A 128,614-nucleotide genomic window follows, 5' to 3' on the forward strand; every position below is an offset into this window, starting at 1 on the left:
ATTAGGGACTTTCCGCTTTGAAATTTTCTTCGGAGTTCAGTTTAATTGTTATCTTACTTTTTGCTTGAGAGTTGAGGCCTTAATTTTTTTTATAATTTATTTATAAACGAAAAATTTAAGAAAAGTTTGTTATAATTCATGTCGGAACCGACTGACTACTGATATGATGATAGCCCTCGGGGACTGATATTCTATCAGTATCGGTATCGACCCAGTGCTTGTAAGAATTGAAAACAACACTTCATAAACGGTATGTGTGTCCTCTAATCTTTTCTGGATTGACTTAAATTACTACCGGGAACCGACTCAAGGTGAATATTTGAATGCCAGAAATGTATGAGATCCAAAAACAGTTGAAGAGCTTTATGACCAAAAAGGACATAAACTTAATAGCACGTAGATATAAGAAGTCAAGTTTGTATGAGTGCAAATGAGACAACTCTCTATCCAAGTCACAATTTGTTAAAGTAAATTATTATAGGTCAAAGTACTGTACAGTCTTCAACATGGAGCCGGCTTTGGCTCACACCGAACAGTAAGCTATAAAAGGCCCCTAAAATACTAGTGTAAATCCATCATTAAACGGGAAAACCAACGGTCTAATCTATATAAAAAAACGAGAAACGAGAAACATTTATGAACCACATCAACAAACGACAACCACTGAGGGAGTTCAAACATTACTGAGTTTCTTGATAATTTAAAGATTAACAAACGGTCAATTTGAGAAAGTTTTTTTTTATCATGAAATGGTATCAGTATCTAAGTACTGACTATTGAGCTGATGGTACCCTCGATTATTGATAGCCCACCAGCATACAGCATTATATCCTAAGTGCTGATTTTTTTAAATGAATGTTTTATAAACGTATATGCGCTCCGAAGTTCTGATTGTTTAGCAGGTGGTTCCTCGAGTATTGATAACCCACCAGCATGCAGCGTTGTAAAAAAACTGTGCCGAGTGTTATTCTGGATTTACCTTCATCGATAACGTGACAAATATAGAAAAGTTAGACTGAGGTCCTGGCTCACTGATTGCTAACGCTTACATTTTATCGACGAAGTATTAGATTGGGTCAGGATGCCAGGCTATAGAAAATTATCATATACTGGAGCCAACTGCCACCATACGCAGATAAACTTTTTGTGCATGCAGATTCTGTAGAGGCATTCAAGACCGCTATTTTAGGTCTTCGGTTTGGTTTTGACAAATATTCTATAAATAAGATATTCTTGATCATATATATATATATACTTCTAGGTTTTGAGGTTGCGAAGTGGTTTACAAAATTATAAAATATAGACAAGGACTTGTATAGTAAGATACTTACTATTCAAATCCTTGATATAGATAAATATGTCTCTGAAATATGTCACCACAGCATAAACATTTAGAATTTTATTTAGTACACTGTATGTCACATATACTGATTTATTCGATTTTTGCCAGTCACTGAAAGGTTTGAAATGTAAATCTCTATCTTAATTCACAAGTTTTGATCTTTATTGTTAAATCTCTCCCCTTTAGAAAGACAAATGCCTTTTCTTTTGAGAAATTTTGCAAATGACGTTGACTCCTGTGTTTACATTACCGACTTCCACGTGGTTCCTGTTTACAACATTCAAAATAGATCCCTCGCATTGATATTTCATCAGATCCCGTGCACTTCAATTGACTGATATGATAAGAAATTAAAATGTGAAAAACATAATAGTCTATAGAATGTTACAATAATATCATAACCTTTTCAGAAATGTATTTAAAACTATTATCATCGTGTATCCCTACGCATGATTGACGGAATTCTGCACCATCTACGTACAGGGAGAGAGTCATGATTTATTGATTCAGTATGATTCTCGCGTAGTTTTAAAAAAAGTGTAAATATACAAAGTTCATATAGAGTTTGACATTTTACAATATGCACTGAGAGATATGAACGATAAAGTGTTTTGTCGATATGAAGGCTGGCTTCAAGTTTGGGGTGAGTTTCGTCTGCACATTCAATGTTTTTAATAACCACGCACACACGCGTAAATTATATTTTAATCTAGCTTGAAGGGTCAGTTAAATTTTAACAACTCTGCACTATATAAACTTTTTTTTATTGTGAAAATAGGGGATAATGGATGTGACCTTTTAGCATTTTAAGTTGTTATACTATAATATGAGTTTTGGCCCAGTAGCAGCTATGGTCATCTCTATTGCTAAGATATCATTGACATGTTCAACTTCTTGACCAGATTAGCTCATTAATGTATTGTTGGACTAAACCCTACTAAAGTAGAGTAGTGGAAGTATCCCAAAACCTCACTTGAAACAGTATCCAGTGGTTTTGTCAAATGATGATGAAGCAATTCTAGAGCTTGGCATCTTTTCTTACAGATTTTAAGTTTGAAACCGTGAAAACATCAGTGAACGTTGGGGACCGAAAATCTTGGGTTGGTGTTTTTAAAATTAGTCCCAGATGAGAGGTCTCCAAAGATTTAAATAAAATAACACATTATTTTAAAGAAAAAGTCGTATTGCTGTTCTCCCTGTCACTGGAATAAAATTGAGAATGGAAATGGGGAATGTGTCAAAGAGACAACAACCCGACCAAATAAAAAACAACAGCAGAGGGTCACCAACAGGTCTTCAATGTAGCGAGAAATTCCCGCACCCGGAGACGTCCTTCAGCTGGCCCCTGAACAAATATATATACTAGTCCAGTGATAATGAACGCCATACTAATTTCCAAATTGTACACAAGAAACTAAAATTAAAATAATACAAGACTAACAAAGGCCAGAGGCTCCTGACTTGGGACAGGCGCAAAAATGCGGCGGGGTTAAACATGTTTGTGAGGTCATCAACAGTTAGTTTCAATGCACAGTCTGGTAGGGTGGATACACATGGTGATAAGAACTTAGGATAATTTTATTTTTGGAAGCAGTTCAAATTCACTTTGATGTATACTAATGAGGCTTTTCTGCAATTATTTTTACATTATAACAAAAACTTAAGTCACTTACAATTTACATACATTAACTTGATTAATATTTGTAGGAAAAAAAAAACATTCCAATGCAGGAGTAGGGATTCAGGGAAAAAAAGGGGGGATACAGGGCACATGGGTCCTCCCTTTACTCTGGATTATTTAAAAATACCTTGTTTTACAAAAAAAATCATTCTAAAAGATTGCCTTGGTATGTTTGGAGATAAATTTTGGAACCATTTTCCACTATCACTCCCCTTTTTGATTGAATGATGTATCCTCCCTTTATGTTCATTAGGCCTTACAGATTTAAAGAAAATATATGTATCTGTTCTACCTTGTCACAAGTTGTGGGAAAATAGTTTTGTATGTAGTAGGCTGTGTTATTGTCCATGTCATTTGTAACCTTTAATTATAATCCCCCATAGATCATAATCACATGGACTATTAAATCTCAATTAGAAGATGGCTAAGACATTTTAAATCAATTGAAGAAACTTTTGTAAAAGTGATGGGATAAGGTAAATGGCATTTTAATTGTCTTTTATCTTGGTCTATAGTTTATTTAACATTAACAATTTATACTTGTTTACTTGTACCCTTGTTTGTGAACACCCAAAGTAATTGTCCATATTAAGAAATGGAATATTAGGCCTTTTAGGGTTATTGATTAATTTAGAAGTTAGAAAAGTGACTAGTTTTAAAGTAAAAAATTGGACTTGAACACAGAAAAAAGTGCTTAAAATACGTTTAATAAAAACTGTCTGTAAATACACATAAAATAAAATACCCATAAAATAAAAATATATATGTAAATATTGGTCATAGGACTAGAAAAAAGAATAGTTTTTGGCAGAGATAGAGATGAATTAGGATTTTACTGCATTGTTCCTTATTATGTAGGCTGTCTCATACAGAAAGGTAGCTTATATACTTTTAGTGGTCTTAAAGTTTCAGATATATATATATATACAGTGGTGGATCCAGGGCGAGGGTTCTCGGGGGTTGGAACCCCCTGTTTTTTTGACGATCAATGCATTTGAATAGGGAAATATGATTGGAACCCCCCTTTATTCTGGGTTGGGAACCCCCCTTTTGAAAATGGTTGGATCTGCCCCTGATATATATACAAAAGGGCTCTCCTGCTACAGGCTCACAAAGTGTCAAGGTTTAGTCAATATTTAACAGACAGTGTGGGAGGGAAAGTGGAGACTTTTTTATGACTACGAATGAACTTTACAAGTTTTGATTGTTTTATTCACTTAAGTTTGAATGGGATCAAATAATGTCAAATGGCTTCAAAAGTTTACTGATCTATTTAAATATGTAATAGAGTTATGAAGTTTTCTGCCACTTATCTGGTGACACTGTACAATTGTTTTTTGGTAACACCTGAGTGTTATAAGATGTGTAATAAATGTCTTGTACATGTAAAAATTATTGTACTGGCTGTTGCTCATAAAACAATGTAAGTATGTATTTTCAATCATAAGTCTTTCTCCATCTGCAATAAAATGATGGTAAGAGAAGGTTTTATAACCCGCCATGTTATAAACATCAACCTTATTTATTCTTTACCATCCAGACTATATTTATAACCTTTATAGCTGTATAAAATTCCTTAACAACAAGTCCAGGAAAATAATTATCCCTAATAGATAGAGAGATAACAACAAGTCCAGGAAAATAATTATCCCTAATAGACAGAGAGATCAATTTCTGACTCATGCACATGCATGCATGTTAGTTAGTGATGATGTCATTCTTAAGGCAATTAATTTAAGATTGCAAAATGTCAAATTCACTCATTTTATCAATAATAGGGAAGTTTTTTTTTTTGTAAAAATGAAAATGAATCCCTTTAATTGGATAGAATTTATTGTAACGCACAGTTGTAGAAGGTTGCTGAAGTTTTATTTTTATTAAATCATATGATATGCTTTAAAATCAACAAAATGTGTTTGAATTGTGCGAATGATCAATATTTCATCTGATTAGAAAATAGATTTGATCTTCTAATGAATTGGAGCAGCAATTGATTGTATGTTATTACATGTAAAAATGATTCTAATTTTGAATTGTAAGAAAAAAGTAAAATATATAGATCATAAAAATGAATAAAATGAAAAATATATTTTCAAATTGAACACATAGTGCTTTATAATATTTCTGTAGGTAGGTCTGATCCAGGGTTTGAGAAAAGGGGTCTTATTGTCAATTATAACAGTAAAAAAAAGCTCTTATTGTATGAATGCCAATGTTATTTTTGATGACTTTGGCCCCCACCAATAATTATAAAAGGGTTTTTTCATCTACAATGTATAGTATCAAGTCAATACATATACGTACAGGATCTTTCCCAGAAGTAGCAATATGAATAAATGCTAATTTACAAAGTACTTTTCAGAAATAAATGAAATTTAATGCACCTATTCCATATGAAATATAATGAATATTATATACTTGAAATTAGTTCATAAGTTCAGTAGTTACTTCATCAATTTCATGACAAATATAATGCATTACATAATTCAGTTTATATTTTTGACCTCTGACACTCAAACATATGGCATGCAGTGTTTTCCCTAAACATTTTTAGAAATTTAGACTGTTATGAATTCTGACAGATGGGGGCTAATAAAGAGTTATATGGAATATCAAATTGATCCATCTCGCCTAATATAACCTTTTATGAGGGGAAAAGTATTAAGATCAGATAGTTCCCTTCTATAGTTAAAGCACCCAAAGAGTGACTTGGAAATAGACATACATGTATGGTCACTCTTGGTTATCTTCCAACTGGCAGTAAAATCCTTGACAAAGTTCGGTGTCTATTTAGTGCAGGATGTATAAATTCACAGCCACATCAGGTCAAAATTGAGATGCCTCTTTTATAGATAGTGCCGCATTCTCAGCACTTTAAAAGATCTCTGAGGGTTCTTTAGTAGACCTGTTGAAATTAAAAATTTCTGTCCCAATCCAATTGACCCATTTTCAAGTGCGGTCAAATTTTCCACCTTTCATCCCAGTCATTCATTAATGTTTGGGGGATTTTACTTAATGACTAAAACTGATAGAAAAAGAAACTAGTTGAATATAAATGTCTGTAATAAAAGTTTGAGTTGCTTAAATATTTACTAAGAAAGCTCTATGTCAGTTTATTTTATTGAATTTTATTTGATGTTTTTATCATCGAATTATAGATTTAATTGCCTTGTCAAATGTTTATGTCCTTCTTTGGCCCTTATTTGGAATAGAATGTTCTTCTTTTAAAGCAAATATGATCTTTAAATCAACAGGGATTAAAAACCGCTAATCTTTAACTCTTCATTGAGCTTCATTGCTGCAAAGCAGTTCTACTTCCTGATAAGGGAAATAACCTGCTTCAAATTATTATTTAGGCGTAAAATGAGGGATTTTGGACATGAGTTTCTGAAACAGGCTTGCATACTGCTGCAGGGGCAGATCCAGCCATTTAAAAAAGGGGGAGCGGTTTCCTAACCCAGGACAAAAAAGGGGGGGTGTTCCAACTACATGTCCCCTTCAAATGCATTGATCGTTCAAAAAAAAGAGGGGGTTTCAACCCCCCCCCCGCTCTGGATCCGCACCTGTGCTGGATTTTTATTTTTTAAATATCTGTGTCAGAGGTTTTGTTGCATACTAATTTATGATTGTCAATGAGACAAATCTCCACAATAGACAAATGTCACAGAAATTAACATCTATAGGACACAGTACAGCCTTCAACAATTAGCAAAGCCCATACCGCATAGTCAGCTATAAAAGGTCCCAATATGTCAATGTTACACATTTCAAACAAGAAAAACAAATGCCTAATTCATGTAAAAAAAAAACGAACGAAATTTAAAACAAATATGTAACCCATAAACAATCGACAACCAATAAATTACAGGCTCCTAACTTGGGACAGGCACTTTACACACAGAATGCTGTGAAAAGCTAGCTATTCTCTAAAAGATTTATCTTATATAATTTTTTTTGTTCCTACACTTTGATATACAATCTGAAGGATATACAAACATTTCCATTTTCTGAGGAAGCATTATGTAGATAGTAAAAGTGAAGATATATGTGTTAGATCCTTTTGATTATTGTTTCATGTGTTGTCACAGGTGTAGTTGACATTACTTATCTGTTTAAGTATGACAAACAATGCCTAGTATAATGGAACTACTTTTTCTCTTCAGTGGGCATGATATGTAATGAATCTTGGTAAATATTTGTTAAAATAATTGTGACAATATAATATTTCCATGTTTAAATAGATTTGCTTACTGTTTAATTTAAAGTTTATAGCATTGTGTTTATAAATGTTCAATAAATTCCTTTCTCAAGTGAAAAAGTTGTAGTTTAAAATCATTGTCATTGCTTTATATTAAGAAGATTAATATTAAAAACAGAAATTATTTGATTCAGAAAACAGTTTTTGTTTTGACAATAATATTTTTCCAAAATTATAATACATTTGACTTTGTTTTCCCTGACATTGCTACAGTAATGTGAGTTCTATAGGTCGTCATAGAGGATCATAGAGGACCTTCCATGTTACATCAAGTTGTTTTCCCTGACATTGCTACAGTAATGTGAGTTCTATAGGTCGTCATAGAGGATCATAGAGGACCTTCCATGTTACATCAAGTTGTTTTCCCTGACATTGCTACAGTAATGTGAGTTCTATAGCTCGTCATAGAGGATCATAGAAGACCTTCCATGTTACATCAAGTTGTTTTCCCTGACATTGCTACAGTAATGTGAGTTCTATAGGTCGTCATAGAGGATCATAGAGGACCTTCCATGTTACATCAAGTTGTTTTCCCTGACATTGCTACAGTAATGTGAGTTCTATAGCTCGTCATAGAGGATCATAGAGGACCTTCCATGTTACATCAAGTTGTTTTCCCTGACATTGCTACAGTAATGTGAGTTCTATAGGTCGTCATAGAGGATCATAGAGGACCTTCCATGTTACATCAAGTTGTTTTCCCTGACATTGCTACAGTAATGTGAGTTCTATAGGTCGTCATAGAGGATCATAGAGGACCTTCCATGTTACATCAAGTTGTTTTCCCTGACATTGCTACAGTAATGTGAGTTCTATAGGTCATCATAGAGGATCATAGAGGACCTTCCATGTTACATCAAGTTGTTTTCCCTGACATTGCTACAGTAATGTGAGTTCTATAGGTCGTCATAGAGGATCATAGAGGACCTTCCATGTTACATCAAGTTGTTTTCCCTGACATTGCTACAGTAATGTGAGTTCTATAGGTCGTCATAGAGGATCATAGAGGACCTTCCATGTTACATCAAGTTGTTTTCCCTGACATTGCTACAGTAATGTGAGTTCTATAGGTTGTCATAGAGGATCATAGAGGACCTTCCATGTTACATCAAGTTGTTTTCCCTGACATTGCTACAGTAATGTGAGTTCTATAGGTCGTCATAGAGGATCATAGAGGACCTTCCATGTTACATCAAGTTGTTTTCCCTGACATTGCTACAGTAATATGAGTTCTATAGCTCGTCATAGAGGATCATAGAGGACCTTCCATGTTACATCAAGTTGTTTTCCCTGACATTGCTACAGTAATTTGAGTTCTATAGCTCGTCATAGAGGATCATAGAGGACCTTCCACGTTACATCAAGTTGTTTTCCCTGACATTGCTACAGTAATGTGAGTTCTATAGCTCGTCATAGAGGATCATAGAGGACCTTCCACGTTACATCAAGTTGTTTTCCCTGACATTGCTACAGTAATGTGAGTTCTATAGCTCGTCATAGAGGATCATAGAGGACCTTCCACGTTACATCAAGTTGTTTTCCCTGACATTGCTACAGTAATGTGAGTTCTATAGCTCGTCATAGAGGATCATAGAGGACCTTCCACGTTACATCAAGTTGTTTTCCCTGACATTGCTACAGTAATGTGAGTTCTATAGCTCGTCATAGAGGATCATAGAGGACCTTCCACGTTACATCAAGTTGTTTTCCCTGACATTGCTACAGTAATGTGAGTTCTATAGCTCGTCATAGAGGATCATAGAGGATCATAGAGGACCTTCCATGTTACATCAAGTTGTTTTCCCTGACATTGCTACAGTAATGTGAGTTCTATAGCTCGTCATAGAGGATCATAGAGGACCTTCCACGTTACATAAAGTTGTTTTCCCTGACATTGCTACAGTAATGTGAGTTCTATAGGTCGTCATAGAGGATCATAGAGGACCTTCCATGTTACATCAAGTTGTTTTCCCTGACATTGCTACAGTAATGTGAGTTCTATAGCTCGTCATAGAGGATCATAGAGGACCTTCCATGTTACATCAAGTTGAAGAACAGCAATAAAAGCTCTATTACTATCTATGCTTATTTACAGAGGAACTTTCTACTCCATGTCCTGTCTTTTCTATTAGATAAATCATATATTACAGTTGAATTTACGCTTACTCATGTTTATAAAGTTCTATTTCACTGTCATCTAAGAGAAAAAATATTTTTTGCAGCACCTTCATTAAAATACATTTATCTCAGACTTGTCTGTTTTATAAAAGTTAACATAATATATATGATGCAAGTGTGATGCAAGTGTGATGTTTTCATATGTTTATAAAATTATCTGGTTGTTTGGAATTCTAACTGTATCAACACTGCATATAAATTCTATATCAACATCTATCTCTTTTTATTAATGATTCTTTGCCATGAACAGTCCCCTAACATAGACACAAATCAGATAAATGGTAGGTACATATACAAACAGTTGTACAAGCTTGTCATGATTTTTCGGCTTTCCCATATCAATTTAATCTTTTCAAGTTTTATAATAAAATAAAACAACAAGTTTTGTAATTTTGTAATTTATTTATAAAGAATGGCAACAGGAGTATGCAGCTATGGAAGAGTTATAAATAGATCAAGATAAAAAAATCTGGGTTGCAAACTAAAACTGAGAAAAACACATCAACAACAAGAGGAAAACAAAGGACCAACAGGAACACTAAAGTGTAACAAAAACATTCGCCGACATACATGTACATAGAAATGAACTATTTGATAACAAATACCATATTCCTGACTTGGTACAGGAGTGTTGAGAAAAAATGGTTGGTTGAACCTGGTTTTTATATGACCGCAAAAATTTTAATTTTTCGTCGTATATTGCTATCACGTTGACATCGTCGTCGTGGTCGTTGTCGTGGTCGTCATCTTCTTGTGTCGTCATCGTCGTCGTCTTGTGTCGTCGTCTTGCGGCGTCGTCAACGTCGTCCGAATACTTTTAGTTTTCGCACTCTAACTTCAGTAAAAGTGAATAGAAATCGATGAAATTTTGACACAAGGTTTATGACCACAAAAGGAAGGTTGGGATTGATTTTGGGAGTTTTGGTTCCAAGATTTTAGGAATTAGGGGCCAAAAAGGGCCCAAATAAGCATTTTCTTGGTTTTCGCACTATAACTTTAGTTTAAGTGAATAGAAATCTATGAAATTTTGACACAAGGTTTATGACCGCAAAAGGAAGGTTGGGATTGATTTTGGGAGTTTTGGTTCCAACAGTTTAGGAATTAGGGGCCAAAAAAGGGCCCAAATAAGCATTATTCTTGGTTTTCGCACAATAACTTTAGTATAAGTAAATAGAAATCAGTGAAATTTAAACACAAGGTTTATGACCACAAAAGGAAGGTTGGGATTGATTTAGGGAGTTGAGGTCCCAACAGTTTAGGAATTAGGGGCCAAAAAGGGGCCCAAATAAGCATTATTCTTGGTTTTCGCACCATAACTTAAGTATAAGTAAATCGAAATCTATGAAATTTAAACACAAGGTTTATGACCATAAAAGGAAGGTTGGGTTTGATTTTGGGAGTTTTGGTCCGAACAGTTTAGGAATAAGGGGCCCAAAGGGTCCAAAATTGAACTTTGTTTGATTTCATCAAAAATTGAATAATTGGGGTTCTTTGATAATGCTAAATCTAACTGTGTATGTAGATTGTTAATTTTTGGTCCCGTTTTCAAATTGGTCTACATTAAGGTCCATAGGGTCCAAAATTAAACTTATTTTGATTTTAACAAAAATTGAATCCTTGGGGTTCTTTAATATGTTGAATCTAAAAATGTACTTAGATTTTTGATTATTGGCCCAGTTTTCAAGTTGGTCCAAATCGGGGTCCAAAATTAAACTTTGTTTGATTTCATCAAAAATTGAATAATTGGGGTTCTTTGATATGCCAAATCTAACTGTGTATGTAGATTCTTAATTTTTGGTCCCGTTTTCAAATTGGTCTACATTAAAGTCCAAAGGGTCCAAAATTAAACTAAATTTGATTTTAACAAAAATTGAATTCTTGGGCTTTTTTGATATGCTGAATCTAAACATGTACTTAGACTTTTGTTTATGGGCCCTGTTTTCAAGTTGGTTCAAATCAGGATCCAAAATTTTTATATTAAGTATTGTGCAATAGCAAGAAATTTTCAATTGCACAGTATTCAGCAATAGCAAGAAATCTTCAATTGCACAGTATTATGCAATAGCAAGAAATTTTCAATTGCTCAGTATTGCGCAATAGCAAGAAATCTTCAATTGCACAGTATTGTGCAATAGCAAATATTTTCAATTGCACAGTATTGCGCAATAGCCAGAAATATCTAATTGCACAATATTGTACAATAGCAAGAAATTTTCAATTGATTGGAGTTATCTTTCTTTGTCCAGAATAGTAGTTGAGTCAACTTAAATCATTGTTTTATACAATATACAATGTATATTCACTTTTACTACCAACTGATAAATTAAAACAATCTTTACCATTCAGTGATAACAAGCACCTTTTGTTACATTTTAATATTTTATGATGTATTTAAATGAGTAGTTATTGTTGCAAACTCCATTAGAAATTTGAATTGAGATCAGTTTTGGAAAAAGGGAAAGGGGGATGTGAAAAAAAAATGGGGGGGGGGGGGGGGGGGGGTTAAATTTTTCTCATTTCAGATTTCATAAATAAAAAGAAAATTTCTTCAAACATTTTTTTGAGAGGATTAATATTCAACAGCATAGTGAATTGCTCAAAGGCAAAAAAAAAAAAAATTTAAGTTCATTAGACCACATTCATTCTGTGTCAGAAACCTAAGCTGTACGTGTCAACTATTTAATCACAATCTAAATTTAGAGCTGTATCCAGCTTGAATGTTGTGTCCATACTTGCCCCAACCGTTCAGGGTTCAACCTCTGCGATCGTATAAAGCTGTGCCCTGCAGAGCATCTGGTTGATGTTTGGGCCCGGTTATCAAATTGGTCCACATTGAGGTCTTAAGGGTTTAAAATCGAACTTTATTTGATTTCATCAAAAATTGAATTCTTAGAGTTCTTTGATATGCTGAATCTAACCATGTATTTTGATTTTGGATATTGGACCATAATAGGTAATGTCCAATTCAAAATTTAAAGTTTTTAAGTTTAATTAAGTTCTTAGACCACATTCATTATGTGTCAGAAACCTGTGTTGTGTCAACTATTTAATCACAATCCAAATTCAGAGCTGTATCAAGCTTGAATGTTGTGTCCATACTTGCCCCAATATTCAGGGTTCAAACTCTGCGGTCGTATAAAGCTGCGCCCTGGGAGCATCTGGTTATGGCTAGCTAAACCTCTCCTATATGACCATGTTAAAAAACATGGCTAGATAAAAATAACAACCCTATGTGACAGAAATACAACACAAACACACGCAAGAACATTTATCACAGAGAAACGTTTAACCAAATAATATAATAGTCGACACAATATGCAAAAAGTAAAATCACAAAAATACTGAACTCCAACTGAAAATCCCTAATCAAATGGCAAAATCAAAAGCTCAAACACATCAAATGGATGGATAACAACAAACCGCAGAACAACAACAAACAGTTTGAAGTTTTTTGGAACAAAAATTGTACTTTACCTTTTTAATTTGCACATTTTACAAAACAGCATTGAATGTTAACCATTGGTTGGTTTCTCAAGTCTAAGCTATTTGACCTCTTTTAAATTGATGTTTTAATATGTTGATGCTTCTTTTTAATTTTAGATGCTGAGACAGGATTGCTTTCCAAGGTGCTAGAAGATGGGAATCAGCCAGTGATACCATGGCAACCATTTTTTGTTGTTCTGCGTCAGGATTTAAAAACTTTGACCTGTCATAAGGAAGAGAAGGTGTAATATTTTTGTAGTATTTGAAAGATAAACTGTCTGTAAAATATCTATGAGCTCTCCAATACATAGAGGTGTTGTTCGTTAGTTTTTGTGCAATTTTGAAAAAAAATGTTACACATTGTGAAGATATGGAGGTGTGGTATGATTGCCAATGAGACAACTGTCCACCAGAGTCCCAAACTTTAATTGTCATGCATGCAATTAAACAACTAGAGGGGACCATAAAGCTTTCTACAATGAACAAAAACCTTTACTTGAAGTTAACATTACAAAGATAACTTAAATATAGTTCGCAATTAAACATTAAAAAAAAAAAGCTTGTTGACATTCATGTATGTCTTCAATTGTATTTTTAAGTTTCAAGCCTCTTCCATGTTTCTGATCTGAATATGAAAAGGCATTGAAGTAATCACCAAGGAGACACAAAAAAAGAAAATAATCATAAGTAGCATTTTGCTTGTATTTATGAATAAAATAGATAAAATATTCATAAAGAGGTTATTAGTTATACATGAACCTAAATTTACAAAGCAAATTTGAATTACAACTTCAAAACACAAATGATTAACATTTATATGATTGCAGAATGCTTCTGATGTGCCTGGACTACAAGATTTAATGGTGGTTAGAATGGATCATGGGAAATCAGAATTTGATAGAAGATATGGATATGATAAGCTATCCAGTATACAAGAACATGCAGAGAATCGTGACCATGATCGCCCACGAGTTACATGTATGTAAACTGTATATTTATGCTCTTTGGTCTGTTAAGGGATCAAATCGTATGATGATGTGAAAACTACCGTTATTGCTTAGATAAACAAAGAATTTGGGTTTAATACCATCATACCGTAGTAAAAACATATACTAAAAGAAACTCCATCAGAAGCTTATCTACTATAATAAACAATACTGTTTGTTGGTTTTGCTCTGCTGCTAAATATGTAAACAGTTTTAAAGTACAATATCATGGTAAAGATGTCCATGTTAAAAGTTTAAATTATGAGATCTTTCTCCTTTGAACATTTTCATATATTTCTTTCTACATGGACAGGAGAATATATATTGATTGTGATCAGGACTTTTTAAGTAACCACTTATATAATGAGGCAGAATTAAAAATATATCAACTTATCCATGTTTAAAGGATTTTTTTTTATGTTCAATTGTATAAATTAAGAATTAATTGTAATTTTAATCTTGTATACATTTTCATACATCAGGGTGCAGGAGTTTCTCGCTGCATTGAAGACCCATTGGTGGCCTTCGTCTGTTGTCTGCTCTATGGTCAAGTTGTTGTCTCTTTAACACATTCCCCATTTCCATTCTAAATTTTGTTTTTAAGTTATATTTAATTTAAAATAAATAAAATCCAAATTTCTTCATTAAGGGCAGTTATTATTTCCCCTATCATTAGCTGTAACCTCTGGCTCTGACAAAAGAAGTCATTTGAGCTACTGGAAACAGAAGTTTTATTGATATTTTTCCATCATATGTATTTTTGGCTGCTTGTTTGCCAATACTGTGAATGTTTAGTATACAGACTAAGCACAGAAATTAGAGAATGATTGGATATTTGTTCTTGAACCAAATAATGGTGACATGATTGGTATACACTTTTTTTTTTTTATCTGAAGGGCATGTTGCTCTCTCTTTAAAAGCATTTTAAAATTTTATTATACCTACTACGCATGGGATATTCCCTGAATATATGTTAGTGAGGGGGATATCCTTTGCACAGCATTGCATGCAACTGCTTGTTCTGTGATATTTGAAGAATTTACAGAAGTTGTAGTTTATTACTTTTGTGTTTTAAGTCAATTTTATGAATGAATTTTGGAAAAATCAATTAAAAATTTGTCTAGCATCCATTATTTCAACAGCACATGATCAAATTCTTGTTATATCGACCACAGGAAAAATATATGTACAGCTACTTTATAAATATAAGTATATTCTATTTTTACGTTTAAAGATTGAAAATTAAACCTGGCAGAATTTTCTTCAGATATTTCAGAAATTTTTGTACGAAAGGATGAAAGAAAAAAAAATTGTTTGAGTTAGCTCCCTTTGGCCTTCAAACTACAGCTTAGTTTGCATTACAGTTAACTACACTATTTCTTCTACAATTCATATGCAGTCAAACCTATTATAGTTTTGATGAGAACAATAGTGGCAAACGTGATCAGCAAGTGGAAATCTGCTAATAAATCAGCATGGTTGAAATTATCAAACAGCTCCTTTTGGACTTTTACATTTTTACAATTTTTTGACATTTAAGCCTTTTATCTAGAAAAGTATTATAAATTAGAAAGAAACTTTAATTTGAAAAATTATCATCAAGACAAGATTTATTTTGCATACCCCATTTGTGGCCTTTGGCTTTTAAGTGGGGTTGTTGTCTCTTAGACACATTCCCCATTTTCTGTTCTCATTCTGTAGATCAAGGTTATTGACAAAGGATCTTTAGATCTCTGGTTATTATTTAGCAAGATCTAAGGAACTTCATAGAAATTTTGTAATCTTATTAGGGCCCCGCCTTTAGGCGGGTCGCCCTATAGTGATCAGTCTGTCTGTCCGTCCGTCCGTCCGTCCATCCGTCCGAATCTAGAGAACCATTATGATTTCATACTTTATACTTTACATGTTTATTAACCACCACCAGAGGGCGTGTCATGATGTATGTACAACTTCCTAGGTCAAAGGCGGGTCGCCCTATAGTGATCAGTCTGTCCGTCCGTCCGTCCGTCCGTCCGTCCGTCCGTAACACTTTAACTTTGTGTCCGCTCCATATCTAGAGAACCATTATGATTTCATACTTTATACTTTAAATGTTTATTACCCACCACCAGAGGGCGTGTCATGATGTATGTACAACTTCCTAGGTCAAAGGTCAAGGTAAAAAAACTTTGGTTTCAGTTGACAACCCTGTGTCCTGTGGTGAAGATCGTGTCCGCTCTATATCTTGAGAACCGTTATGATTTCAAAGTTTATACTTGACATGTATATGAACCAACACCAGAGAGTGTGTCATAATTTATGAACGACTGCCTAGGGCAAAGTTAAAGGTCAAAAACTTTGGTTTCAGTTGACAACCCCATGTCCTATGGTAAAGATCGTGTCCGCTCTATATCTTGAGAACCGTTATCATTTCAAAGTTTATACTTGACATGTATATAAACCAACACCAAAGGGTGTGTCATAATTTATTTACAACTTCCTAGGTCAAAGGTCAAGGTCAAAAACTTTGATTTCAGTTGACAAACCCATGTCCTATGGTAAAGATACAATTTTTTAATGCACATTATTCACAGCGGGGCCCACAGAGATGGCTCCCATCTCAATGATATCTAGTTGATGTTGTTCACCACCCATTATGAAGTTTTATTTATTTTCCTGACCAAGTGAGCTTTTCTTTTCACCTGGCATCCCTGGTCCGTTGTCTTTATCTTTTACTAAAAAATCTTCTCCTCTGAAACAACTGAGCCAAATTTTACCAAACTTGGCCACCATTATCTTTGGGGTATTGAGTTTAAAAAATATGTTTGATGACCCTGCTTGCTAACCAAGATGACAGACATGGCTAGAAATAGAACATATAGGCGTTATTGCCCTTGAATGATCTAATATCTTGAAAACTATGATAGACACAGATAAACTTAAAATTGCAAAGTGATCAGCAATTTAGACTCCTTATTGCCCTTGAATGATGATTTTTACCATTTTATTTGCATTTTGCCTTATATGATAAAAATTACAATAGTTAAATAGACACTTTAAATCAAAATATGATCAGCATGGCAAGATCTACTAACAAGTCAAATTTTGCTGATATAGTCAGTAGGCTGTCGCTCTTTATAGAAGTGATTGCTATCAAATGAAGATTTTTTTTTTTTTATCCTCTTTCATGTTTTGAGCAAATACTTTATAACATAGAGAGAAACTGAACAGAGATTTTTGTCAATAATTCTATTCTGGTCTACAATATTGGAGAGTCCTTTATTAAATATGCATATAGACCAAGTTGAGTGACAGAGCGGAACCTAAAGTTCTGTTTTTGAAAAAAACAAAATTAGGTTTTCCTCAGCAAATCATTAATTTTGACAAGGACTGGAATATTATTTTGTAAGGCTTGCTCACATGACCTCCAGTTTGGAAATTCTATATGCTAATTTTCTTTCTGTTCACATCACTTTGTATTCCCTTACATAATCCTTAAAAAAAAATTATGCATTTAGCTTTGAAAAAACTTATTTCATGGTTAACAACTCCCACAAGAAGTTTCAAAATCAATCCTTTATAGTTCCATACATCTAATATTATAAAATTATAAAATGAGCTGAGATATTATGCACTTCAGTAAAGAGTATGATATTTTGACATTTCCTTCTATGCTTCAGATCAAATAATAACAGAAAAATCATTACATCTGAATAAAAGATAGCTTGCAAAATTTGAAAGAGTAAGGATTGTTTATGCAACAGCAAATACATTTGCAGAAATGATGTTACATCATAAGAACAGGCAATATTCCAGAGTTATGAGACCTGAAAACATTTTCTGCTCAACATCAAATGCATTTGGGGAAAGTGACATAAAATCATTAGGAAAGCTGATTTTTTATTTCAAATTTGGGAAAGTTGTAACTCTTTATTTGGTAATACATTTATTCAAATTTGTTCTTATGTCTATATGTAAATACTACTGACAGAAAATCATTAGAGTAATTTGTCTAGGAATTGGTAAAATTTGATGATGTAAGGAGAAGCCATTAAAGTCGGTTTGCAGACTGATGATCTCAGCTTGATGCTAGAAATTTCTCAGGTGAAATGATTGACATACAAATCCCTTTTTGCTGACCATGCTGTTTTCTACACAGACAGGCTAAAATGATGGAAATTTGACAGCAGTTTTTGACTTTTTTTTTTATCTCTTTGAAAAAATAATCTATCTAAACACCATGATTACTTCAATAGATTATTCATTAAGCATGCTTTGTAGAGAAAATTTCTAACAATTATAAGGTCCTCTCTAAGATCTGACAATGTTTACATGCATAGATATAGTTAAAATTTTATATGCTTTAAAAAAAGAATAAAGAAGAGTAATCTTTAGGTTTTAAACTTATTAAGGAAGAAATGAAATTAAATTGGTTTTCATGTAAATGTACCATACTTTTTTTTTTTTGGTTAAGTAGTTAGTGTCACCCTGTGTTAGGTTCACACAAAAATAAAGATTTAAGATCTGTCATATTTATTAAAGTTTAAAATAAAACAATAGAAAGGAAGAAATATATTTTTTCTTGATGAATAACAAGGAAATTTTACAAAAAAGCTTGATTTTTACATTATACAGTACAGAACTGGTGTAATATAGTTTACAGATTTTATCATCAAATGATTCCATTGTAGGCTTAAGTGTCTATACTATAGTAATTGAATTTTGTAAGTTATAACAGTGAAAGTAATGGTTCTCCACTGCAAAGCATCTTGCCAATTCTCAGTGCAAGTGGTAGGAGGGGAAATTGACTATTAAACACTGCAGACTTTACTGTGCGTAACTTCTTTATATTGAGATGTAATACTATCACTTGGGATTGTTAAAGAATAACCGGGTATTAAGGGTACTCAGGCATGTAACGTGTGTGATTTACAATTTTTCCGCGGGTATTTGAACAAAGTGTTAATTGAAGAAAGCAAATAAAGTGGACGGATTACACCATTATTGGTTGTATTGGAATTCTCTATTTAGATTTGTAACAGAAATGGATATTTTCTTCTAGGAAGGTTCAGATATAAAGTGAAAATGTTTTTCCATAAATCTAAGAAGTACAGTTTAGGTAAGACCATAGATTTATTAAGACGTAATTGCTCTGATCAAATCTAATGTTAAAGTATCACAAAGTTAATGTATTTAATAGTACATTTTTGTATTTTAAAACTTTAAAAAGATTTTTATTTGATGAGGGTAAAGATAAATTTAACATTAGAATGTATTGTCAGTTCTTTAGCTTCTAAATTTACCACAGACTTGTGAAGTCTTTGAAACAACTGATCAAACACCTAATCTAAAAAACAATACTGTGCAGTGGTGGATTCAAGGTATATTTCAGGAATTGGAACCCTCCTTGTTTTGACATTCAATGCTTTTGAATGGGAAAATATTTTGGAACCCCCTTTTTTCTGGGTCGGAACCCTCATTTTAAAATTGCTGGATACACCACTGCTGTGGACTTTCAAAGTACATGTAAAATAGGATATGGAAAGATTTGCTGTACCGTGCTTAAAAAGAGTTCTAAGATCATTTGACTGTACATTATGAGATTATGGCCTTTCATAATTAAGGGTATGAAAAATTACATGTCCTCAAATACCAAAAATTTTAAAACTAAAATTCATCCTAAGTTATAATGATTTATTGTGTCAAATTTAATTAAATAGTGATTTAATGAATGAGATCTACAAGAAGTTCATAGGAATTCCTTTTCAAATGTTTCAGGCTTGCATTGGACTTATAAAAGATGTGCTGTTGTAACTATAGACCTGGGCTTAAAATAATGGGTTTATATATTTTCACCCAGTTACGGCAATGATGTAATTTCCAAAGATTCAAGGTTTATAGTCTTCTTTGTAACAATACTTCATAATAGAATATTTTTTGTAAGAAATGTATACAATATTTGATAGGGAAGTAAAGGCGTTTTTATTTAGTAGTAAATTGTAAAAGTGAATATCAAGCTTTGACATATAAAAGCAATTTAAAATGAATTCACTTGACAGATAAAACTTTAAATGATATTACGGAGGTTCTCAATTCATTATTATATTTTTCAAATGGTGATGATCTACACCATTTAAGATGTCATTTTCAAATATCAGTCATTGGTATTTACAAAAAAAATGTTGAAAAAAATATGTGTAAATGAAGTTGAAAATAATGGCATTAGGCATGGTTAATAAGAATAGTAATTCCCCTTAAAATATCTGAGCACTGTTTTTAAAACAGAGCAAACATTATTTTCAGCATACCTGTATCTGCATCAGAAATTTGGTTTGAAATATTACAATGCCATAAATTTTAAAATTACAGTATATGTCTCAGAATAAATTCAACCTCAAGTGAACCTTTATCTTGAGAAAAAATCCTTGATGATATTGGGTGTATAAGAAATAATTATTTAAATGCTGATCCAAATATTTGTTGACCAGTACTAGTGCCACATTCATTTTCAATCTAACTAATATTTTTAGTCCAAACATTAGTACAGCTGATCAATGATTTGTATAGAATTAACTTAACATATCCTTGAGGTCATCATATTGTTATTTTAAAACCAAATCTCCTACTAAATGCATGATGTGGTATAAAGGTTGATGACACTGATAATCTTGGCATTAATAGCGGATGCCATCTTTGATAAACTGCTTATTTGATAGGTTGATACAATATGTTTCCTAAATGTTCAAACATTAAGACTCAAATGAGAATGGATCAAGTATTTTTTTTTCGATCATCAAAGATCTTGCTACAGTCTTAGTATTTTCAGCAGCTTTTGGATGTTATGATATTGTTCAACTATGTTGTAGGTCAGTCTAAAACATTGTAGACTGGTTGTTGTTTAAGTTTGTTGAAGAGTTTGCTTTTATAACTTAAATGGAAGCAAATTGTTAACTATTTTTGTTCTCTTATTTTGGTCCTACTATCGGTTAAATAACTTCTGCTCCTGTGATGTTTCAAATGGATTTGACTGACCCCAAACTAGCTAGCAAGAACTAATACTAACCCTTATTTGGTATTGTAGGTTTTTAAACAATTTTCACTCTTTAATCTACTGATTGCTGCTGTGACTGTGGGATTGTAGATTGTCCTTTCTGAACCTTTTCATTTTCAGTACAAAAGGATAGTTCAATATAAATTCATGAATATGTACTAGATGAACAATTTAATACCATTCTTAGTTTGATTTCATACTGTTTACTGTCTGCATCTCAAAATTTATTGAATGATATAGTCCTTGAAATGTTGAAATGTATGTAAAACATACTAAATGGCCCTCCACAAATAGTTTTTATTGGTTCTTATGATGGTAAAGGTTGTCTACATGCTGGTAGTATATTCTTATGCAGGTACATGTATATATTTTTCTCCTTGAGCAGTGTAGCATGACAAAATCACAAATATCTTACCGAACATAAACTTTTAAAATAGGTTATCCAGCTTAAAATTTTAGTTAATGGTGTATTTTAAAGTTACAAATCATCAGATGTGATATTTTAAGTTGGAAATTTACCATCTAAAATGCATTGTTTTCGGAGCAAGACAAGTTCTGTAAAGAAGTACAATAGAAGAAGTAGGAGCATGGACCATTTAGATAGTATCGGTGAGATTGTTATCTATTTTCTTGAATAATACTTTTTGTTATCACATTTAAATGGGGTCACATGATGTTTATGTTACGATTGACAGTTGATTCATTCTTGTGGTCAGATACATTACATTAAATCTTTGATAAAAAATGAGGACAAAACATTGATCACAGCATTGCCAGGCACTACATGTAACATAAAGCTGATGAATTAGTCAGTTTGTTTTCTTAACTTTTAATGAAAATGTTTTGAAAAAAAATTGCATATGGAAATTTTAATGCATCGTTAGGTTTTAAAATGCATTTAAAATATGACAAAGTTTGATGTAAAATATGATAATGGTAGCATACTTTAACCAATTTAAAGCCTTTATAACAGCACAATTTTATAAAACATCCTTGTTCCGGTATGACTTTTCAGAGTATTATATTTTAGTAGTTTGTTTTCTGAATATTTTTTACCTCTAAAACCTCTGTAATATTCTCTGAAGTATTACGACATAGCATTCATAACTTATTGATTGTAACATGAAGTTGATCTTAAAACAAATATTACAAAGTTTGTTTAAGTTCCATTGAGAGATAAAAACTATGATGTATTATATTTCCTTTTTTGAGTAGAACCAGTTATAAAGTTGAAAATAGAATATTAAGTTTCAAAATACAATGGCTTATATTTGTTGGGATAAAATACATACATGCATATTTGATATACATGTACATATTTTTGCCTTCCTTTTCCAGAGACAGTTGAAGCTTTGTGTGACCCATATAGATATTTTCTGTGTGTTAGATAGATCTTTTATTGACAATCTTGCCATATCTTAAATGAAAAACCATAAAAGCAGTGTTCAGAATAATTTTAGGCTTATGAAATTCCTACAGGGAAAAGTACTGATTTAATCTGTGTTTCTTAATGTATTTTGCTTTAAATTAGCATAGAAATATTGTTTTCACCAAGTTATTTTTTTGACAATGACCCTGTTACAAGGATAGAAAAAAGTAAATCCTTTGACAGTTTAATGATTCTTTAGATAATCCATAGATGCTTAATCCTTTAAAATTTTATCAGATATGATAGATATTCTAAAATATAGAATTTAAGCTGTATTCTTTGCAGTTTTGATAGCTTATATTGGCTATTAAAAAAGAAAAACAAGGGTAAAAACTTAATGCTCCTTCTGCTACAGCGGGGGCATAAAAATTGCACGGTAGAATTTTGAAGCAACCTAAAATTCTTCAGTTTTAAATTTTTGATTGGTATTAGGTATTACAACTATGGTATTAGCCAGTCTTATATGAAGACTAATATTAAGAAACAATATAGTTTCTTCACAGTTTTTGAGGGAAAGCTTAAAAAATATTTGTGAATGATGCAATAATGTTAACATCTATTGGTAATGATCTGCTATCTCTCAAACACAGTTGTTTTTCTGTTGTAATTAGGTAGAAATGTAAAAACCATCTGCGGAAGATAAAAATTATATACCTATTGATACGCTACTGTTTGATAATTAATTATAATTTTGTTGCCATGATATGAAAAGTTAAATACAAGGCAGCTTATCAACTTGCAATTAAATGGTTTACAATAATCTTATGTAATAGAAGAAAATTAGAAAAAAATATGTGCTGTTAAAAAAATATGTAATAGAAATAAGAAGATGTGGTATGGGTGCCAATGAGACAACTCTCCATCCAAGTCACAATGTGTAAAAAGAAAACAATTATAGGTCAAAGTACGGTCTTCAACACAGAGCCTTGGCTCTCGCAGAACAGAAAGTTATGAAGGGCCCCAAAAATGGCTAGTGTGAAACCAAACAAACAGGAAAACCAACGGTCTAATCTATATTAACAAAAGCAACACTTATGAACCTGTTATTAAAAAAATATGCATGGCTTTTTGACATAATATTTCTCAAACAGATCCATATAAGAGGAATCCGAATGAATTATATATCTATAAATGTTGATTAATCTTTCTCCTAATTTCTGACTTGGTCAAACAGATTATTGATGGAGATTTTGATATCTTATTTTCTTTGAAAGTTTAACCTATGTTATGCAGTTAGACAGTTGTAGACATAGTGTCACAGGAGATTGTAGTATGTGAATGAAAGTAACACTATAAATTTAGTGCATTCAAATTGCTTTTCTTGATTTAGGGTTATTAGGAGCCTTGCTGACTATGCAATATGGGTTTTGCTCATTGTTGAAGGCAGAACAATGATTAACAGTTGTTAATTTTGGTGTCATTTGGTCTCTTGTGGAGAGGTGTTTCCTTGGCAATGTCTTGTACTTTAACCTAAAAAATTGAAAGCCAATGATGTTTTAGACTAGACATGTTCTTCTCATATATTTTATGTTAGTATGATACTAAACCCCTAACGGGAGGGATCGTGCCTGATATTCATATGATGAAGACGTAATCTTTCAATCAGTTTAATTGAGGTCTGGAGCTGGCATGTCAGTTAACTGTTAGTAGTCTGTTGTTATTTATGTATTATTGTCATTTTATTTATTTTCTTTTGTTACATCTTTTGACATCAGACTCGGACTTCTCTTGAACTGAATTTTAATGTGCGTATTGTTATGCGTTTACTTTTTTATATTAGCTAGAGGTATAGGGGAGGGTTGAGATCTCATAAACATGTTTAACCCCGCCGCAATTTTGGGCCTGTCCCAAGTCAGGAGCCTCTGACCTTTGTTAGCCTTGTATGGTTTATTATTTTAGTTTCTTGTGTATAATTCGGAGTTTAGTATGACGTCCATTATCACTGTGCTAATATACATATGTTTTAGGGGCCAGCTGAAGGACACCTACGGTTGCGGGAATTCTCGCTACATTGAAGACCCATTGGTGGCCTTCGGCTGTTGCTCTATGGTCGGGTTGTTGTCGCTTTGACACATTCACCATTTCCTTTCTCAAATTTATGTGAAGAGATATGTTCCAAACAGACCTAAATTAAATCATAAGCAAAATCCATCTAAGGTCAACTTCTCCTATGATGTCCATTAGTATTAAATCTGTTTCTATATCATTATACACTTAAGTATGTCAAGCAGGACTTATAGAAAGTAGAGTGGTATATTAGTACTATTGTTACATAAATCAGTAACACAGATGTAATAATACAAAAACATATCATTGTATGTAATAGAAACTAGAGTGGTATTATACTGGTATATTTGTACTATTGTTACATAAATCAGTAACACAGATGTTATACTACAAAAACATATCATTGTTCATACAAAAAATATTTTTATAGGATTTAGATATTAATTGATTGATAAAATCTTTAAAAAGGAGAGGTGAATAAATTCTTTCTAGTAACTTGTGGATACACTTTTTCAATAAAATTTGTATAATTTTTAGACATATCTTTTTCACCTATACTGTAGTCAAAATTTGTGCATTTATAGACATTCTGGATAAAAAGGGAAAAAAAATATTTCAATACATGTACCACAATTTAGAATTCTGTATATAAGTCTACATATCAGAATTTTACTTTATTTTACAAAAAGGTTTAGTTGCATTTAGCAAATTAAGAGTCAAGGTTATATGTTTTTTCTTGGTTTGAATCATTCAGGTTTCACATTTTCTAATGCATGGGTTTTTCTCATTGTTGAAATTCTATAGATGTTTAATTCATGTCATTTGGACTTGAGGTAACAGTTGTCTAATTGGCAATCAGACCACATCTCCTTATTTTGTATCAAACGTTTAAAAAGATGATGTAATTATGCAAGTGCATGCAATTAGAATACTAAAAAGAGAATTTTAGATCAATTTATTTTGTTAATTGTTTGACAGTTCTTTATAATTTACTACTGAACAGCTGGTTTTGTACAAAGTAAAACGCTAATGAAGAGAGAAAAAGTTTTTTTTCCAATATATTTGTTTAGAAAGATGGTAAAACTTTAAGTTGTAGGTAATTTCTTTGAAGATTTATCTATATCTAGGGATGAACATTCCCTAACTATTACTGACAGATGTCACGCCAAATAAAAGTTAGGCAATGCCCTTTATTTTGTTGTTATTTTGAAATAAAAAATCAATATGGTTTTCGTTCATAAGTAAACAAATTTATAAAAAGGTTTATTTTGCCTCATAACAACAATGAACAAGGAAACATTCTTAAAAAAAAATAAAATTGGAGCATAGAAAAGTTAGTATCAGGGCAGATTTAAAGAAAATGTTTGTAATGCTTGGTACAAAATAAGTGTTAAAGATTCAAATTATATATTTCAAACACGAATATCATGTCAAATGGATACCAAGCCCTGCCAGGAAATATCCTGACAAAGGAATTACTCAAGATTTTTTAAGGTTAAGATATGATATGAATTAAAGGAGATGTGGGGTATATGTCAGTAAGACCTAATGAAACAAAAAGTTAAAAAACAAAATTGCATTTGCATTTTGTTTTTAACAACGAAGTTGACCTTTTGAAGACTACTAATCATTGAATATAGGTCACTTTGTCCATTCTTAGAGCAGTTAGAGGGGGAAGGCCCTTTATCAGGACTCTGGGATTGGTGTGTTTAAGCTCGGGATTTCAGGATTGATCCTTTCTGGATCCAGGGTGTTATGGCTCACAAGAAAGACTAATAAGACTTCAAATTCTTTACTTGATAAACAAACCTCCGGAGAGGGTGAAAAACTGAAAAATACAAAATAAGCAATTCTTACTAACAATTAGCATTACAAAAATTTAGCATAACAGTACACAATAAAGTATTAATACTAAAAACACAATATTTGGTTTTAAATCATCTTTTTTCTTTTTGTCAAATGAAATGTTCAATATTCAACTTGTGTTATATAATGATTGTCATAATAGTCTAAACAAATTCACAGTTCATAATAGATGTAATAAAATAATTCAGTTACAGTAAAAAACAGTAGCACATGTGCTTGTCGTTTACAGTAGAAAATAGTCGCCTTGTTTCACGAATAGAAGTGAGTAGTTTACAATTACAAAAACCGCAAATTAAATACTTTTCAAGAGAAAACATCTTAATCAAGGCAAAGGAAATAGAAATCAGCACACTGGATTTAAGAATTAAGTTAACAAAAGGTATGAAAAACAGTTCATGTAAAATGACCAAAAAGAATGTTTATCAACTGTTTAGGACGACTTAAAAATAATATACTTGTCAGAAAAGGTTTATACTGTACATATGTAAAGAAAAATATGCTACATTTTAACTAACGCTTTGGTGTCGTGAAGTTACAAATTTCATGAAAAATTGTACAAAATTTTGCGTGAACAAATTTTCCAAACGTGCCGGATATAAAAACAAGTGTATATATCAAGAAAATAAAAAACAAAGACGTGAACTCCGTTTCATTTCCGGAAACACGACACAGGGATTCTTTTTTTGAATTTTGGGACGTCTGGATTTTAATTTCTTTAAATTCGGGACTTCAGGATTTCATGTTTTTGAGCACAGGATTTCAGGATCAGGACCCCTCCAAGCCCCCTCATTCTTAAAATGTAGTTAGATAGTATTTAAAAGAAAAATTGAAGGTTGCTCCAACTTTTAATAATATTTTTTATAAGAAAAGAGGTGGAAAAATAGTAATTTAATTATTAAAAAATTTGTTACCCGTGTGATAATTTACTATTCACGTATTCCAAAAATATATCATTTTTATATACTTTACACTTATACCAAAAATGGTGCAAAAATTTGCTAGTTCCAGTTTACACAATTTCTCAAATAAATTGTTTCTAGATACTTTTTCATGGGCCTGTGGCAAAAATGAAAAGGAAAAGTTTTCGGTTAAAAGCTTTGAGTTCCAAAACTGCAATAACTAATTTGATATCATATACAAAATATGTTATTTACTTTTTGCAAAACTAAATACAAACGGGGCAGAAGGGGAAAAAAGTTTTTTCATAATCATTCAAAATTGAAAGGTGGAAAGGGCTACTAATATCATGAAAGAAAAAAACAAAAGAATAATGTATTTTAAAATTTATTGACTTTCATATTTTGTCTTGTGTACCGGTACATCCACCTATACAGCAAACGGTTCATCTCTATCTGAAAGCTATAAATTACATTAGTCATAACAAACACTTTTCCATTTTATTTACAAATACTTGATTTCATTTTGTGTCATTGTGTTGTACCCATCCAGACTGTAAAATGAGATTATTTATTTGAAGTTTTAAATTCAAGCTTTTGTCATGATATCAGTTTAAGTGTTCCTAATTATAGGTTAACATTTTTTTTATACTGGGAATTTTCTTCACTTATTTATATTCAAGTTAAAGAATCACTGACTGCCTTACCTTTCCCAGCCTCTGAAAATTTACTGGACCAATAATTGGATAGCTAGATATCAAACTATATGCTTTTTCTTCAGTGTACCATTTGATGTTGTTATTTTTAGACTGTACCTGGGATCCATCAATGATAAATTAAGAATGAATGCATTCTCTGCTCAAATTTTACATTAGTTCAAGATGGCCTTCAACATTGATGAAGTGGTCAACTTGTTTAACTTTCTATACAGGTTTCAGGTTTTACAGATGAGAAATTAAGAAACTTTTGACCTTCACTATCAAGACTGGGACACTAGTAAACAGACTATAAACATTTATTTCAGCCTAATTGACTTCATTTACGATTTACTGATGAGAATTTCCATCTTTTCCTCATTTGTGCCCACCTCTCTATCCAATATTGATGTTTAAGGACCAAACTATTTGTCAAATATTGATATTTAAGGACCATTTAACATAATGAACCAACATACATGTTAATTTGATTTTTCTCTGTGAGAATATAGTACATTTGTATTTTGAATTCTGCAAATTCAGCAAACTTGGAGATTATACTAAATTTTGGCTTTATAGTTTTCCCTTCAAAATTCATATTCAATATTTTAAAGGACTGCTTCCATGCATTAATTGATTCAAAGGTATAACAAATGAAAATCATAAGAACCAACTAAAAAAAAAAAAAAAAACAAGGTGAAATCATTGATCATATAAAACTAAGGAGATAGGGTATTGATACCACAGAAACAGCTATTCACCAAATACCAAAGGATGTAAACAACTAAGGGGAATACAAGGCCTTTCAACCATGAGCAAAAACCTATACCTTATATATTGATATTAAAGGCACAGGAATGACAACATAGGAAACATTTTTGTTTTTGTTTTCAGTCTGTTATTGTAATTTCATGTGATGTATGTTTGGCTATTGAATAAACTTTGTGATTTATATTGATATGCTCTACATGCATTATCATAACCAGTATCTGTAATAACAGTTTTTGCAAATTCGGATGTAAGGCTACAAAATTGTTTATTCTGTTGAAGGAAATACAGCTGAAGTTTGTTAAATCTTTAATTAGATCAAAGACAATTATTGGTTAGAAAACTGTGATGGTTTAAAAATTGAACATTTAAAAGTAAAATTTCCGGTCTAAAGTAAAAATCAAGCTACACAAAAAATTTGTAAAGATATTTGTAAAGACAGTCTCTTGTCTCTCGAGATGTTAGATTAAAAGATCATTAAATGATATGTTCAAGACATATGCTCAGATAAGATGATAATTTGATGCCTGTTGAAAAGTATGCTTGAAAATCATCAACAAAAGGTTTAAAGAGGTGTAAGATTATAACAACATGATAAAGTTGAGTGAACTAAAAGGTCATGATTATAATAATATGTGAAAATGTTTGAATAAAGTCGTATTGAATACAGGAATTTATGCTTGAGGTATCATTTTGCATAACAAGTGAGCTCTATGATAGCATGTAGTTAGCATAGTAGTAACTTTGAATGAATGGGTATTTGTCAAATGAGAAGCAAAGATAGTTTAACATTCTTCCAACAGATTTTAGTCTTTAGAAATAATTAATAAATCTGTAAATACCCACAAAATTGTTCCAGTGATTGGCAATGATTCTGATAAACTATTCGTAACTTTTAAGCTTGAGTTATCTCCCATGCTATGGTGAACTGAGAAATAAAAGTCAAAATTTTGTTATCACACAAATCCATCAAATAGTAAAACACACAGAGAAGATTAAGGAGAGCAGTTTTTGGAAACACAGAATTGTATGCAGAATCAAATGATATTTCAAAGAATAATTATTCATCAGGGAATTTTCAAACTTCAAAATTTAGATTAAAACAAAAGTTTTAGAGATTTTTCTAAGTATACATGACCTCGCTTGGAAATATTTTATGATACCTGTAAAGTTAACATGTTTTAAAATTTAGTGAAGATCTAATAAACAAGTTCTTTGAAGACAGATAATTTATAGTACTTAAGTTTAAAAGTCATTGAAATCGAGAGTTTACAAATGTAAAGTGAGAACTTTGTTTTAATCTAAAGATCTTCAACCAACAATAAAAACAATAGAATGAGAACAACAGTTAATTATTGACGACCATGTGAAGCCAGGTTTACTTTTAAAGTGCATCTTTAATGATAAGTTTACAAATTTATGCATATATATATATATAATTTATCTAATTAGTGTGGTTTGTTAATTACAGTGACACCAGAAAGGATGTTTAGATCAAGACTTCTGGATAACTGTAATGAAAGCTTGCCAGGTAAGAGATTTATGGATAATGGAAAGATTTTGGAGTAATATGTAAATTATGACTAAGTTATCGGATAATTAGTTTATGTATGATGCATTAAATGAATAGCACTACTTTAAATATTAATTGAATAAATCAAATAAAATGTTAAAACAGCAATATAAAAGTTTTATTTGTATTCAGGATTGTATAAGAAATGCATAATTATAACAAAAAAAGACTTGGTGTGTCCCATACATAACTATTTTATAAATATGAATTAAACCTGATAGTACATGTGCAAACTTATGTGTTGCTGTGTTAAAATATGTGCAAAGTCAGATACCACTATTACTGCTAAGTCAGATATCACTATTACTGCTAAGTCAGATACCACTATTACTGCTAAGTCAGATACCACTATTACTGCTAAGTTAGATACCACTATTACTGCTAAGTCAGATACCACTATTACTGCTAAGTCAGATACCACTATTACTGCTAAGTCAGATACCACTATTACTGCTAAGTTAGATACCACTATTACTGCTAAGTCAGATACCACTATTACTGCTAAGTCAGATATCACTATTACTGCTAAGTCAGATACCACTATTACTGCTAAGTTAGATACCACTATTACTGCTAAGTCAGATACCACTATTACTGCTAAGATCTGACATGAAATCAATGGGTCAAACAGAGGTACCTAATTAAATCTAGGTGTGTAATTGTTAAAGAATTAGAATGAAAAGGAAATGATAAAATCAACAGATCATACAAAAACTTATTTGTTTCCTAAGTATATTAAGAATAAAACATTACACAATAACTCACTGCAAAGTTGGAAATTTTGTAAATTCCAGATTTTTCTTAATAATATATCTCAAATAAATCAATTCAATTTCTGACTTCTTCCGATTTTGATCATCTAAAAAGAAATTAAAGCTTAAAAAATGGCCTTATCTGAAACCTTTCATCATCAGTTTTAAGCACGCAATATGAATATACGGCAGATCACCTTTCAATGAAGGACGTGGCTTAGACTTGTGAACAAGTTAAACACAAATTTAGTGTTTAATTAAAAATTTAAATGGATTTAAAACAGGGAATATCTTTTGAATGAAATCTAATCTGAATCGTTCTGCTTTATATATACACACATTATGACTAAATGATAAGTATAAATAACATACTTCTTTGTGAAAAACATTTTTTCAACAGTGCTACAGAAAAAATAAAGAAATTTGATTCTTTTAATAAAATTATTTATTTACATTGAGGTTAAAGTTTTTATAAATTGAGTCTCTGAAGATCAAACTTTATGATTAACCTAGGTGTTGCATTACAATACAAGTTCAAACCAGCCTATCAGTTTAAATATCAGCCACTGTTGGTCTTTAGTATAGTTTAAAACAAAAGAATATTTATTTGTGTTTACACATTCAGGACTTTTTGTCTGCTTTCTTTTTTGGATCTTTATCTATGTCTGACATCAAGAAATTTGAATTTCTTTTAAACTGTGAGACAAGATAATTTGAATTATCTCCCTTTCATCACGAATAAATTTTCAATATCAATAAATGCAAGAAGCTGCAACCATTAGAGCTTATAAATGTAAAAGGCCTTGAAAATAGTTGTTGAATTATAAAAGAAATTATAATACAAATATAACAATACATTTACAAGTGAAAGTATAGATGAATTTATACTTTTGGGTATTCAGCTGAATCCGCTCCAAATGACCCTAGAAAACCTGGCATCATGCAACATTCCCATTTTAATTTTGTCAATGTTTTAAATTGTGACTCAAAACTTTATGGGAGCTTATTTGACTTTGGAAGTACTGATGGACAAATTTGTGTACGAGTGTAAATACATCTGTTTTGAAAACACAGTTCTTCAGTTTCTTCATAAAGTTCAGCATATAACACAAGCTCTAATAAAATAAATTTGAAAAAATATAGTTTTTTGCAAACAAAAGTTCAGTTCCTGATTCAATTGAATCATAAAATCAGAATTCTAATTCTAATAGGAGACTGTAAACTCTCTTTTCAAAATGTCAACTCTCTTTTCAAAATGTGGACTACATGGTCCCCTGGAGAGTTTGACTATGTGAACTTCCCAGGACAAATATCATCTAATTGTGACCTGTATGGAAAAGATTTCCTATTAAAACAGACACTACCTTATAAATACTTGACATATTATTGTCACCTATATTTGTTGTTTGATCTTTCAAATGTGTCTATATTCAATAGATACATTGATATACATTGTATACTGTAGGTACAATCTGCCACAATATATGTAGACTTTAAAATCAATATCCAACACGATTAAGTGGTGTTAGTAGAAAAATAAACTGTTATCAGCAATTCTTTCATATGATGTCCGAGATAACTTCAATGTTATTCACAATTCAGTCCTTGAATGGTTTTATATAGTCAGCCTTAGATCAGCAGACATTTTGACATTTGGTTTATTCAAGACTTTAATTTGACGTAGGAGGGAAGTCATTGTTAGGTCTTGACGTCTTATGTATCTGTGGCTCCATTCTTACTTTGAGGTTTGTTTGTAAACACCCCTTTGTACTTTGCAGGGGTTAGTAGTAGTAGCTTTGTTGAACATTCTCTGTATTTGTGCCAATTAATGTTGACAAAGGTTTTTCCATTTGTGAAAAAGAAATATATTTTTAAATGAAGAACTGGACATATAGATTTTGAGATACCCCGTAATACACATGTAAGTTGTTTTTTTCTACTGAAATCAAAGATTTATTCAAGAGTATAATAACAAAAATGTGTTCCTTATATTCTTCATCTTTTTCCAGTTTAAAACTTGTTAATGGTGTTATTTATATATTTTAGTGTTAACAATGTATTTTATTATGAAATTAGACACATCTTATTCAAAATAAACTCACATTGACCAATAGGATTGAGTCCGATTTAGAAACAAGCAATGAATACTTACCTTTATCTGTCTACTTAGTATGTTACAGACTATTTTGATGAAAACATTGATGATTAAATTAAAACTAAGCTATTTCTATAAGATGCCCTGGTATTCAAAATGTCAAACAGTTCAAAAAGGGAATTTTATGATACAACAATGAGAGAAAAAAAAATAAAAATAGGCAACCAATGAAAACTACCGGAATTCACATTCTAGTACCTTAAAATGTGGCCAGGTTTAACATGTTTGTAGCACTCAACCCTCCCCTTACCTGAGAGTTTGCTGAGGCTGAGACAGTGGTGTTAATATAAAAAAAACCTGTTAAAATGCCCAGTTTCATTCACACAAAAATAACTAACAAAGAGACAAAAGAAACAAAGTACATATCTAAGAGTACATACAGTACGGAAAACTAGTTCAAAGCCCAATTTCCACTACTAATATATAAACCATGTTTCCTCAAGCAGGAATATGTTTGTCAGAGATGATGTATACTGATTAAAAAAGGGATGGCAACATGTATTTTAGATTTTACACTTCAAAATTGCATTATAAATCTAAGCATAAAAATAAATGAATTATTGAAAAAAAGAAAGGTGTGGCAATGTTAACTTAACAGGAACAATTATTAAAAATACATTTCCACATTTAAGGAAATATTTAATTTAAAGTGAGTTTATTAAGATAAATGTTGCTAAACTTTTTTACTCAGTATATTATGGAACAATGTATAAGGTTGTCACTTTGTCCATCTGTCTGTCTCTGTCTGTCTGTCTGTCTGTCTGTCTGTCTGTCTGTCTCATAATAAATATTGAGTGGTGGTATTATTTAGGATTTAAACTTGTGTTGTTTTTGAGAGTTATGGAATTTTAAACAGATATATCATGTTAAGGAGGGGTATTTGCGAGAGAATGTTAAATTTCACGAGCCGTAAGGCGAGGGAAATTCATTCTCAAGACTGGTATTTTTCGCAAATACCCCTCAAGAACATGATATATCTGTTTAATTACACCGAATGTTAATGTTCAAAAACGCATTGATGATCGTGACGTTACAAGCGTCCAGTCGGATAGAGTATTTTTTGGCAAATACCACGGCAGAGAGGGTAAAAAAGGCAAATCCTTTTGGCAAATACCCCGGCGGCGTAAAAAATGAACGATATTCATTTGAAAACAGTAAATTGGTGAAAAATACACTAGCTATCAACCAATCAAAATCCAGGATTCTTACATAAGGTGTAATTATAATCCTTAAAACAATAGAAAATTTGCACATGTTGTGAACTTGCTAAAATTTTTGTTCAGCAAATTTTTTCCAAATTAAAAGAAAAGAGCTGTGATGGTTGTCTGTAATGATATTCACTTTTGTCCTTCCAGAGTTATGAGACCTACAACATCAAAGGATTTTTTTCTTGCCTGCACTAAACTTTCCTAATTTATTACAAATGGTAGTAGTCTGGGAATATGCATGCATTTTGACAATGGTCACATCTCTTGCTCAAGACTTAAGTGAATTTTAATGATAATATTATATTATATTTTTGATAACTGCATAATGTCTTGCACAATTTCTTAATAAATTAATTCAAATAAAGTGGATTTTATATTTTGCATGGGATGGCCATGGTGACAGAAGTTTTAAACTACAAAACAAAGAATTGATAGATTTGGATTATTTAATTGTTATTAAATGTTATGGACTCTCTGATAATGAGAGATTTCCTGTGATAAAGTTATTTCATGAGGAAGCTCAAAGCCAAATAAAATAAAAAAAAAAATGTGTCATTAGCTGATCTTATCCTGAATTTTTTAGTTTTAAATTTAAATATCAATTTTGTTCAGAAAATTAGAACATACTGTTACAAATGACTATGAATTATTGAAAGCGATTGAAGAATAGAATACAAAAAATATCCAATTTATGCCTCAAGAAATTTCAGTTACATAAAAAGACAGACTTACATATTCATTGTTCCTATAGACACAAGCCATCATACCTCAGTGGACAAAAATGCACAACACGTAAATTTTACAATGTATCTGTAATATTATTAATTTTCACTGGTTTTGTGGTTATATGATTAAAAGTATGATAGAAAATAACATGAAATTTGGTGTGACAAATATAACAGTGAAAATTAATCTGTTTATAATAAACTATTGGATGTGAAGAATATTCTTAGGAATTTGAAGTGAGTGAAGTGCCCCCTCCCCCCCCTTTTAAAAAAAAAATGTATTGGTTTGATCAAATCTGGTAGCTTGCAGAGAAGTATGCAATAGGAAGGTACACATGGACACTTTTTCATTGAAATTTGGTATTTGATAATGTCCATTGCCATGGAATGGTGTCCCTCAAAAGGACATTTTTTCATGGAGGACATTATTAAATCCTACAGAAATATTATACCAGACATGGACATTTTGTAAAATTTTCATAAAATATGAATTTGTACAAGAGAGAAAAAAAAATGGCCTTTGAATTGACTTGTTAGGACAAAAGTCCACATAAACAGAATTGTGTTATGTTTGAAAAAATGTTTTCTAGTCTATCACATCAATCAAAGTCGTGGAGATTATTAGATAAATATATCTTTATTTATCTTTGGACACAAATATTTGTCACATCTGAGTATATCAGATTACCTGTGTTTACCTGAATGAAAACATTAATTTGGAGAAATTACATCGGATTATATGCTCAAAGTCATATCTTGTTACTAAATGAATTTGTAAACTTTGCCTTGAAGCTACACTGTTCCTAAGTCAGTATGACCACCTATGTCCAGGGATAGAAATTAAACAGCTAAATTAGATGATAAATTTCATTTTAAGTGGCCACTTAGACCAGGGTCATTTAATTGGGATATAATACTTAAAATAACTTCGTTTGGATTATTGTAAATAATTTTCATCCCATGTGAGATCAAAATAGTGACAGGATTTGAATTGTATGAGGTTAAGTAAGCTTTTATGGTTAAAGTTGGGGAAATCGCCAAGCAATTCAAATTTGGAACAGGAAGTCAATTTCGGAAATATAACAAAGGGAATTTGTACAGATGATATCCGTACTGTAAGAACCGTTCAAATATTTCTATGGTATGAACGCGCTAACAGGAAATTACATTGTCAGTTTTGTCAATATTGAATCAACATTAGGGTGTAAATATCACATGTTTGTGTACGGGATATAACGTTCATCTGAGGTAGGTCAGGTATTGTTAACAGAGAAAAGGGCAATCACAATGTTTTTTTCAGAAAGTTTTGTTTTTTTATGGACAAGTTTTCAAACTAAATAAGAATTTCAATAAAAGGGTTAGTAGTGAAGTTATTCAAGTCTCTCATAACTTGTAAGTACAAAAGTGCTTAAAAGGTCAGTGCATCATTTAATTTATACATTGTGTGTTGAGGGTTATGCCAGTAACATTTTTTGCTACTGTAGTTATGATTTAGAATTTCTGGTTTTGCATATTTCCGTATTCATTTTTGTCTGCTTTTTTCTATTTAATTTTGAAGTTGTCTTTTACCACTGGCAAAATGCAAAACAAAACAATAATTTAACGAGGGACATATAGTTGATGTTTATAGTTTTCTTCTTTTAAAAAGACCCGCAGATATATAGACTAACAAGAAAATAACCAATGTTTTTTTCATTCTTGCTTTTGGATATTAAACCAGTAGAGAAGTCTCTTGCAGTGGCGGATCAAGGGATGGTGGGGGAGGGGGGTTCGGGGCGTTGGAACTCTCCCCCCCCTTTTTTTTTTGGACAATCTATGCATTTGAATGGGGACATGTGGTTTGAAACCCCTCCCCCTTTGTCCTGGGTTGGACACCCCCCTTTTGAAAATGGCTGGATCCGCCCCTGTCTTGGTACCCTCATGTCTTTTTTAATGTTAGGTATGTTATATTTTAACCTTGTTGACAATGAATAGGTTACAAATAGAAATGAATCATATATACTGAATCAGAATACATAGTATGTGACAACAACCACAGTACACTGTCAAAAGAGGAGTTCATTCTTACATGTAGGTCTGAATAACTGGAAAGTCTTTTTAAAAGGAATATGGTAACTGTAATAAGAAAGTATTAAATACTTGATGTCCAGAATTTGAAAAAGAAGGGCCCAACAAGACAACTATGGAAGGGTAATTGTAAAAACTATATGCATTAATTATATATGAAGATCTATAAAAAGGTGGGAAAAGTTTGATTGATTGTAAGGGAATCTAAGCAAACACTTATCTAAAGCAGGACTGGAGTGGGCCCCCTCATAGGGCAGTTAGTGGACCCCCTTATGAAAATTTCTGGATCCGCCACTGAGTTTACTTGGGAACAGGGAAAAGGGCATATTAAAAGTCATGAGATGACGGTCTTATACATACACAAATTTCCTTATAATATGCATACTCACTAGGAAAACACTTTAAATGAGACTTCTTAGGGCTTAAGAGATTTTTTCTGAACTACAGCATATGTCTACCAACATCAAAGATAACTCTATTAGTGGAAGAAAGATAAGTTTTATGCCTGGCTGTGCAATTATTTTGTGTGGATTGGTTCAATTTTAATCATAGGTGTAAATTCCTCAGCCCCAATCGTTAAAAAAAAATGTTGGAAATTTTCATCTGAGTCAAGTCTCCTGACAGGAAGGCGAAATTTCACACATGAGAAGAAAAATCTAATTTTTGTCAAAGGTTTAACATTGGTAATAGTTTAAAACAAATCTTTTATAGCTGAAACCTTGAATTACAATTTTTCAAGTACCGAATTGTTATTTTCATAATTGTTTTTTTTTTCAAGGACTGGAAACGTAATTTTCATATTTACAATTGTAATATTGTAAATTAAAATCAATTGGTTGAATCTTGTCATGACAAAAATTTCTTTATTGAAGATTTAAGGATTCTTATAACAATGCTGAATGTTATGAAAGGTCATGATATTTGATTAAGAATTATTTATATTTTTGGTATTTGTAAGCAGATGCTATACAGATGCAATTTTCCAGAGAATTTGATGTATCCTTTGTTGTGTGATTCACTTGACATTCATTATTTCTATGATATAACTCCGACAGATTACATAATTGTTAAGGTTCACTTTTCTCTCATCTTTTGGATATTGATTGCAAACTTAAGATGGAATGAAAATACATGAAGGAAAGATCGATTGTGTGAAAATTACTCTGTACTCTCTTAACTGGAAAATCGTTTTGAATTTGTACACTGCACATGTTACAAGTATATACGGTAAGCTCTGAATCTAAATGTAACAAAAAATATTTCTTTCCATTCATTAATGAACTTGGAAACAGCTTTCACTCCTCCCACCATCAGGCATACAACTTTTTTTTATTTAATCAACTTGTAAAACTGTATTAGTATATAAAAAATTGTGTTGTTCAAATGTTCAAAAACACTGCTAAAGGATAATCAGTATATATAAAATTGTGCAGTTCAAATGTTCAAAAGGATAACACTGTCAAATTCTGAAACTATTGTCAACAGAAATATTAAGTTCAAATAGATTTGAGAAAGGATTAACTTCTAGTGGATATTCTTGTAAAATGTTCAGGTGGAAAACATTAATGTGAAGTGAACATTGTTTTGAAATGGAATGAAATTGAACATGGTAGCTTTACAGCTGTATGAAATGTCACAGCTTTATTCTAACTTTAAGCAGAGGAATCGTTACTGTAATATAAATGCAGAATGTTTTGGAATTTTTTTCAATAATTTATTTTAAAGTATTTTGTTTGAACTGTTTTGGGAATGAACCTGATACCTCCCATATTGAAGGTAAGTGTTCTATGAGGAGACTACTGGATAAAGTTCTATCTTACAGATTTATATTTTTATGTCCCCACCGTAGCAGAGGGAGAATTAAAATTCAAAATTGTCCATTGTACATACATACATAGTACGTCCCAAAATCGGAAATAGGATGTCATTAGGTTCATATATATTAGACCTATTATTTCCACAACAAGTATACTTATAAATGTCCTTTAATAAAAGAATTCTGAAGTGAAAATAACTGTTGAATAAAAAAATAGTTCACCTGTGGACATACTAAAAATTTGTTTTCTATCTTTCATTCTGTTCTTGTCTTTTACTCTTTACGATTTGGAACATGACATATGGTTTTAGTGCTTGGTCTGTATTTGAAGACTGTGTGTCAAAACTTTTGAGATGTTTTAAGTTCTTGTTCTGTTGCTGTCTTATTGTACTAAAATTTATTCCCTGTTTACCAGATTATGGTAAAAATGTACTTCGCTTAATTTATATGTTATAAGAAAAATTATGTATTCCAATAATATTTGTCAAATTGTTAAATTTAGGCCCTTTATTAGAGGAAATAGAAAAAGTCACTTCACATTATAGAAATTCTTTGGACTGTGTTCTGCAGTTTGGTCGGGTTGTTGTCCCTCTGACACATTCCCCGTTTCCAGCCTCAATTCTACTTACTATATACCCGTATGTACATGAATTTTTGTTTACAATGACAGATTTGAGACAAACACAACAATTGTTAGATATAAAAGAAAGGAACCATCATCAAAATATTTTATTCACATGCTGTTTTTGCCAGTTTTTAGTACACATTGGAAATAGGATGTCATTAGGTTCATATATATTAGACCTATTATTTCCACAAGTATACTCATAAATGTTCTTTAATAAAAGAATTTTATATTGAAAATAATTGTTGAAAAAATAGTTCACCTGTGGACATACTGAAAATTGTTTCTCCAATCTTACAGTAAAAATAAATGAATTGAGGACAATAATTTGGATTTCTTTGTTACCATTGATGCAAAGAAAAAGATATATTTGAAAATGTTTTGTGTCCATATAAAGTTAATGGTACGTATTATGTTTAAATACATTCCATCCATTATTGCCTAACTGAACTTTTGACAGAAAGGGTTTATTGGTTAAAGATTTAAGTGAAGAAAAGAAGTTCAACTTTTGGTAAGTGTAGTTGTGAGTTGGTTGGAGAGTTGTCTCATTGGCACTCATACCACATCTTATTATATCTATTCAGAATTGTTTTAGATGTATTTATACCGATCAGATTATTTGTAACCATATTAAAATGGCAATTATCTGAAATGTTTCTGGTATTTCATCTTAATTTATTACATTTATTCTTTATTTTTAGACTTGAGTAGGATCAACCATAATTCTGACCAAAGAGGACATGTGCTCATCAAAAGAATTTTAAGTATGTATTTAATTTTGAAAATATTATTACTTATGTGTACTTTTATTTGTCTTTTTCTTTTTTTAACCATGGTTTTGACAGTTTATTTTTGATCTAGTAGTTTGACTGTCCCTTTGGTATCTTTTGCTCCTCTTTTATGTTCTATCTACTGAGTAGTTTTTTTTACATGTTTATATCTTTTTATAAAAGGAAGTGTTTGCTTTCAATGCCTTTGCAAGGGTAAGAATCTTGCTTATGAATATATATGTCAGTTTCATTTTGGTGCCTATTGGATAACATCAGGGACTTGTTGGAAATGATTGCCAAAAAAATGAAGACTATCTATATATATGCAAAACATTTTCACAACAAATAATTTGATATTCCAAGAATAATAGCTGTACAATGTTCATTGAAATATATTGGCAAATGTAATCACTTATATTATCAATGCATATATACATGTATAGACAAGCATGTGCCCAGAGTTTAACATCTCTGCTTAATGTTAAGTAAAATATTAAAATAGTTATTACCCATAGCATTAAATTGTATATGCACACTTGTCACCAATAGGATGGATAAAGGAAGAATACTTTGAATATTTCCACTAAATTCAATCCTTTTTCAGTTAATCTATAAGGAAGGACATATTCCAGAAATTAAACAAGTGTGATTTTTAACACAGCTTTTTGTTTAGGTTATTGAAAGGAGATATGTATAGAAAAGTTTATTTCTGTGTCTCTAAAAATTATATTTTTTGAAGTTCAGCAATAAAATCTGCTATTTGAATTTCTGCTCTTTTTTTATCAAAAAATGCAGGGCTAATACATTATCATATGTTGAAACAAATTTGATAATTCTTGATGTAGGAATGAATTGCCTTCTCTTTTGACAAACCTATTAGATCAATTTCATTTTTTTGGGCTGATTTTCACAATTGCATGCTAAAAGACTTAAATCTTATTTTATCCTGTATAAATATGTTTACAAAACAAACTGTTTCATATTTTATCGATTTAGAATAATTATCCGTTATAAATATGTTTATTATCACACATTTTCTATACAATTTTTCCCACTTTCAATATATTATGAGTAGTTAATTGAAATAAAGACCACACAAAAATAGCTGATTTGCATGTTGTTATCAATCAAAAGAAAGTATTGTTCCTAAGTATGGGTGGTATATTTTGGTATTCTGGAAAATTTACTTTAGTCAAAGGAACCGAAAAGATTTAATAACAAATCAATCATTAAAAAGGTAAAAGTACAGACTTCTAGAATTACATGGTTAAATCAGCATTTTGATTTAAATAATAATAAATTGTGTGCTTTAAGCCTATTAGTAAATTCTATTTTTGAAGGAATTTTACTTTGACTGGTTGAAAAATTTCTAATGAGTAAGGTTAATAAAATTCGGTCAAAATGTAAAAATGTAAATCCTGCACGCAAGTAGTCCTATCAATTCATCTGAAAATTATTGGCCAGCTTTCTTCCAGCCTTGTAAAAAGACTGATGTCTACAAAATAATTGTAAGCAAAACATAACCCACAAGCAGGAACAATTTATTGGGCAAGATTGATTGATTGTTCGTTTGTAACGTCCATACTCAGTATTGGGCAAGAAAGTTAAACCATATCTGTGGTTGTCTTTAGATAAACCATTTTGGTCCTCTAAGAATCATTGATGAATTTTAGATTTGTGTTTTCTACTTGTCAAATCCTTACCATTTAGAGGATGATATATGGTTTTGTTTTGTTGTTCTGTAGCTGTCTTTATAATCGTACTACATTATATTCACTGTCTTCAAAGTTTAGGGCACAGGTTTTGTTTTTCTTAGAAAATTTACAATGAAATAGGATAACTCTTCCAACACATTCATCTGGAAAAGGACCAACATTATTAAAAATTATCAAAGAAACATCTAAGCTTTCTAAATCAACACAAATTCCTACAATTAAACTTTCCGTTTTGTTAGACTATTGGTAAAAATTAAGGTTTTTATTTATGAAAGTTTTCAAGATAAAATTTAACTGTATCAACTATTGACTTAGGTCAGATGCCAAATAATTTACAGGTAAAAAAATATTAATTTCAAAACAAAATTCAAGTTTAAACTTAAAAACACATTTAATTAAGTATAAAGTGATGGTGTTTTATGTCAAAGGTATTAAATCTAATGTTACCCTCCCACACACTATACAGGAAACCTTCAGGCCTTTTATTGTTCACTTACAATTTTATTGTAAATGGTGAAATGGAGACCATTTTAATTTGACAGTATAGTCCTTTTGTCAAGGATTTTGTTTCAACATTGGTTTTCTGGTGTCTAATGCAAATGAAAGAGGCTCTTCACAAAAAACATAATGACAAAAATTCGATAAAATTGAGAATGGAATAGGGGAATATTTAAAAAGAGACAATAACCCAACCAAAGAGTAGATAACAGCTGAAGGCCACCAATAGGTCTTAAATGCAGTGTGAAAATCCTGCACCTTAGCTTTAGCAGGCCCCTAAATAAAAATGTGTACTAGTTCAATGTAAATTGATGTCGTACTAAACTCCAAAACATAAATGAACTAAAATTAAAAAGCATACAAAACTAACAAAGGTTGGAGGCTCCTGACTTGGGACATGAGCAAAACATTGTTTTATCATTTTAATTATGATAAAAAGTGTAAGTATTAGAACTCAATATTTAAGTAGCCATTAGATTAAACATACATCATTGATGTGAATGTCCAAGATTTTCATAGGACCATGTTGATGAAAATAAATATGAAAATGTCTGTCCATGTAGGAGTAAAAGGAGACACTTCTATGTGCACGAGGACAATGACATTTTTTCTGTGCATCTGACATTTGGATAAAACACTAGTGAGAAATTTGTTCAAATACTAAAAACAATTTATATAGTTTGTAGGAAATCCTTTACCAATACAATCTAATTTTGTCAGTTGATTATTTTTCCCTTGCTACAATCCCAAGTAGCTATAATTCTATCTGGAGGGAATATTTGTAATCTTTTGCAAATGTTGCTAGTTAATTTACATACAAAAACGACACTTTATTATATTTGGAAATATGCCACAAATAAATCGTTTGACTATTGATTTTGTTCTTATATTTGTCTTGCATGTGTTGAATATTTTTGTGGATAAAGTGTTAAAATAGAGTTATAAATTCAATATTTTGTAATTTTTCGTAAAAATTGAAATTTTATTTATTTCTGAAGATATATGGCCTGGCTCAAAGCGTAAGTACTTTGTTTTATCCATGTATAAGTTTGTCTTCACAATAGATGAAATTGTTGAAGTAGGCACAGTCTGATACACGTGTTGTTTGGTTGGTTTATCTCCCTTTCATTGGTAAATACCTTGAGAAAGGGAGTGTGGCTGCACAGGTATTTTGAGGTTTGGTCTGCACAGGAAATAATAATTAATGGAATTCACAAATGAAGTTGTCTTCTACTTGCCTTGTTTGCTTGTTTTTATAATTGAATGTGACATTAGAAAATTTTCTATGCCAGAATCAAAAGTGAAATGGAAAAGTGGAAAAGTACATTAATGTTCTAATTATTAATTTGATATTAATTTAATAGACTTTGTAGTTTACTAACAGATAAAAGTAGATTTTTTATTATTGAAGCCATAATTTGTTTTAATCATTTAACCAATTTGATGTTCACGGGACATTGAAATTAAGAGTACTTTTTGAGACTTGGCATGATAGATAAGGGCTAATCGGAAAGGATAAAATGCACTTATTGATCTGTAGTATAAGAGTACATCAAGCTAAATTCAAACCACAAGTCTAGCTTTAAGCCAGTAATAAATAAATAGGAACTAAATATTATAAAAAACCACATTATCTTTTGTAGATAGTGGGGAGGACAATATTTTATATTACGAAAAATGGCAGAAAGATATTGTATAGCACAAATGATTCCTTTAGAAAATTATGATAAGTAATAAAAGTTATTCCTTATTATTTTCTTTTAATCATAAGAAAATATAATGATAAAACCTTAAGATGATTAGCATGTTGATGGAGAGTTTGTTTACAATCGTGGTCCTCAGAGAATTGATATTGATCCCTGTTTCCATGCTTGACCTTATATTGACCACTACTATTAAGACTCACTTTCTCCCTAGGGTTAACAGTTTATAAGTGGATAAGTATGTTAACCAACATGTTATAAGCCAATTATTGATAGTTAGGCCAATAGTACCAATTGGCTAGCTAACTGGCTAGGTATTTCAACAGGATGACACAAAATTGTAATCAAAAGTTACTTTTTTAAAAATTTTGATGAAATATTGTAAAAAATCCTTGTTCATTGTTTGCTGATTGATTGACATCCAGTGGCGTATAGTTCAACCATTAAGAAAAGAAAAGAAACTAATTTTGTATGTCTTGAAATTAGGTCTACTGGAAAATTGTATATGACACTTGGACTACCCCTAGACACCCTTGGCGGATCCAGAACGTTTCATAAGGGGGGCCCGCTCTAGTCATGCTTCAGTGATTTCCTATATAATCAACCAAATTTTTCCCACAAAAGGGGGGCTGGATCCGCCTATGTAAACACAGGGTGTATGCACTTATAGAAATACACAAATGTGCTTCTTAAACAGTTTAAATGATAGAAAGTTAATTAATACTATTTTCTAGTAAATATAACTATTTTCACTGGAAGTTATGCAACTAGCAAATCTCACATAATTGAAGTGCAGTGTTCAAAATTTGTTTGGCTGATTTGTTACGCACATTCTCAAATCGGTAATAAGCCTTTATAAAAGAAATCTAACAGGATTACGTTCTAAAAGAAAGCTAACTGTTTTATATGTCACAGTGTCTAAAAGAATCATGGGGAAAGAAGCTTACTTTAATCTAATTTTGTTGGAAGAAGGACGCTAAGAGTACAAGAGTTAAATATCCACAAGTCACGATCTTAAAGGAATGGTTAAGGCTAATTTTGTAAGTAAAATATCGTAAAACTAAATACATTAAGGGAACACCTATTCTTAAAAGTTCCAGGCCTTCAGGGGGTAATTGTGCTCCAATTATATATAATTGTTTATCAATGATTATCCACAAGGGAAAAGTTATGAGAGTTTTTGAAATCTACCATAAGTTAGTGTTTCCCTGCGAAAATACAGAAAAATCAGTTGTTAAGTTTTATCAGTGGTTAAGTCTTATAAACTTGATACACAGTGAATACTTATCACTAAAGACTTATGCGTTTTCTCCAATCAAAATTTGATTTTCATTGTTTTTGGCATGAATAGCAAATTGAAATGTTTAAATAATGAACTGAGTTAATTAAATTGGCTGTACTTCTAGAAATCAGAAGTACAGCTAGAAGGAGTAAAATTCAGACTCATGATGGATCCACACAGGCAAAAGGGGAATGAAGTTAAACCATCTAATTGCCTGGTTTGGCCTATAGGAGCTATCAACACCTTGTCTCAATGTTTTGGTTGATTATCATTAACAGGAAGATCAGAGGTGATAGTTGTTCTCAGCTGGGTTATAATGGGATGATGATTACTAACAGGGGGCACTGACCAGGGTATAAACATGTAGATCATAATAACAACTGACCACAAATACTGACCAGATGTAGATAATAATAACAACTGACTGAAAATACTGACCATTACTCATAATCATTGCTTCAAACAAGAAAAACAGCTGAAAGTGATTGTGAGGGTTTTATCTACTCTCCAAAATCTGATTGATGCTTTGTCATGGAATAGAAGTTCCTTCATAATATAAGTTCCAAAAGGAAAAAAATATTCTGGGATATTATTTCCACAGGAATAAATATTACAGTATATGTTCCTAACGGAATAAATGGTATAAAATATTTGTTCCAACAGGAATAGATATTATGACAATGTTTATAACAAAGTTTCCATTGAAACTTCTGTTAGGTGGAACACATATACCTTGACAGCTTTGCCTATGAGAGTAGAGACATCACATTTTCTGATCTGTGTCTCCAGCTTTCCATATGATTTTTGTTGTATTTTCTGATCTGTGTCTCCAGCTTTCCATATGGTTTTGGTTGTATTTTCTGTATCTTCTTTGACTACTGGACAAAATTTAACCAAACTTTAAGCACAATCATCATTTGAGTATCTAGTTTGAAAAAAGTGTTCAAAGATCCCATCTGCCAACCAAGACCGCAAACATACATCGCACAAAATAGAACATAGGGCTACAATGCGAGTTTTGTCTATTACTTTTTTAAACTTTTGTATAAAGAGAAACTCTGAAGCAGCATTGTTTAGAATGATTGCTCTACCAATTGTACATTTACATCTAAAATAAATGTCAGAGGACTTTTTATAGGAGTTATTGCCCTTTAACAAATGTTATCATAAATTTTGTTTTTACTCATGCCTATTATCTTGGAAATTATAATATATACAGAGAAAATTTAAATTGCAAAAACAATCAGCAAGACAAGACAAGATACAACAATTAAAAGAATAAGGAGGAAATTGTCAGACAACTTATTGGAGTTATTACCCATTAATGTGTTTTGTTGGCCTATGGGGACAGACCCATCTGCTATTAACAAAGCTGTGTATTATGGTGTTATGATAGAACAATTAAATACTTAATAGTTTTTATAAGAAAATATTTTCTATCAATTGGTTCAAGAGCACAGCCACATACAAAAGTATCCAACAAGATGCAATTTTTATTTGTCCATATCAGTGTCACACTGTCAATGGAAAATTATATTATTTGACTTTTCCCCATTATAATCAATAAGCAGTATGCAACAATTAATCAAAAGTAATTCCATTTGGCATACATTATCACTATTTATAGTTCAAAGGTCTTGAAGCCTAATTAGAATATTGCTCCCTACTATCTATGTGCATATGGAAAACTGATACTCCCTATGATTAAGAATTATCAATAACAATATGCTGTTCTTGAAACAAACAATATTCACTAGTATAGTAATTGCCAATCATATTTCAAATAGACTATTTTGTACAATGTAGAAAAATTAATATTTCGGAGGTGTTTTCCATTGGGAGATATAAAACTTTACTTACCACACAAAATTAACAAACTCAAATTGCTACTTTGGACCTTGAAAAATCATAATCAAATTTTGGAGACGTTCTGTTATCAATTTGTGACAAACTTTTGCAATATTAATATTCTAATAGGATTTTAGTATGATCTGATTGACAGTTCTCAGCCTAACTGGATTTGATAATTGCATAAATCCAAGTGTTGTGTTTTTCATATGACTCAGTGTTTGTTCCCGAAGCAGCACATCAAAGTACCGTGACATTGGAACATGTAAAACCAATTGTTTTATCTGAACATTCACTTAATGTATTATAATGGAGACTGCATTCTAGCAGTTTGATGAATATATCAACATTGTCAGTTTTTAGATATAATGATTCTGTACAAGTACAATTTTGGGGGTGGGATTTAAAAAAAAGTGTCAAATCTGGTCAGTTACAGTTCCAAATACATGAGTCTTAATTTAAAAAAAGTTGAATAGTGTGCCGTTATAGTTTTTATGAAAAGAACAGATTGATCTAAGGAAAATGGTGACTAAAACTGCTGGAAAGGATAATTTTTCTGTGAGTGCTTAGTCTTTGCTGCAATCAAAAGATAGTGAGGACATGACTTGTTCATAGATAGGCAAAAATAAGCTAGAAGTCTTGCAGTCATCTTTGCTGCAATCAAAAGATAGTGAGGACATGACCATAGATTGGCAAAAATAAGCTAGAAGCCTTGCAGTCGTCTTTGCTGCAATCAAAAGATAGTGAGGACATGACCATAGATTGGCAAAAATAAGCTAGAAGCCTTGCAGTCGTCTTTGCTGCAATCAAAAGATAGTGAGGACATGACCATAGATTGGCAAAAATAAGCTAGAAGCCTTGCAGACATGCTGCATATCAGTTTGTTATCGATTAAAGTGTTTTTTACCTTGGTATTATAAATGAAGGAATATTTGGAATAGAATTGACAATCACCAATCTCTGGCACCCATACTAATCGCTTTCAGCAATAGAGAATATTGAATGTTTGGCAGTGAAAGATATGAATGAATATTCATAAACTATGAATCAGGAAATTGATGTCTTAATGCACAAATAATTATTTTGTTTGCCAAAAGTCTTGTATCTTGGGAATGGTTGATGAGTTACATGTATGACATTGAGTAGCAATATATCATCAAACTTATCATTCTTAACTACTTTTGATTTTGAGTTTTGCAATTGTCTAGGATTCAGGACCTAATCTACCATTTCTAGGTTATGAATAAAAGGAAGAGAAAAAGAGGTTTGATTTTCTTGCATTCAGCATTGTTGCCATGTTATAATGTGGCTTCCCTGTGAACTTACAATGATATGATCTTTGACATTACATTCAAGGACATTTATAGACTTGTTAGGGTAAAGAGATATTTGTTCAATTTCCACAAGCTGATGTACACTCTGCTGTTGAATTGGAAAAGCTTAGAAATAATCCAAGCATCAAATTAAATGAGAAATAAGTGGATGATAAAGTTATATTATTGGAACCAGGTTGTAAACTAGATACCATTTCTTTTTAAGGATTGGTATTATTTTTGTTAAAAAAACAACACATATAGCTAGAGGTGTATTTATGTGATGCTCCAAGTTCAATGAACTTTTACTTTTTTACTGTTTTCAAACTGTGTTCAGGACAGAGGCCTGGAAATTGACTGTGTTCCCTTCTTTGTAAGCTACAAGTAAGCTACCTCTTTAACTCTCTAGCTTATTAAGATTATAAAAGACACCTGAGTATTTAATCAGCAAATTAATAACAGACTAAAAAGCCAAAAATAATATGGATATTTGCTTTGGAAACAAATGAGTGGATTTGTTCTAATACCTTCTCCTTATCATTGAGAATTGTTTTGACATAAGATATGATAACTGTGTTTATGTATTGGAAGTGGGAATTATTGACACCTCATCATTACCACAGAATAACAGATTTCTTTTACTAAATGAGCAAACATGTTGGATTTAATTGTTTTCATCATAATGTAGCAAAAACAAGAAAACCTTGATAATGGATACAAGAAAGAGATGAAATAGTGAAAGATAACTTATAAATAGAAGACCAGCCAAAAAGTTATTAGTAAAGTGACTCAAACTGATGGTCAGATCTTGAAAAAAAAAAATTATATAAAATGAGGAGGAATATTAGAATGTGAAGATTAGGTTTTGTTTAGAATTTTTTTTTTATCAGTGTTCATTCTATTTGAAGGACTATTATAATTGTTGATTTTGACTATTGCATTGGCTATTAGATACACTCTAAGATGTGGTTATGATTCAAGATGTTTATTCCAAAATACAGGAGTACCGTAAACTGAATTGACAATTTTTCTACGATCAGTAAAACAGCATCATGTGGCTTATAAGGTTTTTAAAGGGATTATTTAATAAAGGTAGGTATAGAAAGCATAGCTATTTATTTAGTCTACATGCAATGAGGTTCTTTTTGGAAAGGATTTTTACTCATAGTTGGTATCAAAAGTTATATGGTTTGCTAATAACCCCCTATCAATGCTATGGATCCATAGAGGGTGAGGCCATATAACTAATTTATCACACATGGGACTTTTCTGGCTAAGTTATGTATAAAAATAAGCAATGAAACACAAAAACATTAATAGATGACATCACCATTAAAAGTTTGCATGACATCATCAACCCCATATTTAAACTACTATCCATAGGGGGTCACCATCTGACAGTGTTCAACCAATCGTAATGTCTAAATTTATCTGAGGTGCCATAAAAGATATTATACAGAAGGCAAAAGTCTAAAAGTCTTGGTGCTAAGATTGTGTTAGGGTCTAAATTTCAACACCTTTTCAAGGTTTTGTATAATAATGTTTAGTAGTGGAGGAATTTATAATCTATAATACAATGTAGTTTTACCTAAAGGTGTTGTATATGTATTTTACCTGCTCTAATTCTTAACAGATCAGTTAGTTAATACACTGCTTCCCAGCTGCTGCATTTGAATCTCTTGTTATTCAATAGTTGACTTTAATCTTAAATCTAGAAATTTGAAGGTTTTGGTAATTAAACATAGATAGGATATTGATATCTGGACAAATCATAGGAAAAAAGTAAGATAATTAATTATCAGGGAAAGTGACTGTTTATATTAAAACAAGAAACATTGTCTTCTGGGAATAAAAAGAGAGAAATATATAGGTTGTATAATATACACCTATTGACTGGGTGTGAGGGTAATAGCAAGTTTGTTGTCCCTGAGGTACCAACTATTGCTCGAGGCAAAGCCGAGAGCAATAGTTGATATGCGAAGGGACAACAAACTTGCTATTACCCGCACACCCAGTCATTAGGTATTTTATTATACTGAACAACACAGCCATTAAGTATTTTATATATATACCAAATAAATAATTTTCTAAAAGTGTATATATATATCATCTGAAAGAAAACAAAAATGTCACATAACTTTATATGCACATGATGAACTATACTTTTTTTTATAATTCGTTTTGTATTAATAAATATTTCACTAATTTCAATCAAGACAAGAAATACTTATGTTAAACTTTCTGTGCTTAAAAAAAATTCTAGCTAAAATACACCAAACGCAAATTCACTTTTTATATACGGAGAGCGAACCCATATTAAGAATAAGGTACTATATTTTAGATCTTTAAAAAATTCCCAGTGAAGATTTTTTTTTCTTTTTTATAATTGCTTCTTATAAGTGAAATTACAATCAACACAAACAGATTCCACCGTTTACAATATTAGCGGGAGTTTGACGTTGCAAGGCATACGTAACCAAGCAGAGTAGTCAATGACATCATTATAGTCCAATGAAAAATAAGCATGAAAAGTACAGGAAAGATGATTATGAAACTATTAACCGGTGTAATAGTCTTTGAAACTATTGACTGGCAAATGGTTCTGTGGAATGAAATAGCACAACTATTTCATTACTTTTTATATAGAAAAAACACACTGAAGTATAATAATGTATAATGTATACATACAATCAGAGTTAAAGATGTACCATTTGTAATGGGGAATAACTTTCCAAATCAGGATGTTTATAACAGCCATGTCATTAATGCTTTGAAGCATTTATCTGATGCAGAATTAAAATCTATATTACTTAAAATAATTTACAGGTTATATTTATGAAAGTGTTTGACACAAAGTACCAGTGGCTTTCATGAATTATCTCCCTTATTCTAGGTGAATCCCCTTAATGTGGCTTTTTATACAGTATCTCCCTTATTGTAGATTAGTTTAAACGTATTTTATTGCTCAAAAATGACAAATGGATTAGACACAAGTTTTTCAACTTAGTAATGTCTTCTCTTAAAGATTATTCTAGGTGAATCCCCTTAATGTGGCTTTTATGAATTATCTCCCTTTTTCTAAGTTAATCCCCTTATGTTGCTTTTATGAGTTATCTCCCTTATTCTAGGTACCCCTTTTATGAGTTATCTCCCTTATTCTAGGTGAATCGCCTTATTGTGTTTGCTTCTGAGATCTGGGCTTACAGTCATAAAACTTTGTGGTAAGGTTTTCAAACAGGCTCAGAAATCAACCAATTAAAATACGGGATTTTGCGTTGAGGGCACACATTTTATACTCCCATGTACTGAGTAAACTAAAAGGCCTGAACTTTGAAAATTACTTCAAATGAGTTATGTAGAATAACTATTAAAGTATAAATATCTTCTAAGTCAAAGCTGTTGACATGCTAGTATATTTCCATTTCATCTGTAAGCAGCAGCTGACTGGTTAAATGAAAAAACTGATCATGTCAGAATTCATGACCATTATATAAATGCCAAACCAATATAAATGAATGTATACCATTTATATGCAGTTTTATTATACACAATAGGATTATATAAATATTTCAGTAGTGGGTGAACAATATCCTTATACATGTTATAGAGATTGACCTTACATAGCTCTATTGATCCAATAATTCACTCAATTCCATTCTTTTCCAAATTATTCTAAACGTTTTCCTATGTTTTGTTTCAAATTCTTCAAGTAAATTCAATTTAAAAAAACAAAAACTTTCAGCGGACAGTTTAGGAGGCTGATGTCATCCAAGCAAGGATCAATACCCAGAATTCATAATCTTTCATTGCAGTCCATGGAAAATATGCGATATTTGACACCGATATATTTGTTTATTTATCCGTAACATACCACTGCAGTTATATGCATTTAATACCTGTAATTTCGTAAATCACTAATTGGGGATAGTCTAATGTTTGCTTTTGAGGCCATAAATCGTAACTGAATTAAGGTGGATTTCATTGTGCTATTTATACAAACATGCAACTAGTTATACCAAATTTCATATGTACCTTTCACAATGAATATTTTTTTAAGGAAGTTTGCATTATTTTTAATTCTTCATTTGGTATATGAGGGAATATTAGATTATTTGGATTAGTAATAATATGGACGATAAACTAAACAGGACTTATCAATATAAAAAGGATACTTAAGTTAGAAGTCGTTCAGTTTTAAAAAAAGATTTGCATATTGAAATTAATCAGGAAATGGGTGTCTCATAAGGATACAATAAAGACATATTTAGAAAAAAAAAATGAAAATGGGATGTCTGGAGACCAGATTGTCTATACAAATGTTTATGGATGGATAAAACTGTAAAATCGATTATAGATAACTTTACATTTAAATCAAAGTAAGAGTTGTAAAAAAAAATTAAGGAAATTAAATTTAATGGATATTTTTGTGGTCAAATTTTAAAAATTTAAAAGGTGTGAGGACAGAATGTGATTAATGATGACAATCGTGTATCTTACGACATCAAAACGGTCTACTGATGTACACCACATTAAAGTTTGATTTTAAAATGCATTGCATGTCTTGAAAAAATGAAGGGCTGAAATTTAGGTGTGCTAATTCAGGAATGGAATAAAAATATTATAACTTATTGTGTGGATTTTTAACATTGGAAGAGTGGTAATTCAAAATGAATTGTTTCAACAAATGCTTCAAAAGAAATTCAAAAGGAATTCCATCTAAACGACTGAAATTAGATGAAGTCCATGATATATACCTACCAGATATATACCTGAAACGGAAAACAGCATCTTGGACACTTTCTCCACTCTATATACAAACTGGTTTGTGTTGTATATTTTTTTACGTGACAGTTATTAATTATTTAAATACATTTTTGTAATTTGATCAGCCCACATTAATAATTATCGGTACTTTTATTAAGTAGGAGTAATCCTATTTTATAGTGTTGTAACTTGTAAGTCAAGATTAAGAAAAAAACTATTTTTATGACAAAAGTTAACTGACTATCAAGATGTATACAGAGATGAAGTTGATGGGTAACAAATTTGATACTTATTTCAATACTCTTGTGTGAAAGTTTGATTGATTGATAAATGGATAGTTGTCTTCTTTAAACCTCCATTGTGTGACAGTCTTGGGATAAAGTAAACCATCTTTTTTTATTCTATTGTCAGTTTGTCAACTTTTGACTCCACCATAACTTTATAGATTATACTTGTCAACAAGTAAAAAGTATTATGTGGTACATGTATATCATTGACCGTCTGTTGAGTTAACAATTGGACAGTCTAGATTATTATTTTAATGACAAGTTTAAACAATATTTAGATATAAATATATGCTTAAGAGCTCCTTTTTGATTTTTATAACTTTGGGATCTTTAAGAAAACAAGTTCTCTTGAATCTTGCTTCTTTTCCACATATATTTATTAACTTTTATTCAGGTTTTCATTATACAATCTAATACACTTTTTTGGGGAAAGAAGGGTATTTTACAAGTTAACAATATTGCTCTAAATGTTTTTAATTGATTCTACTGGTACATGATTGTTTTCAATTTTTTTGGTTTGAGCATTCTTGATGAAGTCTAATGCATCGAAACCTATGTATGCAATTGATTTATAAAATGTTACTTTCATTTTACAACTTTTATAAGCTACTGGTCAAAGCAAACAGGACAACAAACACAAATGTACTCATGTTCCAACTGTTTATAACAAAATGTCATTGATCAGAAACATACAGGTTTGATTTGAATTTTTCACAGATTTGACTTTAAATTGTGCCTCTTTTTTGTTAAAAAAAGATAAGATATATTTTGTTTTATATAGATTTTTTTATAGTATAAATGCTCAACATTTGTATTATATTGATTTTTTTTATAGTATAAATGCTTGACCATATCCTTTTGTTGTTTATATATAGTCCTCACCCTGTCTAGAAGGTTCAATTTCGAGAAATAAAACTGCGGTCTATACAAGCCTTATAGCGGTATTATAAGTAGAGAGATATCTAAAACAGCACATGATAAAATATGACTAAAAAATGTTCACGTCAGTCTGATTAAAATATCAATCAATTCCTTGTAGGTTCAATGGAATTTTTTATGTATCTATTTCCCCCTTGTTTTTGCCACAAGTTTTAGAAGATACAAGGAAATTGAAAACAGCCAAAGTTATCAGAAAATAGAAAAAGACAATAATTTAGAAACAATCAATTGACATCTTTTAGTTGTTGCCTTTCAATCATTTTGACTCATGTTTGAGCTTGTGGTAATAACTCTTAGACTGGTGAATAGTGTGAGAGTGTAAACAACCAATATGATCAGCAACACAAGTTGTACAAAAGGCAATAAAAATAAAATCATTAATGAGTATTCCTTATTTTTGAAAACTTTAATATTCCTATGAGTTCCAGGTAAAAGATTCAGGCTCTGATTCATCATTGCTAGGCAAGGGTTGTGGTCCAGTTCCCACCTCTCTGGAGAGGAGGCTACTTGATAGTAACCCTTGGCTAACAAAGATGTCTCTGATATTGAATTCATGTACCAAATGTTGAGAAATTTTCCGCAATGTTCTTAACCATTCAAGTCTGTTTTTGGTTGATTTTGCATTTAGTACCCCACACAATTTTCCTATGGCAGTGATGATTTTTTACTGTAACCATGCTTACTAAAACTGCAGGTATAAATGTATTCATGAAGATCACAAAACCACTCAATCTTAGTTCTAATTTAAAAAAAGTTTTGTAAATCGTTATACAAAAATAAGATGCTGTAAACAGTCTTAATTTTAATTGAAAAAGAACATCCAACAAATGAGTTAACAGCTTACTCTCTGGGATTAAGGTAACACTTCAATTTATCCTTCAATATCCTTCACAGAATTATTGCACACATATTGAAGTTGTACACCTAGCTTCTATCATATAATTGTTGAAGATTTCCCTCCAGACTTTTGAAATGAGTTATTGTAAGCAAAATGCTCGAAAGACAATACACATTTTGTATATAATTAACACTTCAGTTTTCAACCCAGATCTTTGAATATACACAGGAATATTGCACGTATGAAACTTGCTAATTGGTACAATAATGATTCCAAGTTGACCTTAAAAAAGGTGTTAATGAACTTTCAACAAAACATTAAAAATCAAACATTTTGTATTTTTGTAGATGCTTCTTATGAAAAGATACCCAATGAGCGCAGGGGTAGTGTGCCACTAGTTAATGGTGTAGATCAAACAGACAGTATGGATACTAGTTCATCTACACCGTCCAAAATAGCTGTAAGTATACTAGTTAATCTACACCGTCCAAAAAAGCTGTAAGTATACAAGTTCATCTACACCGTCCAAAATAGCTGTAAGTATACTAGTTCATCTACACTGTCCAAAATATCTGTAAGTATACAAGTTCATCTACACCATCTAAAACAGCTGTAAGTATTTAAGATCATCTACATCTTCCAAAATAGTTGTAATTACTGTGTCCACCAAAATAGCTGTTAAAACACAAGTAAATTAACACTGTAAGTAGATCCTTATAAATATTTACTTATTATTAAAATCAGCTGGAATTTTAAATGAATTTAATTTAAATATTTGGGTCGGGGTTTGTGACTTTACTTATTAATTGTATATTTACATCTATTTGTGAAAGTTCTCTTTTTCATTTGTAAGAATGCTTAAAGAAGATGTTTTCATTTGATAAAGTTAATCCTGGCTGATTAAGTATAGAAAAAGGGAGATAACTTAATTTGAATTATAGTGAATATGGTTTGTTAGTATAATTTATCTCCCTTTTAATATGATTTTTAAAGATTTTATTAGAGACAAAAAATGTTCAAGTTGAATCATCATGACAAATATGTTGACTGTTTGATGATTATAAGTTTACATAGTACTAAATCTTTACTGTTTATTTACTTCAACCATTTGACAAGGTTCCAAGTTTAAGTGTATTCATTGTCTATGTATTGTGGTGATTCTGTCCTTTTTTATTTATTTTTTACAGCAGTTTTATCTTATATCAACTGATAAATATTTAAGAATATGATAATGTATGTACCAATGTTGCCATTGGACCACAATTAGACCTTTAAGTTATGCAGAATATTTTGTTGACAATTCATGACATCATGATGTCACTTTTGTACTTGTGAATTTAGGTTAGAGATCAGATCATCTTTTATGATATAGGTGTCATTAGTAGTAAAACTTAATCTAGAAACCTTTCATTCAGTGATATTTTGGTACATGTTTGGCAGGGCAGATTGTCTTTGATATGCACCTGCATATAAAGTAAACAACTCTTAATTTATCATTAAACAGACATATAATTTAAGTATAAAAAAAGTTATTGACACTATTGACACTATAGAGGTATAACATATTATAACTTGTTAACAAACTTTCTTTAGAGGTATAACATATTATAACTTGTTAACAAACTTTCTTTAGGATTGTCTATTTCTCCCCTTGATTGTTTTTCCTTCTTTAAAGTCAAGGAATTGAATGTGATCATTGTTTCCATTTGACTGTTGTTTTTCACCCCCAAAACAACAGCTTTTTAAAGGGTACCTAGTTATAGTAAAATTATAGCAGTGACCACCTTATGCTTTAATGAGGGGGGTCCGAGGGGTCCTGATCCCAAAATTCTGGGCTCAAAAACATGAAAGGTCCCGAATTAAAAAAAATATATAAATCGTGACATCCCAAAATTGGATTTTTTTTTTTCAGGGAACCCGAAAGGATCAATCCCAAAATCCTGAGCTTAAAAACACCTGATCCCAGAGTCCCGAGAAAGGTCCACCCCCCCCCCCCCCCCCCTTCCTAACCACCACCCCCTTAATTTTCTGGCTTATTTTTTAAAGTGGGAAAATCATAGACTAATTCTATACAGATGTTGAAGGGAGCTGAGGATATGAATTTATTGTAACATATTTATAATGGGGGTTTGCTAGTCACAACATGGAGGGGTATCTAATACAAGGAATTATAAAAATCACCTAATTAAATTTTGTTAACTTTGATTAAGCCCCTAGGAAATTATATTTTTTTTTTAAATGACTCTCAATAATACATATACTTTAATGCAGGAGTGTTCTTTACTGTGTGAATAAAAAAGATATGTGTATTGTTTAGTACTTTTTCAATATTTTTCAACAAAACTGCTTTTTATGGCAGAGGTTAACACATCAAATATTAAATTGATTTTCAATTTAATATAAAAGACATAGGACTTGACTTTTTGTTGTGATATTTGATTATAAGTGATTTTGTTACCACAAATGTCAAATGAAATGGATTTTATTTTCTTTTAATATGTTTAAAATATTCTAATATTTATCCAGGTGTTACTTGTTAAGTTAATATCATTTGTAATTAAATCTGTAAATGAATTAACTTTCAAAAACTTGCATTTAAAATTTAAGACATTTAAAGAGTCATTTGACATTCTTCTAGATCAGTTATATTTTGCTTTTAGTCATTTCAGCCACACATTATAGAAAATTATAGATTTCAATAAATATTTAAATTTTTTATGTGTCATTTTTTTTAAATAATGGGTTATAAATTGCTTAAAGGTTACCTAATTCCTTAATTAGAAATGTTTTATATATCTTTAAACATGATTGTCATTTCTTAAAAATAGTTTTCTTTAGGATATGATTCAGAAAAGTTGGTCAAACAAAAGTATTGTGTCTTTTGTCATAAACTGAATTGAATCATAATTTTCAGATTTATGATATTTGAAAGTACATTTGGTTTTTCCATTGTGTTGTGTGGAATGATCTAAGGATTAAAATTAGGCCTGTGAAACTGCTGTTGTTATAGTATCCGATGGTCCTTAAGGGTGACTCTGGGGGTATACTATATATGTCCCCCAGTAAGACCAATGTTTTGTGGACAGGATGTGCAATTCCCTGTCCAATTGGAATGTTAACATAACTTCTGATGCCTTCTGGTTGGAGAGTGCCATGCTTTAAAGTGCCAAAGAAAATTGAGAACTCATTATTAGGCCCTGCTGAAAGACAAATTTCTATCTCTCTTTTAACAATATTAGTTCAAAACTGTACTCTTGAATTCTGCCTAGCCCAATCTACAGATCCTTTTATTTTATTAAATCTTGAGAACTAAGTATGTTTGAGATATTTGACACTGGACATTAAACTAATGATAATAATTAATCAGCAATTGAACAACTTTGTATAAAGGACCCTGGTGTTAGACAAGAACAATTCATTGCATTATACCTTACAGGATTACCTTTCTCATGTTGACATTTTCTTCATTGCTACAATGTTCTATAATTTCAAACTTTGCATACATAGATAATGAATCAGAAAATCTTGGGTTGAATTTCAAATGATTTTTTTTTGTGAATAGTTTTTATACTACTAGTACTTTACCCATCAAACTTTAGTTAAATTCTTTATTTTAACTAACTTTGCACGGAAAATTAAAGATTGATGCAATATTCATTCTATAATTTTTTTCTATGTTCTGTTGAAGATAACAAATGCATGCAATTATAATAAAGCCATTAACATGAAAGTTAAATATTGAAATATCAAACTACTAATTAGTTAAAATTTAAGATTGATTTTTTAATGGTCTGTTATAAAATGATGATATAATTTGAAACCTTGTATTTAAATAAAGTGGGATTTATTGATTCTTCCTTGCTAACTTTGTTTAACAAGAAAAATTTTATTTATGTTTGATCAATTGTATATTGTAATATGTTCATGTAAGTAAAAATTATGTAGATGGAATGTTGTCCATATGTTGATCAGTGGGTGAAGTATAGGGTTCTGGTCTAAATATCCATCATATTTGAAAATAAGTGTAAGTAAAAATTTGGTTTACTATTTTCTATACCTCAAATAGATTTGAAAATCATTGGTTAACCCATATATAACTCAAATAGAATTATAAACTAGTGATTAACTTGTGTATAACTTGGTAACTGCTGATACATCATCAATTTATTAAAAAAAGTGCAAAATTTTTCCTATCTTTTGATTTTGACGATAATTTGACTTTAGAGTATGTATGGTCTGTCAAATGAGTAATCTATCCATTGGAAGTTTATTACATGATAAACACTATTATGATATTTATTTTACAGAACTTCTTTATCCGGAAAGGATTTAAAGGGAATTTAAAAAGAACAAAAAGTGTGACAAAGTTAGAAAAGATTGATAGAAAGAGAGCAGCATCAAATTTATCTGACCATGAATCGTAAGTATATGTTGCATGATGTGTGAAAACAACACTATGGTTTCTGATGCAGGCTTTATTAACACAATGCAACTTATTATAATGTTTGTAAAACAAAGTTGTCTCCCTTAGGCTGTATGGATCATTTGTGGCAAAAAAAAATATTTTATGGAACCAATACACAAAAATTGTCCAACCTTCAATTATTCACAGAATATCTACAAAATTAAATCAGGTTAAAATTTGGAGAGTAAAACCAAAATAGTTTACCCCCTCCCATCATAGAAGGGGTCATTATGTTTTCTCATATGAGGTAGAGGTAGTTTATTATGAAGTTTGAACCATTTCAACTTGAAAATAAGTTCACATGTTTATTATGATATGAACCTTGTAACTATATGCCCTTTTTGGGTTCTGATCTAGATCTTGGTCCACTAAACATGGACATGATATATTGAAGTCTTTCATGATGTCCTTAGTATGAACACATATTTTTGTTCTAATTAAAGACAACTTGTGATAAGTACATATGCGCTCTGTCTTTTAGTTTATGTTGGTTTTGATCTTGTCTTAATCCAGTCAAGAGAAAATAACATCCAGTCAAAAAAAATTCCAAATTTACATTATAGCAATATCTTGTCAGGAAAAAAATAAATATAATAAATTTTATGATGAATGGTGCCTTCATGTACATTATCAGCAAAATTTCGTGGAATATGTAATGAGAATATAACGTGAGGAAAACGCTCGGGAAAACGAGAGTCATGAAGAGTACACTGTGAATAGTAATGATGAAATAAACCTCACAATGAATAATGATTTTAAATATTATATAAAACTAAGTCATGAAAACCACTATTTCTTGTCATTTTAATGATGGACAACTTACCTGTAGTTCTCATGTCACAAATACAAATAAATTAAAAAATCTGTTGATGTGTGACAAAAACTTGATATAAAGCTTATTTATAGTATACTAGTACATAAATATTGACATTTTTTTAATATAATTTAAGAAGACTGAACTGTTTTCATGAAGGCTTCATAAATAAAAAAAAGATGTAGTATGATTGCCAATGAGACATTTCACCAGAGAACAAATGACATATATACAGATATATAAGTTAACTAGTTTAGATCATTGTATGGCCTTCAACAATGAGTTAAACCTAAACTGCTTTGTCAGATGTAAAAACTTTCCAATTTATCTTAAAATCTTTTTATACATATCATAAAATTCTTCAAAAAATAAGAGGTTATTTTTCATGGCCCCGCAAAGAAGGGGTCAGTGCCATATAGTTTTACCCTTGTTTTAATTAATTTAATACTGTTGTCCCAGCTTATAATTTTTATATTTTTGTTTTGTATATATTTTTCATTTGAAAACGACAAGAAATAAAGGAATTAATTAATGTGGTAAACAATAAACCATATTTTTTTTTAGAAAAATTTTAATTTTAGATCCTGTTTGCAGTAAATATTTTTGAGATTAACACCCCTACAACTGTTGGCAGGAACAGTGAAGTGCATACAGTTAATTCTATAAATGGATTCTAACAGGATCTTTGTCATAGCTTAATCTCAAGATTTAACAATATACAAATTACATCCTTTTAAATGAATGCATTTTTTGTGTATTCGCTAGAGAAGTTATTTCAATTTCTGCTCATGAGCTTTATTTGAGATTTGATATAGATATTTTTGTGTTCTGGTGGCCAAATATTGTTTTTTTTTATCATCAAAAACATCTGAAAATGGGTAGGAAAAAATTCCCATATTGCTTTCAAATCGGGAGAAAAAAATCAGGAAAGTTTGAAAGATTTGATACTTCAGGAAGGAGACCATCAGTAATTAAACAGAGACAAAACTCTTTTACACGTCAACGAAAAAGTTCTGTTACTTATCAACATAAAAGTTCAGTTACTCATCAACGTAAAAGTTCAGGTTCTCAGAGGAGAAAAAGCTCTGTTGCTTATATTAGGATAAGAAAAAATTCTCTCCGTTATAGACAAACTGTGCCACCTTCTGCAATGTGGACAAGGGCACAAAAGATAATAATGGAAAGGTAAATATTGGGGGAAAGTTATAAGTAAGAATTTCTAGTATAAATTATGAGTATAAACATGAAGTTGTTTTATATAATAATTTTAATATATTTTGATACTTTTAGAACGATGAGTGTACAAATGTATTAGATACATCTTGTATCAGGCTATGCCCCTTTCTTTTTCTCCCAGTTTCAGATGCTCAGTCCAATATTTATAATGTGGGATTCCCCTTTAATAGGATTGTATCAAAAAAGAGATATGATTGGAAAATAAACTTTTAATATATTTGCAGAGAGATAATATTAGGTGTTAATTACAACTGATGGATGGTTTGAAAGATGGTACTGCTGAAAGGTCAAGGGCTCTTTTCACAAAAAACTTATGATTAAAAATATTTTTTCTAGGTAGGATTTTTGTGAAATGAGGACAAGAATAACATTGGCATAAAACTAATATGTAAAAATATGATAGAATTTTTTTTTCAATCATCTTTTTGCTGATCCTTTGAGAATCTTTAGTTGGTTCAGAACTTCAATTATTTCTATTGGTCATATCAATAAAGAAATGAATAATTTTGACTATTTATTAAATAGGATAAGTCTTGGCACAAAAAATCAATATGAAATTTAAAAAATTAGGTCAGACTAGTTGTGTCTTTTTTCACAATAAGGCTAGTACTCCTTTTTGTTATGAATGGACTAATCCATCATGTATAAAAATATCTATTGGTACCAACCATTTGGTCTAAAACAGGGGTCAGGTGACAAATAGTAATGATTCCATGTAATGACAATTAATTAATAAGCCTGTTACCTGTGTGTGACTTTTTTCATGATAATGGATCTGTAACTTGTCATGAGGACCATTATGTATTGTGGGGTAAGTTTGTGCTTTGTTGTAATATTCTATATTCTAGTGGATTTAAAATATTCCTTGTCTTTCAAGAACCAAACAATGGAGTTTTGCAGATGTATTGAAAATATAATGCACTTCCTTGATGGAATCAATATTTAAGTTGGAAACAAAGAATTCAGCATTTTTGTGTTACCATTGTTCAGTATATTGTGTCCTTGCCAACTAATACTGAGTAAAATGCATACATTTAGGTCATTCATGAATATACTGTGGTATATTTATACCCATGGTCTTCACTAGGGGTATTAAACTGGTAACCTCTGTCCATGAGTATATCTGTCACTTGAAATTGTTCTCAAGATCTACAAATCAGAGCTTCCTGAAAATCCTAAAATCCTGACACACTAGTATTCCCGTGAGTCTTAGTCTAAGTTTAAATGTGTAAGGAATAATTGTACACAACTGCAGGGATATTTTTACTGATAATACACTTATTATAAAAAAGAAGATGTGGTATGATTGCCAATTTACAACCATAGGTCACTGTAAGGCCTTCAACAATGAGTTAAGCCCATACTACATAGTCAGTATTTATTATGTTACTGACATTTCATAAATTAAAATGGTCAAATGGTGCAATATAAATATTGTTAACAAAAGGACAGCTTTTGCTAAAAAAAATAGAATTGCACAAAAAATGTCTTCCTTTTTTATACGACGGCAAAAAGTTTTTTGCGTCCTATAATGCTATCATGTTGTCATTGTGTAAGACATGATAGTGTCCTGTGAAAAAGTGTCCACATGGACAGTTTTTCATAGAATTTTGGTATTTAATAATTGTTGCCTGTGGTGTCGTCGTCCGAAGACACATTTAGTTTCCGAACAATAACTTTAGTTTTAGTGAATTGATTTCTATAAATTTTTACCAGAATGTTCAATACCACTAAAGGAAGCTTATGATTGATTTTGTGAGTTATCGTCCCAATAGTTTAGGAACTAGGGGCCAAAAAAGGGGCCCAAAATAAGCATTTCTGTAATTTTCAAACAATAACTTGTGTTTAAGTGTATGAATCCCTCTGAAATTATACCACAAGTTTCCATACTATGAAGGGATGGTTAGTATTGACTTGGGGTGGGGGAGGGGATGGTTATGGCTCAAAATGTTTTGGAATTAGGGGCAGAAAAGGGAGACAAACTAGGTTTTTCTGGCCAATGGACAATTAAGACAATTTAAAAGCAGTGTAAAGGAGGTAACTCAAAAAAATTCAACATACAATATTATGTATGTTTTGCATTTACATTTTTGTACCTCCTTTACACTACTTATAAATTATGTGTAAAGAAATATCAGGTTTTGGACTAATAGGCAAAAAAGGGGGGTGGTATTAGGCCAATTAAAATTAATTGCTAGATTTTCATCCCCGCCCGCCCCTCTGAAATCGTCCCGCCCCGATTTTTTTTATTTAACAAAAATACGATTTCCGGATTTTGTTCATGTCCGTTACCGGGAACCATCGATAATTTCGTTTCATTCAAAACTTCCTGTTTCAAATTTCGTTTTTGTATTTCTTCGAGTAATCAAACGAAAATGATTAAGTCGACATATTCTGCTGCTCTATGATGACAACATCATCTTCCGAGAATAGTGATTGATAACGAGAAGAGCATGAAATATTCGTGTTACGCTGAAACGCAAATTGCGGTAGTCACAAGTGAATCGAAAACCGTGTTTTTTTTCTTTATTTATACAATGACTTTGTGACAGGAAATGTGGACTGTGAATGATATCCAAAGCGCAAGAATCGTAGAACAAATTGGAAAAAAAACATGACTGGATTAAACAAATTGACACAAGCACGAACTTATTTGATTTATGACCGTATATTGAAAAAAAAGTCGACAAACACGCATTTTAATTATAACAAACCCTTGGCTGTTGTTATTTTGTTGACCAACAGCAAACACCCTCTGTAACTGTCCCAATACCTTCAATTTAGTCATTAAACAACAACTACTTTTTGGTTAAGTTCATGTTTTACATCATAATTACTTTCAACACTGAGTTTACATTTTATTCTGTACTCACAATACAGTTTGTACTTGTGTTGCATACAATTGTACCAATACATTTTATTGATTTTATGGGGACTACAAACCATTGCTTAGAAAGCAAAATAAATTTGGTGTAGGTATAGTCCAACTGAAGAGAGCATTTCTCTTCTTTTTGATGTATACTATAAATAGGTTTCTAAAGCGGCAATTACATGTATAACAGTGGTTGCCAATCAGGGATTTTTATTTAAGAGTTTAAAAATAGTGTAGAATTCCTTATACAGCATGTATATACATTATACAAGCTTGTTTTCCACTAGCATATACCCCGCGGTATGAAGAACTCGTGACGAGGGTATCATATGAAATAAAATTTAAAAAATAAAATCCTTCCACCCGCCCCATTTTTTTCAAAAATTTGGATGAAAATCTACTAATTAATTTTAGTTGGCCTTAGTTTGTTTTTTTTCTCCAAATTTTTGAAAAGTTTGAAGAAGAAATCTTTAATTGCACAATATTGTGCAATAGATTTGTAAGATCTTGACATTTGTTTTGTGTCAGAAACTCATATTATGCCCAAAATTTGATTACAATCCAAATTCAGAGCTGTATCAAGCTTGAATGTTATGTCCATACTTGCCACAACTGTTCAGGGTTCGACCTCTGCAGTCGTATAAAGCTGCACCCTGTGGAACACCTGGTTGATAGAATGCTTCCCTCCTCTCACTATAAATAATATGTGGTATGAGTGCCAGTGAGACAACTCTCCATACAAGTCAAAATGTATAAAAAGTTAACAATTATTGGTGAAAGTATGGCCTTAGAAGGATCATACCCAACAGCAAGGCTATAAAGGGTTCCAAAATGACATGTCTATTGGGACTTGTTCCCTGGGAAATGTAAGAATTGTGGAAAATCAACATAGTAAGCACTCTCACACATACATTTCTCATTTATGTTGTCTTTTGTATAATATGTTGCTTAGTTACCAAGAGAGCAGAGTCATTTGCCTAGTTCAGATGTAGAAAGACCAAATAAAGGATACATTTTTATTGTTGGATATGAAATTTGAAGTACTCAGCAGATGTTGCAAATGATTAAAATCCTTAAGTTATGAGTTTGTATTGCACAATAGTTGTCATGAAAAAAATGCATTTGTATGCTAATGCTTTATGTTAAATTTTAGTCATCACTCCTCTACTTTATCTGTTGGCCACATCTGCAGTGATAGAAAAAGTAAAATTGTAAAATAGCTATAAAATTGCAAATTTATTCTTCAGATTTTCTAAGTAAATTGATTTAGAGTTATGTCCCTTTTTATGCCATGGAATCATGCCAGGTGAAGATAAGTCTACCAGATGTTTCTACCAAATATTTCATGTCATTGTAAATAATTTCCTGTTCAACTCTCAATCATATACATCTGTTTTGGTGTTAGATGATTGTTAAACATCCATTGGCTACCAAGAGAACATATCTAATAGTGACATTATCCAGGTTTTTTATTCGTTGTATATTGGCAAACATCCTTTGTACATGAAGCCATTTTATAGTTGTGATATTGTGATGATCTTTGCACATTGTTGTTTCTTTTCTTGTTATATCTGTAAAATTGTTAATGATTGTTTTGAGAAGATACCTAATAGACCATTAATTATTAGGACCTTCTTATTGAATTGCCATGGTTCTAAAACCAGAGGCAAGTTTTCTCCAAATTAGTCATAAATTCACCTATAGATACGTTTTTGTGTTGCAGCATTGAGATATAGGAGTAACTCTTAATAAAGCACCCATCTGAAACTTACAGTTTATAAAATAAGATTAAAGGCCTAAGATCTAGACTTTATTATTAGAATATTAATTGTAGTCATTACTGGATTTGTTTACCAGAAGAGTAGTTTGTGCATTTGAAAAAGTAAAACAACAAAAAATATGGAACTCTGAAGAAAATTCAATACGGAAAGACCCTAATCAAATGACAAAATTAAAAGCTCAAACACAGCAAATGAATGGATAATATCTATGAAATATCCTTAAAATTTTGGGTGTAATAAAACTAAGAACAAGCTGAAGTAGAGACGTTATCTAACGGATACAGTTAGGTTTCCTCTTTCCTGTATATAAACATATATAGATTATAGACCCTGTCTCATCAAAACATTATCTGTCATAGCAATTAAATATTTGGGAGATGTCACTTCGCCAATCAAAGTCAGAGGCATTTCTTTGCAAACAGTCAAAATGCATTTTAAGGTAAAAATTTTTTACAAATTTTATTATTTAATTAAAGCTCTTTGTTATCTTTAATTCCTACTACCTAGGGTAGAGGTATTACATTAAATGGACATTCATTTATTCAACAGTATTAGAGAATATAATTGGATTTCATTTATTTATTTCAAAGAGAGTTTTGCCAAAAATAGAATGCGCCTTAAAACTTAATGATTCTCTTTTTTGATGACATTAACCATGAATTCATTCAAATAAAGAATAATTGAGGAAATATCAGCAGAGAAAGTAATGAACAATGAAGGTTATAAAAAGTGTTTCATATTTGTTATTTGTATTTGAATTAGGATAAAGTTGATGTTATCTTTACTTACCAGTATTTCATCTCTGATGAACAAGGATGTTTTTTTTTTATCTGATTAGAAGGTATATAAGCATTATAAATTTATCAAACAAATTTATTTTGGAAGTATGGATACTTGAACAACTAGTTTATCAGTCATCTGCATTGCAAGTAACATTTGAGTGAAAAATCCTGCAGATTCTTGTGGCATTGGATTTGAAAAGACTAAGAGTGCATTTGTTTCTAACCCGAAATTTTCTCATCGATGACTATCGTTTAGTAAACGTTAAGCTGCTAGAAACAAATACATCGTTTAATAAACTTTATCGACCCCACGTTGTCAGACAAAAATAGATTACACTCACGCACTGTAAACAAACAGGTAAAAGTGCGGGAAATAAATAACCAGGACTTTGCGAAAACAACACATGCTCGTAATTATTTAAACGACAGATGCAGAAACAAATTTATCGTTTACACGTCTCAACCATAAACGATCAACGACTACGCGACTACTTTGCGCGTACATCGTTTATGTGAACGATGTCAACGTTGACCAAAAAATGTAAGAAACAAATGGATTAAACGACTACGCGCGTAGTCGTTTACATCGTTTAGGTTAGAAACAAATGCGCTCTAAGTGTTTTTCTAATGTTGAGAATTTGGCTGAATCCTTATTTGTGTCTTCACAAATTAATAATGAAAAAAATCCAGTAGAATGAAGGTTAAGTACAAGCTTGACACATACACTTGTCTGTTGTGTGAAGACCATATGTATAAATGTCTCTTTTTTATGTTACTGGGTTCCATGGTTGAACATTTGTGCTGGCTTGTGTTTTAACAACCATTGTCGAATCTGCTCATAGAACAGTACTGTTGCTGTAAAGACTTAGACTCACAGCACACAAAAAGTACTACTGCTGTGAAGACTTAGACTCACAATGCACAAAAAAGTACTATTGCTGTGATGAATTAGACTCACAGCACAAAAAAAGTACTATTGCTGTGAAGACTTAAGACTCACAGCACACAAAAAGTATTTAACTGCTGTGAAGACTTAAGACTCACAGCACACAAAAAGTACTATTGCTGTGATGACTTAGACTCACAGCACAAAAAAAGGACTATTGCTGCGAATACTTAGAATCACAGCACACAAAAAGTACTATTGCTGTGAAGACTTAGACTCACAGCACACAAAAAGTACTATTGCTGTGAAGACTTTGACTCACAGCACACAAAAAGTACTTCTGCTGTGATGACTTAGACTTAAAAAAGTACTATAATTGTGAAGACTAAAACAGACTCACAGCTCACAGCTCACAAAAAGTACTACTGCTGTGATGACTTTGACTCATGTCACAAATATAATATTACTGTGAAGACTTAGACTCTCAGCTCACAAAAAGTACTAAATTTAAAAATCTTGAAGTGTAATTTTAAAACACACCACTCATAACACAAAGATATAATTGACAAACTAAGCTTAAACATTAGTTTAATCAAATGCTCATGCTGTAACATCAAGTATAAATGACAAGTTTGAAAATAATATTAGTAGAAACCAGTAAAACAGTTGTCATCTAGGAACCTCTGTCATTGCACTGATGAACCAGTCTAAAAATATCTGTGTACTTATTCGGCAGGGTAAATTATAAAGAAAGTTATGTTAACCTAAAAAGATAGTCTATGAATTGTGTATTTACTTATATAGCAATCTTGACAGTAGTTATGTTATCTATATATACTGTAGGTACTTTAGATACTATCATGTTAACAAGGGACATAAAAACTTAGATAGGGTATTCAAATGAGGTTTTCTTTATCTGTATAAAGATAAAAGACTGGTATGATGAGTAAAAATGATAAAAGGATAGAAACTTCAAAGCTTTGTACTAGCAGTCAGAATATTTTTAATACAATAGACATGGTAAATGAGATTAGTTTCTAAACAGTCTTCATAATTTATAAACTTAAGAACAAACTAACCTTGAGTTATCAGAAGAAAGGTGTCAAAGTTTGGGAAAAAGTGTTGTATAAGATAATATGAATAGAAATATAGATTTATATGTAGTTTAATTTTATTTCACTGAAAGATCCCCTTATCGAAAAAAAAGCCCTGCGTCAAACATTGCTGCAAGCTTGCAACAAACGTTTGCCGCAAACTTGCCGCAACCATTTTACCATGCAAATGAAGTTTGCGGCAAGCTTGCTGCAAACATAATTATGCAAATGTTTGTTGCAAACTTGCGGCAAACTTGCAGGAACTACACATATACTAATGTCATGTGTGAAGACACATTCAATTTATCTCTTTCAAATTACACAGCAACATTTTTACAAAGTCAATTCCTGTCTTTTTACAAACAGTCATTGAAAGAATTCTTGCAAACTCATGAGATTTAAGGAAATACATACATGCATTTGAATTTTGAAAAAGGGGCAGGAGTCATTCTCAAATGACATAATATACCTGTATTAAAAAATGATCAAGGTAAAATCTCAAATGTGTTTTGAGACTATAAAACTAGGTAATAATTGCATTACAGATTTTAACTTAATCTTAATAAACATGATCTTGATGGTGCAGTACATCAGTTACAAATTAAAACTTATAATAGCTTAAGTTTTTCAATCACACATACCGGGTACATGAATATATAGTTGCTTACTCAATTGTGTATGATGATAACATTAATTATTTCATTAAAGCATGAAGTTCTATTAATCATTTGTACTTACAAAATTACATACTGATTATCCCATATTATTGAACCAAAATGCCTCCTTGATCTCTTATATGTGAAATGCACTTCCAAACACAACCAACATTGACCTAGCCACAATTTCAAATTGTTAGCATCCAGGAAGTTCCAACTAGGCATGCCCAGTCAATATTGTGTAATTCCTGCAATGTTCTGGCAAACATATAGAATGGTCAAAGTTTTCTGCAATCTTGCGGCAAATAGATAGAATGTTCAAAGTTTTCTGAAATCTTGCGGCAAACATTCTTTATTATTTCAAACTTTCTGGCAATCTTACGGCAAACATTGATGTTTCTGCAAACTTGCCACAAGCTTGCAGCAATGTTTGCCGGAAGTTTGCAGCTAGGGGCAAACATCTGCAAACACTATTTTCTGTGTTCCTGCAAATTTTTTGTTTGCCGCAAGCTTGCAGCAAGTCTGCTGCAAGTTTGCTGCAAGTTTGCGGCAAACAATTCAGTTTCATAAGGGGACTGATTTTCATAAAAACAGTAGTAAATTAAAATCTATCTTTACTTCTAATTGTTGGGAAGAAAACAATGACCTTTTGTAGATGTAGTGACTGAGGGTTTTCCGGTATTTTTGTTGTAAATTTTTATCAAGTGGTGCTTTAACTTAGGGCCTCTGAGGTACAAGTAAAGTTTATAACAAGGAATAAATCTCTCCCAAAAGTTATAGCCCAGAAGATTGAAACAAATCAATCATAGAGATGGAACATTGAAAATATATTTGTAACTGTAAAAAAAAAAAATTATAATTATTTTTGATGTAGACTTTTTCTTTGGTGTTAGCTTATATTTCTACTTGTACCTCATGGCTTAAGTAAAGACCCTTGAAATAGATGTGAATATTTTGCATATTTTAATTTCACTTGCTTTTTGGTGTATTTTATGTTTGCACGTATTGTATTGACACCCTTTTTGTTGTTTTTTTCACTTTATAGAAACACTTTTGTGGGATCCTTGAAGAGGACAATGAGTCTTGGAAGGTTAAATCGCAAACGTAATCGTCAAAATCCTACATCAGAGGAGCTGCGAAGTTCCTCACCAAAATTGTAAGTAGTTCATGTTTTTATTTTTTCCAGTATCATATGCTTTATTCAATATTTCAGAAATTCTTAAGATTTTCAGATTTCAACATTTTTGCCCTAATATATATTCAGGTAGATTTCCCCCCTTATTTCTGTATTTTAGCACCTTCCATACTTTATTCCATGCTTTTGTAGTGTAACAGCAAGTTTGTGTAGTTATCTGTGTTTTAACTAAATTATTGGTTACTGTACCCTAAGCTTTTGTTCTTTAGGTTTGTTTTTTTAATAGCAGTTTGGTGTTGGTGGTTGTGGTTTGTTGTACTGGCCAGAAATTTATGTAATATTAGTTTTCAATAGATATTGTCTCACAGCGGTTAAAACATTATGAATCGATTACAACAATGGAATAACCAAAGTGACTTTGTATATAGAGTATAGTTATTTGAAAGTAATGTACCTCATCTTCTTCTAAATGAGCCTTCAATATGCATGGGAAACCTTGTTGTTTCATATATGCCAGGAAGACTATATTCTATAAAACATTCTGATGTATACTTAACTGTTAGACTTTTTGTTGGTAGTTCACTGAGGCCAAATCAGAAAATGTAGATGCCTCATCTAGGAGGCTTGTGTAAGATGTCAAGAGAAAATATGTATGGTCAGACAGATAAGGCAAACAATTTGAAGGATATGTGAAAAAAAATAGCCATTTGTAATATGTCCAAGGTTTTAATCACAAAAGATTAACTTGTGGATATAGTCAAGATGGCCAGTAGTATTGATGAGAAATAAGATGTTGTATCCTGTTTGTTTAACAGATGTCCGCTTTAAAGGCTTTGGTTTGTATATTCTCAGTAATTATATCACATCTAAACAATAAATCAGTCTTTAAACATTGTTTACTCTTTCCATGGTGAAATTCCACATGCAACAACTCAAGATGTATACTAATTTTCTGCAAGTGTCTTTCACTGTTGGCATATAGAGCTAGAATTTAGTTTGGAGTTTTTCCAAGATAGCGTTTTAATAATGCTAAAAGCTTCTGTCAGAGAAAGTGTTTTTAGGGGAATAAATTCATCAGCTGAAATGAGGTATGTGGCATTTTTATAGAATTTTAATACCATTGATGGTGTTTAAATTTATTAGAAATAATGGTATATAATTCAGCTTAAAATTCATGTGCATGTACATGTATTTTCTTCAAGTTTATAAATAGATATATATCTTAGCCAATTTATCTGACCTGTTGATTATTTCTTGTTAGTCAACCTGTGGTTAGTTGATATAAGTTCCTCATTGGTCACAATTCAATTATGGTGTCAAATTTTCTTGCTTTCGTGAATCCTCAGAATTTCTAAATTAAGACATCACTAAAAAAGGCAACTATGCTTGATGACATCACATTTAAAGAACAGATCGTTAGAAAAGAAGAATTAATTTTGCTCTCACGACTGTTCAATTCTAAATAATCTCAATTTGAGAAATATTTGTTTACACTCGCTGTAGTGGTAGAATCTACATATATATATAGTGGAAGATGATTTGACATTCAGTAGTTTTAATTGGCTACATCATTTCACAAACATTGGTCTCTGCTTGATGTATTTAATTAAAGAAAGATTCTCATGGAGAATGTTGATGTTGCGTCATATTAAGGAAATGGTGTGTTGTATTATTGTTGTTTATATATAATTATTCGTCTTAACATGCTCGTATCCTGTGTTGACATTTTTTCCCTCTTCCTGTGTTATGTGATGAGTTGCACGATTTTAGAAAAGTAGGAAATAAGTAATTGCATTTATACTTTGCACCATGATCATAGAGCCTATCCTGTATGTAATTTAAACATTTTTTAAGACTTTAGATTACAACAATTCCCCCCCACGCCACCAATAAAAACCTTAATTTTTTTAATAAAAAAGACTAGATGTTTAACTATTAAGTTTGATGGGATATGGGATTATCTTATGCAGCTATCCCCAGCCCCTCTTTTCAAGATCGTCATGTCAAGTGATATATAGAAAGAAGTAAAACCCTCCAAGTTCTGCAGTTTTAATGATAATTGACTAGTTATGCTAATAGTTTTGTAGAGAGACAAAATATGAGTTATTACCACCTATCCTATGCTGAAGTCATAGTTTCACATGTGTTTTTCATACTAACCTTACTTTACATCACCTAATGATGATGCTGTTACATCATGTTGGTGCAAGCTTAATCAGCAGGAATCATGACTTTCAGCACACTTTACAGGTAATATTTTAATTCTCGTTAAAATTGGGTGAAAAAAATGATTTCTTTTAAGTAAAATTTTAAACGAAACAATTAAAATCAATCAAATCTTGGACTAAGACAGCTTTGTTTTGGGAAATCCAAAGAAATTAAAAAGGACAGAGTTTTTGGTCTCTTTTTTAGTTTTAATGTTTGTTTTCCATAATTGGAATTGGTGACGATATCTGCATACAGAAATCAAAGTTTTTAGCCTTCTTGACCAAAAAAGAAAGATTTTAGCTACCATTGATATCAAGATTTTTTTATCAGAAGGTAGGCACTTCCTGTGTGAAAATGTTTTTGGCAAGGGTTGTGCTCTGTATAATTTCTTGGCATCTGTGAGTTGAATGGTCACAATGTCTGGCAGATCCACCATTTAATGAAGGAAAAAAAAATTGATGGTTGTGTTACCAATGAAGACCAAATGTTCCATAATAAAATGGCACTGTTTTATTTAAACATCATAGACTCACCATTCTGAAATTTAATTTGATTTTGAACACAATCTATTTAACCAACTTTGGTCAAATTCATTTTTTTGGCACCAATATATTGGAATACCCATTTTATAGTCCATGATTGGTGAATTATATTAAACATGTTAAAGGTCACTGTATTGGAATAAGCATTATATTGAGGAATTAAAGGTGTTAATTGTATTTTCATGTCTTTTACAAGCCAAGATTCTGGATAACAACATCTGCTGTATTGCAATAGATTATCTGCAACTATACCTCTCATTGATTTGAAAATTGGCATTTTGCATGATGAGTTTTAAGGTGTAATCATTTACACAGCTCTAGATATTAGAAGATGTGATATGAGTGCCAATGGGACAACTCTCCATCCAAGTCACATTTTATAAAAGTAAACCATTATAGGTTAAAGTACGGTCCTCAACACGAAGCATTGGCTCACACCAGACAACAAGCTATAAAGGGCCCAAAACATGACTGTTAAAACCATTCAAACAGGAAAACCAACAGTCTTATCTATGTATAAAACGCGAAAAGATAAACACCTATGAACCTGCCACATTAACAAACAACAACTACTGACCATCAGGTTCCTCACCATTGGATTCTAAAAAGTTACCACCATAGATGTCATCTTTGAATTTTTAATGTGTGCACTGTGCCCACTTTGGTTCAAAATTACATTGGTGATTGTAAGGTGCAATACATTTTCATGACTAGTCTCCCCTGATTAAAAGATGTCGGGTGGGGGGTCAATTTACAGTACAGGTAATATGAACTTTTTAAATGCTAAAAAAATGATAAAATGCTGTATGAGGACTAAAGTTAATTGTGAAAGATGACACATTTATACATAATAAGATATGAAATGAATATGTACTAAAATACTTGTGTACCATGTGGTGTATACTTAAAAAGTATCTTTTTCAGGAGTCAAATTTCATGACAATTTATACAGTAATATATGCTAATATATTATGATATAAGAATATGACATCTGATATGTTATAATAGTGTCACCACAGATCTGTATAGCTATGAGGTAGATAAGAACAAAAGTGCTGCTTCTATTTAATAAAAAAAAGTTGGGTGTGTATAGAGTGCATCTTTAAGTAAATATAATGGATTCTAACGGGAATGGTTCTAATTTTTTGGCAGTTTTACCTGGAATAAATGTTATCAATTTTTGGTAAGTTCAAATGTAATGATAGTCTTCTGAGGATAATTCAGAGGTTTGTCTTTAAGATGTCTTGTTTTATGGATACCAACAATTTTATCTAGAAAACTGGTGATTATAAATGACTTGAAAGTTCAGATAGTACAATATTTTGCAAAATATTGAATTTTTTTGGGGATACTTTTTCAAACATAATCATTTTTGTTGTATATAAAGTATAAAAGTATCTTGTATCCAAACTAAAGTGTGGATATAATATATGTACTACTAAACAGGGAATAATAATAGGGATAGAAGATCAACTACCGGTACCATATTATAACTTGGCGAGTATATCTGATGTACTAATGTATGAACTTATGACCATGATTACTATGGAAGGAAATGATGTTGCATTGTCAGTTTATACCCTGAGAAGGTTCAACTACTTCATCTTAGGGTCAATGAGTACACTAAAAGTGAACGTAATTCGTAGTTATTATCTAATTATATTTTACATCATGTGAAAAATGTCATCATTTCTGTTTTTGGAGGAAATCATGGATTTTGTTATGATTCATATTGTAAAGAATATATATAATTAAAGTTTTTAAAATTGTCTTCAGTATAATGAAGTATTGTTTAGATGATAAAAGACCATAAGTACTCATTGTTAAAGTTATGCCAACACAGTGTGTTAGAAGAATAAGGTAAAACATAAGTCATTATAGCAAGCTAGGTTTCAAATTAAATTTTAAAATAGATAAAAATTGACAATAGACTTACTTGGACAGTAAAAGAATACAATTTAGAATATTGTTTTGTTTTTATGTTGTTATACGTTTTGTAAGCTGTCTTAAGTTAATTTGTAAAAACAATTGTTTATAAAACCTTTTCTTCTAAAAAAAACAATTATTTCGTAAACAAAAACAATATGTATGATAAATATTGAACGAAGTCTGATTACAATGTGAGTCACTTAGTTTGAAAAACAATTAGTTATTCCTTAGAGTTTTATGATTGTAATTCCAGTAGTTCTGTTGAGTGTAGAGCTTTTAATTCAAGATGACTCATCTAACAGATAAACAATTCAAATTCAGTTTACCTGCATATTCATTAAAGATGGAGAAATACTTTTTGAAAAAGATTCCCTTTGGGGAACTTAATTTGTTTCTATTTATACATAAAATAGAAAGTAAATTCTGAAATTATTTCTTTGGTCATAAAACTGTCCAGTTATTGAAACAGCAAAATGCTGAATTTTTTTCAGCATTTCAGTCCTGCTAAATATATTAAATGTTGTGTATCAAAATTTGGTTACTCATTGGCAGATCCAGGGGAGGGTTCCGGGGGTTGGAAACCCCCTTTTTTTGGACGATCAATGCATTTGAATGGGGAAATATAGTTGGAACCCCCCCTCTTTTGTCCTGCATTGGGACACCCCCCTTTTTTTTAAATGGCTGGATCCGCCCCTGTTGCTGCATCTTACATTTTACCTTTGAGTGACTAGGGTAAATAATCCAAAAGTTAAAAGATATTGATTTAAAAAGATAGGATTGTTGATCACAAAAGTTGAGAGGATAAACTAACTTATTTAAGTTTCAAATAATATAGCTTTGTAACAATTTTATAATGGACTTATGCTTTTATTCCCTATTTTTTTCTCTCTCTTTCTCTTTTTCCAAGTCAATTCTTGCATCTCAGTCTGTTATATGTAACTCTTCAGTATGATTATAAGGGCCTGTCCTGTCAAATATATATTGTCAGTCTTCAATATCAAATCAAACAGGTTTAATTATATATCTAAACTTTGAATTTTGTCTAAGTAAGCTATTTTGTTTATCTTGTGTTGTAATGATGCTGTCTCATTTAGGTTCACCCCATGTCCTTAACGAATTTACAAGTAATATGATGTTTATTTGTCTTACAAAAGATCCTCATGTGACATTATCCATGGCATATCTGACACATTGAATTGGAAAGTTATCAGGAATTACCAAGTCTCAGAAACCACATTCTGTTCTGTTCTGTTCTGTTTTGTTTTGGTTTTTTCTTTTCTCCAGGGAAATGTTTTTATTATGGATTTAATGTAAAAATCAATAGAGACATGTGACATTTTCCTTAGTAAACATGGTAGCAGCTGTATTGATAACTAAGATTATTGACTGATCTTATGTTGATCTATGGCTCTCGGAAAAGGATTTTTGGATAACTAGTCATTCTAGGATTTCGTTAAAGAATAGTCTTTTCTCAGGTCAGTCTGTAATTTCTGTAATAATTGTGATGATGTCAATATGAACATGCTTGTACAATTTGTAAATTTGCTTGACATCTTTTCAATATGCTAATATTATTAGAAGATTGTATAGTTGATTTATATTTATTGGTTTTTTTCTCATTTCATTTTTAACTAGATGATGATCTACATTGTATATTGCTTTAGTAACAGGTTAAATTTTTTACCCCCCAGTTTGAAATAGTAATAATTAAACTTGAACATGTTGTATGTCTGCAGTGAGTGTAAGTCATATACAAGATGCTGTTTTATTTAACACCAGACAGATCAAGGTCAGTGGTTTTTGCCGAAGGGAACTGGGTTCTCCAACCTGCAAGTCAGACATTTCTTGGGCATATCTGACAGAATCGAAGTCCATTTGGCTAAGGGAGGCTAAGACTGTAAAGTCAATAGAAAGATTTATGTTAAGATAAGTATGGTGTTGACTGACTGTTGAACAGATTATCAGTATATCTACTAACTGTCAATAAACATCAGTGATAAATCACCTTTTGACCAGTAACTATAAACCCTAAGCAAGGTCAATAAACCACTAAGTATGGACAGACATAAGTGCTACAATTTGGAATTGCAGGTAAAATAAAAATAAAGAAGCATACTTTAGCAACTTTGAAAATGGAAGTCTAAGAAAAATATGTTTTTTATTGTGTGTTTGGGGGGTCTTTGTTGTTTTTGTGTTTGTTTGAGGGGAGGAATAATTGGGTCAAGGGGTCACTAGTATTGTCTAAAATGGTAGATTGTTGTATAGGTACAATTGTATTAAAATTTCTTCAAGGTGTGGTTTTAACCATGATAGATACATTTAATTCCTTTGAATCATATAAATACCTCAGACAAGCTGTTACCATGCATATTTTAGTGTGTTTTCATTCTATGTTGTTTGCCTTGCTCCTATAATTGTTTTCTTGCATGCAAGACTTTATTTTTTATGGAATCTTTGGAAGCCAAAGAAAACAGTAAAGTTTATTGAAATAGAAAACCAATCTCTAGGATGTTTTATTTTTATAGAAAATAATCAATTAACTGTTCCTGCAAATCAAGCATGAAATGATTGATGTGTCAGCATGATGTAAAGCTTTGTAGTGATGCTGATTATTTAGTGGTCATTTGAGAGTTTTATTCTTGATTGAAGATCAGATGAGAATTTGATGAGGAATAGGGTCCTGCTGAGAGAATAGAGATAAACATTGAAGCACCTGTTGAAGCAATTGATACTGCTTTAGTGGTTACAACTCTTATTGCCAGAGTGTGTTTTGATTAGATTCTAATACTTTTGACTATTTGGCACCTCTTTGGTGATGTCCTTATAACTGGACTGGTGTGAATTAAAGGTATTTTACAGAGGCTTCATTGTTCCTCACTTATCTAGAATACTGTGGACTTCAAACCAAATTTTGTTTCATTTGTTTCGATTTTAATTTTTTGGTTAACAATAATACATTTTTTTTTTTTTTGGTGGTGGGGGGGGGGGAGGGGGATAGTCATGCAAATTCTTCTTGTCACACATATCCACTGACTTGGGTCACTATTATTCAGCTCTTTTCTTAAAGATGAGTTATCTTGTGTGTACTGAAATAAGAATGAGTTTTATAAATATTAAACCAATGAATTATGTTTTATTTCTATATAGACATTTAGTTCAAGAGAAAATTTACAATTCTGTCAATCTATTAATCCTATTCTTGAAAAAGGTTTTTACTATTTTAGGATAATTTTAATTGCCATTGTAGACAACAATGTGTGTTTAGCTAGTCATCTAGCACTGGGTACAAAAATCCATGTAGTTTGTTTCTATTCTTTAATAAACAGACCACATTCCTCTAACATAATCTTATTCTGAAAATATTTAGCAGTCAACTATATATTTAACCCACAATTATAATATATATAATGTACATTCTTTAAGTCATTCAAGACTAAAGAGCTAGTCAGTATAAATCAATTGTGATGTTTTTAAGTAGGTTTATTATTATTAACAGTTGGGGTCATTCCAAATTAAACTTAATATAATTTGTCATGGCTTATTACAGTTATTATTTTTAAATGAGGAAAATTGAAACTAATTGGGTTATGGAAATAGGCAATTGAAAACAGTGAAATTCAAGTTGGGGGGAAAAGTGTGGTTTTTGACTGTTTCCAATTATTTCAAAATTCTATGATCTGATAAAAGTGATTAATAAATAGGATGCAGATGGCGTAGTTTAAGAAATAAGGGAGGGAAATATTAGTTAAGATTAGCAGTATATAAACATTAACAAAGGGCCTATTGGAACCATGATATAGTGTGGATTTGTATTGATTTCTAAAGATTAGGTATGTATCCGTTTTAATTTGGGTCTTGACAAATGACCTGTCTCATCCTTTATGATCTGGTTCTACCTTTTTTTCTTTGTTCTATTTTTGACCTCATTGAACTGACAAGTTGAAAAAAAAACAACAAAAAACAAAGAGTTTCACTTATATATTTGCTCGAGAGGTCATTTTTTGGTCGTTCACTAGCAGTACTGTTTGTTTATTTGTCCCTATAATTATTGTTGACTTTTACTACCTCTTTGAGACCTCTTCAGTGGTAAATTTGGGTAGAGACAGTTTAAAAAGTACTTGAAAACTTCTAAAATACTACTCAGAAACAATGTCAAAGGATCAAATATAGAATATAGAATATGAATTATTTTCTCTCAGTTCTATCAGATATTCATCTCAGTTGATCATGTTACAATGAAATATGAGAAAGATTGGCCATTATGTATAAGAACAAATGAATAATTGCTCTATTATTTGGTTGGAGGTCAAGTATTTATTATGCTGACTACAGAGTCCTCTAACCTTGTCATTATGTGTGTGTAGATAAAAGAGAAAATATGATGGATAAGGTTCACCATGGCTGTAGCCATGCCCTAAATGATTAGGAGGAAGTTTTGCCAGAGAATTTCTTTTGTGAGCTGTCAATTCAAACTTACATTTTATCTAGAGAAGGGATTAGAAAACAAAAATTACAATGATAAAGCATGCTTTGAAGAGAAGAATGGATGAGACCCAAGACTAAATGATCTACATACCTAAAACATTTGTGCTATATCACTAGGAAGAAAGATAGTTGTGTTATTATAGGATATAATTGATACTGCATAATATACTGGAGTATCTTATCAAAGTAGAATTTTCTGTCGGACTTGAAATATCATAGGAAAAGAACTCTTCATTCTCTGTTAAAAAAATTATTTATCAAAATACGGAATTAGATTAGATAGCAGTTTACCAATCGCTAAATGTTTTGGCGCATTTCTACCGAAGCGTTTTAAATTACTGTAAGCTTGATAAGAATAAGAAACAACAGGTTTCGCTTCAACAAATGTTCAAAAAGCAAAGCAGTCAATTTTAATTGTTTTATTGATGGATATTTAGATTGGATATTATACATTTTTAAAATGTCGATTTCTGAAATGGACACTGAGGAATACCTCTCCAGACTATATAGGTAAGACCCATCTTTGATTTTAATGAAAAATAAAGTCTTGGTTTAAAAAAAGTAAAAAATAGGACATTAAACAATACAGGAAAACAATTTTTTCGAGCAAAATTTCAGCATTTTATTACTGAATTTCTTGTTGACTTTTGATGAAACTGAGATAGATTTTTTTTCTTCAATTTTCATCTGAGTCTTTATTGAAACATTTGTTATAAATATTGAGATATTGTGAATATTTTTATGTATTCTAAATTTATTCTGGAAGGGTTAAAAATGAAGTTATATAGATAGCTTCAATGAGGGTTAAAAATATGTCAAAATAGAAATATTTATTTGGAAACCTCCAAGAAAATGTGTATGGAAATATGGTGATATTTAAACCAAAATTAGAATGAAAATACCTGGACAATTTAAAATGGTAGAATCTGCTTCATTGTGGTTCTAGAATGATATTCTATAAGACTAAAACATAACCTATTATCGTTTCTGCATCTTTAAAAAGTTCAGAAAAAGCCAGAAAAAAGCTTAATGCATCTGTACATCTAACCAGTCATTTACCTTTAATACTTGTTTTCTTATAATAATTGCTTAATTGAAAAATATACATCAACACATATAAATCAATTAGTTAAATTCTAAATTGAAGGAGATTAAAAGCCCCTTCTTGACTAATTTTGTTTTTGTTTTCAGTACATTTTTTTTATTTTTGATTGCCCATGTCCATCAAGCTTCCCCCTCCCCCTTTATTGAAGTTCTTGATACAACACTGCAAATTACAAATTATTTTGAGTGTGGTTGTGGATTGAAATGATGAAAAATGGAATTTCAATTTGTTTTAATCTGTTTCACATTAAGGTTTGCCTACCTTTCTGAACACATTTTGTTAACCTTTCCAGTGATGATATTACACTGTTGTATCATGCTACCTATGGCATAGCCTTTTATTGCCTGTGCTATAATTATCTTTTTCAAAAAATCTTCAGATAGTGAAATGGTGATTGAATACCATGGAAATCATTCAATATCAGATATGTTTAAAAATAGTACATGTCAGAATATTGTCTGTCTGCATTCTTCATAGATTATATGCATATTTGATAGAACATTTTGCCAATATAAATATGATATTGGAATCATTATGGCTGCAATGATGCAGTATAATGTCCTTAGACAAATAATAATGGTACATTGCTCAGTGGCTTATCATTTCAAGGATAGAGTACAAAAATTAACATGAAATCTGAAAATCTTCAAGGATAATGAGTACAAAAATTAACTTGAAATCTGAAAATCTTCAAGGATTGAGTACAAAAATTAACATGAAATCTGAAAATCTTCAAGGACAGAGTACAAAAATTAACTTGAAATCTGAATGTTTTATTGGTCTTGACTCTTGTAAATATGATCTGTAAATGTCGATGTTCTTCACAGTTTCATTAACATATTTTGCATTCATGTGAACTGAAGGTTATTTAGAAGGTAATGACCATGGATGTAGGTTTACAAAGAACATTCTCAATATACAGACATCATACTTACTTATAATTGTAGGAAACGTTGGTAATTTGATAATGATTTGACAGCAACCTTTTGATGTATTTTCACTTTTTTGATGGGAAAAAAAGTCTTTTACAATGTTTGCATATTGCTTTTTGCAAGTATAAAAAAATCAAACAGTGAGAAAGCATGATGGCCCTTTTGATGTGTTTTCACTTTTTTGAAGAAAAAAAAAGAGTCTTTTACCATGTTTGCACATTGCTTTTTGCAAGTATAAAAATATTTTTAAAACACATCAGAAAGCATGATGAAGCAAACAGACAAATTGGTTGATTATTAGAAAACAAGTTAAAGTAAACATGTGTTCCTCCAGGTGAATGTCTGGTTAGATATATTACATCATGAAAATGTTCTAGTATAATTAACACCCTTCAAATACATCAGTTCCTTCCAACTCAACTCATTACAGATAATTCTTCCATGTAGATAAAAAAACATTTTTTTTTCTTTCAAGGTCAGAAATGTGCAATGTCAAAAGAAGTTCCAAATTTTGTTGAAGTTCTTCGTACACCATTATATATATATATTTATTTTTTTTTTTGGGGGGGGGGGGGAGGGGCATTATTTTTAAGTCTGCCTTTAATTAGAGAAAGTTTCCAAAATTTAATACTGCATTTTTTCCCCCTCCTAATTTTAATATTATAGTATATATTTTTTTATATCATTATTCTAGTCACTCAACATTAAGTCACTATGCAAAGATCTTATAATTACTCAATTATGCAATCATTTTGCATAAAAGATAAAATCACTATGAAAGTCCCCTCAGGGTATGTCTAATACTTCTACTTAGAACAGGCTTATTTGGATTTTTCTGCATTGGTAAAAAGGTGCACTCCACTCCTACTGTTGAATTAAAATTACAAATTTGTTACCTTCATGTGATTATTAAATCTCAGGATTTGGTTCAAATAATACAGTTACACTATTCCAAATATGATTTCCTTAAGGGGGTCAAATTGGAATTAGAAAACATCATGTAATGTTGACATTTCATGTAATATGATCACCCATTAATAATAGGTTTTCTTTTGAAATTAACATTTGTCAGCTGGTATTTAAATATCTTACATTAACATTAAATATTTGTTTTCTTTATGTCCACTGTGCTTAATGAAGCAGGTGTCCTAAAGTGGCTACATTTGATTGGTTTTCTTCTATGTTACACTTGATTTCATTGGTCATTTACTGTGTCATCAGCTGGTCAATAGTGATTAAATCAGGCTCACAAGTATGTTTATTTCTGATCTTGTTTTGGATCAATGAAAATAATGTATAAATTCCTGTAATGGAATTCAGGTCTTTTGATCAGCCTTGACAGTAACTTTTAGAAGCATGTGATATGAACATAACATGGATTTTTAATGAAATTTTTCTGCATTGCCAGTTAAAAAGTAAGTTTGTCATTATATTTTTCGCAAATTAATAAATGTTTATCATGTTAGATTGTGCATTCAGACACTAAAGATTGGTCACAAATCACAGATTGTCTTATTGACATTGACATTGTGTGGAGCTGAAAGTATAAAAAGAATTGTCTTCTTTAAACAGGTTTTCTTATTGACACAGTCTCTATTATTTGTGCAAATCTCCCCTTGCATTGTCAATATATTGTAGCATATTTCAATGTCTTTTCTCAATTATGCATAAAATATGTTAAAATTTCCAATCCCCATAATAATAATGCCATCTAATGATCTCAATTACCTCATTGTATTTAACAGAGGCTGAGAGCTAAGTAATATAAAGATATTTTAAATATGTCACACCATGGTTCATTTTGAAGAAACATAGTTAAGTTTTTTTCATGTGATTATGTCTGTATCGATAGTTATGGCAATAATACCATTAACCGATTATATTGTATTTGTGTATCTATGTAGAAAACAAATATAACATGTTAAAGGACATAAGTAAACAAAATAATGACCACTTAGTTCTTGACCACAGTTTATAATAAGATTTACTGACCAAAATAATCGTTGACCGAGAGAACTAAAGCACTTGATAATCCTATTTAAGTATTTATACACAATGTAAACAATGCGGAGTTAAACATCCTATTGTCATATTATCTAAACATAATAACTCAGCGATTGGTCATCACCTTTTGCTAGGCTCCGGTCACCTCTAAACTTAGTGGTCATTGTCTGGCGATGGTTTATGGCTTAGTTTACATTGTTTGTATCTTACAAGGGGGAAATCGGAAGTAAACATGGTTATCTTTGGCAAGCTTTTCCAGATAACATTAAAGATAAAGTATACCCATGTTTTGACAGCTTTGAATATAGCCTTTATTTTACCTGAAGGTCTGGTATAGGTTACACTTACAGGTATTAACTGTAGATATCAATTCAGGCTCCATTGTCTTAAAAGTTCATGGGCTTTTTGACTTGATTTATAAGAGAACATGTCATAATGATGGTCATCAGAATTAAATGACTCCAAATAGATGTCCACCTACAAGTATAAAACATTTTTTCTCCAAAATTAGATGTGAGGGTGTCCTTTCTACATAGAAGATTTGGAATGCATAGTGTATAGACCATAGTAGGAAGCATGGTTGACCATGGTTGTTGATAAAGTGGATAATGCATGGTTGACCATGGTTGTTGATAAAGTGGATAATGCATGGTTGACCATGGTTGTTGATAAAGTGGATAATGCATGGTTGACCATGGTTGTTGATAAAGTGGATAATGCATGGTTGACCATGGTTGTTGATAAAAAGGATAATGCATGGTTTACCATGGTTGTTGATAAAGTGGATAATGCATGGTTGACCATGGTTGTTGATAAAGTGGATAATGCATGGTTGACCATGGTTGTTGATAAAGAGGATAATGCATGGTTAACCATGGTTGTTGATGAAGTGGATAATGTATGGTTGACCATGGTTGTTGATGAAGTAGTAAATGCATTGTTGACCATGGTTGTTGATAAAGTTGATAATGCATAGTTGACCATGGTTTTTGATAAAGTGGATAATGCATGGTTGACCATGGTTGTTGATAAAAGTGGATAATGCATGGTTGACCATGGTTGTTGATAAAGTGGATAATGCATGGTTGACCATGGTTGTTGATAAAGTGGATAATGCATGGTTGACCATGGTTGTTGATAAAGGGGATAATGCATGGTTGACCATGGTTGTTGATAAAGTGGATAATGCATGGTTGACCATGGTTGTTGATAAAGTGCATAATGCATGGTTGACCATGGTTGTTGATAAAGTGGATAATGCATGGTTGACCATGGTTGTTGATAAAGTGGATAATGCATGGTTGACCATGGTTGTTGATAAAGTTGATAAAGCATGTTTGACCATGGTTGTTGATAATGTGGATAAAGCATGGTCAACCATGGTTGGAAAGTGCACATTGACACCGGGGGTTGTGCTTCAACATCACAGTTTATAGCATGCCTTATAAATTATTTTGTTTTCTGTCCTCAGTCTGGTTGCAAACATTTGATTTACTCCAGTGGATCAACTTGTAGTAGCTTATATGTTTGTATACTGCTTATAACATTTGATATTTCCCAATGGGGCTTTTGTTTTAAAACTTACAGGTTGTTGAGGTCATGAAATGACTTTTCTTTTTTTTTTCAATGAAAAACTTTGTTTATAATCATGTATAATGTCACATTGGACTTTATTAATCTGAAACAGTAGCCAAGAAATATCCCCCTACAGGTACATTTGAGAAGATAAATGGCTGTCTTTGTTCCACAAATGTATGTGTTTTGTTTAAGCTGTACAGGGAAGACCTGCTTCACACTGATATAAATGATATATGTCTCTCTAATCATTGGTCGTTAAAGGTGTAGGTAGTAATTTCCCTAAATTTGTTTTGACATAGTGACAGTAAAGTTTATATAATTTATTCCCTGAGGTACTTACAATGTGGTCTTAGAAACTGAAGCTGAACTAATGTTTCTCTTGTATGAAATGTTATTTAAGTACATATATAGGTAAGCAGTTAAATTTACAGATTATAAAGTTTATTGTTTTTTTTTAGTATTTTGGTTTTGCTTTTGAAGACCTTTGGTAAAATTAAAAATGTGATGAAAGTACAAGGGGGAAATAAATACTGTGACCAGGATATAACAGCTATGATTGTAATCTAAAGAGACAACTTGATGTATATGTTGGTATCTTTGTTACTTCATTGAAGCTAAGTAACTAAAGTATGAGAAACATTCAAATGCTCCCCAGTAAGCCTTTTCTGAAACCTAATAAAAAAGACTCAATTTGAATATTATTAATGAAATGTAAATAAAAAATATTCAAGACACATACAATGAGAAGTGCAGGACTATGTTCTAGGTTCATGAGCGCTACTGAAAGAACAAAATAATCCTGGCATTCAAATAACTTAATGGTGTCCTTTATAGTTAAGTTGAATGGGTTTAGCTCATTGTTGAAAGCCTTATAGTGTTCTGTGGTTGTTTATATTATTGTCCTCCTGTCTCTGGTGGATAGTAGTATCATTGGCATTACCATAAACATTTTGATAGAAAAATTCAGGTTTCCATAGATGTAGCCAATAGCTGTACCAAATTTCTATCAACTAAAATTTTAGGTATAAATGTGCATTTGAAGTAAATTAGTATTACCTGGACCTAAATTTCAACCCATATAAGCTATTTGTAATGTATAATGGTTAACCATATGATGTATGACATAATTTACTTATCTATATTTAATTTACAAAAATATTAAAGTTTTAAAGATTGTAATTTTAGAAAATGAACTAAGAATAGGTCACATGTTCTAGACATACATGTATTTGGGACGGCTGTTTCTACAGGGTATAAATATGTGTTTTAAAAAAAGTTTGGTCTATTTATTTGATTGATAAGAACATTTCCCTTTGGGGTATATAATACACTGCACATATAATTATTCAATAATTAGTTCTGAATTCACACCTGATTATGCAGGTGTTTTTTTATGTGAAGAATAAAAAAATAATTGATAAATTCAATAATGGACTTTCAATCTGTTACAAATATATGTTAAGCAATTATTGTTTGACTATGAATTTTAAAAAGACCATAGTGGTTGTTTGCATTAAATCTGTTAAAGGCACATACATGGTGACATATGAAGAATAAGACAGGTAGTCTTCACAAACACAGGTAAACACTTACAGTTTTGTTACATAGGGTTCACTGACTCAGTCCAGTAATGTTTCTGACAGTTTATAGACCACATTTCATCAAATAATTGTCACCAGTTGGTGTCTGAAGAAAATGTGTGAAAACTTTGATTACTGGTCACTACTATTGTGAAGGGGATTAATTCTAGGAATCTCTTTCCAGGATCAAAGATCAAGTTGTAGAGTGTTAATACAATTTAGGATTTCATGGATAATTTAATCATAGATACAGTATCATTCACATTGTATGTAAAATAGAACATATTAAGAATAGTCAAATTTGTGCACATAGATTTTGTTATACTTGGACTATCTGCTCTGTTTGATTTGACAAGTTGGAATTTATAGGAACAAAGCACAGTGCATTTTATATCTTTTCTTTTGAATGAATTGGTAGCCACTGTGTCTTTTTATACAGGAAATTCATTATTTTTCTCCAGTTTCAGTGGACATGATGTCTGGATATTTGAATTTATTAACAACATTTCCCCCTATTAAGTATTTTTCATAGTTGGATTGTAAAGATCTATAAAGCTATCACAATTCCTAGGACAATTACAACTAGAAATTCAACCTTGTAGGGACACATATAAAGTTCATGGACTTTGGAAGCCATGTTTTTGTGTATTATTGAAATGACCGAAACATTTCCTGCTTTTATCAGAATTTAAATCAGTTTATTTAAATTTGCTGCATATTGAAACAGTGACACCTTCACTAGACACAATATATATTGCGATGACTGATATGGCTCTAGATCAAGTATACACTTATGTGTACTTATAATTTTATAAGTTTGAATTCTTCAGAGCCACTTCTTTGAGGAACAAATTAAGACAATTGAACTGAATTACCTTTGAATATTATTGTTTGTACTATATTCATTGTAAAATGATCTTGACCGAACTGACACAGCCTGTCTCCAGAGTTCTGTAAGTAAAATTTTAAATTATTCAAATGTTGATGTACTATTATTGTGTTTGTGTAGAAAAAAATCAATTTATTATTCTATCCCTCAGTCAGGTTGGGGAAGATCTTCATTTAAATAGTATACTCAAAATTTGATTTCATTTACATCGATTATGTAATTTTTATAATGGCTGTTAATGTCTTAAAAAGATCCGTATAAATTGTAACAAATTTATCAATAAGACCACAGCTCAAATGTGTACTGAATTCAAAGAAAATGACCTCCAAAAATTATGATTTTTCGAAGACTTTTAATTTTTATCCAGATGGTATTTTAGTCATGGTGTCTTTGGGCAAAATATTCTTATTTATCTGGCAGTTTGCACTATATGACAGCAAATATCTGGAAATCCCAAGTTTATGTTGTTAGCACTGAAAAGTGATGCCTCTTTTAGTGTATAATTAACATAATGAAGATAACTCAATAAAGAGGATCTGCCACAACCTGTCTATGGGAACCCATGCCTTGCTCTGACAGCAGCTTAGAGCATACATTGCTGTATAGCTTAGTCTTTAAGTACATCATATGATCAAGATATCCTTTGATATATTCTGTCCTCCATAATCCTTGACAACATAATACAGATGTTGAAACTTGATGTTGTGACATTTTCCATATGGATTTTGACATCTGCCTCCATTTATTCAGTGGCCACTTGAATTCTATGAGTGCACTAAATGACAATGTGCGGTTTGATGACAGGCCTAATTAACTGGCAATGTACCCCTATTATTTTCCTTTGTTTATAATAACCCTAGAATTAAGTCTATTGTATTGAAGTTCCAATCTGATAGATTACAATCAAACATTAGTCATCAGGTTAAAAATTTCATTGTTATGATTTTGAATGGGGAGGGTAATTATTTCAGTATTTGAAGTCTGACCCCCTGGCTGACCTTTTTTTAAGTCAATCTGACCATTGATACATGGTTTGAGTGAACTGCAGTCACACAGGATAAATTTGCTTTTAAATACATAATTCTGTGAAATATTTCCTGCGTATCTGTCCTTCGTAATCGTACAGGAAGTTGATATGGATGCTGAATATTTCCTTTTTCCTGTGTCAAATAACTGAGGTATATGCCTTTGCAATTTTTATTGACCATTGTTTAATTTGATGATATTTATTATGTTTTGATATCCCCAGATCTTATTATTATTAATGTTTCATTATTCAAAGCTAAGCAGCAGTGATGCTTTTTTCAAAAATTGGGTATTATTATCAAATTTTTTTGCCTATTATTGAACTGAATTTATGTAAATTAATTGTCAATACCTCCATTACAAGAGAAGATAACTTTTACCAGATGTAAGAAGGTGGGAATCAGATAAACACAACAGACCTTGATATAACAGCTTCAATTAATGTAATTATTTATGCTTAATTAACTTTTCTGAAAATGAGGTTACTAATGGGGCATAATTAGGATGACTTTAAGTCAAATTTGTATTTATTTTTGGACTAAAATGCATGTTTTTTGTATCAGCAGTGTAAAACATTGCAGTCCAGCTAAAATTTTGTCATGTAGATTTTTTGTAGGTCATTAGATATAAACACTTCTGAATATCCTTGATACCCCCTTAATATGAATGTTTCTGGTGCAAATCAATCTAATTGTTTTTAGAAATATGTCAGTTTCTGTATTTTTAGATGTCATGGAAACTGACTTTATATTCTTCCCTGTGAAAACAGATAAAATACAGGGAAATATAAATTTGACATCAGTTTCAGATCATTGAGAGTTACAAATAGGAAAAAAAAAACTATTTGTAACATTTTCATTCATGAACATTTCATCTTGTACAGGAACAAAAATGAATTATTTGAAAACGTGTCTTTGTTGATTCTATAAATAGTTGGATGTATCTGTATGTTTACAGATTGCACCTGCATTAACGTCTTTTGATCATTAACTTGAAGGAGATGGATCCACCCATGTAATTGTAACTAGAAATGTTCTGCATATTGAGTTCAGTCAAAGTTTCTTTCGATTTTGATCTTGTACCTGTGGATGAATAGTGTCGAGTGTGTACTATAATCAATTTTAAATTGACATTTTAATTCATTGAAGAAATGTGATAACTTACAGTTTGCCTTGGGACATATATTGAAGATTTCATTCATAATTTGAAATGATTTTTAAACTTTTGAAAAATTAATGTCAAAATCACACAACTGACAGGAAATTGAAATATATCATCATTAAAAATTTACCTGAACACAAAATTGATTTAATGTCAATTTCAGCAAGAAAATAGGAAATATCAATATTGGCGAAGTTTTTGCTTTATGACAATCTGAAATATTTATCTTGCATAGAAGATTTCTCCATAAACTGAAGATTAGTGGAAATAATGTCATAAAACCATGCGAAATTAACAACAGTTATTTGACTCACCTGGTTTGAAATTTACCTGAACTTTTGAAAATTGCTAATTATCCTTAATATTACTGCTGTAAAGTTGATTCATAAAAGTCTCTGTGCTGAAACAATATAGAATTGTTTGAATCATTGGGGGAAACCATTATTATTATGAATCATGATATAAGGTGGGATTAGCACCAATTACCCAGACTCTTTAATTAGATCTCATTTAGAAGTTAGACCTAGGATACAGATAGATCCTATTTATATAGAGATGAATGGAGACAAATAATTCTCGTTTGTGTTGATATTTTGTGTTAGTTTTTACTATAAATGGAATATATGTGATATTTGTTATATACGTCATTAACTTTAGAAAAAAAATAGCGATAAATGATCAATTGTCTCATTTGACGTTTTAGCACATTTCTGCTAAATATGTATCTTATTAAGTGGAGAATTGTTTTCTAATGTTGCTAGTTTAAGGATAAATGGGCTTTCTGATGGATTAGAAAAAATATGTAGCCGTGTACAAATTTCAGATCAAGGAAGTTAATTCTGGATTTTCCTGTTAAGACAATTGAAAAATAGTGTACTCTACACTTATATTAAGTGTCTCAATTGTTATTCAACAGTATATGGTTAAGTTGCTGAACTTGTCAGATTAACTTGCAAATGAACATATCTTAAGGATTGTGTTTTAATGGCCACTAAATGATAATTATTGACTCGATGATTTCCTATTTTCTTATATTATGTTCCTTTACATTGGAATGTGATAAAACATTCATTGATATGTGATATTGGTCATTTCTTTGTAAACTGGACCTCAATTATGTATATCCTTCATATGAATAAACTGAATGTAAATTTGTAGATATACAAGAATTTGGATAATTATAATGAATTCATAGACATGGACATTCATCAGAAATTTTCTTGTTGGATGTTGACAAAAATTGGCTTAGTTATATAATTGTAGTGTGCTTGGAATGTAACTAGAATTACAACAGACAATATTGATAATCTGTTGGCATCATAGGAAATCAAATTAGTGCAACAATAGGCATTAAATTTGTATGATTAGAAATGTAGCTTTGTATTTGATCTGATGAAAATAAAAAAGAGGAAAATGTTGCCAGGATTTAATCGATTGCTGAGTCTCCCAGCAAGTTTTCATGACAAAGTGGAAGACTGGTTTGACATTGTAACTTATCCTTTCAGGAACCTGATCAACTCACGGATCAGATCGTCTCGATCCCATGAGTCCCTCCTAACCAGCCACGTCAACATGCACGCCATCGACCTGACGGCCTCAGATCTAGAAATTCAACCTCTACACTCCAGCATTCTTGGTCAGGATCATTGTTTCCAAGTCTCAACAGCGAACGGAAGTAAATACATCTCCTGCCGGACTGCAGAGGAACGTGAAAAATGGATAGGAAGGTATGTGTCAATTTATTGTCGAGCCTGCAACTTTTGTTGCAGAAAGCTCGACATAGGGATAGTGATCCGGCGGCGGCGGCTACGGCGGCGGCGGCGGCGGCGGCGGCGGTGTTAGCTCACTTTTTAAAAGCTATATATTTTAGAAGGTGGAAGACCTGGATGCTTCATATTTTGTATATAGATGCCTCATGTTACGAAGTTTCCGTCAGTCACATGTCCATTGTCCTTGACCTCATTTTCATGGTTCAGTGACCACTTGAAAAAAAAGTTCAGATTTTTTGTAATGTTAAATTCTCTCTTACTGTAAGTAATAGGATAACTATATTTTGTATGTGCGTACCTTGCAAGGTCCTCATGCCCGTCAGACAGTTTTCACTTGACCTCGACCTCATTTCATGGATCAGTGAACAAGGTTAAGTTTTGGTGGTCAAGTCCATATCTCAGATACCATAAGCAATAGGTCTAGTATATTCGGTGTATGGAAGGACTGTAAGGTGTACATGTCCAACTGGCAGGTGTCATCTGACCTTGACCTCATTTTCATGGTTCAGTGGTTATAGTTAAGTTTTTGTGTTTTGGTCTGTTTTTCTCATACTTTATGCAATAGGTTTACTATATTTGTTGTATGGAATGATTGTAAGGTGTACATGTCTAGCGGGCAGATGTCATCTGACCTTGACCTCATTTTCATGGTTCAGTGGTAATAGTTAAGTTTTTGTGTTTTGGTCTGTTTTTCTCATACTTTATGCAATAGGTTTACTATATTTGTTGTATGGAATGATTGTAAGGTGTACATGTCTAGCGGGCAGATGTCATCTGACCTTGACCTCATTTTCATGGTTCAGTGGTCAAAGTTAAGTTTTTGAGTTTTGGTCTTTTTTTTTAATACTATATGTCATAGGTGAACTATATTTTATGTATGGAAATATTTTATGATCTATATGTCAGTCGTGCAGGTTTTATTTGACCTTGACCTGGTTTTCATGGTTCATTGCTCAGTGTTAAGTTTTTGTGTTTAGGTCTATTTTCTTAAACTATAAGCAATAGGTCAACTATATTTGTTGTATGGAAGCATTGTTAGCTGTACATGTCTGCCTGGCATATGGTTCAACTGACCCTGACCTCAATTTCATGGTTCATATTAAGTTTATGTGACAGTCGTAATAAAGCTTTATATTTAGGAGTATCAACCTAATATCAATGATTAGTAAAGAAGGCGAGACATTTCAGTGTGTGCACTCTTGTTATTATCTAGACGTCAAAATGATTCTATAACCAAGGATTTATATTTTATTTGTTTACTTTTATACCTTTTGATAAGATGTTGGTAATCCAGTCTGATATGTACATTTTTAACCTTTCTGAAAAGCAAGAGCACATGTCAGAATTTGAAATATTAAAGAATATGCTGAGTCCATATATCATTATTTAGATATTGACCAGCAGAATTCTCCATAAGTATATTTTTTGCTAAGATAGTTCTATAAACTATCATTTATTGGTCTGCATATCAGTAGCACTTAACATAAGTGAAAACAATGTCTTAATTCATGTAGTAAGTCTATGAATGGTAAATGAAATAAGGTGAAAAAGGTTCAAATTCAGATAACAATTCTTTTTTGTACCCCTGTAATACACTTTTGATGAGTAGACTGTTCACTCTGTATCTGATAGAGTCAATCATGAGGCATCTTTTTTTTTAAAGAACTAGAGTAAAATTGTTCAAGTGGATCCAATAAGGGTAGATTTTTTGGTTCCTTTCAACTGCAAAATGTACGGTTCCACCAATACATCTAAAAATTTAGAACCTCAAATTGATAATTGAAACAACAATTTCACAAAACAAGAAAATTGAAACCCTCAAAACTGTTAATTATCAGATTGTCTATTGTAAAATAATTGGTATATTAATCTGCAGATGGTTCTTAATTTTTTCTGTGATGTTGAGTAGTTTCCAAAACTTGGGTGTGTACCTTTGCAACTGACCATAGGTTACCTTGCACACAAAATTATACAAAAGTTGGTCATATTGTAAAATGCAAATTCAAAAATTTCCTTGTTTTAATATTTCCTGTTTTGCAGTACTGAAACAATGATATAGTTGTATGTTCACATTTCGTACTGTTACGAAAATGTACTTGACAAGTTGACAGTCGCTTGATCGTGTAAATCTGATGAGTGTTGGCGTATCGTAAGACATTATCGTAAGACATTTATTTACTGTTAGAGGACATGTTTAACTCGCCTTAACCCTGCAGCAGTTATAAAATTCAGAATATATAATGTTATGATATTTGAGATAAACACAGATTTGTTTTTTTTGTGACAACAATACTGAAGAAAACCACAATGTGAACATGCTGATGGGGATGTTATTGGTTTTAAGACATTTTTATACTCCCCCACTGACACACCATTGACCATAAAACACAAAACAAATTAATTATCATTGTGAATTGACACTTTTGTTTTGTTTTACTTGAAAATGAAAATACACCCTTAGACTTTATGGAACCATAATTATCAAGTTTTTTCATTGGTCAAACTTAAGTGAAATAAAGTAGAATTTTAAACTTTTGAAGTTTCTTCACTTCCACTGTGGAGGTTTCTATAGCTAGGATAAAGTTTTAGAAGCAGTCATTAACCGAGAATTAAGACAAGACATAAATTAAGTTGTTCAAATGCATTGTAAAGTGCTTAAATATTCATTGCTGGAGTGTTCTTTAAGCACCTGCCCTTGGTGACTCCTGTATTTGGGTGTTCATATGCAACAGCCTAGAGGAGGACTTAACTTTGCCAATAATAGGTCCTCAATTACAAATAAAATTTATCATTTAGCCTTTGTGTTTGTTATTATGGTACTTATCTGTAGACCATATGTTGTGTGTCCAGTAGATCAGATCTTTATCAGAAATCTGATACTATGTTCAGGGTCAGTAACATTTGACTTATCAACATGATCAAATGATATTTCTGTGAAATTGGTCTATATCTTTCTTTCTTTATAAAATATAGAGATACAGGGAACATGCTTGTTGCAACACCATTACTAATGATAACTTTAATTAAAAATATTAAACTAAAGTAGTCATGAGAAAGCACATTAACATGGTCATGGACCTAGTTTATTGCTTATTAAAGCCAATAAATGCTGAAAAAAGAGAGTAGTTGGTTGTTTGGCTTGAAAATTTGTTGATATTTTGTGATTTTAAACACAAAGGAAAACTTTAATACTGAGTTACTTCACACACATTTTCTCAACATTCCACACTGATATTGTAAGACCTCCAAATCATGGGAAACTGATTCTTACTCCATGTCAATGCAACTGGATACAGTGAAACCTGTTTAAACTGAACCTCTTCTGGACTTAAGATTTTGTTTGGTTTTGGCCGGTGTTCGGTTTTATCAGGTTCACAACACACATAATTTGATATGATGGTGCTTACAAAAATGTTTGTTTTCTACAGGTTTTCTGTTTATACAGGAATCGGTTTAGTCAGATTTCTCTGTATAAAGATTTTTTTTAACAATGATGTTTGCTTTTACCTATTTATACAACTATTTTTTATGCCTTATCCCAACGAACTTTATCAATATATATGAAACTTTTGCATCACATAGTGAAATATAGAATGGTATAATTTGTCTTTTTATAAATCATTTATTTCAATTTTAGCTTGAGGAAATCAGTCCATCCAAACCAGGAACATATACGGAGAACAGACAACTCTCTAAAACTATGGATTAAGGAAGCTAAAAATGTACCATCTAAAAAGAAGTGAGTATTGGTATCTTTAGCTTATGGCAAGAGTCAAGATGAAATCCTTTATAAACAAATATATATATTTGTTATCATAATTCAGGTTTAGTTATTAGGAAAATTGTGTACAGGCATGTCTTGGGTATCATAATAATATTGAAATAAAACAAGTTAGAATAATTTCATGAACCGTACATTTTGTTCATAATATTCTGTTTAAAGATGATCTTTTAATGAACATTTAAAAATTTCAACCCGCATTCAAGAATAGCCAGCGAAAGTTAGTCAATAGTAGGCATTACAGACTATTGTTCAGATTGGTATGTCTTGCGAAAGATAAGACAATGCTAAATCCATGTGATATTTTCTTGTATGTACTTATCACAGAAAACTTGTAGTACATGGTTTACATAGTTCTGTGTACTGTATAACATCTCTGTTATCATGTACAACATATACTCTTTATGACCTTTACACCAGTATACTTATAACAAGTACTCTGATAAATAATCAGCAATTTCCTTTGATGTACCTATTAACTGGTGATGTTTATAAAAAATCTTAGGTTAAAGAGTATATGACTGTTTTGTTTAAAACAGCCCACTTTCAAATTGCTGATGACTTCAGATTGAGATTAAATCTTGCTGTATATACTGAAACGGAAGTACAGGCTTTATAAATTTATAAAATTAACTTCAAATTCAAAATTGTATTGACATATTATAACTCAGGTCACATGATTTGGGACGAAATAAACAAAACATAGTATGACAAATTTATAAATGATAAGAAGAAAGCATACAATTTACAATGACAAAAAATATGAAAAAAGTACTCTGTTCTCAGATTGAGTTTACTTTAACTAGGAATTTAAAAAAAAGATATTTTAAAAACATTTTTGGAATACTTTTTGTGAGATCACATATCTTTGGCTGGGTAGTATCTCATTATACCATACATAGTAGCAATGATAACTGCTGTGGTTTAGTATTGTTGTCAATGTCAAACTATCTCTAATGTTTGACTTAGTCCTATGTGAATACCAAACTCAGCTGAGCAGCAAGCTGTTTCTTTGTATGGATTTAATATCAGTAGGTACAAGTAGAAGATTAGTTTTCATCAAAATGACATGAAATGTAATCTTTTAGGACTATTATAGGGTGGTGCAAAGTGACCTGCGTCCATCCGATTTATGACCTGTCAAATTAAACATGAGAAATGACCCCCCTACAATGTAACCTTTCACATAGTTGGCAAAATAACTACTTAGTTTAACTTTTACCTTTGTAACAATAAATCTTTTTTTCAGGGTTACCCTAAGCGCACTAACATCAAATATGTGAACCTGTCAGATTTACTGACTATCTATTTCTGTGCATAAAAAAATCATCTCATTACTTTTGAAAATTAAAAAAATGAAAATTTTGTAGAAGATTTTTGGGCCTTACAGAACAAGTTTTGAAAAGTTTCACTGTCTTCTTATTCTTAGTTTTTTTTTTGTCAGTAAAAAAAATGAAGATAAAACTATTTTAGTAAATAATTCCACTTTTAAAAATATTTTAAAGTAACATTATTGAAAGTTGATGCAGGTTTCTTTAAAATGATTGACTATAAAGTTGGCTAATTGCTAAAAAATGGAAAGGAAGATCCCGAAATCTGGCTTGTATTCAAAGAAATGACAAAATTATTTTAATGGTTTTGCAGGATGTTTACATTTTATGATTATCCTTTGCTTACTTATCAGAGAAAACTTCAGAGAAAATGTTTGATAAATGAAGTATTCCAACCTGTTGTGATACTGACATCTGCTTTTACATCTAAGAAATAAAACAGTAGCAAAAAATAAATTGAAAATGACATATAAATTACAATTATTCTTAATCTTTGTTAATCTAGATTACTTTTGTTGCTTCAAATAAAAATTATTTGATAAAGGTTATTAAAATGTCATTTTATAAATAAATAAAAAGGAATTTTTTTGAACCTTTCAAATATTAGAGAAAAAAATGAAGCTTTTAAAAAAAAAAGGAACACATTTCTAATAAAATAGTATCAACTAGATATTGTGTATGTCAGATCAAAGCTAAGATTAAGGTTAAACCACATGTTCTGGTCAGTTTTTACAGCTGTCAGAAATGGCAATTTGATAATGTTTTGCTAGAAGGCATGATTCACTTGGGAAACTAAAAAACAGACTTGAAAATATGTTATAACGAGAAAAAAGCTCACACTCCTGAGGATGATGCTACCAATTTGAGACCTTTCAAAGATATTGATTGAAAACAAAATAGTACATGTACAGCAATTTCCCAGTAAAATATAATTAATTATATTTGAATATATCGTAACTTTTTTTTTTTTTTTTTAGGTATTTCTGTGAAATATGTTTAGATAGAACATTGTATGCCAAAACTTCCAGTAAAATGAAATCTGAAATGTTGTTTTGGGGAGAACACTTTGAATTTAAGTAAGTATACAGTGTGAAAAGAAATCCTGTGGATTCATTTATTTTACTAATCACAAATTTTTGTGGATAGAGAGAAAATGTATTTTTCAATGATTTTTCGCCCAAATTCTGAATCCACAGTACAATGAAAAAGAATACCACATCCTGTGTTGTGGATAAACAGAGATAGACTGGTAACCTTTAAACATGCCAATCCACACACACCATGTACAACAAAGTGAAAATGAGCAAAATATTCTGTCTATACAGTTCACATCATGTTGCCAAGGAAGAAAAAAAGAATATAGTTTGTAAGTGATGCAACTATTTCTGCAAACAAATTGCCTATGGTCTCTTTCAAGAAGGCTATTGGAGGCTCATTAATGTAAAGTGTATATGATATAACTGAAGGATGCATGTCTGAGATCTTACAGTACACTCCACAAATCCTGGTACATTATTCTGAATCAATATGCTATATCAGAAGAATAATTATTAATTTGATAGCCATTATCATTTCTGAAGATATATATCAAGGTATCAAATATTATTTAAATGAACCCTCTTTACATAACTTTGGTTATGTCACAAGATTTGAACTTCATGTATGAAATAGGATTAAAATGTTGCAATAGATAACTTAGCAAGGTAAACAAGAATAGAGAGATTGTCAATAAACCTAGATAGATCAGTCATTGTGATTCCAAGCATGGGGAACAAATATAAACATGATGTAAAAGTCTTAATAAAGCAAGGTATTTACATGGGGATAAATATAGAATTAGATAAATATGGAATAGGTCAATGACTATACAAGAAGACCATAAAAATAGAACATTTGTCATGTTTATACATGTACCTATTATATATTTGCGAAATAATATGATGACATATGGTTACAAAGACGAGGTTTGGCCCCTATCCATTCCATTCTGGTGCTTATTTAAAAATTAAATCTTCAACAATATGATGTTGGGCAATGTATTGAGATATATTGGCTTCCTTTATAAAGAAGTATAAACCCAGTAATAGACCATCTTGTGTAGCTATGAATGAAAGGATTGCAAAGCACTAATAATGTGTAATTTGATAGTTATATACTATAAAGAGTGTAAACTGTTACAGATACTTGTAATGTTGGTTGGTACATTGCCAAAATCATTTTGTTACACTCACTGTATGTAGAACTTCACTTGACATACAAACACCCACAATAAAAGCTTATTGGCACACTAAACACCCACATCAAAAGTGTCAGGGTGCTACACGTCTGGACCTTTTTTTTCTGGTGGATTTGTTCAAACTACAGTGATTTGTTAATGTTGATTTCTGAAGGTTTGATCTAATAAGTTAACTTGAATTTTTTGTGTTAATAAACTTTTTAAATTTTTTTTTCCAGTAATTTGAGGGACACACAGATTGTTACAGTAAACTTGTACAGAGAAGCTGACAAAAAGAAAAAGAAAGACAAAAATCAGTTTATAGGTAATACATATTTGTCCTAATATAGAGTAAGACAGATATTTTGTCCCACTATACATACACAAAATCCCAATATAGATAGACAGATATTTTTCATGCTAGAACATACACAAGATCCCCCATCTAGGTTAGACAGACATTTTGTCATGCTAGAATATACACAAGATCCCAATATAGTTTAGACAGATATTTTTTTCCTGATAAATACATACACAAATTCCTTATATACGTCTGGCGTATAAAATTATAATCCTGGTACTTTTGATAACTATTTACACCACTGGGTCGATGCCACTGCTGGTGGACGTTTCGTCCCCGAGGGTATCACCAGCCCAGTAGTCAGCACTTCGGTGTTGACATGAATATCAATTATATGGTCATTTTTATAAATTTTCTGTTTACAAAAATGTGAATTTTTCAAAAACTAAGGATTTTCTTACCCCAGGAGTAGATTACCTTAGCCGTATTTGGCACAAATTTTTGGAATTTTGGGTCTTCAATGCTCTTCAACTTTGTATTTGTTTGGCTTTTTAACTATTTTTATCTGAGCGTCACTGATGAGTCTTATGTAGACGAAACGCGCGTCTGGCGTATAAAATTATAATCCTGGTACTTTTGATAACTATAGGTTAGATAGATTTTATCCTGCTAGGTACAAAGAAATACCTGTCGTGAAATCAAAATATGTATAGCATTAAAAAATAGACAATGACAACACAAAAATACTTGACATATATAGTTTGTCCCTTTAGTTAATCTAGTACACTTGTGGTTATAATTAGATATTACGTTTTATTTAAACTTGCCTTCAGCTACAATTTATCATTTAATTCAAAACATCATGGAAACTTGTCATTAAAATGGCTTGCTAAGAAAAAAAGACACGTAATAATAACTTTGATATACATTTAAAATTGATGAAAGATGCATCAATTAATCAATGTTTTTCATCTTTTTTTTAATGCACTGTAGGACGTCAAAACCACATTTAATAATTATAGAAAATGAATTTTCTCAAACAGAAATATGAAATCTTATGTTGTAATTAGAATGAATTCATATAAAAAGTAAATTTAGAACAATGTTTTATTTGAAGGTTATGTAAACATCCCAGCCTCAGAAATTACAGGCCGTACATATGTTGAGAAATGGTTCAACTCAACATCAGGAACTGTAGGACGAGTTGGGAAAGAAAACAAAAGTGAAAATCCTTTAATAAGAATAAAAGCTAGATATCACACCGTACAGATATTACCTGTTGATATGTATAAAGACTTCTCTCAGGTAAAAAAATGTTATTTTCTTTTATAAAATTTCATATTTTGATGTTTTTAGATGGTCATATGTTTTGCTCTGAAAATATTACCATAAGCAGATGATGATGGAAGTTTTATACGACCATAACTGACTATACAGCCCTGGCAGGGTTGGTCTATAAGCAGATTATGATGGGGGTTTTATACGACCATGACTGACTATACAGCCCTGGCAGGGTTGGTCTATAAGCAGATTATGATGGAAGTTTTATACGACCATGACTAACTATACAGCCCTGGCAGGGTTGGTCCATAAGCAGATTATGATGGGGGTTTTATACGACCATGACTGACTATACAGCCCTGGCAGGGTTGGTCTATAAGCAGATTATGATGGAAGTTTTATACGACCATGACTAACTATACAGCCCTGGCAGGGTTGGTCTATAAGCAGATTATGATGGAGGTTTTATACGACCATGACTAACTATACAGCCCTGGCAGGGTTGGTCTATAAGCAGATTATGATGGAAGTTTTATACGACCATGACTAACTATACAGCCCTGGCAGGGTTGGTCTATAAGCAGATTATGATGGAAGTTTTATACGACCATGACTAACTATACAGCCCTGGCAGGGTTGGTCTATAAGCAGATTATGATGGAAGTTTTATACGACCATGACTAACTATACAGCCCTGGCAGGGTTGGTCTATAAGCAGATTATGATGGAAGTTTTATACGACCATGACTAACTATACAGCCCTGGCAGGGTTGGTCTATAAGCAGATTATGATGGAAGTTTTATATGACCATAACTGACTATACGGCCCTGGCAGGGTTGGTCTATAAGCAGATTATGATGGAAGTTTTATACGACCATGACCAACTATACAGCCCTGGCGGGGTTGGTCCATAAGCAGAAGGCCATAACCATTAAAAAATTAGAACAAAAGAACATCTTTTCAAATCATAAGTGATCATAGTCATAAACAGAATATTACAGTTATTAACTGATTTATTTTCATAATATATATCACATCAAGTATATTATGTCCATAGAGATGTATATCATGAATAATTCTTGCATGTATTACTGTGTTTCAAATATCAGGATGAAATAATATACATCAACCTATCAATGGGAGATAACTCAGATATTTTTTGACATTTTAATGTTGATTATTAAAATATTTTTTTGTTTTTCTTCCAGTATTTGAGTACAGATTATTGTCAGTTATGTGAAGTATTAGAACCTGTGATAAGTGTAAAAGATAAAGAAGATATAGCTACTTGTTTAGCTCATGTCCTACAGAAACTTGGTAAAGCTAAGGATTTCCTTACGGACATAATAATGGCAGAAGTATCAAGACTTGGTAAGAGTACTTTGGATATCATTACTGGAGATATTAAATGATGTTGTTTGAATGCTTACTAACTTATTGAAAATGTTACTGAAAGTAAAATCAACAATTAAAATTTTGAACTGAATTAGAAGAAATATTTACATTTTTACAAGATATTTGTAATTTATTCCTATTTATAGTTGGTTAAGTCCAAATAGCAAAAATTTCCTATGGTAAATCTGACATACATTAATTGGATTTTTTTTTACATCAATTAAATCTTCTTTTTTCTTCTCTCCAGATAATAAGCACTTAACAATGAGAGGAAACTCTATTGGAACTAAAGCAATGGAGGCTTACATGAAACTGGTTGGTGAAAAGGTTAGTACTGTAATTAGAAATAATCAGTATCAACGAAAGTCTTGATAGCTACAAAAATGATAAAAACATTTTCAAATAAAAATGAACAAATGAATAAATGAATAAAATGTGATAATGACAATTCAATTCAAGTATTCCAGTTTTAACACAATATGAAGTAATATTTGAAATTTGAAATGATTAATAGGAGAGGAAATAGATTTATTTAACATTCTAAAGAATAAATTTAATTGATTTTTTTTTTTTAGTATTTACAAAATACGATGACAGAGTTTGTGAAGTCTTTGATAGAATCAGGAGATGATTGTGAGGTAGATCCCACTAAAGTGGCTCCACAGTTCCTACAGAGTAATCAAAGTATACTGGACATGTACAGTGAAATGGTCTTCGCCAAAATTATCAATTCACACTGCTATTTCCCAAGGTACGTCAATAGGATATCTTTCCTGTTCAATCATGATTGATACAAAAAAAAAAAGAATAGGGGGCATCTATACATGACACAAAATCAGAACTTGCACAACATAAAAACACACAAAAAGCAATTGGAACAGCACTTTTATTGCTGTTCTTCATTTTAAAATCATAGTGAGGCCTTCAACACAGATCCATAAAACACTCACCTCAATGCAATTTTATGGGGAATTCTTTGAGTCCAGTTTTATTTAATATTGTTTTATCTATATTTCTACATTTTTCTGGAAATTTTTGAACTCGTAGACCTATTAAACCCTAAGAGTATATCCATTTGTATGATAACAACAGTATTATTAAAAAAATTGTATTTATTGTTTTCTTTTTGTTATCGACAAAAGAATGAAAATAAAGTCTTCGAGATTTACTTGAATAAGAAATTTTAGTGTTAGATATGTATAATATATATGTATTATTAAGTTAGAGATGATAAGAATAAGTAATGTTGGTGTTGAATACATACATGTATTGTTGAATTTTATAATGATTGAAATAAGAAATATTGGTGTTAAATATAATATGTATTATTTTGACAGTGAACTGAGAGATGTTTTCACCAGTTTTCAAACTCGTTGTTTAGAGATGGAGAGAGAGAATACAGCAGAGAATTTAATTAGTGCCTCATTATTTCTGAGATTCCTGTGTCCAGCTATAATGTCCCCTAGTTTATTTAATTTAATACAAGGTAATTCAAGTTATCAACATTCATCTTCTCAATATTGAGGGAGGTAGAAATTTTTTTCAGGACTTCGGGATCAAGTGTTTTTAAGCTTGGGATTTCAGGATTGAACCTTTTGGGATCCAGGAATTCTTTTTTCAAATTTTCAGGATGTCCAGATTTAAATTTCTTCAAAATTGAGACCTCAGGATTTCATGTTTTTAAGCCCAGGATTTCGGGATCAGGACCCCTCTGATCCCCCTCAATCTTGAATAACAAGAAATAAATTATAAACATTCAAACTAATTATTGAATACATTTGTCTGTACTAGATTAGTCTTATAAATAGAAATGAGAAACATGGCACTTTTCTCTAGTTTCCTGCCTATTACAAATAAAATTGATAAATTAGAAAATTATGGTTATTTTCGGTATTATTATGTCATAATGTCAGAAAGAAACATTAAAGATATTTTTTTAAGAAGTACCTGCGATGAATTAAGAATTCAGGGATTGTGTTATTGGTAATATTATTACAATATTATTTTCAAACATCCTGTTTATGCCAAAAACATGACTTTATATAGATCGTGACTACATTTAATATTTCATATTTATAAATGATATTGATATAATTTGACTGCATGTATAGCAGTTTTTGTAACAAAAAAATATAAATGATTGTTGAGTTATAAATGATTTATATTTTCAAAATTAATTTGACATTTGTAAACATGTAAACAGGGGTTTAAAAAGGGAGAAATAAAAACCAAATATAATTATACAAAAGATAAGAACAAAAGTTTACGTTAATGCATTTAATTTTGATTACCGGAAGATGATAGACTTATGAAATGTTTTGTATTTCAGAATACCCTCCAGATAAAGCTGCCAGGAATCTTGTTCTACTCGCCAAGACAATCCAAACTCTTGCCAATTTTACCAAGTAAGTACTCAAGTATTTTATTGACTGTTTTTTTCTTGTAATATATTTTATTAGCAATATTATTTGCTAATTAGTAATATGTATACAGAGTCATGACATTAGATAGAGGGATGAAGTACATGATTGATCATCCAAATTCTGAGATGAGAGTTATTTATTAAGTCTGATTACTTGTATAATTTTCTCTTTATAAATTTCAGATTCGGAGCCAAAGAAGAATATATGACATTTATGAATGATTTTATTGAACGGCATAGTGAAAGTATGAATCAGTTCCTCCAACAGATATCAGTAAGTTTTTTATACTATTGGGGGGTTGCTGTTTGCTCTTAGTTTTTACTGTAAATTTAGTGCTTAGTTTTCTCTTTTGAATTGTTTCACATTTGTCATGTCGGCATTAGATGACTTATTATACAGTATTGATTTTTGATCATGGTCGAAGGTTGTATAATGGCCTATTATTCTTTATATTCTCGTCCTTTTGACTCTTGTGTATAGATTTCTCAGTGGCAATAATTCCATATCTGCTTATTTTCTGCAATAAAGATTTAGATATATTAATTAGGAACGCAGGTGGTTGTCACTAGTTTTTATGGTTAATTTAAACCAGTTATTCCAATACAAAATATGATGGATATTTTCTATTGATTTGCTACGGATAACAAGATGAAAAAAGTCCTCTTGTCTTCATTTTATGACCAATACAAGTGTATTCAGTGTACATTCCTTATTTCACTATGGGATTCTCCAACACATGACCCAATATTTTATGAAACTTGAAGTATTGAAGCCATACAATACATGTAATTAGGTTTGCTTGATGACAATAAAAAGTAGTATGACAAACAAAAAACTGGGAGAGAAAAAAAAGGCACAGCATCATCACATTTAAATACATGTGACATACAAAACCTAGATGATTTGATAAATGATATGTTTTGGTTTTATTTTAGTCAACAGATACCAATGGAGGAAACCAGTTTCTAGAGTTTGATGGGTACATTGACCTGGGTAAACAATTGTCTGTTTTACACAGTCTATTAACAGAATCTCTAGAAAAGTGCCCTCAGGTAAGATATCTTCACCTGTTTATTAAGACCATCACAACTAAATGTGCATGACATAATGTGTTTTATTGTTACCTTAGTTCCTTGTAGTGTTTAACATTAGATTGACATTTGCTTTAATAAAGGTATTTATAGGGATAAAACTTAATGCTGACGAAAAGTAAAATAACCAGATAAATACTCAACTCAGAGGAGGTGTCAAAACAAAAAAAAAACTGATAAAATGGCAAAATCCAAACCTCAAACACACCAAACAAATGGATAACAACTGTCATATTCCTGACTTGGTATAAATGTACATGACTCAATGTGTTTTATTGTTCTTTTAGTACCTGGTAATTCAAAATCAGATTGACATATGCTTCAATAAGGGTTCTTATTATATAGGATTAAATTGTCGCCATATATGATACAAGTATATATTTTTTTCTTGTCTGTTTCAGGAATCCGTAGCCAGCTTAGGAAAACTGCCAAGCATTTTAAGTAAATTGAAAACTGCCTTGGAAAATCCAGATGTTGGTATGGTAATTCCACCACCAAAACAGAACAGGAAATCCCAAATATATGACAATCTAGTCAATATGCCTCCTCAAGCTAGCACCTCACCGACAGAAATTGTACGGGAAATGTTAAAACTTTGTGGAGAGGAGGATATTCCTGTGTTAAGTGGGAGGAGAGGATCCAGATTGGGTGTGTTTGATTCCGAAAATAATGTAGAGACAGAAGATGATTTTGGATTTTATAAAAATTCTAAGTTTGATGTGTCGAATGTATCAGTGAAAAGTGTATCAAATGAACAAAGAGTGAATGAATCTTGGAGTGAAATTGTTAACGTGGCAGAAAGCCATCAAGGAGACTATATTGATTTGTTACATTTCGCTGATGAGGATGTACATAATTCATCAATGGACTCGGATCATAATATGAATGGGAGTGAAATATCTATAAGTCAAATATCTACTATAGCATCTTCTGGTTACCAGTCTTTCGGATATAGTCAATCCAGTTCACCTATTGATCCTAACACTACACAGGACTTTACTAAATCTCATTCATCTCAGGCTCCTCTCCAACCGTTATCATTCTCAAATCCAGTGTATAGACACCAGTTCAATAGTGCAAAGCATTCAATGTCTAGTCCTAATGTCATCAGACAGGGATCCAGTTCTGGGTCCGCTAGTAGTGAAGAGGACACTGTTAAACATAGAAGTCCTGTGAAATCCTCAGACAGAGATTTATTTAGTCCCCAGCGTAATGATCCATTACGCAATCTTGCCCCTAAATTATCCAGTTCAAGTAGTAGTGAATCTTTAGAACAAGAATTGTATAAAATGACTCGTTCTAGTTCGGCAATGTCAACAGCTGATTCATCTAGATTTACACGATCGAATTCTGTACAGTCATCAAATGATCCAGTGAAATTTTCATTAGATTTACATTCATCTGTGTCATCTCAAAATAGTGATGATGTTCGCAATAGCAATGTTACTCCATCAAATAATACTAGTAATCATTACTCATTGAGTCGGGCTCCATCCAGGCCTAAAGAACTCTCACATACTGGCAGTATGGATTTTTCGCACATGAGACAAAGATATAATGATCCAATTCGTAGGACTGCTACAGATTCACACATTTCGTCTCATATCAAATATGGACCAAGTCATGCTTATAGTAATAGTGATATTACTAGTAATTCTAGTCATGGTAGTAAATATAGTGATAAATATTACACAGACAATTCTGACAAAGGTTCACGGAAATACTCTTTTGGCGATAGATCTTACACAGAAGACTCTGATCGAGGTTCGCAGAAACTCTCTCCTAATAATGCTGTACATATGGGAATTAAGTCTGTACAAAGGAAAATACAGGAGCAAGAAAAAACAAAACAGGAGGTATATATAACTTGATTACATTCAATTGTGTAATATCTAAATACTGCAATAGTTACCAATATTATTCATTACATTATCATGATTATTCTTGTATACCAAATGCATTTGGGTTTTTTTGCTATGGAATTCAACCCAATTTCAGTAAAATAATACCCTCATATTAAGCAGTTCATTATTAATGTTATAGAGGTTTATATTAATTTTGACAGCTGAAGAAGTAATCATTATATCTGTAGAACATGATGGACATTCTTTCTATATTATTTATTTAAATGGTTTGCTTAGTTATATTTGTATATTAGGTCAAATAATTCAAAAAGAAACATGGCCCTTCTTGTGCCATTATTATTTCATTCATTTCAACTTGTGATACATTTTATTTTCCTAATGTCATGAATGTGGATAATTTCTCTTATCAAATGTAAAGAATGATTTGATTGTATTTCTAGAAATTAAAAAAAGATATACCGGTAAAAAAGAAGATGTTGTATGATTGCCAATGAGACAATTCTCTTACAGCTATAGGTCACTGTTTATATAATCTAACATATTAAAACAGTAATGTAATAGGAATTAAAACTCAAATTGTATAATTATTTTCACAGTATGAGAGTGAAGTTGAAACATTACGACAACAATTGAACGAAGCACAAGATCGGCTTCAGCAAGCGGAGGACAGGTTGAAGGAACACGAAACAGGAACAGCACAGTTAGTTGATGATTGGCAATATAGACTGTCGGAAAGTGAAGAAAGACTTCGTAAACAACAAGTACAAAAGGACGATCAGATGAAACAGATTATACAAAGGTTAGATGACTCAGCATGGAATTACAACGACGTCATTTATCTGTGGTGAAAATTCATTTTTTGGAATTCATGCCTGGCTTAAGTAGAACCACTGTAGTATTTTCTGTAGATGTCTTTTTTTTTCTTGCACAATGCTTTTTGTTCCAAAATTTGTTGCTTTGTAATAGCAGCATAAAATATTACATATTTTAATGAGCATAAGGGCACTAGGTTGTTTGGTTAGGAGAATGATACTTCAGGACCATTCCTAAGTTTTACTCATTATATTCAATGTCGATGTAAGGAATATAAAGCATATTGATAAATATACTGAAACCCCTTTTTTGATTTACACTGTACATGGTTTTATAATAAGTTTTAACGAAAGAATGCATACGTTCTTGAAGATAGAAAACATGTTGATACAAAACTATGCTAAGGGAGATAATCCAAAGACACCCAAAATTCCTAAATGTACCAATGAGAATTGTAAATAAAATGATTATCATTATATTATTTCAGTTGTATCGAGTATATAAAATGGTAATTTTCTAATTAAGTTGTAATTAAGCATGAACTGAATCATTAGTTATTTCTTTGAACACTACTTGTCAACTCTTCAGGCATGGAGTAATTTCTGCATGGAACTTTAAAGTTTCTTATGTATATTTTGTTATTTTTTTTTCCAATTTTTTGGCAGGAACTTTTTTTCTTGATTTTTTTTAATAACTTGATTTTCCAAATATTTTGATTTTGAATTTTTTTTGTGTTTATTTTAATTTATCATATTTAACAAATGTGAAAAGATAAAAAAAAAACCACATAGTTTCATTGTTAAATAATATTTATTAAAATAGTTATTTGGATGTAAGGTTCTAAAATTTAGCAATATTCTAGAAGACTCAAAGCACAGTTTCCCCTGGTTAGCATGCTTATTTAATATAAGCTTTCTGATGCTTCCTTGTAATACTTTTGGGTTATAGTAATCAGAAAAAAATGCCTTTAATATAAAGAGAAATATTCAACAATAATATTAACACATACATATCTTATTGTTAGGAACTTTAATTGAATTACTTTTTAAATTAAATATCTTAAAAGTATGTCTTTTGCAGTTTGGAGCATTTAAATTTATACGTTTCATATTCAAAACAATTTATCTTGGATAGTTTATTATATTAAATTATTAAAGATTGATTTTTTTCAAATAAAAAAGATGAAATTAGAAGTAAAAATATATTAAAATATATGAATTCCTTATGTAAGATTTCTTTCATTCCTGAACTTTATACTCCTAAATCCTGAATGTAATACCTACAGTATGATGCACAGATACATGTACAATGTAGTTACATCTACTTAGAATATATTAGCAAATAGAGATAGCACAAATAATTTCTTCCAGTAGTCCATCCTTAAACTTTAATAAGTTATGATTTTTTTTGAAGTGAAATATGTTTAAATAAAGAAATAGTACTTTACATGTTCTCCTTGTTTATAGAATTTGTCCCCACTATTTCTGCTGTAAAGGAAAGATTTTCTTTTATCTGTAAGAGGTCTTGAAAATGCACCTATATTCATTGATAAAATAATCCCTTCTTTAAATATTAAATAGAATGTTTTGACCATTATTTACAAAACTCATAAATACTATATGTAGATTCTTGTTAATATTGTCACCTAGTTTTATATCCTTAAATTACTACATGTATCACTAAAACTATTTATTGTAAATATTATGCTGAACACTTATATTTGCTTTCTGTGTAACAAGAACATTTGGATTAGGAATTACATGTATTTTATTTTCGATTGTCTATATGTAATCAGTATACAGATTAATAACTGTTATTAAGATAAGATAAAAAAAAAAAAAAAAAAAAAAGAGGACCAAGAACAAAACAAGTGCTGTATTTTGTTTGTATCAAGGTTAATTGTTCGATGTTGTTGCTTTTTTTTAATAGCATTTGTAGTTAGTGTCATTTTAAAAAAATGACATATATAATCAGAAACTATTAAATCTTTTGTTACTTCATCAGAGTAAGAGCATTTGACAATAATGTAAATTTGAAGGGAAAAAAATATTATTTGTGGTTTTAGTTAGCTATGATATAACAGTAAAGGATAAATATTAAAAACTGCAAGAAAAATCTTTTAATGCTAAAAGAAAAAAGTAAAAAAAAACAAATGTGGAGGAAAGGAGGGATATATATACATGTAAATGTCAGTGAGACAGAAACTTAGACACAAAACAACAAGTTAAAAATAGGTTTGTTATAATTATCCATATAGGAGGCGATTAAACTGATTTAGTTATTACATTGTTTCATCAAAGTAAAATAAACAATTTACACAATATAAATTAAAATTGATGAAGATTTACTTATACTTATTGTTGGGATCTTTAATTTCCAGATTAATGACTGTTGAAAAGGAACTAAAGGCTGATCAAGAGGAGATGCAATCATTGGTTCGTCAGAAACAACGTGTCATTGAGGCACAAGAGAGGAGAATACAAACTCTGGACAATGCTAATGCCAAACTGATGACTGCTTTATCTCAGCTACGCAGTGTTTCTCAACAAAATCATAATGGAATGATTGGACCATTGAGATCCACAATCTTAACAACAGAAATCGCAGAATTTAAGACTAGTTCATGTTAAGTTCAGCTGAAAAAAATGACAATTAAACCAATGGCATAATTATATCGTGTTATAATATATGCATCTTAAGTATGTTCATCATACAAAAGCTGAAATACTGACTATTTTATTAAGAAATCCAAACTTGACTTTATTTAGTAATACAGTATAATTTTAAACAAACATCTGTAAAGTCTAATATGCTTGTTAGGAAGTCCAGGTTTTAATATTCCTTAGTTGAAGATAATTATCAGCTATATATAAATGTGGGCTTTCAGATAATGTACCTCAAGTAATAAGTGTGTACTATAAGTGTGTACTTATAATTTATATGTGTGCTGAATGTTAGAATCAAGATTTTGTGAGCTTATCTGTGTGCTTTCAAACATATGTCACCAATCATGTCTTGAATGAGGTGCTATAGCAGTGATATTCATTCACCAGATGATTTTCAAACACTAGATTATTACTGTAATTGGTTTTTTTAAACATTTACTCAACATATGTCAGAATATTGATATATATCATTGTAAAATTTAGATTTTCGTTAGCCATTGTCTGGATCTCAGATAAAAAGTACTATCATTTTGATTTTTAACATCTGTGGATAATTCAGATGTAAATTACTAAAATCTCATTCAAACATATCCATCATATTAGAACTGCCATTGCATAAGTGCTATTTATAGTATTTTAATGTGTTCGGAGTTACTTAGTGTGAGCATATATATTAAAGTGCAATGAACATTTGATAAATCGAAATTTAATATCAGATTAATCATTCACTGAATATTCCTATGATAAGGAATAGAGTGAAGCTTTATTGTTGGAATATATATAACCAATTTTGTGGAGGACTGAATAACAACTTTGCATACGTAGTGTTGGTCGTAATTTTGAGAATGATAAACACTATTAAGTTGTAAAAGTTATGATTTTGTGTATGTAATGATGAATGTAAAGAGTCCAGTCTTCAGATAGAACATATGTTTCCAAGGTCATAAGTATATGGAACTTTTATCAATCACAAAAATTGCTCTGTTCAATTTCATCTTTTATGTTTATTTGTTTATTTGTTGTGTTATTTTTGACTTAATTAAGAATTCCTTTTTTCATAAAAAGATTTGCATGAAATGCTATCAAAATAGTATGGTACTGACTTGATATCTAAATCTTCCAAGGTTAATCACTACCTTTGATATTTCAAACAAAATAGTGCAGTGAAATGATCATTCTTTAGATCCGATCCACTTAATGTCATACAATTCATTAACGACCTGTTATTCTTAGGGTTAGGCAAGAAGACTTTTCTTCATTAAAAATTGCATAAGTAATTTATGTTATAAAACTTCAAATGTACAATTACGAACAAAGGAAGATAACTCCAACTTGAATTTATTATTTTCATATCTAATTACAATTTAATGTTTTATTTTAAATTCATGAAATTATAAAATAGAAGCAATCTTTATCCTTAAGTTAAGTGCTCACAGTTACTTTGATTGTGTATTTATTTTAGGTAAAAAAAGTTAAAGGCAACACATCCTTTGACTGTCTTCTCCAAGCCAAAAAAAAAAAAAAAAAAATCCACTGTATTTAGTCACAAATGTATTATATACATGGATATCTATACAAAATTCAATCTTAAGACTGGACTTCATCTCAGATGGTTGTGAAATATGTGTGCTTGGTTATTGAAAACTTTGTAGTGCTGAGTTAGTTTGATATATTATGAAAAAAGCTTGTAACTTCCTCTGAATCCATTGTGAACAAATGAATGTTTCATCAACCAAGAAAGTTTTATTATGAAAAATATGAGTTCAGAATCTCATCATGCTATTTATAGAAATTGTAAAAAAAAATATCATTGATTTATCATTGTGTGTACAATGGAAGCATACAAAGAGTCGACATGATTTCATTTGTGATGGGAAATAATTTCCCCCAAAGTCTGTGCAATATTTATTGTAAATTGCAAAAAATAATATTTCTTGGCGCATATTTGTAAAAATTACCATTGTTATACATGTATATGCAAATATAGTGCTGTTTTGTAACATAAGATTAGCAAGTATAAATGTAAATATTTTGTGTTCTGGTCCTGAGTAGTAAGAGATTGTTGAAATAAAACAATGTACATTAATAATGGCAAAAAATAAAATGGGATATTTCAAAACTGTTTTTGTATTTTAATAACTGCTGCAGTAACTATCAATCATTTATATTATGCTAACCCATGTAGATATAAGAAAATGTGGTATGAGTGCCAATGAGACAACTCTCTGTCCAAGTCACAATTTGTAGAAATAACCATTAGTCTTCAAAACAGAGCCTTGGCTCACACTGAACAGCAAGCTGTAAAGAATCCTAAAATAACTAGGGTATAACCATACAAACAGGAAAACTAATGGTTAAATCTACTGGAATTATAAAAAATGAGAAACACTTATGAACCACATGAACAAACAACAACCACTGAACATCAGGTTCCTAGTCAAAGCTGTATTTAAATACCTTCCTCAGAAGAACTTTAAAAGAAGAACTCTTATTGACAATACAAAGATTTAACATCTAGCAAAGCTCACAACTCAAAACAAGTTCAAAACGTTCCTAAGTACTAATTAGAGTGGACTTCTTTGCTAAATATAGATCACAATACATCTTTGCATTGAAGAAAACAGATACAGGCTTACAAAATATAACAGACTATTACTGGCAAAGGTCCAACAATATTGTTGATGTTTATCTGACAATGTTGTTCCAACACATGACACATCAAGATATTTTTAAGATAACTTGGCAGGAAAAAGAGCAAATAATTTAGATAGACTGAATAAAAAAACAACCTGAGCAAAAAGAAATAGTGAAAAGGTATACATAAGAGATGTCTAAAAGAATAAATAAGCTAGGACTCTAATATGAGAGTATACATTGCAAGGATTGGGAAACTTCTTCATGTGTTTCACAAAGCACTAGAGACAAACTTTGTCTATGTGTCCTTATTTGAAAAAGATAAATGTTGCACCTGTATTTATTTATTACACAAAATCCCTACACACACTTGTAAAAATAGAAAGCAAAGAACATTGATATTATACTGTTGTTCTTCATTCTAAGTGGGCCTTGGTGGCTGAGTTGTTTAAGGAATCCAACTACTGTATCATTAGAGGGTCAACACTGAAGTTGTGAATTTGTATCCTGAATATAGCAGGTGCATTCAACTCTAATCTTGATTGACTAGGATGGTCTGTATTCCTGTTGAAGGTTGGTGGTTGTCTCCCTTGATTGACTAGGATGGTCTGTATTCCTGTTGAAGGTTGGTGGTTGTCTCCCTTGATTGACTAGGATGGTCTGTATTCCTGCTGAAGGTTGGTGATTGTCTCCCTTGATTGACTAGGATGGTCTGTATTCCTGTTGAAGGTTGGTGGTTGTCTCCCTTGATTGACTAGGATGGTCTATATTCCTGTTGAAGCTTGGTGGTTGTCTCCCTTGATTGACTAGGATGGTCTGTATTCCTGTTGAAGGTTGGTGGTTCTCTCCCTGCACTCCTGCACCAAAACAAACTAACCACTAATAAAGCAGAAAGTGGTGTTTAACACTAATCAATCAATAATTTCAGTCACAGTTTGGCCTTCACTTAAAGCTCACACATGACTGTTAATATGAAAAAAAAAAAAGAAAAAGGTATAATTCCAAATGAGAAAACACATTACATCAACAAAACTAATTAATCAATCAGTTCAAAGTCACAGTAAGGCCTTCACTAAAAGCTCACACTTGACGTTCACATGAAAATAGGAAAGTGGTATAATAAATATTGCAAATGAGACAACTCTCCACGAGAGACCACATGACGTTGAAATTCAAGACCATCTATTGCACTAGTCTCAGCAAATTTGTTTTGTTTAGGAAACCGCATTATATTTTGTGTAAAGTGTAAATATTCAATCCTATTTGTTCATTCTATCTGTATACACAAAGTTTGGACAAACAGAACAGTCAGCCTTGCAAATTGCTGAAAATTAATCACACAAATATATTCTAAGAAGCTTTGAAGGTGATGATGGTTTTTCTGTGAACATTTTCTATGGATGAGTTCTGTTATTACTCACTTAATAAAAAAAACCAATTGTTTCTCATAAAATTGAAAGACAGTTGGTTTGTATGCAACTGATGGTCAAAGTGCTCCAACAATTTTATACTCTGTTGAAAAGCAAGTGACTTTTATGCATGATAGCTACTACAGTTCATGAGTTGTGTCTTATTATGGATTAAATTTAGGAGATTTTATTTTCTTGAGAGGAAAAGATTATATTAAAGGCATTATCAGACTTACAATTATATACTTAAAAAATAAAGTAAAGATCAATAATAATTATTTAAGTTTTTTCACCAATTTATGTACTCTTTGGGGAACCTTAAAGCTTTTAAAAATGTTTTTATAATAACTGAAATGGTCCAACAGTATTCAGGAATGACTCCAACCTTAATATTTAATGCTTCAATATTGTTTTGTATTTATCCCAAGACACCTTGCCCAACCAAAATACATTTTTCTGACTCTGAGCAAAACATTCTTAGTTCTTTAAATGCAAAGTACTTGACATAAAATGAGCAAAAACCGTAAAGAGGGATCAAACCCACATTTTCACACAGTTGTTAGTTTGAGCACACAATCTTTAATAGATTGACAATCATTCAAACCAAGTTCAAAATTGAAATCAGAATTCAGACAAGTTGTAAATGAATATTTAATAGATAAAACAGGGGATCAAGTTATGGTGGTGACCTTGTTAAAAGTTAGTAGCACTATAATAATACCACAACACCTTATAATAATACCACAACACCTTATAATAATACCACAACACCTTATAATAATACCACAACACCTTATCTAAATTTGGCAAAGTTTTCACATTTATATACATAGGTCTGTTCTTCAATACCTACTGGGACATAAGTATAATGAGACTAATGCTTATTTGTGTCAAAGACATATATAATACAATTTTATAATATGTCTCTGTTTTTGTCTAATGGTTCCAGATACTTATTTTGATCTTATATGAGAATAAATGTTAAATACATGCCTTACAAACAACCTCAGAATTCAAATGCATTTATGATAAGGGGCAATCAGTTTTGTCAACATATGTTTTCAGAGCAGATTTTACGTATTTTAAAATGCTCTCGTTTAATTTCATCTTACTTTGTACAACGTAAGGGAGATAACCCACGTTAGTTTTTTTTATTTATTTAATGAAATTCAAGTAGAATTATGTCCCTTTCAATACTAAACGAACATGAAAAAATATAATTGAGACGTCCCGCGAAAAAAAGTATCTTTGAAAAAAGACAGGTAAATGATGGTTCCATTAAATGTCAAGGGTTTTAAAGTTGTTTTAAACATCAGTATAAAGCTCTAATATCAGCTTGTGACTTCAACGTTTGACAATACAACCGAATAGAGGTTGTGAGTGCCAACCTCTCACATGGTAAGGTGCGCTCGACTCCAAACAGGGCTCCGATCTCTAGTGGTTCCCACCAGTCATCCAGATTCCTCCAGGTAAAACACCATATAACGAAGAGATTTCTCATTGGAACTCATACCACATCTCCTTAGTTATATGATCTACAACGGTGACTTTGTTTCCCTTAGAAGTAAATGCCTCCACCCCAGACTCAATAGATGATCGTAGATAAAAGTTGGAGCAAGGCCTGAAGGGGTTCGACGATGGAAGTTTTTAACGACCTAGACTGGCTATACAGCTATACTGGTTCGTGAGCTGGCCATTATTGACCTTTTAATCTTTATTTCATAGTATTAAACATGCTGAATTTATGTTACACTGACAGGGAATTTGCCAAATTCAGTGGTGTAGCTTGCATGTATGCTCAGATGCTCAAGCATCCACATCATTTTGACAGGAAAAAAATTATAAATAAAGATATGTTCGCAGCAGTTAAACTGAGAGGTATTCGTATGTAACAAGAATTAGGATATGAGGATAACATCCAATTATTTCCGATGAAGTATGCGTGGTCTTTTATTAAGGATAATTTAGTTCATGTAATAAAACAAGATGGATAAATCGCAGGAAAGTGTTCTTGATTTGTTTTCGTAAAAAGATTACGTCGTCGGTTACGGCAAGTGCAGAGGACGATGCACAGATCCTCGGACATGTTTCATCGGAAATTGAGCCTAGCGGAGCGATGGCTTCTACAACTGACTAACAACATAACTGACAACTAAACCACCATATCCTGATATCGTTTCCGGTGACACGAAAGACGACGTGAAAAAAAACTAATCTATAAAAGAGTGTGATCATTCCTAGGCTTATCAGTAAATTCCAGTTTCTATCTAGGTCCACATTATAATTTTATTTTCAATAAAAGAACAAAGATCATATGTCCCCTGCATTGCACATATTTTATGTAACCAAGGAACAAGGGCAATAACTAATAAAAAATAATGTTTTTCCTTTTCCTTTTATTTTTAATGGAGAAATAAAAACTTCAGAGAAAATGCAATGGGATTTCCGTTATAATTTATATTTCAAAAGGTCAAAGCTTAGGACTTATTTTCGAAATTGTCATTGCTGATGATATAAAAATCTGGCAAGAATTGTGCACATGAGAGTGCAAACAAGACCGGATGGACGGACACCAGGAATTTCGATGATGTCCCCTGCGACGCGTTAATAGGATCACTTCAGTTCCTGTATTCCGAAGTGCCGCTGTGATGGGGCCGTTTTTTTAGAAATGCTAGGAAAGGGGATCACTTCAGTTCCTTTATACAGAAGTGCCGCTGTGATGGGACCGTTTATGAGATGTCAAATATAAGATTGATGGGAAACTTTTACATCAAATAAATAAATTATGAATTACATTCAATTTCGAGAATTTTGAGAAAACTTTAAAATTTTGTTTGAAATATAATTATATGAATTGATAGGTATTTTGAAATAACAAAAATCTAACCAGTGTCTGATTCTAGGGGAGTACAGGAACAATGTCTGAAAAAAAATATAAAATAGTCCTAAAAAATGCAAAGGCATCCACATCATTTCAACCCTGGCTACGCCACTGAAATTGGCAAATAAAAATTAATTAGAAGTGTTTCTGCAGAATAAAGAACACAGTTCCTACTAAAGTCTTTCAATGATGCAGTCTGCTGCAGATTTTCCGGTGTTTATGTTGCATAATTCAATGTAAAAATTATAGTATGGGCATCATTCATTATTGAGGAACTATTACAATTCAATTTGGTTAAAAGTATAAAACTTGTAAATAATAACGTTGATTACTTGTCAATTTCCAATCTAAATATGTCTAAATTCAATATTTTTTTCTGTCACACAAGCATCAATGTGGGACTTTTATTGCGCAAATTGATTTTATATTTTATTTTGTAAGGTTTTTGATATGTTTTGTGTACCAAATAAAAAGGTGTAAAGATAATTACCATTCTAAATCAATTTTAATACCTCAAATGAAAAGTTCAGTCTGACACCTTTATTTTTGTTAATTTTTCACTTAGTTGGCAATAAATGAAAGCTATGTATTTGCTGAAAATTTTGATAGAGGTTGTTTTTCTAAAAAAAAAATTTTTGGCAAAATATTTGTCAGATAAAATACAGCAGGAAGGTAACTTGCATTTTATCCTTCTTGTTCTAATAGGCCATGTATGCCAAATTGTTAAAGGACTGGAATAAAATTTGTTTAAGTTTAATTAAGAATCAATTTTGTGAAGCTTGACTCGAATTGGCTTAGTCTTTTTTTTTATGAGAATAATAGATCTCTGAAGTATAAATGTGGTATGCTGCCAGATTAACTTTACTTAAGTCTAGTTAGACAGGATTTATTCTATTAATTCACCTAGCCTAAAGTTTCATTGAAATATTATGAACCAGTGTAACTGCTTTTAAAGGCCAGTCTTGTTTCATGAGCAGGAATGAAATATATATATTTCAAAGATATAATTTTAATTGACAATTTTTTTTTTACAAATGAGTGATTCAGGCTCCTTGGTATAATATTTTATTTATATATGGACGAAACAAGCCAGACAAACTCTTTTGATAGGTATAATTATTGTGGTATACTGATTTTGACTGTTTTAAGTGTACTGAAGTTGGAATTTGGAAAATTGGAAAGTCCAATTTTCATGCATTGTAGTCAGAAAACGTGTTTACAAGACATGCTTTTTAACAGATTGTTGGCATTCCCTCTTTTAGTCGACTTGTTCCTTTATTATTATTAGGCTGACTTCATACAGGAACTTCTAAGGAAGAAAGATAAGAATTTAGCAATATCCTTTAACTTTACTTTCCGCTATATAGTTAATGTTCTCTCACTAAATAATTCAATATTTGGCGACTATGTTGAACGCATTTATCCCATCAAACTAGAGATGAAGGATACAATAGATACAGTTTTAATTCTGCCTCATATCTTGACCAACATGTAGAAATTGATTATGATGGTCGGTTGAGATCAAAACTTTAAAACAAAAGAGATGATTTCAGCTTCCCAATTGTGCACTTTCCATTTCTATGTAACAACATTTGAGAAGCGTCTATAAACAGAGTATATATCTCCCAATTGATACAATATTCCTGGGCTTGTATTTCCTATCATGATTTACTTCATAGGGGATTGCTGCTTACAAGGAAACTAGTAAACCAAGAGTTCTAAATGGTGATGTTGAAATCATACCTTCATCACGAGTTGGTTGACCACGATGGAATATCCGTTTTACAGATGATACCAAATATGTTTCTTTTGTTGTAACAGTACAATCCCCTTCCCTTTTCATGATTATTACCTACCGAATTAGACTATTAGACTATTAACAGGGGTTTGACAAATAACATGAGCAACATGACAGATGCAACATGTGGAGCAGGAATCTGCTGGATGTGCTAACCCTTCTGGACTGGAGCACCCCCAGTTTTTGGAGGGGTTTGTGTTGCTTAATCTTAATTTTTTTATGTTGTTTCTTGTGTACTATTATTTGTCTGTTTGTCTTTGTCTGTTAACCATGACATTGTCAATTTATTTTCGATCTATGAGTTTGGCTGTCCCTCTGGTATCTTTTGCCCCTCTTTTATAAAACTTAAAAAAAGCTGTCCGCATGTTAATTGTGACTTACAAACCCCAGAACATGGAGATCCCTTTAAAGTTTATGTTTAGTTCAAGTGAAATTTCATCAGTTTGTGAGGTAAATGTCCCCTATAGTGATACAACTTCAACCTTATTTTGCGTTTCATGCACTGGTAGTACTTAGTATCTATATACATATAAATTGATAACTACTTTTGAAGGATTGCAAAACTACCTGTAAATGATACCTTAAAAGAATTGGTGTACTCATTATCCGCTTGACATTTAAATAATAAAGTGTTTTGTATTCAACATATATTATATATATATTTAGTATCATTTAGATGTTATATTTATGATTTTGACATGACATAAAGAAAAGTTCATGACCTTTAGTTAGGTATACCTTTAGTAGGTTGAAATAAAAATTATGTTGGATATGTGCTAAAAGGAATTAAGATGACATTCTGATAACCCTGAGACCCATTGTAATTTATTACTTTTATAATACTTAATCTTTTTAAGCTTTTAAAGTTGTTGTTATAATGTATAGGGTACCTTATAAGCTTGAAGTCACTGACTCTTGTTATAAAGACATAAAAAAAAACTTATGTATCTGGATAAAAATCTAACCATTTTAATGTCAAGTTTTATTTGTTGTTAATTATTCCACAGTCTTTCAGTTTAAAAGACATTTGATAGTATTCCTAGTCAAAGTCAATGAATGTACTTCTCTTCCTTCATGACTGAGGAAACAACCATATCAATCAAGTAGGGTGATATTAAAAATCATCACAAAAATAAAAAATAAAGCAAAATTGGAGAAAATATCATTCAAAATTAACTGTTAATTCAGATTTTGTCAGAATAAACAGAGAATGATCACCCTTTTTCTCATTTTCTGCTGTCCTTTCTTTGGTTTTATTAAAAACCTTTCAGAATTGTTATATAAAGAGGCTAAAAAGAATGATAAAAAATCTTATAAAAAGACCTTTGAGATTTTAAACAAGAACTTTTTCAATAATACAGTCTTTTTGAAAATTCTTAGATAGTTTCCTCAATAAACGATTGTGTTATATACAGTGTTCAGTATAGATTGAGTTTTGTATAACATGAAGTAATAATCCTGTTTAAATCATTGAAATCAAGGCCACTTATCTACTTTATCCAATGAAGTGTGAGTATAAGATTAATTTAGATTGATTTTAATTTATAGGATTTGTTCCCTTGTGTATTGATAATAGTTTACAAAGAGATGGAAGAATGAAGTGAGAACAGCATGTCAACAGAATGTAGGTATGTACCAGTATGTATATCTGATAGATAATAGCTATATAGGGATTATTATTGGCAACATTGTAAGCATTGTAATCCAGTTAATGAAAAATAGCAACAGGGCAAACAGTGTGACTTAATTAAAAGACAAAACAAAAAAGTAGAATCTTAGTACATTGTATACACACTGTGAATCAATTATTTTGGTGGATTTTTGGTTTCATGGTTTTGCCAAAGTCTGCATACCAGCCTATAGAAAATTTGCAATTTATTGATCATTTAAAATAGTTGTGGTTAACCTAATACCCAGGTTAATGGTTTAATTTCCAATGAGACAACTTTCCAACAGATTAATGCACAGTTCAATAATAAAACTGCCTTAACTATGAACAAAAAACAAAAATGATAAACAGCAACAAAGGACAACCACTGAATAACAGGTTTCTGAATTGGGACCGGCACATACAGAAGGTGTCAATTTCACATGTTTGGGGTGCCTACCCTCCTCTAACCTTGGACAGTTGTGAAACAGCACAAGATATGAACAAACTGTAAAATTCAATTGAAAAGGGCTAAACTCATCAGATTGATACATTTAGCAGAAAGACAAGTATTAATAATACAGACCGGACATGGCAGGGTATTTGTACGTCACCATAACAAAAAAGACAGATCTGAGACGACTAACAGCTAGTTCAAAGCCAATAACAACTAATAAAAAAAATCATGGAGCTAGAATTTTTTTTTTTGGTAAAATGTTTATGCCAATATTGAAGATGTATATACACGTAGTGATATTGGTAATCAATTGAAAATATGGCAGGTCATGGAACTTTGTTCATTTTTAGCTCACCTGGCCTGAAGGGATGATGAGCTTTTCTCAACATCCGGCGTCTGGCGTTGTGGTTAACTTTTTAAATTTTAAACTTCTTCTAGAGAACCACTGAATAGAATGAAACCAAAAATGGCATGAATTTTCCTTTTAAGGTGCTGACCAAGTGTGGTTACTTTGCAGCCGATCCATCATCATACAAGATGGCAGCCAGTGGGGGACTTGGTTTAACATAGGACCCTATGGGAAATACATACAAATGTCTTCTTTTAGAGAACCACTGAATGGAATGAAACCAAACTTAGCATGAATGTTCCATATGAGGTGCCGACCAAGTGTTGTTACTTTGTAGCAGCTCCATCATCCAAGATGGCCGCAAGGGGAGGACTTGGTTTAACATAGGACCATATGGGGTAATACATACAAATGTCTTCTTTTAGAGAACCACTGTATGGAATGAAACCAAACATAGCATGAATGTTCCTTATGAGATGCTGACCAAGTGTTGTTACTTTGTAGCCGATCCATTATCCAAGATGGCTGCCAGCGAAGGACTTAGTTTAACATAGGACCCTATTGGAAATACATACAAATGTCTTCTTTTAGAAAACCACTGAATGGAATGAAACCAAACATGGCATGAATGTTCCTTATGAGATGCTGACCAAGTGCTGTTACTTTGTAGCTGATCAATTATCCAAGATGGTGGCCATCTGGAGACTTAGTTTAAAATAGGACCCTATGGGAAATACATACAAATGTCCTCTTTCAGAGAACCATTAAAGGGAATGAAAGCAAACATAACAATATTAAACCTTTGGCCTCAGACATCATTATAAGTATCTGTTTCGCTTTTTACATTTTTTAATATTATTTCAAAATCCCAAGTAGAGTCAGGTGAGCGACACAGGCTCTTGAGAGCCTCTAGTTTTAAATTTTGAAAATATTCTGCAATGTTTGTCTGCTCAACACCTAATGATTTCAAATGTTCTTTTAGTGCAAAAAGTTTATGTATATTGACAGTACTTATATTATTAATAAGAGGATTTTCATTTAAATTAAGTATTTTTAAAAAAGTTTCAGGAAGACAAAACATATTAATTTTGGTTGTATTTCATTAGCAAACATTACAGTCAACCAATCATTATAGTGTACTGTTTGTCTGGTTTAACTCATTGTGCAGTTTTTGGGCTAGAAATAGATTTTTTTGCACAATATTATGAATAATGAACATTATCAGAATTTTAATGAGAGATACATGTAGTAGAAATTAATTGTGACTTAATTTTTCATACATGTGGTACATAATAAATATAGATATAACATTAACACATACACTATCTAAGCTAGAAATTTTTTTTGTTGGATGTTTGTACATTGTACTTATAATGTTTGTTCCAGGATTATTTTTATTTTAAACAACTACTATGGATTCATTTATTTTCGTGGCTAGCTATTTTCGTGGATTGTGGCTACCTTTCATTTTGGTGGATATTTAATTTTGTGGTTTTGCAAAAGTCTGCATACAAGCCTATAAAAAAATAGTAATTCGTTGTACATTAGAATTTTTAGTAACAGGTAACCTCGAAATCAACAAATATTGGTATTAGTTTTCTCGTTTGAATTGTTTTACATTGTCATTTTGGGGCCTTTTATAGCTGACTATGCGGTATGGGCTTTGCTCATTGTTGAAGGTTGTATGGTGACCTATAGTTGTTAATTTCTGTGTCATTTTGGTCTCTTGGGGAGAGTTGTCTCATTGGCAATCATACCACATCTTCTTTTTTATATCCAATAAATAATAATTAATCCACAGTATTACTTTTCATAATTACATGATTTGGGGCCTCATACAGATCTTATACAAATACCTGCCTAATAGAGAGAATCATGGCAAACCTAATATATTTTATTGAAGGTGACCAAATGAATGATTGTTGTAAGCTTAACATCCAAAAATTTCATGCAAAATAGAAACAATATTAAAGGCTAATATCATATATGGGTTTCGCAGTATGATAGATGTGAAATTTTGACTGATACTTGGCAAAAAAGAAATGTTTTTGAGGTTGTTTAAGGGTGCAAAAGGTCCAACAAAAAGTTGCTGCAAGGGTTCTTTAATGTGCATTCTTTCACTTAGTAGACAAGGCATCAAATATGTATACACATTTTGCAAAGGCTGACATTGAAATTGAGGTTCATGTTGCATTTTAAAAGATTTTTCTAGTCTATTGCTTGGATGTTCATGAAATAATGTGGTTTTTTTTATTCAGAAGGAGAGCAAGGGTATATTTTGCTACTGGCTCACAGAACATTTGCTAAAGATTAACTGGTATTTATGTGTAACAAAGTAACTTTTTGTTAATAAGTCTTTTCTAAATTTAGTAAGTGCATTTTATTTTTTGATTTTAAAATGGGTTTTTTGAAAGTAACAAGGGTTATTAATGAAAAGGGAAAGTTATATGGCACATTGAGTCGTTTTCATGCAATACATTAATTTATGAACTAGTCTACCAATGCTTTTCAAAGTTGAATATGATGTTACTGATGACAAAATGAAAATCAAGTTTTATAAATTAAGGAAAATTTTATCTTTTGCTAACCTAAAAACTAAGAAAAATTTTCCCCCTAAGATAACATGATATACATTGGCTTTGTCATGCTAATGTCATTCAATGTCCAATAAGTTTGGTGGTTTGTTTGTTTGTTGTTTTTTTTTTTTTTGGGGGGGGGGGTTGTTGAGAGGAAATATTTAAAAAAAACATGACTATATTTCAAAGGTTAATTGCATAAACATCATTTTCAAATCCAAAACCACAGAGTGCATATTTTGGTAAATGTAGGTATCAAATTATGAGCTGGTCCTTTGACAGAATCTTATTTTATTACCTCACTATATTCTGTGACCTTCTTTTGTAACAAAAAAATAAACCTTCCATGATATTCATCTTATATATTAACAAATAAACTTTAATTAAAATGTTACCTTTTAATTTAGTCGTTAAGGTGTTAACATTGGCACTTTACCATCGCATATAAGTAAAATTTTAATCAAATTCAATTGTCATATAAAGATGTCACAAGGTGCCTTATTAAAATTTACAACATCACCTGAGATAAGTTATAAGGATCCACCTATACTTGTTATTATTTAGCCATATTAAAGTGTAATCATGTAGAATGGAAGATAGGAATTAACTATAAGGTAAACGTAAGTGCTTATTTTACAATATTTCAGATTCTAAAATTTATACATAAAAATTTTGATTCAACTTATATTTGTATAATTTTAGCTCTCCATTACATAGCTTTTTTACTGTGTTGCATCATCTTTTAAAGTAAGCCAAGCACACCATTTTCAGAGTATGCCAGCACGGAAAGTTTGTATGCAATTAGTATTTGAACTCTTGCGAATAAAGTTTGTATACTTTAATTCATATTTGTTTAGTGCATTAATGATTGATTAAGTCTTTGTCAATACATTTATCCAAACTTCTTGATCCAGACACTTTTTTTGTCAAACTTTTGCCAGACTTGGTTTGAAAATGCCCAATGGAATGAAGAATACCTCATTTGATTTAAGGTAATAAGTTAAAGGTCAAGGCCACAATATTTTAAAACAATGAAACATGGACTAAATTCAGATATTTAGATGATATATTTTGAACAGTGTATCCAACTTTCACAAATCTTAGCCCTATTAGCCCTAGAATGCCTTTTATAAAGAACAAAACATTTATATTGGGTCAGAATGTTAAATAACAGTTTCACATTGCTTAAAAATTGACTAAAATGTTTAGAAAATTGCACTTTCAGAAATGTCTTTTGGGTCATAAAAAATATCTTTACATGTATTTGATGGGTTACACATACCTTGAGGTAAAAAAAGAGACCTTTTTGATTTTGAAGTGATCAAGTCAAAGGTCAAGGTCATGGCAAATTGATTGAATAAAATAAGGAAAATAATTTGGTTATTAAGTGTTATCATTTGAATCTTCATCTAAATGTCACCAAACTTGAAAATCCCCTTTTTATCCACAAAAAGTTGATTATAAGGTCAGTAAATCAAATGTCAAGGTCATAGTGCTTTCACAGTTCCTTTAGCTAATTTGAAAATAAGGAAAAGTTTTGTTACATGACAATGATTTTTTGAGCCAAAACAGATATGTTTTTGCTTTTATTTTTGTGCACCTTAGGTTGAAAATTTACCTCAGCAATTAATAACCTATAAGTATACGCCCTGCTTTAAAAGTTGGGGCTATATTGCAATCACCCGGTCTGTTTGTTCATCAGTCCACCTGTTTGTCTATCCAGACATTCTTGAATCCCTTTGTCCCCAAAAATTTCTCAAAAACAATTGAACAGAATGACATCATATTTGGTTAGCAACTTGTCACTCAGATGTTTCATAGTTTACATGTTTTTTATAAGTTCACTTAAAGATGAACCGCATATTTTAAGTCTGGTATTTGATATGCTGTTTAATGAGCATTAGCATTTCTCATTAACATAGAGGTTGTTTGTCTCTGCACCTTTAGTCATGTTCATTTATAGATGCACAATGTTTTGCATAGTTTTCATGTTTGAATATTGCCACTTTAATTTCAACATTTGCATTTCAATGTCAAAATTACATACTAAAGGCAAGATATATCTGTGTGTCAGCAGTTCATTTTTTTTTAAATTTTTTACGTTATTTGGCAGCAAACTAAAGTCTTCACTAACAACATTTTTTTTTTATTTCAGTCAATTATATAAGTATAGGGAAAGACTACATCATGATTCACCACCAAAAATATTACACTAGAATCATGCCTAGTCTACATACACCTTACTACAAAAAGTACAAATCCCTTTGAATGGTTAATAAAACCAACACAAACTTTGTAAATAGTGGATCCTCATGATCAGATGATTATTTAAATTGATTTTTACAATTCAATACGTTTAACTTTTCTATAGTTATGCCCCTTTGAACATAGAACTTTGACTGTTCTGTAGTTTAAGATAAGTGAAATTTACAATCTACTTTTTATAAAAAAATTAAAGATCAATCATCATAAATCATGGGTGTGTTCTTCCACAATACATGTAATCCTTAAAAGGCTAAATCATTTTTGCATAGAATGGTTTCTGATGGTACAGAAGATATAAAGTAGATGACATTGACTAGCATTATAGTGATGTAATCTACAGTGTTAAGTGAATGAAATAAAACATTAATAAATCATGCATCTAGTTTTATATCTTACTGTTTGTGTACTATTTCCAATAATGAACTAACTGTTATGATATAATTTTAGATTTCTCAGACAAGAGTGTAGGTCATAATTTTTATAAGTTCACATTTCTTCCTTACTTTCTAATAGATCAACCAGAATGGTCATTGATACTACAATCGAAAAAAAATAAAAGAATAGGGGAAAGTAAAATGGTTTGAATTTGGGCAGTGAATCACTTACAGTTCTAGAGTTTTGCCCTTTTATATAAACCAGGAAAATTGTAAATTTGTTGCTTCAACACTCTACTTTAGTTTTTCTCATCCAAAATTTATGAAACTCATACATAATGTCAAGAACCTAAAGTCAGGCTTGGAATTTTGGCAGGGAGTCATTTCCCCTTCCCCTTTATAACTTGTAAACTTGCAAATATTTTAAATTCTACACTCATACAAAATGTTACGAGCAGAAACATGCAGACAGAGGGCTTTGGGTTGAAAGACATTTACTGTTCTAGAGTTATGCCACCCTTTTTTCGCTTTCAAATTTTAAAGCTTGAGAAGGGTCGTTTGTGTCTTCAGACAAATTCTTTATATACTTTTATTCTTTGTATATTTTTATTACATAAGCAGATATAAGAATAAT

General features: G+C 31.1%; 1 protein-coding gene across 22 annotated transcripts; it reads left to right on the plus strand.

Moving 5' to 3' along the window:
• The first annotated feature begins 1,846 nt into the window (after positions 1–1,846).
• LOC143064263 (ras GTPase-activating protein nGAP-like) lies at positions 1,847–113,708 on the plus strand. Of its 22 annotated transcripts, XM_076236965.1 has the most exons (25): positions 1,848–1,985; positions 13,060–13,184; positions 13,770–13,920; positions 30,091–30,150; positions 40,242–40,304; positions 43,522–43,542; positions 55,845–55,957; positions 59,805–59,917; positions 71,129–71,239; positions 92,163–92,384; positions 96,064–96,165; positions 98,516–98,614; positions 99,993–100,078; positions 101,172–101,359; positions 102,545–102,707; positions 102,979–103,058; positions 103,307–103,482; positions 104,069–104,217; positions 105,061–105,136; positions 105,337–105,427; positions 106,090–106,206; positions 106,647–108,101; positions 108,707–108,909; positions 109,411–109,431; positions 111,304–113,708. In XM_076236965.1, coding segments are annotated over exons 1-25 (4,035 nt in total). In that variant the 5' UTR covers positions 1,848–1,936; the 3' UTR covers positions 111,305–113,708. The 22 variants fall into 22 exon arrangements, with proteins under 22 accessions (XP_076093079.1, XP_076093080.1, XP_076093075.1 ...); XM_076236964.1 differs by lacking the exon at positions 109,411–109,431 and having other exon boundaries at positions 1,847–1,985; positions 108,707–108,954; positions 111,304–111,441; XM_076236960.1 differs by lacking the exon at positions 109,411–109,431.
• Positions 113,709–128,614: the final 14,906 nt, after the last annotated feature.

Source organism: Mytilus galloprovincialis, chromosome 2 (genome assembly GCF_965363235.1).
Source record: "Mytilus galloprovincialis chromosome 2, xbMytGall1.hap1.1, whole genome shotgun sequence".
NCBI lineage: Eukaryota > Metazoa > Mollusca > Bivalvia > Mytilida > Mytilidae > Mytilus > Mytilus galloprovincialis.

Bases quoted from the DNA above. Each gene is read 5' to 3' on its own strand.
- LOC143064263 (XM_076236960.1), top strand. From the start codon at position 1,937: ATGAACGATAAAGTGTTTTGTCGATATGAAGGCTGGCTTCAAGTTTGG. The intron at 96,166-98,515 runs GTGAGTATTGGT...TTTTTTTTTTAG, and splicing joins AATGTACCATCTAAAAAGAA to GTATTTCTGTGAAATATGTT. The intron at 103,483-104,068 runs GTACGTCAATAG...TTATTTTGACAG, and splicing joins TCACACTGCTATTTCCCAAG to TGAACTGAGAGATGTTTTCA.